Genomic DNA, 144,179 nt, shown 5'->3' on the forward strand with positions numbered 1-144,179 from the left:
CATTCTACGAAGACATCTGCTTGTTCACTGTGGTTGTTTTCTTATTAAAAGTGATATGTGCCCCCGCCATGCACAGTTTTCTCATCAATAATTTTACTGCAAATGTTACAGTGATATTATCAATGATGTCATAGAATATGTGGTGAGTGATGTAATATCTGGGATAATTAGCAGTGTAGACGAGGGTGTGAGTTATAGTTACCATGGGGCACGAGTTATAGTTACTTGAAATAACTATGAACACTAATTTCTATAGTTTTGTGCATGTACAACTTTAACCTAAATAATGTATAGTGTCTTGTAATCTTTGTTATACACACACACACACATATATACCATTTATGTCCTAAAATAAACCCAGCAGACTCTACAGATGCATACATTGTTGTCTTAGTGGGCACAGGTGTGGAAAGCTAATACAATACTTAGGTGTAGGTGGGGGACCTTCCTGAGGTCTCATATATAAATTTAGCATGAGGAGATGACTTGATCCGCTGCTAATAGCAGTTCATTTTTTCAGTTATGGCATATTTTTAGCAATGGCCAATATGTCCATTGCTTCAAAAAGCAATATCAGCGCAAATGTAAGTACATCAAGAAAGTCACACCAGTGTTATTTGTTGATTAAAAAAATATAATGACAATGGAAAATGCACAGAGTAGCCTGAAAATAGGTGCCCCCACATCATTATTTCCTCATTGTTGCTTGTGCTACATGGTAGAGCAGACATACAATTGTGGCTCCCGCCCTTCTGCTCCTTGTGGAAGGTGCCACAGCGAATTGGGGTCTCAATCATACTTTTAATTCCAAAACTTTCAAAAGTAAACTATCCCAAATTGGAGGGAAGAGAATGAAGCTGGGAGGGCATTACAGGAGATAAATATTACGTCTGACATTTTGGAAGTAGCCTAAATTATTAAATTACATTTGTTAAGGTTGTGCTTGCTGGTGCTTTGTTGAGATGACTTAGCTGAACCGACCTCCAACCAAGCTCACCACTGTAAGGTCTAGCATACGGACAGCTTTGACTTATAAAAACAGTAATACTAATACATATTTAAAATGGGGCTTCGGTACAGCAAACTCCAGCTACCTTCTTTAAGTCTTGGCAGCAGATATTGTGCTCCTGTATGTTCACGGGTACTGTCTTGGAACTAGCAATGTAGTTCATTAAACTAGTGGCCATTTTGAAACAATGAGCATGAATATAATGGTTTCCTCCAGAATGCCTGTGTTCAGTAGAAGGGACCACTTCCTGCAGGGCCAGAGAGACCATTATTGTGCCCTCCATCGACAGTGAGCCTTAAATATCCCAATCTCCAAAAGCAATGAATTCACACCCCATCACACTGGAATCTAGTGTTGTTTAGTATGAGTCCTCTTTTGTGTTTATTCTGAGAAAGACCCAAGTTAGAGAAAGAGCTGAGAGGGCAACGAAGTGATGAGGCACATGGTCACTAAACTTATATATAGTGATGTCATCAGTGATGGAAATTGAGATGTCATGAGTGATGTCACTAACTATGTCATGAGTGATGTAATATGTGATGTCATAAGCAGTGCATTTCAGGGGTGTGAGTTATAGTTCGCTCAGGTAAGTATAACTGCTGAATTTCTCTGGTTTTGTGGAAGTAAATTCAAGAACTAACTATAACGTCCCTGTAACCTTTGAATTTCTTCAGTGAATTTCTAAGGTTTTCTTAATTCTATTTCCTAACTATAATATCCATGTAACCTTTGTTTTTTTCAGTGAATTTCTATCGCTTTTTAAATTCTATTTCCTAACTATTATATCCCTGTAACCTTTGTTTTTTTCAGTGAATTTCTATTTCTTAACATATATTTTAACTACCATACATTAATCCAACACAGCCTATCTCTCTGGGTGTGGGACTAGATGTAAGAGGGTGTATCTGGGGTGAGAGTGGCTGTGAAAATCTCTGTCTGGGTGTGGAAGTGCATGTCTTAGTAGATGTATCAGTGTCTGAGTGGTTCTGCAAGTGGGTGCATGAGGATCTGAGTGGTTTGAGATTGGGTCTATGAGTGGGTGGGTCTGTGAGTGGGTGCATCAGTGTCTGAGTGGGTTTGTGAGTGGGTGCATGAGGGCCTTAATGGGTCTGTGAGTGGATGCATGAGGGCCTGAGAGGATTTGTGAGTGGGAGTGTAAGATTCTGAGTGGGTCTGTGAGTGGATGTGTCAGTGTTCGTGTGGGTCTGTGAGTGGGTGCATGAAGGACTGTGTGGGTCTGTGTGTGGGTGCATCAGTGTCTGGGTAGGTCTGTGAGTGGGGGCATTAGTGTCTGAGTAGATCTGTGAGTGGGTGCATCATTGCCTGAGTGGGTCTGTGAGTGGATGTATCATTGTCTGAGTGGGTCAGTGAGTGGGTGTGTCAGTGTCTGAGTGGATCTGTGAGTGGCAGCATGAGTGTCTGAGTGGGTCTGTGACTGGGTGTGTGAGGGTCAGAGTGGGTCTGTGAGTGGGTGTGTGAGGATCTGAGTGGGTTGGTGAGTGGGTGCGTCAGTGTCTGAGTTAGTCTGTGAGTGGGTGCATAAGGCTCTGAGTAGTCTGTGAGTGGGGTATGAGGGTCTGGAGTGGGTGCATGAGGATCTCAGTGGGTCTATGAGTGGGAGCATGAGGGTCTCAATAGTTTGTGAGTGGGTGCATGAAGGTCTGAGGGGGTTTGTGAATGGGTGCGTGATGGTCTGAATGGGTCTGTGTGGGTGCATCAGTATCTGTGAGTGGATGTGTAAGTGCCTGAGTGGATTTGTTAGTGGATGCAGGAGGGTCTCTGAGTCTGTGAGTGGGTGCATGAGGGACTGTGTGGGTGAGTGGGTGCAACAGTGTCTGAGTGGGTGCATCAGTAGCTGAGTGTGTCTGTGAGTGGTTGTGTCAGTGAGTGGGTGCATGAGGGTCTGAGTGGATCAGTGAGTGGGTGCGTCAGTGTCTGAGTGGGTCTGTGAGTAGGATCATGAGTGTCTGAGTGGATCTGTGACTGTGTGTGTGAGGGTTGGAGTGGGTTGGTGAGTGGTGGGTCAGTGTCTGAGTGGGACTGAGTGGGCGCGTGAGGTTCTGAGTGGTCTGTGAGTGGGTGGATGTTTCTCAGTGAGTATGTGAATGGGGGTAGGAGTGTCTCACTGGGTATGTGAGTGGCTGCATCAGTGTCTGAGTGGGTCTGTGAGTGGATGTGTGAGTGTTTTCGGTGGGTCAGTGAGTGGGTGTAGGAGGTGCTGAGTGGTCTGTGAGTGGGGGTATGAGTGTCTCAGTGGGCCTGTGAGTGGGTGCATCAGTGTCTCACTGTGTCTGTGAGTGGGTGCATCAGTGTCTGAGTGAGTCTGTGAGTGGGTGCATGATGGTCTGAGTAGGTGCATACGTGTCTGAGTGGGCGCATGAGTCTCTGAGTGCATGAATTAGTGTATGATTGAGTCTGTGGTTTCTCTTCCAAATTTTAATATTTGCGAATATCACGCATGGTGATGCAAAATTATTTTAAACCCATAATTTGACACAAAAAAACAGCTATATCACACCCCAGGGGTTATGGTACCTCCACCCTGACCCCTTATGCCACTTTCAATTAGGATTTTCACCGCTGGGGACCGTGTCCCGTGAAATAAAATGGCAGCCACAACTTTCTAGTCAGGTGGTGGTCAGCCAATTACAGCACTTCTTTTCCCATGTGCATTCACGAAAATGTGTGAATATTAGTGAAATATTTGCGAGTCTAGCTATACAAATTTGGATTTCCTTTAATATCTCAAATAATACTGAACAGGTTTACACCAAATAAGCAAAAGCTTAATCTGCGCACCGAAAGCTAGCTTTCTGCCAAATTTGATGAAATTTCGTCCGGTGGTTCGGGCTGTAGTCGTGTTTAAAGGTCCTATGGGAATTGACATGGGAAACGTGACTTTTTTAACCCCGCACCCATCCCTTTTCCTCAGCTCCCATTTGACGGAAACTCTCAAACTTTCCATGCGTAACAAGAATCATCAGGGCTCTTTAAAAAAAAATGGGTCAGCCCACTTCATCCATTCTCTAACTTCACTCTGAATGACAACATTCCAGTTTTTTTTAACTGGAACAAATCCACACACAAATTAGTTGTGTTCAGTGCCAGAAACTATAAAGACAAAGAGTGTTTTTTGCGACCAAGATTATGTTTCTGCTTTTAGTCAATGTCTTTTTAAGAGATTAACAAGGGCCAGGTAACTACCCTAAACAATAGAATTGTAAAATGAAAAATCACAAAATAAATCACACATTGACAAAGCGAAAAGGCCATCAGCTAGACGTAGTTGCTTTTCCAGTGCTTTTTTTATATATTGGGTTTTTGATAAAATCCCCTCTGAGCCACATAAATTGAATCTCATTATCACAGAAGCTTAATTTTTGTGCCACCGCTGTAAGTAGGTAAAACTGTTTTTTTCTGACTACAAGTGTGAAACAAAATGATGTTCTTGCCAAAGTTACTGAACCACAACTGAATTACATTTTTTAAAGATTAAAGGCCTAATTTAGGGCCTCATTATGCCACTAAAGTCGTGGTGAGGAGACTGCCGTTCTGCTAGCGGCCTCACCCCGTAGTATTATGAAGTTTCTACCTTGCTGACTGTTGGAAATGTCCTATTATGACATTTCCGCAATATCACTTAGGGAGGCAAGGCCAACGCAGTCGCACAGAGGGCACCCCAGCCCTGTAGCAGACAGTGTACAATCTGAGGGTGCTGAACATGAGGGCCCCCAGAACTGGCTTTCCACCAGCCTTTTAATCATCCCACCATTAAAAGGCTGGCAGAAATCAAAGTAGTGATCAGCGTGATGGTGCTGAACTCAGCACCACCATATTTGACAATGACTTTGACTGCTTCAATCCCATTGGGATCCATGATGCCGGCGGAGGCAGTAGTCTCCTGGCAGTCTGACCATCAGGATAAAAATCTGGAGGTTGGACTGCGAAGAGTGTGACAGTCTAACCTCCACTGCGAGTTTGTCGGTCCATGGACCACCAAACTAGTAATCAGGCCCTTACCCTTTCTGTGGGTGAGTGCAAGTCCCTCACCAAAACCCCTCCTTAACCCTTTAATAATCCCTCATTACTCTCCCTAAACACCTCCTTAACCCTTAAATAATCCCTCATTACTCTCCCTAAACACCTCCCATCTAGTAGTCAGTATTCTCTGCTTTCCAGGCACTCCACCATGTCCCTACCATGTTTACTACTAAAATGTACGCAGGATCTCCGCACATGAAAAATAGAAGAGGCGGGGGTGGAAACCTCCCCATGTAGGTTTGTGAATAGAATTTTGTAGTATGCAAGTAGTACTATTGTAGCATTAATAAATGTTCTATGAAATACAGTTTGTGAATAGGCCCCAAAGTGTAGAATTGGGATTTACTTATCAGCACAAAACTTGCTTTGAGCTGTAAAGTAGTCCTAAAGTAAGACAAAGCACCACTGTGCAATATTGTTTGTCAAAACAGCGTACCATGAAAGGTAAATGGGTGGTTCTGCTGCAGCGCCACGGAATCCTAGCTAATATCTATACTGTATAGTGGATTCTGCGCTGGAGGTCAATTTATTGAAGAGACATAGGTTTGAGGGGATGTCATCAATGAGTAATGTAAGCATAAAAAATAATCAACATAATCAATGATGTTAAACCTCAAACAAATAACCACACCAGTTTATTAAGAAGATTTATAAAATGTATTTCCCTAGATTAACCCCTTCGCTGCTAGGCCTTTCCCTCCTATTTGGAATAGTTCTCGCTTAGGCCCTCATAACGTTTTGTCCACATAAGCTACCCACTCCAAATTTGCGTCCTTTTTTTCCAACATCCTGGGGAGTCGAGAGGTACCCAGACTTTGTGGGTTCCCCTGAAGGAGGCCAAGAAATTAGCCAAAATACAGTAAAAATTTCGTTTTTTTTTAAAAAAATGGGAAAAAGGGGCTGCAGAAGAAGGCTTGTGGTTTTTTCCCTGAAAATGGCATCAAGAAAGGGTTTGAGGTGCTAAAAACACCAGTTTCCCAGCTTTCGGGAACAGGCAGACTTGAATCAGAAAACCCAATTTTTCAACACAAGTTTGGCATTTTACTGGGACATACCCCATTTTTACAATTCTTTTGCTTTCAGCCTCCTTCCAGTCAGAGACAGAAATGGGCATGAAACCAGAAACCTAAACATTTCTGAAAAGTAGACAAAATTCTGAATTCAGCAAGGGGTAATTCGTGTAGATCCTACAAGGGTTTCCTACAGAAAATAACAACTGAAAAAAAATAATGTTAAAATTGAGGTAAAAAACAGCAATTGTTCTCTACGTTTTATTCTGTAACTTTTTCCTGAAATGTCAGATATTTGACAGCAAAATACTGTTACGTCTGCTGGACTCTTCTGGTTGCGGGGATATATAGGGCTTGTAGGTTCATCAAGAACCCTAGGTACCCAGAGCCAATAAATGAGCTGCCCCCTTTAGTGGGTTTTCATTCTATACCGGGTATGCAGCAATTCATTTGTTGAAATATAAAGAGTGAAAAATTGCTATCAATAAAACCTTTGTATTTCCAAAATGGGCACAAGATAAGGTGTTGAGGAGCAGTGGGTATTTGCACATCTCTGAATTCCGGGGTGCCCATACTAGCATGTGAATTACAGAGCATTTCTCAAATAGACGTCTTTTTCACACACACTCTTAAAATTTTTTAGAGAAAGACAAGGGGCAATAACACTTGTTTTGCAATTCTATGTTCCCCCAAGTCTCCCGATAAAAATGATACCTCACTTGTGTGGGTAGGCCTAGCGCCTGCGACAGGAAATGCCCCAAAACACAACGTGGACATATCCCATTTTTTGACAGAAAACAGAGGTGTTTTTTGCAAAGTGCCTACCTGTGGATTTTGGCCTCTTGCTCAGCCGGCACCTAGGGAAACCTACCAAACCTGTGCATTTTTGAAAACTAGAGACCTAGGGGAATCCAAGATGGAGTGACTTGTGGGGCTCTGACCAGGTTCTGTTACCCAGAATCCTTTGCAGACATCAAAATGTGCCCAAACACGTTTTCCTCATATTTCTGTGATAGAAAGTTCTGGAATCTGAGAGGAGCCACAAATTTCCTTCCACCCAGCGTTCCCCCAAGTCTCCCGATAAAAATGATACCTCACTTGTGTGGGTAGGCCTAGCGCCCGCGACAGGAAATGCCCCAAAACACAACGTGGACACATCACATTTTTTGACAGAAAACAGAGGTGTTTTTTGCAAAGTGCCTACCTGTAGATTTTGGCCTCTAGCTCAGCCGGCACCTGGGGAAACCTAGCAAACCAGCAAATTTTTGAAAACTAGACACCTAGGGGAATCCAAGATGGGATGACTTGTGGGGCTCTGACCAGGTTCTGTAACCCAGAATCCTTTGCAAACCTCAAAATGTGGCCAAAAAAACACTTTTTCCTCTCATTTCGGTGACAGAAAGTTCTGGAATCAGAGAGGAGCCACAAATTTCCTTCCACCCAGCGTTCCCCCAAGACTCCCGATAAAAATGGTACCTCACTTGTGTGGGTAGGTCTAGCGCCCAAAAAAGGAAATGGCTCAAAACACAATGTGGACACATCAAAATTATCAAATACAAAACTACCTGTTTTTGCAGGGGGGCGTCTGCGTTTTTGGTCCTGGGCTCAGCAGCCTTCTAGGGAAACCTACCAAACCCAGACATTTCTGAAACCTAGACACCCGAGGGAGTCCAGTGAGGTGTGACTTGCGTGGATCCCCAATGTTTTCTTACCCAGAATCCTTAGCAAACCTCAAATTTAGCTAACAAATCAAATTTTTCCCACATTTCTGTTGGGATCACCACACTTGGATACATTTCATAGAACCCAATGTTCCCCTCAGTCTCCCGGTAAAAATGATATCTCATTTGAGTAGGTGGGCCAAGTGCTTGTGAAAGGGAAGAGCCAAAAACATGTCGATATTGAGGGGGAACAAAAGGGGTCCAAAAGGGCAGTTTGCAAAAAAAACATTTTTAGGCTGACAAGTGCAGCAGAATTCTTATCAGTATAGATGAGACAATGCTGGGTGGTAGGAATTTTGTGGATTTCTGCAGATTCCGGAAGGTTCCATCACAAAAACGTGGGGAAATGTGTGATTTTCAGCAAAGTTGGAGGTTTGCAGGGGATTGTGGGTCCAAAAATGGTGCGGGTGCATGTGAAACACACCAGTCTGGAATCACCCAGATGTTTTGTTTTCAGATGTGTCTAGGTCTTGTGAATTTTTCTACATGGCAGCGTCCCAAAGTCCATAAAGTGCAGCCTCACCATTCCAAGTGGGACGATTTTGAGAGTAAGCCAAGTTCTCATGGCCCAAATGTAAAACTAAAACCCAAAATAATCAAATGCCTTCTTGCTTGCTGTGAGATAAGATGTTTTAGAGTGCGGGGAGAGCTGAAAGACTGTTACCCCCTTCAGTTGAGGTGGGGCCGTAACCAGGCCCATACTGGTTGGTAGCCACCACCCCAATATTTTTTGTTGTTTTTAAATTCCCTGGCATCTAGTAGACTTTCTGCCCCCCCCCCCGGGTGTGGATCAGGGGTAATTGCCCCATCTGCCCACTAGTGGGCAGAACAACTAAGGCCCTATTTATTTGGGGTGGGGGTATGGCCATACCCCCCACACTCTTATTTTTGGAAAAACAACTTCCCTGGCCTCTGGTGAGCTTTCTACCCCCCCCTTGGGGCAGATGGGCCTTCCAAAAATAGGCCAACAGTAATGTGCTCCCATGGGAAGCGACCCTTACCCAAGGGGCTGCCTCCCTGAAGAAAACACACGCATACACACACACACCAATCCCTAGTGCCTAAGTGGTTTCTGCCCCCATGGTGGGAGATTGGCCTAACAAAAATTGGCCGATCTGCCCCCAAGGGGGGGGGGGGGGGGGGCAGAAAGGTCTTAATACAATTTGCCCCCCAGGGGAGTGAACCTTGCCTATTGGGTCGCTCCCCATCTCTAAAAAAACACAAAAAAACACACAAAAAATTAGCCCTGGCGCCTAGAGGTTGCTGCCCCCCCGGGGGCTGATCAGCCTAATAACAATAGGCCTATCTGCCCCCAGGGGGAGCAGAAATGGCCTAAAATAAATTTGCCCCCCCCACCCCTCCAAACCCCCCGGGAGCGACCCTTGCCTACGGGGTCGCTCCCCTTGCGTGACATTGGCACAAAAAAATAATCCCCGGTGCCTAGTTGTTTCTGCCCCCTTGGGGCCAGATTGACCTAAAATCGGCCGATCTGCCCCCAAAGGAGGCAGAAATGGCCTAAATACAATTTGCCACTCCAGGGGAGCCTTGCCTAAGGGGTCGCTCACCATCTGTAAAACAACAACAACAAAAAAATCCCCGGTGCCTAGTGGTTTCTGCCCCCCTTGGGGGCAGATCGGCCTAATTAAAATAGGCTGATCTGCCCCCCAGGGGGGCAGAAATGGCTTAAAATAAATTTGCCCCCCAGGGGAACGACCCTTGCCTAAGGGGTCGCTCCCCTTGCGTGAAATTCACGAAGAAAAAAAAACTCCCTGGTGTCAAGTGGTTTCTGTCCCCCTTGGGGGCAGATTGACCTCATAAAAATAGGCCAATCTGCCCTCAAGGGGGGCAGAAATGGCCTAAATGTAATTTGCCCCCTATGGGAGCGGCCCTTACCTAAGGGGTCGCTCCCCACCTCTAAATAAATAAATAAAACAAACAAAACAAAACAAAATCCCTGGTGCCTACAGGCCGATTTGCCCCCAGGGGGGAAGAAAAGGCCTTAAAAAAAATGCCCCCCCCCCCCGGGAGTGACCCTTGCCATAGGGGTCGCTCCCTTATGCCAATTTCCACTTTGAAAATAAATCCCTGGTGTCTAGTGGGCTTTTCAAAAGCCGGATTGCTTTACAATCTGGCTTTTGAAACGCTGAGAGAGAAATTTATTTCCTTCCCTTTGAAGCCTCTCCGGCCTCCTCCACATGATCGAAAGAGAAATGCTTTGCATTTCTCTTCCAATTGTGCTGGAAGCTCAGGAGGTGACCTCTGTGATTGTCAGCGCGCGATGCACACTGACGTCACGGGGGGGAGATGTCGGGGGTGGAAGGGGAAGGGATTCCCCTTCCATCCACGACTGGGGGGTGTGGGGCCCATGGGGGAGCGCTAGCTGGGTGATCTCGTCCAAGGCACCCGGAAACCGGTAGGTCACAAAAATAACTCTCAAACACAAATGGTAAGCATATAGAATTAATAGTGGTTGATAAGAACGTCTTATATATCTCAGTTTAATCAAAACAAACAAACAAATAATCTATAAGAGAATTACACTTATTAATAATACCAAAACTGGTAATGATGGCAAAGTCTACATTAGTACAGCACTCAAAAGATGTCAATGTAAGTTATGAGCATTTCATGTTAATTGCCTCACTAACCATGAATTACCATTAACATGTTGGGCTTCATGTAAAAAAGAATTTAGAAACACAAATTTAGAAAACCTCTTTAACTCAGGTTATTATTAAAAAATATTATTAGGATGCAGCAATCCAATTTTAAGTTACAGCTGGTACCTGGAAAGAAAAAGAGACACATATAATATCACAGTGTCAAACTTACCCTATTCGACCATAACATGCAGACTACTTCAGCAAGGGGACACCATCAGGCATGTCTTTATAAGAATCGGGCATAAAAATAGCGAAACCCATGCAGTTACAGGAACATTGGAATCTAATGACTTCAACCTCTTCTGCCTTCTCACATCAGATCTGACTCTCGAAAACCTAGCTTGTCATATTAATTTCCAAAAAGCTTAGGATTGGTCAGTTCATGGGGTGGTTACGTTTCAACCAATAGAAAACTAAATTGATAACCCAAAATACGACAATACTACATTAACTAGAACATTTTCTTAACAGTTCAACTTACACAATGCTCAGTTAAAACATGGCCTTGTAAGACATAATTCAGCAACCCACTAGGGGTAGCTGTGGACACATCTATTAAAATACTGAATGCACATTTATGTAAGCGTTGAATTATGGAAAATAAGAACAACAGTTAGTAAGAATTTTGCTCAGTTAGGAACAGAAAATGAACTGTCGAGACCATTTTCAAAAGTCACCCGTTTTATACGTTAATTCATTATACATTTAGTATACCAAAATCATGAATACACATATTAGAAAATTCACACTCTCACAGTTCCATGCATGAGATAATGACGTGTGCAAGGCGTGGTGCTAACGTACTTAAAGTGTGCAAGTGCTGGGGTTAGTAAGAAGCAGCTTCATATCTCGGTAATTATGTTGCTGTTCTGCTCTTTCTCTTTGAACCAATGCAGTTCAACAACTTTGGTTGTTGGACTGCTTTGTGTCCAATATCAGTAAATCTCAATCCTAGTCTTCAGTTCCTCGAGAAGCTGTGGTTGTAGCATTCATAGGACTCGGCTCAGGTTTTCCATAACTATGCGCCTGTTTTTCCCTACCTCTTAAAATTATAAGGGTTCTGGTATAATGTTGATGATATGATCTTTTATCAGCTGGCAATCACAGGATGCAAGTAATCACATAGAGTTGTCACTTATTCTAGCTAAGGGATGGCCTTGTGATCTGTATGTGTGTTGGTTCAGGTAAAACATTTTGAACACCACCCTCTGCCAACTGAAAATAAGTGAAAGGAATAAAGCATTGTAGCATTGTGGTCCCTTAATTTAATTTCTGGTATTGGACTTTCCACTCAACTTTACATCTGTTGGAGTTGGTTTGTTCACTTCTTGTGAAAGTCTTTCTATGACAGTGGTTTGAGGATTATCGGTGCTACAGGCAAAAATGCATTTTTACTATGCGACCCTTTCTTAGCAAAAGTGCTGTATCTCAGCAGTAATACAGTGCCAACTTCTTTCACTGGAGGGGCCGTAAAATGGTTACCTCCCCGTAGGGAGGCACCTGCCTTGTTTGTATACAAGCTCATGCAGTGCCATCAGTGACGACACCCGAGCTTGGATTAGATGCACTGCTAGAAACTCCACCAAGTGACAAGTTTCACAAGCACAGGAAGGTGAGGGTATGTTCTTTAAATCATGGAATTCAGTTGTTAAATGGATGATTGTGTGCAGCCTAACTTGGTGACAGGGCCAATGAAAGGTAGGAGATCTGGCACATCTTGCCACATCTGATCCTGAGGCATGGATTGCCTTTGCCATCCATTCTGTTTAAGAGCTAAGCACATTTCATTATATTACACTATCATACTCACATCATCACCTTTACAACATCTCATTCCTGCTTAATTTAACATTTAGTGCATTTGAGACATTATTCTTTCACATACAGAGATGCAGCTTCCTCCGACAAGAAGGCCTTTCAGTGGTCTGAAGTACTTCTTTTCTCACTCTGACCCAAAGTCATGCTTTTCTAACCCACCTGTGTATGCGTAACGACCTGTATGCTTATAGTCTGTAATTGCATATTTAATTGGATACAAAGTATCGGTTTGTATTTGCCCCAACATGTGTTGCTTGTATGTGATTGCATATGTGGGCATGTTTGACTGAACGTGTGTTTTGTGTGTTCATTGGTGCCTGAATGCACTGTAAGTGCACAGTGCATTTTTATGTGCACATGGTTCCTGTTTGTTGGTGTGTTCATTTCTGCCTGAATATATCTTGTTTTGTGTGTGTTTGGTGGCACTTACATGTGCTTTGCTATGAATCTTGTTTTGCATGGTTCCAGTAGCAAAACGAACAGGACCCACAGCTCGGTCTGTGCATACCAGTCCCACTTAAACCACCACACTGAAGTACACCTAAAAGGGTTCTGAGCTCCTTGGGTTCTGTTCAGGGTGTTTTTTAATGGCCAAAGTACATGTGGTATGCCCAGCCAATCAGCGTTATTCCTCTTCAGTCAGATCAGTCCTGTCCATGCTATCAGGGTCCAGTTCCCTCTGAACGGTAACACAGGAAATACAAGACAAGTTTTGTCCCATTTACGTCTCATCAGAGTGGTATGTGTGGAGTACTATGGCACAGTGAGAATAGGACCCAAGTGTCATACCCATATCACCTTGTACTAAAAACACACAGAGGCAGTGGGAGGATGCTTACAAAAATCTAAACCACTAGCAATAGCTTGAGGCCACATTCCAGTACATCATTTGTCACCCATTTTGCCACTTCAGACAGAGACCAGCCATTTGCAAAGCAGCACTGGTCTTACACCAATAGGAATAGCCCATCCCAAACTGCCTGGCTTGGCCCAATCTGAGCAAGAAAGCATGCAAACAGTTTCAGCCTAGTGAGTCAGATATAGTTAGAGTACCATGCACAGCGAGTAAGGGACACATATCCGTGCATACCCATCACACCTAGAGTGTTGCATTGAAGAAATCGAGACATGATGTATGAGATGTTTTCAAATGTTTCAGTCACTGAAAGAAGCTAGAACCACATTCTAATCAATCAATCAATCAATCAAGGATTTATAGAGCGCACTAATCACCCGTTAGAGTCTCAAGGCGCTGGGGGGGGGGATCTACTGGTCGTAGAGCCATGTTTTGAGGCGTTTCCTGAATGTCAAGAGGTCTTGGGTCTAGCGAAGGTGGAGCGGTAGGGAGTTCCAGGTCTTGGCGGCTAGGTGAGAGAAGGATCTTCCTCCGGCAGTGGTGCGGCGGATGTGGGGGATGGAGGTGAGGGCGAGGCTGGTGGATCGAAGATTGAGGGTGGGGGTGTGAAAGGTGAGTCTGTCGTAGAGGTAGGCTGGTCCTGCGTCGTTGACGGCCTTGTGTGCGTGGATGAGGAGTTTGAAGGTGATCCTCTTTGATACTGGTAGCCAGTGAAGGTCTCTGAGGTGGGGGGAAATGTGGTCGCAGCGTGGGATGTCCAGAATGAGGCGGGCGGATGTGTTCTGGATTCTTTGCAGCTTTGTTAGGAGTTTGGTTGTTATTCCTGCATATAGGGCATTTCCGTAGTCCAATCGGCTGCTGACCAGGGCGTGGGTGACAGTTTTCCTGGTTTCGACGGGAATCCACTTGAAGATTTTGCAGAGCATGCAGAGAGTGTTGTAGCAGGTAGGGGAGATGGCATTGACCTGCTGAGTCATGCTGAGTGTAGAGTCCAAGATGAAGCCTAGGTTGCGTGCGTGGGTGGTGGGTGAGGGCGCGGTTCCTAGGGAGGTGGGCCACCAGGAGTCATTCCAAGTTGAGGGGTTGGTGCCAAAGATGAGGATTTCTGTCTTGTCTGTGTTTAACTTGAAGTGGCTTGATTCCATCCAGCTGGCGATGGCGTGAAGTCCTTTGTGGCGGTTGTTCTTTGCAGTTGTAGGGTCTTTCGTGAGGGAGAGGATGAGCTGAGTGTCGTCTGCGTAATAAACTATGTTGATGTGGTGGGTTCGTGCGATGTTGGCGAGAGGGGCCATGTAAACTTTGAAGAGCGTGGGGCTGAGCGAAGATCCTTGGGGAACGCCACAGATGATTCGGGAGGCTTCTGACAGGAACAGTGGGAGACGGACTCTCTGGGTTCAGCCTGAGAGAAATGACGAGATCCAGTCGAGTGCCTTGTCGTGGATTCCAGCGTTGTGGAGGCGTGTGCGGAGAGTGTGATGACATACCGTGTCGAAAGCTGCGGAGAGGTCCAGGAGGATGAGTGCTGCTGTTTCTCCTCCGTCGAGCATGGTATTAATGTCGTCTGTGTCAGCAATGAGCAATCAATCATTTAGCCTGTTGTGTTCCTTTCTGGCAGACTAGAGATATGCATGCAGCATTGATCATGCTCCAATAGGAACAATCCTGCCCAAACTACCAGTCCAGATCCCTTCTAACTGGAATGCAAGCAACTACCAACCTAGGTGGCAGAGTTAGACCTCATTAGTGAAGCATAACTTGATTACTGTGGCACAGCGGGCACAGGATTCACATTTGGTCATATCCATTTCACCTAGGTCATCACATTTAGGTAAACACAAAGTGAGGAGTGTAATGCTTGCAATAGAGTGTTCCACAGGCCCTTAGTCATGGCTTTAGCAAAGTCTTGGCTACTGGCAAATGCTTGGGCCATTTTTGTCCCTTTTTGTAGCTGGTACTCTTTCCCTTTCATTTTCTTTCTTTCCAGTCATTTTCTATTTTTCTTTCATTGTCACTCCATCATGTCCCCCATTCTTTGCCCATTTATCCTGTCCCTTTTACCCATCTTTTCCCATATTTCTCTTATTTCTTCTTTCCTCTCAGCGCTATATAATGAGACTCAAAGTGCAGTTGATTTGGATCTTTGAAATGTGGCTGTACAAAGGACACCAGACTCTAGCAGAACATGAGAGGTAGGGAGGATCAAAAAGCACAAGCTCAGGGCCTAGGAAGGAGGTCTCAAGACCAAATCTGGTCGACATGTGTTGATATTCTTTAAAGGTAAATTGAGGTAAGACCCAATATGAACTCACTGACCAGGAATAGGCAAGCAACCAGCAAATGGAACCTTGAGAAACAAATGTGTTTGAACACCTGCTGACTTCAGAGCAGTTTTTTTTTGCTCTTGATTAGTATGTTTTTCCAGGGGTGAGAATTGCTGAAGCAGATGTCTTAATTAGAAATTATTAATGAGTGATAATGTATTTTGTATATTGAATTTTGTAGAAAATGAATAACACAGAGAAAATGAGCACGTTTGAAAATGTGACCTCACAGAATGGCCACCATTGTTCACGAAATGTACAAATTTATGATTAATACTTCCGAAATATTGAAAATGTATTAGATTAATGTAGAAATATGTCATATTAAGGGTTATGGATTATGTTTTAGCTTATTAATTGTAGGCCTTAATTTAGCAACTGTCTTGGCCTAGTTTGCCAGGATTCATGCAGAAGCTGTATTTCTTAATCTTTAATAGAAAATGCTGACAGAGTGAACTAACTGTGAAATGCTCATTGTTTAATAAAATGCTTAGCTTAAGCTAATTTATGGGAACTATCAGACAGGGGATGCTGTCTCTAGTAATGTATCAAAATGTGTGTAATATGTGCAAGAGGTTCTTTCCCAGGACGCAAAAAATGAAGACACTGACTGAGGATAAAGATGCAAAAAATTTAATACCTGACTTGCCAGATGATGAGAATATTGTATGGCAGACCAATCAATGTTGTGTGAAAGGCGAAATATTAGAATCCATAGATTTGGTGTATGAAAACTATTGGACAGAGTAATAACGTATGATTAATTGACCAATTAGGAATTATGGGATAGTTTGGGTGACTTTGATGTAACAACGTGACAGAAGGAAAAGATTTCAGATTTTAGGAGAGAGACTAGAGATTAGATTTATGCAGATTTGAAGGGAAGAAGAGATTTAGAAGAGATTTGAGATTCTGTCATTGGGCTCATACTCTCTGACTGAGAGCCTGATGTGTTGCTGATCGATTGATGACTGATGACCTGAGGACAAGACTGATTCTGTTTGCTGACCCATACCGAGGATAGGTAGATTTGGCAATATGACTGAATTGAAATTTTATGCCTTTTCTTCATAGGTACCAACTGCACGGTTTATTCGTTTTCCTTAGAAAAATGTTTCCTAAATTTGTGTTCTAAATTGTTTTGCATGAAGTCCCACATGCTGATGCTAATCTTGATTAGTTGAGGGTATCTACATGACAACTGACAAATTACAGAGATAAATGGTTGACAGACTACTTTGTTGAATCTTATGGATTATGTAGCCTTATTGAAGCTAACTTTGCTAATGATTTGCACTGATGCTTTAGAATGTATTGTGACTCAAGCTTTGATTAGGTTGTGTTTCTCGAATCTTTTTGGTTAATAAATATTGATCTTATATGAGTTCTGACTTGATTTCGGGATTAATCTACATGACTTTAGCATTGTTAATAAAAGGGAAATAAAATTACTAACCTTTTACTAAAGGTGTGACTATTCATGGCTGAGAAGTCATGGTGTGTGACAATTATTGACTCCATTGATTATTGATTATTGAGTTGCCAAATGATTATTCGTTATCATGTACTGATTATTGATTTCCATTCTGGAGCTATGCAAAGAACATATTAAATGAGTCAAAAGGTTAATTGACCTACACGCGTCCCCTTGTAAGTTTACTTATTAAGGATCGATGCACTAACAGAATCTTCTGTATCAAGGTTCTCGATTCCAAGGTTTCATACTGCTCCTGCATATATATAAAGGGCAGAGCCTGGGCAACCTTCCCTTCAACTGCATCTGTCTTAGGATCATGGCTTTCCTTTGGCTCCTGTCCTGCTTTGCTCTCCTCAGCACCGCTTTTGGTAAGTTTAATATTTAGCTGTACTTCACAGTTAAATGGCTGATGTTGACCTACAAAACTGTGCTAAATGTTTAGAGACCTGACCTTAAACAAGTTCTTCCATACATCAGACTGGAGAGTGCTTTAGCCCATGTAATGAAAGATTGTGACCATACATGAATAGGGTAAGAACCAAACAAAAGTGGTATATCGTTTTTCTATGGAAAAAGGTCTGTTAAAGGGTCTTATCCAATAAGTTAGTAGAACATGTTGTGGGTACTACACAATCATAACTACCAGTTTCTTAGTAAAGGTGTCAGTATTCTGCAGTTAAGTGCTAGAAGTATCCTTTTAGGCTGCTATGATGCCTCTGCACTCTGATGACCCACCCATCATCCTGCAGAATGTGGAAAGTGTTATTGATTCATAAAGCACCCCAAGCAATGTAGATTGATCCACTGTACCAACATCTTATGCATGTAGGAAAATATAAAGAATAACGATTGTTCAAATGTACATTCCTTTACTGGCCACACTACACTTTAAATCAAATGAACTATATTAATAAATTAGATATAAATTACAGAAAACATATATAATGCTATTTCTTAATAATAGACTAATTTTATTTTCTTAATTTTACTCCTTCAAATTGCACACAATATTGCACATCATATCTACCATATAACACTGACTTCAATATAGCAACATTTAAATTATTCACATATATTAACACGTGTGTGCCATTTAGATAGACTGACACTCAAACCTATTTTTATCAAATCACAGCTGAAGAAGGAGAACACCCTTCTGATATACTTCAGTAAGGGTAATGAGTAGCTACCATAGTACGCAATCTTGATGGACATTTTTGCTCTAGATTACCATAAGGCACAACTCACAAAATTTGCACAATGCACAGGGTAAAAACTCCTGATGCAGATGCATACATTTATGTGCCCTTCAATGTTATTAATTCTACAAAATAATCTGTTAAACTCACACAGGATGCTGTGTTTATTCAAGTTTGTTAATGTTTATTCCTTTCAAAATGTGTCACACAAATGTGATTAATGTCTTTTCGAATTCCAAATTTAGGACTTTTAATTAGTTCACCATCCTGAAAAGAATTCCTAATAAAATTGGGCAAGTCTAAAACATTACTGAAAGACTTCACGTAAGTCTCAGACAGACGGGGCATAATTAACACCTCTTTAGAATACATATGTGCAATAACACAAGATAATTATAAATCCAAGGTTAAAATTTCCAAAATATCAACGTAAAGTTATTAGCTGAACTGTAGCAAGATTATATGGTCCATAGTCTAACCCACATTCCCTCATCAGTGTGACACCCAATTCCAAAGCTTTTATGATTTTACCTACTTGTAGCTTCTATTTGCAAAATATTCTGCAAGATCACTTTGGAACAAACCAGAGTTCTAAAAAAACTCTCACTAAACAATTTTTGGTTTGAAGCATCTTCCACTGTCTCCATCCTTCAAACACTGGTTATATGATCACTTATTTGATAATTTTGCAGCAATTTATGCTCCACGGTCCAGTGTAATTCATTATATTATTTGTACCACCATTATGCAAAACCCTGCTACATAAAAGTGATGGCTAGTGCTCACTACCCCTTCAAAGGAGCTTGTTTATAATTTTATGCAAGGGGGAGTTCTGATTAATGCTTATCATAGTACTTGGGTTATGATAATGTAGCTCTATTAAGGAAATAGAGAGTTCCCTATACTGTCAGGATTTTAACATTAGTAATCAAAAGTCCCAATTATGTGAGTTAAAAGCATCTCCATATTTACTCTCATGATAGCCCCCTCCATGTCTACTGCTGCTCTTCCATGTATAAGCTAGTCCTGATTAAGTTTCCTCATTATTTGTTGACTTGCCTTTTACAAGCATATCTTAATCATATTAATTACATTGACTGCTTTAGATAACCTTGGTGTGAGGATTTTACAACATTATTAAGCAGATTAGACCTAATTTCATCATAAATCAAACATTGTTTTATCTTGTTCTTGACACAACACAAGTGATTGCCCAGTTCAAAAATAAATGTAGATAATGTCTTTGTCTCACCATTTACCTTCACAATTAAAACAATGTCATATTGTTGCAAAAAAGGACAGAATAATTGCATTAGAAGCACTACTTAAAAAGTACAGGCTCTTATAATCAGAAACATAGGTGGCAAGCAACCAGTCGCGTACCATTCAATTCTTCTTGATCAATGTTATATTAAATGCCACAATAGAGGAAGGAAATATCAAGCATTCCAGCTTCCATTAAAGGTCTTAACCTGTATATACCAATACTTTAACATAAAAGTTGTAGTTTCTAGGTTCACCAATAGGGGTCGGGTTCTTTAGACAAATTATGAAATGTAATGGCAAGCAACAATTTCCATTCCATTATAAGAATACCAAATTACATTTGTCTCTATATGCAAAAGAATAGTAACTGTCAATTCTAGCTGTTTTCCTTCTCTTAATAGTCTATCAAGTTGTCATTTTATAGACCTTTAAACAGCAATTACAGAAATTCATGATGATTTCTCCAATGTTTAGGTCTGTCTTCCTGGTAGAAAATGTTTACTATCTACCTCTGCTCTCAAGTGCAGAAATAAACATTATCTCATGCAATATACTGATAACATGTTACATAAATCTGGGATATTCTATTTAAGGTTGGCAAGAAAGCAACAATGGTGCCAAACACCCACATCACTTTAGTATAAGACCATCCCTATCCTCACTCAGGAATTCTTCCAACAAATATTCCAAAGTTCAACTTTCTTTTAGATTGATTTCATATTCCTTCTGTTCTTTTGCCAATGCTTTGTTTTTTCATGGAATAGAATCATATATCCAATTAGGCTTTGTGATTCTTTTTTAATATTAATAATAATATTGTAATATTAATAATCTTCCCATTGAAATTCTGGTGGCACTCACGTCTTCTCATTTACCTGCACCCCTGTTAAAACTGTTGTGTTGTCTTTACTTTTACCCTTATTCTGTTATGCAAAAGTGGATCATTAATTTGTAGCCTCATTGTTTTAAACATTGTGGGAAATGCTTTGCCAAATGTTTGCAAGTAGCTAAGTAGCACATCAGGTTTTACTGTTATTTTCTCTAGCACACTCCTCAGAGTGCTCTGTAGTGTAAGGAAAGTTTAAACCTAGATCTGCACGGCATACACATCAGTGAAGAATCAACATAGTTGAATATTAGAGCTTGTGAATTTCCACCAGTTAAATTACCAAGCAGAGTAATGTATTATTTCCAGGCATAATCCTAATTTACACCTTTTAAAATAAATATCAATTGGTCTATAAGGATAGCCATTTAACAAGTTCTGGAACACTAGTACCTTCTCTTTGATGCTCTAGACCATAACAAACTATTCTATTGATGCATCCTCTTTGTGATACTAAATCACTCGTCTTCCAGTGATAACAGCTGGTTACCCCCGCAAAACCAATTTAAAATGGAAACAAACAGAAGTAGGGTCTAAATTAGGAATTATTGTAATCAGAATAATTGGGAAAGCAATTAGCTTTTGCACTTCTTTTTGCTAAAATTCACAATGAAACAACGTATGGTTATGTTTAGGGTTCATATTTTTACCTTCCACTGGAGCATTATTATGAAATTGCCAGGTTTCTGTCATTCAGCTGAGAGGTTGCTGACCGGTCTTCATCTTTAGCTTCATAACAAACACAATCAAAATTATGACTAAAGCCACAAGCAAAAACCTCAATACTTATAAAACACCTGCCAAAAGGTAAACTTACTTTTGACTACCCATGTAAATCCAAGCCATACCACTCAAGTCATTGAACTAATTCCAGAGGAGGGATTAGATAAAGGCAGATAAAGAAGGGAAATTTAACATAGAACTGTACAACATTGACCCACCAGGATCCAAGCCATCCCAGATTGGTTAGGATAACTACCATATTTTTTAATAAGTCCTGCTTAGGTCTACTGTATTTAAACTTATCTAACATGCATATTCTGAATCCGGCATGACTGCGGACCTTTTGACCCAATACCGCACACCCTAGATCCAATGGTACGGCTGAAGCAGCCCTTCTTTTCAAGGGAAGTGGATTTCCTGGACACATGGTCACACAAAGCCTGCTCCTGACCTTGTGGATCTTTACATTCTCTGACACTTTAGTGTGATTTTAGGTTGTTTAGTTGATGTAACCCCTCCTTCAATTTCTCTCTAGGCTGCGGTGTTCCAGTCATTGATCCAATCATCAGTGGCATTGCTAGAATTGTAAATGGTGAGGAAGCAAGGCCAGGATCCTAGCCCTGGCAGGTTTCACTAAAGGTATGTGACTTAGGTGCTACAGGCGAGCTACATAAAAGAAACAACCTAGTGTTATTCTTATTATATTAATATGAAGAATGCATATTTCCGTCTGCAGCTTTGGCAGGGTGCTTAAGTAGGCCCCTGGGCGGTGTAAACTCATGTAATTCCCAAATTTCACTTTACATAAATAGCACAATATTTTCGCAGTTTAGCATGAGGTGACATTTTGCAGGATTTTTCCCCACTGAAGAATGGTTGGGGCAGAAAATGACTTGCTGATATAGAATTCTGTTGAGACCAGTCTTATGATGGTATCTCAAGTCATTGCCTAGAAAAGTGACACAAGACATTGGCCAAATTTGTTTTACTTTCTCCGTGCAGTCCTAGTGGTTTGTTGCTCAAATCAAATATTTATTATTGTTATAAACTCACTGTTTAAAATGTGCTCTAATGGTTACTTCAACATGCTCTGTTTGCCAAACTTTGAGTGAGAACAAGGTTGGACTGGCCAGACTAGGCATTGGGTGTTTCCCTGGGAGGCTAGAATGGTTGGGAGGGTAGGGGGGTGCTTTTGTTACTGGGAGGGGAGGATGGTTTTGTAGCAGTGCAGCAGTTTTATAAGCACTGCAGAGTTCCATATATTTCCAAAAGTTTTCAGGGAACAATAAAAGTGCCAAGATAACTCTAGTGATTAATGTACCTGCTGGAGAGGGATCAGGGGTTTGTCTAGTGGCAGTTTTGACTCATCTAAGGTAACACAGAAGATTAACATGCCAAAGAACATTTCATGTGCAAATCACAGAATAGTATTTTATGTTTAGCTTAGTGGGATACTGCTTTAGTCACGTAGCTTCTTTTGTAACTGCAGTTCATAAGTTACAATCGTAAAATATCACAGTGAGATATGAAGTGCCATAAAAAAGGCGCATGTAAACTGCATGGTACAGGTTAGAAAGTTATATTTTTCCCAGTCTTTGATTATTCTAATTTTGCTAAATTCTGTTTGAGTAGAAATAAATTCACCACTGTGTTACGTTCTGAATCCTGAATTTAGGCTTCCCTAGCCCAAGCACTCTTAAAAAAAATGCCTATCAATATGGATGACATGTGAATCCTACTCCTTGTAGTCCCCTTTGTCAACATTTGCTACACTAATTTACACACATCTGAGTCATTGTCTTTGAATGTGTGTGTAATGTAACGTGTTCCAACAACATTTGCTAATAAAAGAGAGACGGTATAAAATACATGTTAGAGAGGGGCTGTGGAGAGATGAGAGGCACTCTTAGAGGCTGATAGTGAGGGTATCATGGAAGGACCCCAATAAAGATTGCTGTATCCTGGTGCACTGTAAAGTAATAATTTATTATACTTTAAAAACAAATGCAATTGAATATATAATGACTAATGTGTTGTAGAGTGCATCATTCTTGCCATTTTTTTTCAAACTTTCTTGGGGGCGGAGGTGGAGAACCTCCCCAAGCCCCATTGTAGAAGTCAGGCCCGCTCGCTATGCACTCTATGGGACTGGTCTGACAAAAATTGTCTGAGATGCTTTGGGTCCCCAGTCTGGCCCTGCGAGAAAGAGTATGTGGCAGTAGTCAGATGCATAAGGGGCTGTTGTCACTGTTAAGCGGACTATGATGCTCTCAGTTTCAATTAATTACGTTGTTCTGTTGCATGAGGTAGGTGTTTTGTTGGCTGAAGGATGTTAGCATGGAAAGGAGACCATTCCATGAGGTGCAGACAAGTTATTTCCATGTTCCACCTGCATCTGAATAAATGTCTTAAAAGTAATGTGGGAGGACTATTTTGAGCCACTGGTATGTTTTCTGAGCTCTGATTGTTGACTTCCTGTGCTGAAAAAACTGTTTTTTCTGTGGTGCTGCAATCCGGAGGATTTCACTTCTGTGGAGGATCCCTCATCAATGAACAGTGGGTCGTCAATGCTGTCCACTGCTCTGTGAGGTGACTTGCAATTGTTTTCACCATCTTAAATGTATCACCATGGGGCACAGTCAGAAGGGCAGAGTCCTCTTCATTTCCCAAATAAGGGCCTGTTTTAGATCCTGGCAAATACTCTGTTACAAACATAACAGATATCCAGTTTGTCATATCACAATCCTCATAGGATAGAATGGGATTGTAATACGGTGTATGGAGTATTCCCCTGCATCAGCATCTAAATTGGGCCCTAAGGCCCTCCATATGGCCGCTCCGCGGTCGAAAGACCGCTGGGGCCATTCCGACCTTCCCGCTGGACCGGCGGGCGCTAACATTGTTAGCGCCCGCCGGCCCAGCGGGAAGGCGGCCTGCAACACTGAAGCCGGCTCCGAATGGAGCCGGCGGTGTTGCAGGTGTGCGACGGGTGCAGTCGCACCCGTCGCGCTTTTCACTGTCTGCTAAGCAGACCGTGAAAAGCATGCTGGGGCCCTGTTAGGGGGCCCCTGCACTGCCCATGCCAGTGGCATGGGCAGTGCAGGGGCCCCCAGGGGCCCCAGGACACCCGTTCCTGCCAGCCTGTTCCTGGCAGTGTAAACTGCCAGAAAAAGGCTGGCGGGAAGGGGGTCAGAATCCCCAGGGCAGCGCTGCTTGCAGCGCTGCCCTGGCGGATTCGCCCAGCCGGGGGAAATCCGGCGGGAAACCGCCGGACCCGGTTTTCTGACCGCGGCTTTACCGCCGCAGTCAGAATGGGCCAGGAAGCACCGCCAGCCTGTTGGCGGTGCTTCTGTCATTCGCGGCACTGGCGGTTTTTACCGCCAGGGTCGGAATGACCCCCTAAGTCTTGTTCCATAGCATTTCACTGTGCATTTTGGTACCAAAAGAAACTGTAAAATATTGCACAGATGGAACATCAAGGATAAGATTTTTCAATCTGCTGCGCTGCCACCTTTTGCCATTTATCCTGCATCTCTCCCAAGTCCTTCTTTCCACCTTGGTTTGTTTCATAAACGTCTGTGCCAGCACAATTAAATTCTTGTGGTTGCCAACTCTACATCACTACCATGCTACATCCTTCCTCCATCAGCATCCCTCTCCTTTCTTTATGACCCCTCTTCACATCGTCTGCTTATTTGCTAATATTTCCCTGATGTTCTCTCACAAATCAGGTGTCAATCTTCTTCAGCATTGTTTCCCATTCCATTTGCCCACTTTCAGTATGTTCTCTGCTGTGTTTTTGTCCTCTTACAAACAAGAATAAAATCATAATTTTTGTCTCTGTAACAAAATGCTACAGTACTGAACTAGCCAAGAATAGACAGCTTCAGGTTACTTGTTTTTTGTTGTGTTTCATGATTAGTAAGTCCCACAAGGTGGTTCTTGGAGAACACGACAGAGGTTCAAATGCCAAAGCTATCAAGTCCATAGCTGTTGGACAGGTGAGTCATATGCTAACTCTTGTTTTCCTAACATTTCTGCAGGTCCTTTTGCTAGTGTTGGGAAGTTGGATCACAATTCTGAAATAAGACCCAGGCACTTCCCAACAACCAATGTGATGATCTTGTGGTTATTGCATAATTAAAGCTATATTCTCTCATTAGTATCAAATTTTATTTCTAAAACTCAATCCTATCTCAATATTTCCATTATATTTCATAAATACTATTAGCAGGGGAGTGGTCTGACACTAAAGATAGGAGTCACATGTCTGTAATGTTCTGGATCTGGACTCTGTGACCTAAGTTCAGTGAGGTAGATGGGGACTCAGTAATATTCTTTACCAGAAGGAGTGATACCCAGGACCCCTGGATCAGATAACTGGAAGCCCTCAATAAATGCCTGATCCACCACCCTGGAAGACAAACATGCACACCTTGATAGATGGGTGACTACACGTGCACAGTGAGTGGCCAATGGATGTAGGTCCCCGGGACGGCTCATGAAGAGGCGGCAGGCATGGAAGGGAGGCCATATCCCATCTACCCCCAGTTGGCTAAATGGATCAGACCCATGTGAGTGGAACCAGCAGTGATAGAGGTGCATGCCATCATAGAGGATGGGGGAGACATCCTGAGTGAGTGCACTTTGCATCTGAGTATCCTACTCACTGGCAGACGTGGAGATGTGGGGCTGAGGTGGTAGCCCTTGTGATGGTGGCACTGGCTAGCAGAATCAGCAACCTGCAGGCCAAGAGACAGAGAGAACTGAAGGTGGTCAGGCCCCAATCACAGGTAAAAAGAGTGTGAGGCTTTTTCTCTACTCAAAGGATATGCTGCTGATCAAAGACAAGCGGAGTTCCCAAGCTGACATAAGGTCATGAAGAAGAGGCATACAACTCCTAATGGGGCTGTATAACAAGCGGCCTCTATACAGTGGGGAATTGAGGAAGGTGGTTGAAAGTAAGGGCTCACACTATTGGGGCCAATGCCTTAGCTCCCAGAAGCACAATTTTGTGCAAATGCCCCTGGGGATAACAATGTTTGAGGCAGTATTCTCCACACCTCAGTAGGAATATACAGGGAATCAGCAGACTTCTAAAAATCAATCTTCTCCCCTCATAATTTAAAATTGCCACGGTTTGTGGGTTCCAGTTCAGAATGTGCCATGCGGGGTCCCATAAATCTAGTACTCCAGCAGCACCACTCCACAGAAGCTTGCAGAACCACCCAAAGTTGCCTTCCTGGCAGACATTCATTATGCAGGGTCAGGGCGTGCTCAAGGAAAAATCTTCTAAAACACATTGAGCAAGGACGTAAAAAAAGATATCTTAGCAGAAGACATGTTAACTCAGTCTAAGCTCTGAGGTACAAACCAAGACAAAGCAGACATGCCAATGGGTACCCGGTTAGAGGGTAGAAACCATCAGGAAGAGGTCCTCCATGGGTTCTCCAGAAACCTCCTATTGCAAGCCTTCCAATAGATGAAAGACAAAATACAGGTGATAAAAAAAAAACTCAGGGGCGACCCTAGATTACTGATCTGAGGGTCCAGTGGATGACATTGAGAAAGGCCTCAATGAACAGACAGATTGCTAACACCTGCAGCAAAAGTTGATCACTTTCAAGGAAAAGCATATCTTACTCAAAGAGATATGTCAGGATTTAGAGAATCAATTGAGATGAAATATTATCGGTATCTGAGGCATACTAACTGGTGTTCACAACAAAGACCAAGCAAAATATGTTCAGCACTTGTTCGAAAGTCTTTTGGACCAACATGGGTTAGAACCTATAAAACTGGACAAAACCACAAAATGACCATCTCATCATGCACAATGTGGGTCCCCCCCGCAGAAGTCCTGACACAGATCCACTTTAATGAGGAGAAAGAGACAATCATGACACAAGCAGGGAAATGAGGAACAACCTCATTTAATGGGACATCTATCCAACTGTTCCAAAACCTCTAGCCCATTACACTGACCAGTCACAGAATGGCGAAGGTCAAACAATATAACATATAGATGGGTGTTGTTCAGTTGGACTAATTTTTCAATAGGAAGGGAACTCAAAAATGCTTAGCCTCCCTGGCGTGTACACTCCTGGCCATAAAAGCCTCAACTGACTTCCTTGCCTGGGGCAGTTGAAACAGAAATGAAGAACACACAGGAAAAGTGGGCAACAGTGGTTGTTGGATTTTTTCCCTTTTGCAGGATCATCTCCACTCTTTTTGCCTCCTTCCTCCTATTTTCTCTGACCTGTTGATGTTGGCTTTAGGACTCTGGCACTTTACCACCGCTAACCAGTGCTAAAGTGCATATGATCTCTGTGTAAATTGTATTACTGATTGGCTTATCCATGATTGGCATATTTGATTCACTAGTAAGTCTCTAGTACTGTGCACGTGAGGTGCCCAGGGCCTATAAATCAAATGCTACTAGTGGGCCTGCAGCACTGGTTGTGCCACCCACATTAGTAGCCCTGTAAACATGTCTCAGACCTGCCACTGCAGTGTCTGTGTGTGTTGTTTTAAACTGCCAATTCGACTTGGCAAGCGTACCCACTTGCCAGGCCTAAGCCTTCCCTTTTATTCATGTAAGGCACCCATAAAGTAGGCCCTAGGTAGCCCCATGGGCAGGGTGCAGTGTATGTTAAAGGTGGGACATGTACTTATGTGCTTTACATGTCCTGACAGTGAAATACTGCCAAATTCGGTTTTCACTGTTGCAAGGTCTATCTCTCTCATAGGTTAACATGGGGGCTGCCTTTAAATATTATTAAAGTTCAGATTTCCTAAGGGAGCAGATTGAAATATGGAGTTTAGGGTCTCTGAACTCACAATTGAAAAATACAACTTTTAGTGGAGTTGGTTTTTAGATTGAATGTTTGAAAATGCCACTTTTAGAAAGTCGGCATTTTCTTGCTTAAACCAGTCTGTTTGTGGATTCCCTGTCTGGGTCAGTTTGACAGTTGGGCTGTTTGCACCTCTCTCTAGACAGTGACACAACGGGACCTGATGAGCCATCTATTCTGGGAGGGAGGGGAGGAGTGGTCACTCACACCTGAAAGGGCTGTGCCTGCTCTCAAACCATGCAATTTCTATCCCCCTGGTGTGTGTCTGGGGCCTGGCCAGGACAAGGCAGGATCCAACAAACAAGAGAGACTTTCCTTTGAAGTAGGCCGACTCTGCCTGAAGTGCGCGGCTTCAACACTTCGTACCAATGTCACCTCACTGCCACCACTCCCCAGCAAGGACCCGACGCCTCTGCTCCTTTGACCCTCAGAACTGGAACCAACGCCACCTCGGATTCAGCGACGCCACGATCGCCGACTTTGCGCACTGGCTTGTTTTCACATTTTACTAAGGTACTGTACGTGTGGGTCTGCGTGACTCCGTACCCGGTGCCATTGGTGTCGGATTGTTGGGAACGACTCCGCCATGAAGCCGTATCACCTCATCGAAGCATTTTGTGTTTCTAAGCTCTATTTTTGAGTTTAATCTTTAAAAATTCATACTTTGACTTGTGTATGTCGGATGTTTGTTGTTTTGGTCTTGTTTTGTTTAGATAAATATTGGCTATTTGCCTAGACCTGTATTGTGTCATTTTGTAGTGTTTTCACTGAGTTACTGTGTGTGGTGGTACAAATACTTTACACCTGGTCTCTGAAGTTAAGCCTACCTGCTCGTGCCAAGCTACCAAGGGGGTGAACGGGGGTTAACTGAGTGTGATTCTCCTTCACCCTGACTAGAGTGAGGGTCCTGGCTTGGACAGGGGGTAACCTGACTGCCAACCAGAGATCCCATTTCTAACAGTGGTGAAGCAAGTTTACAGGGACCAGAAAGAATATTCTCTTAGAACTCCTGGTGTGTTAATACCTTGTCATGGTTAGGGCACCTTGCCTTGTTCAATATGATGGTCCTGCCCACAATTCTTTATTTATTTCAATCAGTGCCTCCAGCTGCAGGATCCTAATAACTCTTTTGTCCATGGGGGGGGCAGAGACCATGCATACACAAACACCGTGTGCACACTACTTCTAACTTAGGAAGGAGTGGTGATAACAGATCACTGCTGATATTATGAAGCCACACAGATATGCAACAGCAGGGAAATTGATACATTCTGATGCTTTAGAGATCAGAATCTCACAGTGTGTCTTTATGTCTCAACTATAGGTAGAGTAACATTAGAGACCTGAGATAGTTTCGTAAGAGTATACAAATTAAAGATATACCTATCTCTCATGATACCTATTATCAGAAATGCAGACATCACAATAGAGTTAGATAAAAGCCTATATAGACACCTGAAGGCCCAAGGCTGCTACCAATTTCGACACATCTTTCACACAGGAGATCCCCTCCCATTTGAAAACATTAAGGCAGCATATAGTATGCCAAAGGGAGAAAGATATTGTTACCTCAAGATAAAGCACTGGATCCTGCAGCCCGCTATAGGGAGAACGAGTTAAGATTACTTTAGAATTTTGAGAAAATCCTCCCAACTCTGGCAACCACAAGGCACTTGGGGGGTGATTCCAACCCAGGCGATTGGCGGTAGCCGCCCGCCAGGCGGGAACTGCCATTTGGCCGCCATGCGGCCAAAATACCGCTGCCCCCATTCCAACATTCCCACTGGGCCGGCGGGAATGAGGCCTGCAACACAGGAGCCGGCTCCGAATGGAGCCGGCGGTGTTGCGACCGTGCGACGGGTGCAGTTGCACCCGTTGCACTTTTCACTGTCTGCTAGGCAGACAGTGAAAAGCTGGCCGGGGCCCTGTTAGGTGACCCCTGCACTGCCCATGCCAGTGGCATGGGCCGTGCAGGGGCCCCCAGGGGCCCCAGGACACCCCTTACCGCCAGCCTCTTCCTGGCGGTGACAACCGCCAGAAACAGGCTGGCGGTACGGGGTCAGAATCCCCAGGGCAGCGCTGCTTGCAGCGCTGCCCTGGCGGATTCTCCCAGCAGGGGCAGAAACGGCGGAAAACCGCCGGCCCCGGCGGGGCGACCGTGGCTTTACCGCCGCGGTCAGAATGGCATGTGAAGCACCGCCAGCCTGTTGGCGGTGCTTCCGTCATTCGTGACCCTGGCGGTCCCCCCTTGTTCTCCTGGATCTACGCTTCCCACAACATGAAACCTCCCCAGTTGCGCTTTTCATGCTAAGAGCAGTGGGAAAAGGAACTCAAAACACATGTTTTTTTCCAAACGCAGAGAAGATTTATGTATGCATCCAAATAGCTTTGTCCACTTCCGAGGGGTGGAAAGACCTGTACAATTGTTTGTACAGATGGCACTTTACACTACCATATTAACATGTGACAGAAAAAACATGACCGACCCATTGCTGGAGGCTTTGTGGGGAGATGGGTACAACCCTACATATTCTATGGCCATGTTCGAAGCTCAAAGACTTCTGGAACGCCGTGGTGACCATGCTGAAAGAGAGATAGCGGGAAATGTCTCAGCATCTGTTACTCTAGCTATTTTGGTAAATAAATTATACCCACTACACTCTATTAAGGGGAAGTGTATACCCAACCTCTTACTTGCAGACAAACAACCATGTCTGGGCTTCTGGGGCAAACACTTGTGAAGGCAACAAAATTCGAGTTTCAATGTCTCTGGCATATTCTGGCCATGAAAAGGTGACATATGAACTAAAGAGAGGCACACACCATTTTAGTAAAATGTGGGACCCAGTCTTACTCTATCTAAAGAAGGATAACAGAGGCCTTTAATGCACAACACAACTGTGAGCATTTGGCTCATGGGGCATTGATCACTAGCCACAAGTAGTAAAGTTGATACGCTGGAAAGAAAGATCAGGTGAAGCAACTGAATGAAGTCCATAAGGATGAATTGCCACTGTGTCCCTGCTGCTGAATTTGCCACCTCTGAGGCCAGGGGTCGCGAAGGCAGTGCCAGGGTTCGGAAAAGAAAAGCCTGGGGTCACAGCTGCAACCCCCGGCGACCCCTAAATGACGTCCTTGGATCCAATGGAGCTCATTTACCTAATGACTGTCACTGAGGGTCGGGGAGAGGGAGATTTAAGTTGGGAAGGGATAAGTTGGTTATAAGTTAAGATGTGAATGCCCGTCTGCAGTTTTCATACTTATTCACTAAAAAACAATCAAAACTATTGAAACTTAAATGCCATTTGCATTACTAGATTTGGACTCCTTCCTTCTCCTTCTTTGCCCTGACCTACTATAAGATTAAGAAATATGTTTAATCATCCACCCCACCTTTCAATGTTTAATCCTGTGCATAGTTGAGCATCACTAGGGAGAGCCGACATCAGAACAAGGAACCCGTTTTGAAGCATCATTGCACCATCTAATTTGCTTTCTTTTTGATTTCATACAGGTCTTCACTCACTCGCAGTGGAACCCCTCAACCATCAACAATGATATCACTCTAATCAAGCATGCCACACCTGTTTCCTTCTCTGATACTATTCAGCCAATCTGCCTGGCTAATGGTGGAGAAAACTATGCAGGCAGGTAGGTCTGTGTGTCCAGTGGATGGGGCAAGACCCAACACAACGGTAAGAGTCCCATATACATTTCTGAGATCGTAAACAAATGTGAAGGTAATGCTCATTCTATTGAGATGGGTAAACGAAAAATTCTACTTTGGTTCAATTTAATTTGTGTTCGGCTAACATATACGACTCTTCACTGACCTCCAATAGCTCTCAGATTCACTGACAGTTTAACATAGCTTCCCAAATTTCCATTGAATCAGCCGTCCTAAAGTTTAAGCCTCTACCAGAAAAGACACAATAGTACCGTCCTATTCATCACCGTAATAGTAAACATTAAAAAACCCTCCAAAAGCCAATCTGAAGTGGCATATCAATTTTTTATTTTTTATTGTTAGATAAGATTGGTAGATGGGGGCTTAAAGGTCTGCCAAAAAAGGTGTTTTGTGCAGTTGGTATCTCCATTTGCTAGATCACCTAATTTCTAAAACCACAATGGCAACATAGCACCAAGGGTACCTCAGGTGAAGGGCAAAGGCAAAAGAAGTATGAAAGTTAAATTAAACTATCATCCAGAGATAAGTGTTCTTTCAGAGAAATGGAGAGCACAATGACGGCGCAATGGCATTAATCTTTACACTAGGACATCAATATTTTAATAATACTCTGAGGTACTTTTGCATTGTATAAGTTTGCAGTGGACGTGGAGTCACCTAAAAGTTTCAAGGGGCTTGAAGGATGTCCCAGTACTGAGTAAAGAAACGTTTTGAAAAGGGTGTTTATCATTGAACATCCAGGTAGAACTTGACAATTGTCTCTCTAAATGAACCCACTCTGCCGTTTAGCCCTCCACACGAGGAAAGGTTGTCCATTACATCTGCCAATGATTCATCACATAGTTAAGACCCAGCTTCGTAATTTATGCTTGTCTCCACCCTATAGTTCTCCACTCAAATGTCATAGTCCTTCTCAATGTTTTCCTAATAAAACACATATTTTCCATAATACCAGTCAGCACAGGTCTCCTGCAGGAGTATAGCCATGGGTCAGCTTCCATAGTTAGTCTTAGCCCTTGACCCCCTAAGCCTTATGACCTTGAATCTGATCGTTGCATTGACTGGAAGTTAATGGATGGCTGTCAAGCCAAGTTTAATGATGTTATGTTCAGTTAGGTTTTGGCACAATTACGGTACTTGTTTCTGTAGCCTTTGCTGGTTGGAAACAATTTTCTTGGTTAAACTGGTGTACACTATGTTGCAATAATTCAGGCATAGCATGCCAAGGGCTCTTGTCAGCTCTACCCAGTGATGTGTATTTAGAAGATGATGGTTTGTGGATAATGGAGAGCTGGAGTTTAATGGCTTTACAGAAATCCCTCAAAATCAGAAATAGCTGTACATATTATAGATTGATTCCTGAATATGCTGAGCCACTTAAATGCTACATGAGTGTCAATGAATGGAATGGAGGGTCAACAAACATAAAGTGGGACTTGGACTGCCTACAAACTGACCTGCAATGGGTTTTGGAAGAGCCTCTCTTGAGACATATCCAGTTCTGTGCCCACATAGAGGTTCCGAGTTCAGAAGATCAAAACTGTGTCTTACGTTGCCTTCAAAGACTCAGGGCCAGGGGTGGAGCCAAGATGGCAGCAGACTAGGAGCGCTATCACACAGCTCCATCATCGGATCCAGGCCAAGAGCAGCTGAAACTGAGTGAGCACCCCGCGGTTCTGGTGGGGGCCGAGGGAGACACTCCGGGCTCCGTTGGAGACACTTGTGGCCCTGAGGGAAGGTGGGAAGGTGCCCGGTGAACCATGACGGAGATGCAGAGCCACAGACAAGATGGCGGCCACAACAGCCATTCACAGATAGAGCGGCCAGGGCGAGAGACGGGTGGTCCCAAGCCGTGGGGCCCGAAAATTGGCCTAACAGGGTGGTGGGGGAGATACCACCCATCCATCCAATGATGGAGAGAGGAAGCAGAGGTGGGCGCCATGAGTGCTGGAGCAGGGCGGTGACCGGGCAGTAAGAGAATGCCACTTGAAATGGATTGGTGCGTACAGCGACGTGGCGCCTTCTCCCAGACTGGAGAAGAAAACCCATGGTGAGTGAGAGCCAGGGGACCGTCCTGGACCGCACCATGAAAGGAGAGGTGCACTAGAATGGAGGGGTGTAGCAATGGCACGGTGGGTCTCGCTCTGTGAGGTGGAGACAGGTGGGGGGCCCAGGGGGCCTTCCTGGGTCCCCCTGGGGGGCAGAGTTGCCCTCCAAGACTGCGATGGACTGACTGGTGGGGGAAGCATGATACCAGGCACCCAGTTGAAGGAGGCATGCAAAGCGCAAAGAGCATATGGACGTGCATGGAGAATGCAGATCTGACTGGCATGTTAGTGAATAAGCCACATTATAGTAGGCCTGGGGATGCAGATGGATGGGTGGCCCTCTCCATTAGGATGCAATAGCTGAGAGTACGGAGAGGGAATACACCTCTTAACTTGATGTGGTGCTGGGAGAGACTCTTTTGGCCTGGGGACAGGATCTAGAGGTTGGGGTGGACAGCTTTTTGTCCTGACAACACTGCCTGGGGTGGTTAAAGAAAGAGCACCTTAAATCAATCGGAGGAGAGGCATCATTCTCCAGAGGTGATGGTGTCACAAAGACAAGGCAAGAAAGACAGTAGCCTGAAAGACCTCTTTGCTAAAGCCCCAGCGAAAAAGCAGGAGCCCACTTGCTGTGTTCCCAGGGGGGCCAACAATGGCGAAACGGGGAAGGAAGATACCAACCCAGTGACAAAAGCCTTTATGGAGCAACTATTTGGGGTGCTCTGTGAAGATCTTGCTACCCTCTGGCAGGAACTTGCCACAACCGTCAAAGAGCTCAAAGGAAAAGTTGCGGAGATGGGTCAATGAGTAGACACAGTGGAACGCACCTGTGACACATAGGAGGAAAAACTAGACCACCACAGGCAAGAGATTATAATTCTTAGCAACTGGAACTTGCAGTATAGACTCAAGGACCTGGAGAATAGGTCCCGGCGATCCAACATCTGCATTAGGGGAGTGCCAGCACGGGCATTAGCTGGACCCCTGGAAGACAATGTGATCCGACTCTTCAGGTAGGTGGCGCTGGCTCTTAACAACCAAGACATAATATTGGACCACATGCACAGAACTGGGGGCCATCCCAAACCCAAGGCCAGCCACAGGATAGACCCACATGCCTTCACTACTATGAGCAGAAGGAGCAAATCTTGACAGCGGTCTGTGACATGAATGGTATTGAATTCGAAGGCCACAAAATATACTTGTTCCAGGATCTTTCTTCGCTGACACTGCAGCACTGGCGCGCTCTGTGGCCTGTCACAGTTATGCTTCAGGAAAAAGGAATTTACTACAAATGGGGCCATCCCTTCCGTCTACAATTTGTTTGGCAGAATGAGATGCGCATTAAACGCACGCTGGAAGAGGCTGATGCCCTTCCGGACATGGAATTGGGGCACAGTAACCCCCTCCCTGGGTGTTCGGAGGAGATCTCATGGGTGACACCTGGGAATCATGGTTGCGTATCTCGACAACGGAAGAAGAAACCCCCAAACCATCTGAGAAGGAAATCAAGAGGGAAAGAGAGGACTTGCTCTGCAGTTTGCGGCATCATGAGGGCCTACCTGAGAGAGGACCAAAAACCTAACACCCTCTCAGTGCTGGTGGGTGAGGAGGCACTAACGATGAAGCATATGGCCTTCCCGCCCTATAGCTGAGCTTCCAGAGTGCGAAAAATCAAAGGACGGGGTGCGACATGTGACAGCTGTAATAAGAACATGGACAAGGAGAGACAGCAGAGCTCCTACGATGGAGGAAGATGGGTGGAAAAGAAAAGACCTGGTGCATTCATATGTACCCCCAAGGGGCCTCTACGTGGTTCTCAGGTGGGGAACGAGTTGTGTTTACACTTTTATATTAAATTGGCTAGTTGTTAGGTTAGACGCACTCCTTCGTGCCTCATTTTTTAGTGCCATATTTGGCACCGTTAATAGCCGGAATATTTAGCAGTAAGATGGACCCTCGAAGGCCCAACCACTTTAATTTCCATAACATGCATGTTGGTCAATGTAATTAGCCTTAATGTCAGGGGCCTCAACTCTCCAGTGAATAGGCGAGTTTGATAGTGATGCTCAGGGAAGCCAAAGGGGATATATGTCTGATACAAGAGTTGCACTTGCTGAGAACAGACTGGAAGAAACTGAGAAAACAATGGTTTGACAGACAATACCACTCATCAGGACCTGGGAGACAGGCAATATTGCTAGTTACGCATTTCCGAGGGAAACTAGTGCAGTACAGGTTGAGATGAATGGAAGGCTTATATCCCTGCACATAGACAAACATGGGCGTAGTGTCACAGTAGCCTGTATTTATTGCCCTAATGAGCATCAAGAGGAGTTTTTAAGAGAGGCCATTGGGTGGGTGCTGGTTACGGCTGACGTGGACATCCTCATAGGGGGGAATTTTAATATAGTCCCTGACACTCATGTGGACAGATTAGTGCAGTGATATGAACAGACAGTGGCCTACTCAGAGGACTTTCGAAGGTGGTTGGAGGGGGATGGACTGACAGATGTTTGGCGAGCACATAAACCAACACTTAGAAAATATAAACTTTTCTCAGCATCGTACCAGACTTATGCGATACTTGACCTCTTTCTGGCCACTTCGGGCCTACTACATGCAACCACTCAATCAGAAATTGGAGTGGCGTCTATGTCCAACCATGCCCCGATCATATTACGACTCACAATGTTGAAGCCGAGCAGGAGAATATGGATATGGCAGATAAATACTAAGCTTTTTGGAGACGAAGAAGTGCACACAGAAATAAAGGGTACTATTACGTCATACTTAAGCATTAATGATACACCAGAGACCTCGGTGGCAACGGTCTGGGAGGTGTTGACGGCGGTGGTTAGGGGTCAATTTATTCCTACTGCAGCATGTGCTAACAGACTCAGGAGGGAGAAGCGAGCGCAGTTAGAGGTCAGGATAAAAGAGCTGGAGGGGCAACACGGGGTGAAGGGCATGCAGGAAGTGAAGTGACAACTGGTGGCGATTTGTAAACAATGGAAAGCACTAGATTTGGATAGTGCAGAATACGCCCTCCAGCGCACTAAGCAAATGTACTATTTAGGGGGGAATAAGGCAGGGGGACTCTTGGCACACTGGCTGGGTGGACAGGTGGTGCAATGGTGTGTAAATGCAATACAGACGCAAAGGGGCGAGGCCACTACAGATGGGAAGTTGATCTTGAAGGAGTTTGAGGCTTTTTATGCCTTCCTATACACAGCGGAACAACTAGATGATGGGACAATAGCGAGACACTTAGATGAGATATCCTGGCCCTGACTGCCTAAACTGCTAGCCAGCGCGTTAGACAAGGATATTACCCCCACTGAGGTTTTAATGGCTACCAAGCGACTCCGCACGGGCAAAGCACCAGGGCAGGATGGGCTTGGGGCAGAGTTCTATAAGCTTTTTGGAGAACGTTTGGCTCAGGTGTTGGCATGGCTGTTCAACAGCTTTGTCTCTACGGGACTACTAACCCACTCGATGCGGACGGGTACCATTGTGGTTATCCCGAATCCTGACAACGATCCAACCTTATGTGTGTCCTATCACCTGATTACATTGTTGAATGTAGGCGCTAACCTTTTTACTGGCATTCTGACGTATAGACGAAGCCCCCATATGTAGGAACTGATAGACTCAGATCAGACTGCATTTATTCCAGAGAGAACAAGTGCGGATAACATTAGGAGACCTTGTCACCTTTTAGATAAGGTGCAGCAGGCCAATATCCCTTCGATACTACTTTTTAACGATGAGGAGCGGCCTTTGACAGTGTTCACTGGGACTTTCTATTTTCGGTACTTCCCCGTTGTGGTTTGGGCCCGCGATTCTGTGAATGGTTGCGGAGTAATTACAGTCTTCCCCAGACCGGGGTGAGCATAAATGGTGGTCTATCTTTGACCTTTTCTATTGCGAGGGGGACTACACAGGGCTGTCCGCTGTCACTGCTACTCTATGCCCCATATATGGAACCCTTCGGGGAGCACATACGGCAAAACCAGGATATCAGGGGTATCCCAATGTGGGGCAGGTCTCATAAAATAGCACTATATGCTGATGATGTTCTGCTCTACTTGAAGCAACCAAAGATTTCACTTGTAGCAGTGATAAGTGAACTACAGGCCTTTGGCGGGTGGCAGGCTTCAAGGCTAATCTGTCCAAATCCTCTATCCTTAACTTGACGCCGCCAGAGGCAGACACAGAAGCAATCTGACCCCTCTTACCAGTTGTTTGGGCCCAACAAGAAGTACAATACTTAGGCTTACAAATCTGCACCATACCAGCCACTATTGTAGACCATAATTATGCCTCCCTGCTGAGCAAGGCCGGTGGGCCATGGCTAAGTTGAGGGGTTTGACCTCTCATGGTTGAGACGCATCGCAGCGGTGAAGATGACACTTCTATCTCAAGTGCTGTTCATCATGCAGACCCTCCCACTACAACCCCCACCTAAGGTACTAGATGATATGCAGAGGCTGATATGGGACTTCATCTGGGCAGGAAAGAAGGCAAGAATGGCATGAGAACAAACCATTTTGCCTCAGTCGGAGGGGGGGTGGGAATCCCCTTCCTGTTTGGGTACTATTAAGCTGCCCAGCTGAGATATCTGGTGCAATGATCTCATGCGAGCACTGAAAAGCACTGGTGCTTTACAGACCAGGCTATTGCAGGACTCCACATCTGGAAGGTACCCTGGCTCCTGAGAGTATGCCGTCCACCGGGCGTTTATGTATCTCTGGTTCTGCGAGCCACCATGGAGATATGGGACAAAGTGCAGATACGTAAGTCCGTGTCCTCGCCCATATCCCCACAAACAGCCATCATTGGCAATCCGGACTTCCCCTTAGCACTCAAGGGGTCCTCAAACCAGTCCTGGCAGGACTCCAATTGTAAAAGAGTTTGGGACTTGTTTGATGCACCAGGGGATCATGGATTTCCCTCAACTCCAAGAGGCTTATGGCATACCACAAGAAGCTTTTTGGCAGTATTTGGTAATCAGACACTGGGTGTTATCTCCGACAATCCGACCCCATGCAAGTGGACCCCTCCTCCCCTTTAAGCGCTGGCTGTTGATGTGTTTGACAGATAAAAGGCTTATCTCGGATCTCTATGTCTTCCTGGCGGTACCGCCAAACTTACCCCAGACGCCAGCCAGGCACAGATGGGAAGCTGAATGTGGCCGTGCCTTCACAGATAGGGAATGGCGAGATGTGCTGCACCGAGCACAAGTAACAGCGTGCAATATGAACCCGAAGGAATTATTCTTGAAAATAGCGTACTACTGGTATTACACTCCGGCACAAGTGGCTGGATGGCAGAAGGGCACCACAGACCGTTGCTGGCAGGGGTGTGTACAGAGGGGTACACTCACTCATATCCTATGGCAATGCCCACACTTAGCCCCCTTTTGGGAGAACACTTTGAATATTATAGACAAAATATATGACACATCCGTACCTCGTTTCCCTAGCTACCTCTTACTAGGACTACTGAAACCCCAGACATACTCTCTTAAGGCCCCAAAAGGTACAGCCATTATACTGGCTATCGGCACTGCTAAACAGCTGCTTTTAGCTCGATGGGGTACAGAGGCGATTCCCTCACATACTGACTGGCAACACAAGTTGTGGGACATATTGGGGATTGAAAAGCTGATGGCAATGGCCACAGGATCCCTACCCAAATTTGATAAGATATGGGGCCCCTGTATCCCTTACCTCTCGGACAAGTTCAGGGAGCTGACATGCCTGCGCTACTTGGGAGTACTGTGCTTGACTAGCTCAGATAAAGGCCTGACCAGGGTGACGGCTATGACATAAGATGGATAGGTGGCCTATGCAAAGGGGGGGATGAGCAGGCTCTATAGCAATGTACAGATATAGGTACACAGGGGCACTATGTTTGGTTTCTTGTTTCCTTTTTATTTTATATCCACCGGCCAGTGGTTGCAGGTGGAATAGTTGTATAAGACAAAAAGTTACTAAATAGATTTAATCCTTAAAGACTCATGGTCACATGCCATTTTGTAAGTCTCTTCTCTCTTGCCAGCAGTCTATATCGTTTGGACCAGCATAGATGGCCAGGAATTCTGCTCACAGTACTTTCATATATTTTTAACACAGCTGGTAGCACCATTCACTTTCTCAGTGTAGACACATTATAAAAGCATCTTGCAGTGGCAAAGCCAAATGCAGTGGCCACCATGAATTAGGAGAGAGGTGGCAGGGAGGGGATGAAGACAATGGGGAGGGGTCGCTAATTATGAAGGCATGGGGGAGCAACTATAGGGCTATTAGGGGTGGTATGTACATTAAATATAACTCTGAGTGTGACAGCAAGAGGTGGGGCTGCAATAAAGGTGTGAGGGGAGAAACTAAACACCTCCAATGAGTAGTGGTGGTGAGCAGGGAAGGGAGCAATGGGGTGTACAACAAAATCAGAGCATGAAAATGAGTGGTGAAGAAAACAACAGATGAGTTGGGGTGGACTCTTGTTGTGAGGAGGAATCAGTACAAAGGGAACAGAGTAAGAAAACACATGCACTCCCATGGACTGCTAAAATAAAAATAAACAGTAATTACCAGTGCCAAATGAAATGTATGGAAATGTACAAATTGTGATAGCCACTGTGAAAGCATCCCTACATATTATTTGGTCAGTTTGCCTTGTTTCATCTTGCAAAGTTCTTATCTGACCCATTTTGTTTGGTGAATTATCAAGATGATCATTTTTCACATACCTATTTTAGCGAAACTTCTTAGTCCATGCCCTGCAGCTGATAATGTGCCTTTTGAGTAATTGACTTGTCGGGCTGCACTGCAAAACCACTGAATTTAGGGAAGTAGGGAAGAGGATATCCTGTGAAGTACCTTCCACATTTATCTCAAGATCCTGACTGATTTGTATCAAGAGTAGATTTGGAGGTTATCTGGGCACTTCCTCATCTAATTAATCTGATGAAATGAAGCTGCCGACTAGCTTTTCAGTTGTTGCATCCCCAAGAAGCATAAATTCCTGTGGAAATTGTAAATGTAGATGTTTGTGTGGTTACAGGAATGTTATAGTTAGGAATTAGCCTTTAAAAAACCTTAAAAATTCACCAAAAGCAAAGGTTACAGGGTCATTATAGTTAGGTTCTGAAATTACATGTGCAAAACCACAGAAATTCAGCTGTTATAGTTACAGTAATTCCAAGTAACTATAACACGTGCCCTAGGGTAACTATAGCTCGTGACCTTGCCATGCAGTTTTCACATCAATAATTTTCCTGCAAATGTTACAGCTATATTATAAATGATGTCATAGAAAGTGTCATGAGTGATGTAATATCTGGGATAATTATCAGTGCATGGCGAGGGCGCGAGTTAAGGTAGCCTTGGAGAACGAATTGTAGTTACTTGAAATAATTCTAATATAACAACTGAATTTCTATTTTTTTGTGCATGTAAAATCTGAACCTAACTATAACATCCCCGTTAACCTTAAGTTTTTTAGTGAATCTTTTACGTTTTTTTGTATTCTATTTCATAACTATAACATCCCTGGGTCCCTTGCTCGCTGTGCCACTGGATTCAAGCTAGCCTGGCTGATGAAGGGTGATACCCTGAAACCGGCCCCAGGATGCTTGTTTCCGGTCCAGGGAGGACCTGGCATAGCAGTTCGGGCTGGACTGTTCCCATTTGCATATAGCTGGGTCCAAACTGGGGTGACATGGCGAGCAAAATAACAACGTATTAAACCCAGATCTGTAACTGTGGGTGAGTGTTTGAAAAGTTTCAACACTCCGTCCATCATTTTATTTTGTTTTGTGATGTTGCTCTATGCACCCTAAGTGGCAGGGGTATGCCCAGACGTGGGTCCCTTGCTCGCTGTGCCACTGTATTCAAGCTAGCCTGGCTGATGAAGGGTGATACCCTGAAACCGGTCCCAGGATGCTTGTTTCCTGGTCAGGGAGGACCTGGCCTAGCTGTTCGGGCTGGACTGTTCCCAGGGGGAACAGGGTCAAGACTGATTTGCATATGGCTGGGTCCAAACCGGGGTGACATGGCGAGCAAAATAACAATGGATTAAACCCAGATCTGTGACTGGGGGTGAGTGTTTGAAAAGTTTCAACACTCCGTCCATTATTTTGTTTTGTGATGTTGCTTTGTGCACCCTAAGTGGCAGGGGTATGCCCACACGTGGGTCCCTTGCTCGCTGTGCCACTGGATTCAAGCTAGCCTGGCTGATGAAGAGTGATACCCTGAAACCGGTCCCGGGATGCTTGTTTCCTGTCCAGGGAGGACCTGGCCTAGGAGTTCGGGCTGGACTGTTCCCAGGGGGAACAGGGTCAAGACTGATTTGCATATGGCTGGGTCCAAATTGGGGTGACGTGGCGAGCAAAATAACAATGGATTAAACCCAGATCTGTGACTGGGGGTGAGTGTTTGAAAAGTTTCAACACTCCGTCCATCATTTTATTTTGTTTTGTGATTTGCTTTGTGCGCCCTAAGTGGCAGGGGTATGCCCAGACGTGGGTCCCTTGCTCGCTGTGCCACTGGATTCAAGCTAGCCTGGCTGATGAAGGGTGATACCCTGAAACCGGTCCCAGGATGCTTGTTTCCTGTCCAGGGAGGACCTGGCCTAGCAGTTCGGGCTGGACTGTTTCAAAGGGGAACAGGGTCAAGACTGATTTGCATATGGCTGGGTCCAAACTGGGGTGCCGTGGCAAGCAAAATAACAATCGATTAAACCCAGATCTGTGACTGGGGGTGAGTGTTTGAAAAGTTCAACACTCCATCCATCATTTTATTTTGTTTTGTGATGTTGCTTTGCTCCTGCACCCCTCCTCCTTGCCATCCATTGTCCAAGTCCATGCCCCAGCTCCGCCATTACAGCACTGTGTGGCCGTTGTTCTGCCATTGCCCTTCCCGCGTGCCCTGAACAGTTAGCTTCCTACCCTATCCATCTCCTCCCTACCCTCTGTTGTCCATGCGCCAGCCTCCTCTCTCCTGCCCTGCATGGTCCGATGTGCTGCTACTTCCCTCTCCCTCATGCACTTCATGGGCTGTTGTGTTCCTACTGTCCCTCCTATCTGTCCAGTATGGTCATCTTGCTGCCCTTGCCTCTTTCTCCTCTCCTCTCTGTTGTCCATGTGCAAGGCCCTATTCCCTCCCTACTACTTTCCACGGTCCGTTTTGCTGCACTGCCATCCTGCTTGCTCTGTGTGGTGTATTGTGCTTCTGCAACCCCTGACACCAGCCCTGGAAGGTAAGTTTGGTGTCCCTGCACATCTTCCTCATGTCCTCTGTTATGTCCATGTTCCTACCCCATTCCTCCTGCCTTCCGTGATCCAGTGTACCATGCTTGCCAACATTTGAAACTTGGTAAGAGGGAGATTTAAAAAAACAAATGTGGGGAATTTATTTTCCCAATTGATTTAGATTAAAAAAGAGGAGATTTAAGGCAGAAGGCACATAAAATAAAACCCTTTTGTGCTTAAAAACATAGGGATCCTCCTGCCTGAATTGGGTCTGTTCGCATGTATGCTTGTACTGCCACTGCCTCTTCCTTCTGCCCTCAATGGTCTCTTATTTTGCCACAACCTCTCTTGCCTGTCCTGCATATTTGATTTGTTGCCACTGACCCCTTTCTTTTGCCCTCCATGGTCGGTTGTGCTGCCACTGTCCCCCCTGCCTGCCCAGTGTGGTCAACTTGTTGCCTCTGCACCCTTCTCCCTGCCCTCAATTATCTGAGCCCGTGCCCGTGACCTCTGCCTCCCCACAGTATTCTAATGAATAACTAGACTGCTCACTTTCAACATTTATTACAAAAGTGTGGTACACATTACGTCATCCTGATATAATCAAAACTGTGAGACCTAAAGCATTTCCTTTAGAACTTATAAAAATGAGAGGGTTTTATTCCCATAGAAATTATGGCCAGCACTCTAAAAAACGAAGGGGGGAACATTTTCTGGGTTCTCAAATAGCAAAAACAACACTTTTATATTATTTGCTATCTTTATAATTTTTTTGTCCCGTTGATCACTTCATTGTTTGTTACACTTAAGGGAGAGGATGTGGTGTTATGGCCAGAGCTGCAGACTTTGCAACTGAGGAACCAGGTTCGGGTTTCGGCATAAGCTCAACATCCTGTAATTCTGGGCAAATCACTTAATCGTCCCATGTCTAAAACCAAAATGAATGTGTCCTTTTGTAATGTAAAATGATGTGTATGTTAAGCACTCTAATACCTTAGAGTCAGTCTGCGCTATACAAAATTGCAAAAAAACAAAAAAATTAAGGGCCTGATTTAGTGTGGCGGTGGACCCGAAAATTCCGTCAAGTAGACGGTGCTCTACTTGACATATTTAGATATATTGCGGCTGAGCCGAAGACCACCATGAAGGAGTGCTCATCCTAGCCGTAAGGCTGGTGGGTTTCCGCCAACCATATTTAGATGTTACAATCCTGCAGTCGCTGTACTGCCGGTAGATTGCTGATGGAGGGAGTCTGTCGCTGGACCCAATGGATATCATACAACCGCAGTGGCACTGGAATAGAGGTAAGTTACTCACTCCAGGGTGTGATCTGTCAAGAGGAGCAGAGAAAGGGGAGGGGTCCCAAAACACATCTACCTCATGCAATTTCTGATAAGGTTTTTAGACACGGCTACAACTCAAACGGCTGTACTGAATTACACCACATGTGACAGAAAACTAGATCTTGGTCCAGAAAGGTTTCTTTTTGCTATTTCCTGTAAATCTGCTCAGTAGTTATTGAGTTATTAAAGAAAAGCAAGGTCCTGATATGCTGGCTGCAACCTGAGAGAAAAAGTGAACCACCATCTTGTTTATCAGCTCTGTCCAGGGGGAGGGTAAAATAAACAGTAAAACTGATATAGGGGGTCAAGATAGCGGTATCTTGACCCCATAGTACTGATGGAAGGGTTGACCAAAAACTTTTTTGGGTGGGGCACACGAGAATCCACAGATCCAGTGCAGTGCTCAGTGCATCCCCCAGTGAAAATCTGTGATGGATCCACACCGCAATGAAGGAAAAAAAAACACACCCACTTATACAGTCACTCCCCAAACCCCAGCCACACATGGTAGGGTTGGCTGCATGTGGAGAGGGTTGGCTGCATGCGGTCAACCCCCATCATACAGCTGAAGTCCGCGCACAGCGTGGGGTTGGTTACATGCTGGGGGTTGGCTGCAGGGCCTGCAGCCAACACCCCGCTGTGCACGGCCAAAGGCCATGTGCAGCAGTAGTTGGATTGACGTATGGTATATAAATATTACTAGTCGTTAAAAAAACATTAAAGTTCACTGAAAAGGTTAAAGGGACGCTATGGTTCGGAAATAGATTTTTTTTTAAACGTACAAGTTTACTGATAACAACAAAGGTTACGGGGACGTTGTGGTTAGGTTCACATTTTACACACACAAAAACAAAGAAATATAGCAGTTATTTGAAGATACTAAAACTCATGCCATAAAGTAACTTAGGGCCATGAGCTATAGTTTTGTAACATAAGTGTAACTTAACTTCTGAATTTCTATAGTTTTGTGTATGTAAAATGTGAACCTAACAATAATGCCTCTGTAATCTTTGTCTTTTTGCAGTAAATGTATATATACATGGTATGTACCTTTTTGCTGCTGTGTCCAAATCAACAATCAACAATCATACAGCCAATTATATTTTTTCATTATCCACATACCAATGGAAACACCTATTTTCCCAATGGTATTCACAGACTGTTTCTGCTTTGATTCAACTAGCACTCAACACCCCACCAAACTGCAGCAGACTGCTCTACCTCTGTTGACCAATGCTGATAGTAAGAAATACTGGGGCAGCAACATCTCTGACCTCATGATCTGTGCTGGGGGAGCCGGTGCCACATCCTGCGTGGTACGCATCTCTGACCTCTCTCTGATAATTTAGATTCACAAGTGCACCAGTAATGAATGGGGGTAATAATGCCTGGATGACTGAAAGGAGGCAATGGGAAATAACATCTCCGGGGTGGCTCCTCTGCTAAGGCGGAGGAGCATGGCCCCACTGGATTGTGCGGTAAGGAAAAATAAAAGGATAATAAATCAATTTTGTTATCATTTTATTTTTCAAGGGAGTAAAGGGTGGGACTGGGCTGAAGGTAGGGGGCCGGCGGAGGGCTTTTGGTGCACAAAGTATGCATGTCTGTTTGGCTGGCCTTGTTGGGCCGGCTAAACAGACATGCGCACTTTGCATGTTCTCTACCCAGCTGTATTGCACACCCGAGTGGAGAAGATGCCCAGGCTCCCACTCCCTGTCTGAACGACGAAGCAGGCCGCTCAGACTAATCAAGATGCTGCTGTCATTCTGGTGACAGCAATATCGCGATTGGCTGGGAGCCTGGGTGAGCCAGGAGGATGAGGATGGAGGGGAGACAAACGAGTCTCCTCCAAATATAAGCTTTTTTTAAACATTTTTTTATTCCCCCCTCCGCTCCCCATCCCGCCCGCCACCCCCGTTGAGCGGCAGACACCACTGAACATCTCAAAACAGGTACGGAGTAGGTCTTGATCGTCAAATTATATGGTGTATTTAGTTCAATATAGAAGTTTCTATTACAAAATATGTTTTAGATACCGTTCATTTAGGGAAAAGTAAGTACATGACTTAAGTTAGTTGACATATATGTGCTGCAAACTCTAAGTGTCAGCTTTATCTGCAGTGGAGCCCAAGAGTTTTGGAAAATAGATTTATTGACAGTGAGGGAGATGAAGTGAAGTGATTGTTTTTGATGAGGTTTTGTTATATGGAATACTTTACTATTACACACATTTATGTGTTGAAAAGGCCATAACACTTTCTAAAAACAGAAGGTTAGGGAGCAGGAATAATTGATGATTGGATGAACTAACTGGCAAAATTGGCAGAAACCTAAAAGGATCACTGTTGCCAGTAGAAATAGGATAGACGTATTTCCAAAAGGTGTGTGGACGATTAATGGAGTCTTCTTACTGGTTTGTCAAGATATTCATCTATAATGTTTGGACTTAGCAATATAGTGCATGATGAGATTGGCGGGCCATTCTTTCCTATTAATGTCTTTCTATCTAAAAGGTAATATAGAGCTGAAGTTAACTTTGGTAGCTGTAAATATATTAGCTGCTGAATTTCAATTAAAATTGAATAAACAAAGAACTGCAGCAGTGGAATATGAGTTGTTGTGCCCCCCGAATATTGAAACTTCAACGTTCATGGGACACAATATTAGAGACAGAATATTGAAAATAAAATATCGACAGGTAAATTAGTATAGATTTTTTATACCTAACTGCACTTATATGTACCTCAGCTGTATATATATCTTCAAGGTATGTGGCTGTGGAGTTAGAAATAGTGAATCTAGACTTCCCTATGTGTGGTTAGCTTTTGATACTTTAGCCCTCAATATTATGCGCTCGTCATTCTTGTAACACAATGTTGCGGGTGTCGATATTCAATAGTACAGCCATATAACTCATGTAGGACTGGGGCAGTGGGGCTCACGAGGTGCAGTGTGTATATCTGAGGCAGTGGTGCACAGGTGCAGCAGTTTATTGATCTCCTGTTTCAGTGGTGCACACAAGGTAGAGTTGTATAGCCCTCTAACATCAGGTGATAGTGACAGTGGCATAACAGAATTTGAGAGGGGCCCCTGCAAAGTACATGGAGGGGACCCCTCCCCCTGGTCTCAGTCAGGGGCCTGCCACCCGTGCACAGTGTTCTGTGCTGAGGGGGCCCCATGGAGCTCATGGGGCCTTTTTTACGACACTGGATAGTGAAAAGACCTAGCACGGATGGAGATGAGAAGAGGAGGATAGAGACCTATAACCCTAGGACACAAAGGGTACAATGAATATTTTTGAAGTAGTGTTGCTTGAGAAGTGCAATATACACAATAGACCTGTGATAGAAGGACTTGCAAATTACAGTGAATTGGCCCTTAACAATGCAGATGGGAAGGTGGAGCAGTGGGGCTTGTGGAAGTTTAAAAGTGAGTTTGAGGAGTGCAATGGTCATCATGCAGCAGGGTTACTTGTTAAATACAGAGAACAAGCTTGAGGGGAAGTACTTAGGGGGTTATTCTAACTTTGGAGGAGGTGTTAATCCGTCCCAAAAGTGACGGAAAAGTGACGGATTTACCACCAGCCGTATTACGAGTCCATTATATCCTATGGAACTCGTAATACGGCTGGTGGTATATCCGTCACTTTACCGTCACTTTTGGGACGGATTAACACTCCTCCAAAGTTAGAATAACCCCCTTAGTCTTATAGTGTTGCTTGACGGATGCAGTTAACAGATCAGTGATTTTTGGAAGGGTGCTTTCAGTGAAACAGACACCAGGGGGATACAAACACAGGAAGCCTTTATCGAACTGGATTACTAAGACACAAAAACCTCCACATCCATAGCTCCATATGCATTGTAAGTGGAGAGAAGTACGGGTTGACTGAATCAGGAAAAAAGAGGTGTTCATTAAAAACTAAAAAGTTTATTACAGGAGTGATTCTAGACTATATAATTGTGATGAGACGTGGCTTCCTGGAGTTCAAGTAATAATTCTAAAGCCATTATCCAAGGTTTTATTTGCCTAATAATAGCTTAATATTTGTCCTACAATGTCTCGCTCCTTTTAAGTTAAGAAAGTCTAAGAAACACCATCCCATAATTAACCAAGCCACAAAGTACATGTCTATAATTGTTTTTGTAGAGGAGAAAGAAATCCCCAAATTTGATAACAGAGAATTATAGATGGGCAACAGTGAATAACCGGGATATTTTCACCAAGTGTTCTGTGTATCATTAAATCAGCAAGAGCAAAGGAGAAGTTGTTTATCGTGTCTCTCAGGCGACTGAGGTAAAAAAACGTCCTTGTTATTCGCTGCTACCCAGCTATACGTTTATGTAATGAATAGCCCACCCAAACCACTTGCCAATGTTTTCAATTGCTATGTAGGAAAATAGGAGAGATGGGGGAGCCATATATAACACACCCACTTTTAAGGTCCCCCAATTAGAAAAACTGTCTATCTGGCTACCACTCCCACCACCCTCAGTGCCCTGCATCCCTTACGCTCCCAAAGCAATGTGAGAGTCAGCACTGAAATGATAGGATCGGAGAGAGAGTTGCCAGAGTATCATGGTGCATTGTGTTACTCACTGTTGCTACGTCATAGCAATGAATTGCTAGATTTAGAATCTGTCATTTATGCTGCAGTGACTCAGTGAGAACCATTTGTAACAAAGGTTTTAATGGATATATTAATGACATAAAGGATTCTTTACAAGGTCCTTACAAGTTGCCAGCACTGTACTTTCAACCAAAAAGCAGTCATCGATCTCTTTAAACAACAGTGTTTGTTTCCATTCATCGTGGGAAACAGCAGGTGTTGATATACTTGTTAATCATATCTAATTCTGTCCTTGAGTTCAGGGAGCTGCTGCTTGCCCACTACAAAGGTACTACTGAGCAAAGAGCTGGTATGTTAGCATTATCATACCATAACCAACCGGAAAAATACTGATTCGTTCTACAATAAGCTGCAACCTGTTGCCATGTATGGGGTATTGTGTAAGATGACTTAGGATGGAAAGATGTTTACTCCGTAGGCAACATCACTGGAAAAGCAAAGGTGTCAGTCTGAGAAAAGTCATGGCAAACCAATGCTTGTGTGGTTTAACATTAACATGTTGCCTTAAGTATTCAGTTGTCCTCTGCTTGCAGGGTGACTCCGGTGGCCCACTTGTTTGCAAGAGAAACAGTGCTTACAACCATGTGTGAATGTGGGTGTGTGTTGCGTGTAGTATGTGAGTGCATGTGTGGATGTGTGAGTGCGTGTATGTTGTGCTGTGTGAATGCATGTGTGCTTGTATGTATGTAAGTGTGTGTGGATGTGTGTATGAATGGATGTCTGCATGCGTGGTTGACTGTGTGAATGAGTGTGTGAATGCGTGTGTGAATGAAGGTGCATGCATGAAGGGGGGTCTGGAGAGGGGGAGGGGTGGGGGGAAACCAGGGGAGCGGGAGAGCTGCGGGGAAGACCCCTATCAGTGACAGGGAAGGGATTCCCTGTCACTGATAGTGCCTACCACCATGGTTTTTGTGGCGGTAAGGAAGCTGCGAAAACCATGGCGGTAGGTGGGGTCATAATCCCGCAGATGGGCTATTGACGGCTGCCGGGCTGGAGACTGAAGTCTCCAGTCTGGCAGTCGTTACTGCCGTGGCGGACGGTGTGGTACCTTGGCGGTTTGGCTTGAGCCAAACCGCCTATGTCTTTATATGGAGAAAAGTACTGCCTTTTGGCAGTTCTTTCCTCCATATTAACGCTGTCCGCCGGGTCATAATGACCCCCATAATGTATAAAGAGAAGAAAGATGTTGTCAGGTATGGAAGAAGTGCCACAAGTCCCTTTTGCTTAAACAGTAACTGATGGTCAAAAGGAAGTCTGTTATGATGGTCACCATCTTGGACAGTGTGAGCCATTATATTTGAGTGCATATATTGTTTAATATTTCCTCAATGAATGGTGTCACAGATAGTGTGATCTTCTTAGGGTCTGAATGCCACTAATATTTCATCCTCAATGGCAATCATGTCCACTCACCTGGACAATACCAAGAGGCCTGATACCTTCTAAAAACCTGATCCTATGTCTGATGCTCCTCACAACTCCAGAGGTTTGACCAAGAGAATTATAAATCAGTTAGGAGCAGTCAACATCCTGTTCTTTAGAGCCTTAACCTTCAGACAAGCCTGCAAGATATTGTATGTTCACCATGGGAGATTAAAGTATCCATGAGTAACAAGATCTCTTAACTGAGAATAGTGTTAAGCAAGGTTACTGGGAAATGGAGAGAAAGTGATAAGTTGAGAATATTTCCACATCATTTCCTATATTAAACATCATCATGTGCTCAAATGTCTGGTGCCTTGAAGTGATAATAGCTTGCTTCATAATAAATGAAACGTTAATGATTTTGTGGAGTAAACATTGAACTTTGAGGGTTAGCCAGTCCTCAACCTGTAGTAAATGAAGATCATGATGCGATATTGAGATATAATTCAGAGTTACTCTTCCATATAGTGTTTCCTGTGCATGTATTTGTACTGCATGCAATTATTTGATCCATTTTGGGACAACTCTGTATTTTGACTTTTAGAGTCTAATTTTAGGGGTATTTCCAAGTTGAGCCTGCTACAATATACCTGAGATACTGGACTATGAAGTGGCTGATATTTCTCACAATGGTAAACGATAATAAATACTTTTGGCTACTTGCTCTAATTCTATCATGTAAGCTACTCTTGAAGGTGACCCCTACATTTCTGGCCTACACTAAGAACAAATGTATCTGGGAAGAGAAGAGTAGACAGTACAGGGCTACATCGAAGTGGCAATCAGTGAACATGACCTTTACAAGGGGTGGATTATGTGTGCTAAGGTTTACGTTCTCAAAATTAGATCTGTTTCAGGTAGGTTCAGTAGTATCTTGACTGTCTACGTGGAAAAATTCAGCAAAAACATGTGAGATTCTTTCGAACAAGTAGTCACCTTAATAGTCACAGTTTCATGAGTAGTGGTAACAGCTGCAAATTGTGTGACTTGGTGACTGCATGCCTGCTGCATATTTGCAGTTTGCTGTGAAGCCAGGGCTTTGTCCCTACTAGGTACATTGTCCATATTATCTCAAATGCACCCATGTGGGTTCCTTATAACTGCATACCTCTAGTGTTCAGTTATGTGGTTTCCTGGTTGTGGTTGGGGTAAGAAATGCAGTCATCAAGGGCTCAGCACCCACCACCATGCCACTGGCTAGCCATGATGGATCTTGTCAACAGACACAGACGACATATGGAAGAGTAGGTATTAGTGACCTAAATATCCTTGTCTCAAGTGATCAGAATCGGAGGCCTGCTAGGAGAGAGGGTAAGTAGTGCAGGATGTTTACCAGCAGGAGCAGTCCCAAATTGACTTATTTACAGGGAAACTATAGGAGCCATTGTTTCATATAACACACCAAGCACTAGATAGTTCATGTGAGCTGTGCATATAGCTAGGCCATGCTAATTCATAGACAAGTTATCAGAACAGGAGCCATTTTTTAACCAGATTTAGGGCCTCAGTTTGGTGATCGGGAAGACCAGACCGCTGAACTTCCGATGGGGAGGTTGCCACCACACTGGCTACCTCCCCGCCGGACCCATTAAGACTTTCCCGCTAGGCTGACCAACGGAAACTGAGATTTCCAGCAGTCAGCCTAGCAGGAAAGTTGCGGCAGCATTGCCTCCGGCTCGTAATCGAGCCAATGACAATGCCTGCAGGGTGCTCTTGCACCCTCACAATGTTCACTGTTTGCACAGAACGTTGCAAGGGTTCTGGGCAGTGGGACCCCTGCAATGCCAAGTGCATGTGCAGTGCATGGCCCCCCCCTGTGGCTCCCTGCACCTGTTCCCTGCCATCCTTTTCATGGCGGTGATACCGCCATGAAAAGGCTGGCAGAGAACCAGATCATATTCAGCAGGCGAGGTTTGCATGCAGCCCCGCCCTGGCTGATTCCGAACTGCACCTGCTGTAAACCTGTTGGAATCACCGATCCTGGTGGAGATGACGGAACCCTGCCGTTGTCTTAATGTGTCAATCGGACCACCTCAGCAACGGAAGTCCTGACAGCCACCGTGAGACCGCCAGCCTCATAATGAGGGTCTTAGTGACATCAGAAGATTCCAATGAAAATTGATGAGGATGCTTTATCAAAATCAGTTTGGGATGTTTATGGTTTCATTTCAATGATGTGGAATGGTTGTAGACACAAAAAATGGCTTTCAGTAGCTCTTGCTATATAAAATCCTAATTAATGGGATGAGAGATAGGAGTTGTGTTCCAGGTAGTGATGAGGGTGGATAGAGCACCCACCATAAGGCAAAATGTTCTAGCCTTATATTGGTAAGTGTTAAAATCACCCCACTAAAGCACAAATATCTATTTGACCTGTTAAAGATCAAAGTCTGTGTCAGCCCTGTTAGGACTACAGTTGTGTCCTACATAATGCACACAAAATGTTGCAGATGGTGTTATTGGGCATATATAGCACTAGCTACATAATCTGTTTTTAATCACTTTGCTTTTACAGTCAGCATTACAGTCACTGGTCCATCTGTTCATGGCTAGCCGAATGAGATACTGTAAAGCTGCAGTCATGCAATTTACATTGTACATATTACATTCTGCAGTATTAAGGTGATTCACAAAATCAGCTGATCTATATTTAAACTAACTCTGTACACTGACTCCATTATGTAAGTTCTACAAATGCTCGAAATAGAACCCTGCCTCTCACCCCTCCATTTGACTACTAATGGTAAAACCAGTTCAGGTGAACCCTGAGCTAAATTCTAATTACTGGCCACCTCATTCAGCTTTCTGGGCTTGTGGGATATATATAGGTAAATGTGTGCTTAACCCTAAATTATCATTTTAGTGTGCTCTTTTTCCCATGTTGCTGTCATACTTTTTGAACCTCACCTTTTCAACAATAAAACAATCACAATAGAAGGGAACAGATTTATGCTCCAAAATCCATAAAAGACATGATGATGCGTTTTGTCCAGTCCTCATTTTTTGCAAGCATTGCAGATACATTTACAAAGCTTGTGCTGGAGCTCTATGGACAAATGTTTATCTGAACCATTGCACCTTTAGAGTGAAAACATTAATGCCACAGGAGAAGCTTTCCACATACAACACAAACCAACATAAGAGGAACTTAAATTTTCAGCCAGCAATTTCCTGTGGCCTATCTAGGTAATTACATGAAGGAATCAATAGCATATCCCAGTACATGTTTCGAATAGGGGTGGACATTTGTGTTCCATGTAGTGGGACCTATGATTTCCGTAACATATTTTGATTGAAAAGCTACATGTCACAAACCTTTACCACTGGGACTGCAGAGATTCCTTTCAGAAAGAATTTAGATTTGCATACAATTCTTATTTTACTAAGTTATGCCATGCTATATAACAAAGATTTTAGAGACCAGAGTTCTCCAGTTGCTTGGTTTCATGGCACTCGGCATACTCAGTTTGCAGACTTTCCTCTGCAGGTTTAGATTTTTTCCACTGAAGTGACTGTATGGGGAGCATACGTGTGGTGAACATATTGTGTTGGCCTGTTAAGAGTGCACTGTGTTCTAGACTCCTCCCACCTAACTCTGTTTTCTGTGTTAAAATAATGTTGGTGAATCTAGTGTGTCCTGTTGAGTGAGCTGTTGTGAGTTGAGGCAACATTGTGTTTATAATCCATTTCGACATTTCTTGCATTCATTTAATAAATAACCCCTCCCCATGATAAATTCCCAATTACATCAATTTTCATAGTATGCAACGAAAGATTCTTAGTCCCGGAATTTGGACCACCAATAGATGGTTATTGCTGATTTTCTTACATCTCTATGCCATTTATTACTGCAATGGCCATGTTCAGGTCTGGACACTTATCTGTAATCTTGTCCGGGTCTTCTACTAATCGATGTATGGTTAACTGTTTCCAGAAGGCACAATATCACCACACATTGAAATATGTGCTAGACTAGCACCCAGAGAAGCTAGCACTTTCTCAGAAGGAAAAAGCCAAAGGCGTAAAAACCTCCTTGTTGAATAAAGACTTCATTCAGCAAGGAGGATTGAATAAAACAATTAATCCTGAATCTGAAAGAGGGATTCTTCAGGAGCATGGAGATAGGATCAGCAAGTGAAGGGAGCACGGAACTAAGCGAAGGAACACAGCTATGTTTTGACACACCTTTCATTCAGTTTGAAGCCTATGAATTGTAGTAAGAAAAGGAAATGACATGAAATACCACATGGCAAGAAAACATAATGGACTGGGGGTCAGGAAGGAACCAAGTGAGGAACAGCCATTATGGAAAGGTGACAGAAGCCCTTTAAGAGAGCCACAGGGCAAGCAGGAGTTACTGGGCCCAATCATTGGGGCTGAGGTCTTTTACTCCTGATTACCCGGGGCCTAACTAATTATGGATCCTTAACAACTGGGCCAAGTACCCCTTCAGGACTTGACTTGCATTGGTAGCACAGGTCAAGCAGTTCAAGACTTTTCAGGGGAAGGTAGACACAGGGGGGTGAACAAAAGCTTACAACACAAAATATGTCCAATAGCAGCAATAAATGACTCCAGCCAACACTTTCTTTAATGACAAAGGGAGTATTTATGTATGACCACAAAGTGAAATACAGCACACACAATCCATTGAGGTCAGAAATCTAGTATTTAATAGACAGTCCCCTGAGTCCCACTTCCCTCTCACTAGTGGGCATGGTTATAACACATTATTATAATAAATAATTAAATCCAGGATTTTTAAAATGTGACAAATAACCTGTGAGGGTCTCAAGGTGCTGAATCGTAGGCACAGGAAGATTCAGTAATTTGCCCAGAATCACAAGATGTTGAGCTGACGCAGAGACTCAAACCTGGTTCTCCCATCTCTGAAGTCAGCAGCTCACACCATTACACCACACCCTCTCTCTCCATCACACCATCCGAGTTCAGGTGAAGCCCTTCTCTCAGTCACCAACTAATCTCTTAACCAGTTGATAGGACACCTACATTGTTTTATAGTGCTTCCTGCTTGGACTGGTGAAATTAATTGCAATTGGTAGGAGAGGGAACAAAAATTAATGAGCCATCATTGAAATAAAGGGTAGATGGAAGTTTGCCTGCTCAGTGTCACATATTAAAAACCGTTCAACCAAATACTGCTCCAAATTCACCCCCCCCTTACTCAGTTCTCCAAATGCATAGAAGTGTGAGGTCACACATCAGGTCCATGAATCTATCCCTGATAACAGACGTCAAATTTGATGCTTAAAGGAAAGGGGTGGGTACAGAAGTTTAAATAAGAGTGTCATCTGTATGCACCACCCTCAGCTCAATACCCACGGTGCTCAAGCCTAACACTACAGACACTGAACTAAAATGGTATTTTGTATTACCCACAATGGTAGGGACTATGCACTTATGTAGTCTAGGTGTGTGAAGGATGTGATGCAGTAGGCAGTCTCAAAGATGTAGATGATCAGCATTAGGGTCAAATAAGTCATGACCATGGTACAACTGCCCTGTAACATTGCAATGACACCATAGATGCCCAACAAGAAGAATGAGAAGCCACAGGATATAGCAATCTATCCTTTGGCAAATATTTTACCCTTCCCAGTCACAACTAACTTTGGGTACTTATTGTACACTGTACGGGTCAGTCGTGGCCTACATTGTTTCTGCAAACAGCTCTAATCCATGCATCAGGATGACATTGCCATCACTATAGGCGACATTCAGGTTAGGCTGAATCATAGCACTTTTTTACTGACTTGGGGACAAAAAAAGAAGGACGCGGGATGGGTGGGACTGGATGAGAGCAAGCAAGGATGAAGGGGGATGGGGCAAGTAATAATGTCTCAGAAGAGTGTGGGAGAAATGGGTGCAAGCAACTATCAAGCAGTAGGATAGGGATTGGAGAAACGGGGCAAGCAACTGGGAAGGTGTGAGAGGAAAGAGGCAAACAAAAAGGGCAGAAGGGGTGGGACGGACGGGGAGGGATAGAGAGGATCTGAAAACACATGCCATCTTATGGAGTGCTAGTCTAACAAAAAAGTACCCATGTAAGTGTGCAGTAATTGGAAAGACACTGGGCCAGACTGTCTACGTTCCCTGAAAGACCAGAAGAACCAAAGAGAAAATGGAAGCAGGAGGAACTGCCCAATGAGAAGCAAGGAAATGAGTTACGCTGAAGCCAACAAATGGCAAGTAATGATAAGTAATGGATGGGCTGTAAGTCAATTTAAAGCTTTTTTTTGTTTACAAAAATCTTTAGAGGCTAAACCTTAAAAGAGTCTGTTCACTTCTACTGATCAATACACAGTATGCTGCCACCACTCACTCATGCTGGTTAACTGCTGGCAAAGGCAGAAGCCTTTCACCACTATGAGGGCAGCTCTTGGCAGCCCCTACAGGTCCAGTAAGGATGCAATCCATGAAACAGGCCTATGTCATGGCACACACATACATGATCTATGTTCACCCATGACAACAAAAATCAGCACCAAGGATCTAGACATTGTGGCAGTTGGGGCACTAAGGGCAGGCGTACACGTCCATCATCATGTGAGGGACTTTTCCTTCCCAAATAAAGGTAAAAGAATAGAGAACGAAAACCTGAAGGGAACTAGCAGTGGAGTCATGTTAAAGGGCAGCTTTAAAACCCTCAGGCATGTGAATGCCATTTTGGAGTTGAAGGGAGACGGAGCAACAACGAGCAGCCCATGCAGCATAAGAGGAAACAGGACAGGTGAGAGACTTTCCCAACCTGACACGGCATGCTTTCAAAGACCCGGTAACTGTGGGCCCCAGAAAGTACCATGGTTATCAGATGGCTGAGAATCAGAAGATGCAACAAGCAATATTTGATTTAGGGAGAGTTAATAATACAGTAGTTTGAGGTAAGAAATATCTAAAGATTATCATTAAGAAATATCTAAGGAATTGATACAGGGTGGCCGATAGGGTAATATTGTATTCCAATGATATATTAGTGTTTCTGGGAGATCCAGAATGGTCGGGATCTAAGGGTGTTACAGATTCTGGAAATCCTCTGCAATTTTTCAGGGCTCTATATTAATGGAGCCAAATCCTCAGTATTCCAGCTCAGTGAATCCCCTCAAGATCTAGGGTGGGCACAAGATTGGCAGTTTTCCAAATGCTGGCCCTGCTGCGTATGCTCTATCAACTACAATATTACTGCTATATACTACCACACTCCTGCTTTATAAAGATTAAGGGCCTGATTTAGAGTTTGACAGACAGGTTACTCTGTCAAAAACATGACAGATATCCTGTCTGTCATTTTACGATTTCCATAGGATATTAGGAAATTGTGATACTGCGGACGGGATATCCTTCAAGTATTGTGACGGAGTAGCCCCTTCGAGCAAACTCTAAATCAGGCCCTAAGTCTTTACTCTGTGTCTTTCTTTGGAATCAGAATATGCCCCAAATCACTTTGCAGAAGTATTTTAAATCCACGTTTGACAGGAGCATTGTAACAGCTGACATTGCCTTGGTACAGAGCCGCTCACCTAGAGATAATTAATGAGTGGTGCTACAACACATGTACCTGCTAATGCATTGGAGGGACGGGCCATGGAAGAGGTGCAATTGCAACATCTTTTATACAGTAGGATGATTCCTCTTTCTCTTCGACTACCTATTAAGTGAGTACTCCAGGGATGGTATAACACAATTAAAGTCTTGAGTTGAAAATATGAACTTACCAGAGAAACACCTCTATGGGTGGAGAGTTGGCTATACCAATGGATGGAGCTGCAGGAGTTCCACCAACGGGACACCAGTGGGATTTCCGGAATGAAAGATTTTATGTGTAAGACATCAATGTTTCCTTGATGGCATTACATAAAGAATATCTGCAACTCTAGCATGCTATGGGGCCCTACATTTGAGGACTTGAGGACACTCCCTTACTTCAGCCCACTGGAAGCAAAAATTCTAATAGAAAAACTTCATAAAATTCACCAGGTTTATAGGTGTTGCAGCGGGGATGGGATTTGCACGATGCAGGTTGTTGGTGCTAACTCAAGTACAAGCTGCACTCAGATGGACCGTAAGTCCTACGTGGAGGTTTAACACCTCAGATGAGCAATACATCAATAACAGTGAAGCACCTTAGGCACCACAAGGATGACAGAGAGAAGTAGATGTGCAAATTGTGAAGGTTTAGTAACAGTTCACAGTTACAAACTCAAGTCATTCAATTAGTCCAGATCTATATGATAATCATTTAAATGTGTTGAACAACATAATTCAAAGCTTTTCAAAATAGCAAATATAAAGACAAACTATTTAAATATGTCATAAGCAAATCGAGCAATTTACAGTTACCCAGAAGGAAACTTCTCTACAATGCTGAGCTTAGAAGTCAAACGACTCTGAAGTCGAGCAGAAGGTGTCAGCAAGTAAATCCTCCAAAGGCAGAATCAAATAAAGCTTCAGTCAGGTAAAGAAAGAATGGATTGATACAAGAGTCTAAATCTTTGAGCAGGAGCATATTCAGACATCTGATCTCATAGAGTGGAAAGGGAAATATGAATCTAACTAGCTCAGCAACACACAATTTAATCATACAATTCTCAGCAAGATACAACACTCTCCATGGTTGACAGGGAGAGGAGACCAATGAGGTTCACACATTTACAATAAGATGGCTCCACCCTTCTTCCCAGCCATCGCACAATTGAAGTTTTCTCTTGCACAGCCTTCAAGAGACATCTTACAGGATGATACATTGCAGTCAGCATGTCCCTGGCACAAGTGTGGAAACTCACTATTCACTCTCTATGAATTGTATACAAATAACCAGTTCTCAAAGAAACCAAAACATTTGCAACATTTTAATTAACTCAAACTAATGCAGTTTAGCTCCTGAAAAGCAAGACAGTGGACACTAAAAACAAGTCCATTTGGGAGAGGATTTGGTGTTACGGCCAAAGCCACCAACTTTGGGACTGGAGAACCAAGCTTGAGTCTCCGTATCAGCTCAACATCCAATGATTCTGGGCAATGCACTTAATTTTCATGTGCCATAAAAAAGAGACCTTTAGAAATGTAATTGGTAGTCATTGAAAGCACTTCAATACCTTGTAGGTCGAGTTTGATCTGTATGACATTACAAAAATAAATAAAGAAATACATTTTCAAGTTAGTGTGAGCCTTTCAACTAAGGCCTACATTAACTATGATTCACAATGTGGAAATCACACTTGATATAGGTGCAAATGATGTGCAGATTAATAATTATGTTAAGCAAACACAAAATGGTGACATAGCATCCCCATAGGTTCTTAATAAACAATACCTCTGATTCCTACCCCCTCAACATCCCACAGGAGCTGTTGTAGAGGGATCTGGGTGCCATGACGAAGTATGACTGGAAAGAGACTCGGGCTGCCCCCAGGAATTTGTTATTGCATCACAATTCAGAATCATTCAGCTAAAATACGTGCATTTTACATGCTAAAAGCAAGCCTACCTGTGCCCGTCCATGCCAGAACGCTGCCAGCTGCCAGGGATTATCCATCTTTCTTCCCAGAGGTGAGGGACACCTCGAGGCTTGTCTACACTATGGATTCCATACTGGAGATAGGTGCCAAGTCATGGCCCCTAATGCACGTTGCACCGCCAAGCCACAGCCTGCTTTGCCCAACATGCGATGGCCCCGCTTCATGCCAACCATGTAATTTTGCTGTTACTCCTCATCTCCCAGCACTTGTTTTAAATCACCCCATTGATAGCTCAACCTATGAGAAGGCGGAGAGCCCTTTATGCACAATCACTGATTGTTACATCCCGATAAATCTAGAGATGAGGAAAGGCTACCAGAGCATTTCAGGCACTGATAATTTTTCTGATTCTGTAAAAGGTCTTTACTGTAATGTACTCTCTTTTTCTAAGCATGCAACAGAAATCTGGGATCTATTTACTACCTACCAGCCTGATATGGGACTATTTACGGAAGCATGGCTTAACTCATCATCAGGTCCCTCTATCCCTATAGCTATACCTTCTAATTGCTCTTTGTTATGGTGCAACGGATTGAATAAACAGGGCAGTGAAATTTCTATCGCATTCAAAAAATCTGTAACAGTTATTAGAATATATTCTCTCCAAGCTGATTGGGTGGAGATCTGCATTTTTAAACTCGAAACCTCCCCATTAATGTATGGAAGGGATCTTTAATTTACCTTCCCCCAGGGTCTAAAAAGTATTTTAGTCAGTAACTAATAGAATACCTGGCTCCCCATGTACTTGCTGCAGATAAGTTTCTTCTAATTGGGGATTTTAATTATCATGCAGAATCTAGCTCAGACGCCGATAATCTTTTTATATCATCTGACTGCGGCGTTGTTCAACTTCTCCCTAAATGAAGGGGCTGTTCCCGACACTTAGAAAGCAGCATCTGTTCTGCCCATTCTGAACAAAAACTCATTTAGACCACTCAAATCCTGACAATTATCGGCCAATATCGGTTCTCCCCTTTTTGAGTAAAATTCTGGAACATCTTGTCAACCAACAGATTTCTTGCTATCTTGAAAACAACAATTTATTAGGCCCGTCTCAGTCCGCCTTTAGAGCTTCGCATAGTACTGAGACTGCTTTGCTAGCAGTATTAGACAGCATTTGTCTCACTTTAGAAGATGTACATCCGACCATGATAGTGCTTTTAGATTTGTCGGCTGCCTTCGACACCATATCTCATCTCATCATGAGTCAAAGATTTACAGAGATTGGTGATGAGGGTAAAGCCCGGGACTAGCTCCAAATTTTCCTTGGCCCTTTTAAATCTCGCAGTATGTCTGTGGACAAGGGAGTACCGCAGGCCTCATCATTGAGCCTTACTTTTTTTAATATCTATGTTGCGCCCCTGGCCAAGCTTGTCAGATCCTGTTGCTTTGATTTGATATCATACGCAGATGACAGCTGATCATCTCGATGGATCCCAATCCAACTCACACCAAGAACAAATTCAAGCAATACATACAGAAAATTGCACTCTGGATGGCCCAGAATTGCCTTCAGTTTAACGATTACAAGGAAGAGATACTGCTATTCTAAAAAGCTCATGACTGGTGGTCTGATGATTGGTAGCCACTAGAACTAGGAGCCCCACCCAACCAAAACTGTTGGTCAAGAACCTAGGTATTCAGACCAACAACCACTTATCCATGAAAAACAGATTGTCTCTACCTGCAGCTCCTGTTTTGGTCTTCTGAGCATGCTGCATAAGGTGTTCCAGTGGCTTCCGCTTCACACAAGAAAGGCCCTTGTCCAGGCACTGGTAGCCAGCATTTTGGATTACGGCAATGCCCTCCTGGTAGCAGCAAATTAATCCCTCGTAGCTAAATTGCAGGTGGTGCAGAATACAGCAGGTTGTATGGTCTGCAACCTCCTTCCTCAGACTTCCTCGGAACCCTTTCTAAGATCTCTCCACTGACTTCCCATCATCAAATGAGACATTTTTAAACTCTTATGTATTGTATTTAAGCACAATTTGGGATTAGGACCCATCTACTTTTGACAAAAGTTAATTCACTACTGTCCAGCTAGAAATTGTTTCCTCTATAAATCAGATTCTGCTCTGCCCTTGGATGGTACGGCTGACAAAATGTGGAAGCCGAACCCTCTCTTGTCTCGACTCAGACCTTTGGAACAAACTTCCCCTGTACTTTTGAGTCTGCCCTGAACTGGTGCATTTCAAGAAGTACCTTAAAACCTGCCTTTTTTAGGGATCCCTCACAGGCTTTTTCCTTCTTCTGGACTGTGCTTCAGCACCATGATACCCTTTCAGGGGTGAGATGTGCATTATATCAAATGTCCTTAACATAACATACCACAACACTTATTGTGGAAAATGGGGTTGGAGGTATTGTCACTGTGTCTTAGATAACTGTACTATAATTGAGATCGTCTCCTCACTATTTTGAGCTGCAAAGTGGTTGCTGTATTCTGGGAGAGGAAACTATCTGAGCTCAGGGAGGTGAAGGGTTGGTGGCTCCCTTGGCACACTAAAATGAACCTTTTGCTTATCACTATTTGCCTGGACAGTAACCATTATAATCTGTCATTTTTGTGGATTTTCTTCTGGTTGCCAAAACGAATTGCTCAGTGTTGGAGGGGTCCAAGCCCACCCTCATTGGAGGGTTGGAAAAAATGTCTTGATCACTGTATGAGCTTGGAGGGACCAGTCTTGATGACCAGAGGTTGTCCACCTAAGCATCAAAAATTCTGGAGAGACTGGGGTGGGGAGGAGTGTGTGGGTTATGAGGTCATTTTGCCACAGACTATGTGAAAAGTCAATGAATAGTGATACATATTAGTTTGTGTTCTTAAATAAGTAATAAAAATGTGCTGTAAAAAATATCTAAAGATTTGTCATTAGCTTCTCAGAATCCTAGTTCAGTATTGTGTCCTTACTGCTAGAGAAGGCTAAAAGTTGCTCAGTACGAGTGTGATTAGAACCCTCACATCAACTATATAGATTATGAAGCTCATAACAACATGTTTCAGCTGCATCCATAAAAGCTTCTTTAGAGCATGTGGCAGTTCGTGAGACCCAAGTTTGTGGATCATACATGTCTTGGTGTTGAGCATTCAGGGCTGACTACATACAGAATGTTGAGCATGTCTACCTGCATAGTGTTACACATTACAACTTCTCATACCCCCACATGCATTATTTGACTACCAGCTGCTTTACTTTCTACACAACCCCTTCATGAAAATTTCACAACTCACTTCTCAGAGCTTGTCTATGCTTTCTTGTGGCAATGTAATTGTAGTTTTCTATAAGATATACAAATCACAGAACCACTCTATTTTATAGCCAAATCTGTTTATTTTCTCTACATTGTGTCTTGTCTTGTTTCTTAAGTATGAAGCCTCAAACAAGACTGACATTCATTCTCTCCTCTCTAGAAAGGAGGAATGTAGTAGGTGGATTTTCCAACCCACAAGACAAGGGGCCATATGTACAAACACTTTTTCCCACAGAATGGGTAAAAACCTTTGCTACATCTGGCCCAAGGTTCCTTAGACACAGTACAGTAAGGCAATGGTAGATATTAGTCCAAGGGTGCCATTGACAATATCAACAGAAGATCTGGGTGTGGGTGAGATGAAAGTGGATGGATCTCTGTGTGATTCAGGTCTGAGATGGACTTTCAGGTAGCAAAATTACATTTTAGGAATCACTATTTCAAACTGTTTGTTTTTTAAATATCTTTTTTTTTTAATGGTTTGACTTTCTTTATACAGAGTTCACTGTCACTGCACTGCTGAGAAGGAGCTATCTCACTAAGGGCCTCATTTAGAGTTTGTCAGACAGGGCAATCCCTTTCCTTCAATCCTCCATCCCCCACTTCATTTAGAGATGGGCAGATTAGAGCCCCCTTTGGCAAAGTTAATGGGAAGCCTCATCTGACAGCACAGGGGCTGTCAGAGGAAAGGCATTACACCACTCACTCTATTTAAAGTAGACTGTGTAATCTCCTTTTTTTCTGGCCATTCCCGCAGGAAAAACCTGAGAGTGTGGGACAGAAAAAACAATATTGACCCCCACACCTGGGGAAAAATCTCCAAACGTGTGGGTCTCATTACTTTTTTCATGAACAAACTCCTAATTTGGGAGTTTCTTTTTGAATAACAAAAAAGATGGTAAACGTTTGTTAGATATTCAGCTTCTGGTTGGCAGAGATATGCATTCTGTCCAAGCAGGAATGACAGTCCTGGTTACAGGAAGCCACAAACAAACTCTAAATTAACCTGTGTTAAACCCCTAGTAGCTTGGCAAAGACCAGGCAGTCGTAAGTATAGAGGCAATGTGTAAAGTATTTGTGCAGCACTTCAAACAGTGAAAACACCATACAAAAAGATACTACACCTGGTTAGAACAGAGCTTCATTTAATGAACAAAACAAGACCAAAATGACAAAAATCCAATTAGTAGTACTTGAGATATGATTTTTGAAAGAATGAACTAAATTGTACTGCCTAAAAACAAAGGGTCAACCCAGTTGCGCTGGACCGGGTCAAATCTGAAAGGTCAGGCCAACCACAATGGGGTACAAGTCAGATACAGGCAGCAGTCTTGGCCCACTGAAATAGTACCTTGGTTCACAGATGGATCGAGAACAAGATGAGAGGAGCAAAGGAGGTGATACTTCGGTGTTGATTCCAAGGATGTAGGCGATGTATTGGCTCTGAGTAGTGAAATGCCAGGGATGCATCTAAATGGAGGCAATGTGCTGTCTTTGATCCTTTCACCAGCAGTGATGCATCAGCATCGACAGAGAGGAGGTTTCCTTCATCCTTGCAGCAGCAATAATGCGTCAGCATTGATGGGGATGTGTCCGTTTCGAGTGGTGCAACAATGTTGATGCATGGATTTTAGCTGTTGCAGCACTGTATGTCCACTTCCAAGGGCACAGGACCGGATTGACACCACTTGGCAGGGCAAGAGTCCAGGTGCTGGAGGTGATGAGTTGGAAGTCTTTTGTGTCTCTGAGACTTCAGAAAACAGGAGGCAAGCCAGCAAGCCCTTGGAGTCACTCTGTTTTTGGGTTCAAGTGTTGTGGGTCCAGTCCTTCTCACCCAAGCAAGGAGGGCAGCAAGAAGCTGTCGTAGACTCTTGTTGTAGTAATGAGACTGATGGATTTTGGACGGCAGCTCCACTGAGCATGGGGTACTGAGTATGATCCCACACCATATGACAGCTGTCAGCCTAACCTTTCTGTCTAGCTAGCAACATCTCAACAATACCAAAGGTAAGAGTGATTTGTGGCAGCCTATCGCATGAACCTCAGACTTCTCAGGGAAGCCGTGGTGTAACAGATCATATTCCTTTCTCTGGTATACAAATCTCATACATGCAAAGAAGAAGGATAGGTTTTTATTAAAGCAACTCTGTTCTATGTAAAAAGGCATGAATTGTGATTATGAGGATAATGAGCCTCAGTGTTATACAGCATTGACCAGGAAAGTGAAACACAAGAAGAGTTCCACCACATTGTCACAATAGCATGGCTTACATCTCTACCTACATTACTAGGTTTCTACATGAGAGCAAGTAACAGTGGTAGGCCTAATCCCCCCCCTCTGGCCCGGGAAGGAAGCCCAACTCCCATACCTGCATTCAGAGGTGAAGAAGAGGTCTGTTAGTCTGCTGGGAGTCCTCCCACATAGATAAAGAGGAACCAAAGGGTTTCAGAAGAAACTGCAACGACGTGCAGCATGAGACAGAAAGCTGGCTGGATTGTCCCGTCTAAGGTGGTGTGGCCAGTGTGATGTTTTATAATAATATGTCCGTTGTTCTAAGAACTGTCCTGTCTTGACAACACGTAGGTTTCTTTGTAGGGTACACAATGTATTCTTTGGACCAGCAATACCCAGTAAATATAGTGTCAGGCCTTGGGTTGAGCACAGGATGAAAAAGTTGTACAAAGAAATGAATAACAAATTCTGCATGGAAGGGCAACTGATATATGAATGAAACACATCAACACTAAAAGGAAGCTGTGCTAAAATAATAAAAGGAACACAAGTGAAATGTAACTAGGTGAGAGGGCACAGGCCTCATGACCACAGCTAAATAATGTGCCTGTGTAAGTGCTAAAATAACCTCGTGACACATCAGGTTAGCACAGCATGAAAGCAGTTCTTCCAGAGCAGTAGTCCAGCAGAGTAGCAGTCATTGTAGAAACACAACAGTCCTTCTTCCTGGCCGAGTATCCACAGGTCCAGAAGAGTACTGAGTTGGTAGGGTCAGAAGTCCAGTTCTTATACCCATTGGTGCATTTGAATCAGGGAAGACTTCAAGAAGGACTTTGAAGTGCAGAGAGGTCCTCCCTTCCTGCCCTAGCTCCAGACTGCTCCAGTCTCACTACAGGTGGTTAAGCAGTCATTTGTGTGGGGTCAGGACACAGCCTATTCAGGTGTAAGTGTGAGGCTGTGGTAAACTCATCCCTCCTATCCTTCCCAGGATGGCCCATTAGGATGTAAAAACCTAAGTTCCCTTTCAGTGAGGCTATCTAGAGGGAATGCACAAGGCCAGCTGTCACCCTACCTCAGACGAGCATTGGAGTCAGGCTGCAGACACATGAGGGGTAAGAGCAGGAAAATGGCAACTTTCTAAAAGTGGCAGTTTCAAAACTGTAATAATATATAAGACTTTACCAATAAAGAGGATTTATCATTAAAATTTCATAGGTACTAAACATGAAACATCTACCCTTTCCCAATCAGAAATGACAGCTTGTTAAATGTATTAAGAAATTCCTAGTGTTATCATAAGAGAGGGGTAGGCCTCACAGTAATAAAAAAGGAATTTGAGAGTTTTTCACTACTGGGACATGTAAAACATAAAAGTATATGTCCTACCTTTTAATTACATAGCAACCCACCCTAAGACTACCTAGGACATACCTTAGGGGTGACGTATATGTGATAAAAGGGGAGTCTAAGGCTTGCCAAGGCTGCAATAGTAGTGCTGGGACATGTTACTTAAGTGGGTGGCACAAGCAGTGCTGTAGTCCCACTAATCGCATTTAATTTACAGTCCCTGGACACATGTAGTGCACTTTACTAAGAAATTATAAGTAAAATAAATATGCCAATTGAGTACATACCATTCAGACCATGTTTTAGGGAGAGAGCACATACACTTTAGCACTAGACAGCAGTGGTAAAGTGCTCAGAGTCCTAAGGCCAACAAAAAGAAATCACCAACATATGAGGCAAGCATGCAAAATGTTTGGGGGAAGACCACCCTAAGGTTGTCAGGTCTAACAATGTTTAGGTTAGAAACTAGGGGCCAGATGTGTGGAAGCTTTTTGCATTTGCAAATGGTGCGAATGCCCGTTTGCGAATGCAAAAAGCCATTTCAGAATGTATTAAAGGCATTCTGAAAGCAATTTTAAGGAATCGCTAAAATAGCAATTCCTTAAAATTGCAACCCTGTTTAGAGAGTCGCAAATTGCCCAATTCTTTGGGGTCAAGAACTCACTGAAGATGGGTCAAGGAACTCTGCGTGAGTCTGTTATGTCCCTAAGGCTCAGATCAGGAGGCCAATGGACCAGCCCTTTGAGTCACTCTGGGGTCCCGGGTTCAAGGTAGAGCTGCAGGTCCAGATCTTCTTCCCCAGTCAAGAGGATACTAGGTAACAGGTCAGAACAGCAGGGCAGCAGTTAGTTAGTTAGTAGAGCAGCAGAGCAGCAGTCCAGCAGAGTGGCATTTGTAACAGCACAGCAGTCCTTCTTTCTGGCAGAGTATCCACAGGTCCAGAAGTGTACTCAAGTGGTGGTACCCGATGTCCTTCTTTTTTAACCTTATGCTCTGGTTTGGGAAGGTGGGAGAAGCTCGGAGACAGTGTATTTCAAGTGCATGGAATTACCTACCTCCCCTTCCCTGGCTCCAAACTAGCCGAGGTGACAATGCAGAGTTGTTAAGCCCTTTGTATTAAGGCAGATCACAGACTATTCATTTGCAAGTGGGGCTGTGCTAAACTCCATCCCACCCATATTGCCAGAAAATGCCCCACTTGTGTACACCTAATCACACTTCTGTATGAGTGTCTGGGAGGAATTCACAAAGTCTCCCAGTTACACCCAGTCATGTGACCAGTGATAGGCTGTAGGCACCAAATGGCTAAGGGAAGAAAAATGCCAAATTTCTAAAAGTTATCTACCTGAACAAATGATGCCAGTGCTGACCATACTTTAAGAAAATTCAAAGTTGTGAACATGAACCCCTCAATTAATGGATGTGATCACTATTTATTTGCTACATAGTGTATTATGCTATTCATTCAGATATGTTCTCCTACACATTGTTGCAAAGGGGAAAACAGAACAAATAAAGCTGGACATTATACTGACATTGTGTTTTCTTTAGGAGCCCTATACACATACCTAAATATACCTTACATAAAAATACAGTGATAAAGATCATATATGGACAGAACAAATACACATCCAATGTGTGCTCATTCTGAACAATCAAGAAAAGCAACAACAAGGGGCTTATGTAAATTACACAAGGTTTTTTTTGGTGCCTCTACAAATGAAATTAAACCAGAGGGTGCCAATGTCCAGTTTAGTACTTCACAGGGATGCACTTATTCCAATGATCCGGATCCCCTGTGTGTCCAAAATGTCCTTTGCAGCAGTCCCTATTTCACTGTTGACTCATTTTGAACACCAATATACCTTACGAATTATCCTCAGGACACAAAACTAAAGGGCATTGTAAAAATTATATTGGTGGAGCAAATACCTTGTCCTAAGTTGTATGTATCAGCTATGTTTGAAGTGAAAGGGCCCACGTATGAAATCCTTATCTCCTCATGCAATTAGACTTATTGCAGTATGCCAGCGATTCCAACTTCCCTGGGCCCCACGTGGTTCCCCAGAATCGATCAAGAATAAGGAGTCATAACTCAACGTACGTTATGCTACAGAACTCATAAAGAGATAAGGGTTTTATACATAGTCAACGATAGTAATACTAGTGATTAGCAGAAAAACTACCATCACAAATAGACATATGTAGGAGACAGTTACATAGAGATGTAGAGTGGGCCAATTAAAGAGGCTCACATGCTGACTTGAAAGAAAACCCGCTATTTAACCAAATGTCAGGAATATCAGATTTGCCATTTTCTGGTTGACTTTTCTCAGTTGCAGTCAGATCTTGTTTCACCTTTAGAGCAAGTCAAGCTGAAAAGTAGGCTTTTCATTTCTCTTTTACAGTTTGATGTCAGAGTACTGTCCAGTGTCTGAAATAGAAGTCCAAATTCAGTGAGCATTTCCCGAGATGGATTATTTTTGTGTTTTAGATCTCTTTACCATCGGAGTTTCTAGAAGAGAAATGTCATACTCCTTTTGTCTTTGACCTCCTGAAAATGCAAACTCAAAGTGATGCAGAGAGAGAGAGAGAGAGAGACAGAGAGAGAGAGAGAGATGATGAAATGACTGTAAGAGGGAGAACCGGAGATAGAGAGTCAAAGAGAGAAATGAAGGGAGGGAGAGGAGGGGAAAGCTGCTTATAAAGGAATTTTACATTGCAGGTGCGGGTTGGGTGCACGGGGTGGGACTAGTGTGATGCTGCAGACCACACCCTGTGATAAACCCTTGCAGCACAATGCAGTGGGCAACCAGCCGTGTGCAATATGATTGTCCACTGTAGCAGACTGAGTGAAGTGCCTAACCACTAGCAAGGCCCAGCAGTCAAACCCTACTGCTCAAGGCTAGCAGCCTCAGGTGGGTGGCCACAGGGCATGGCCAGCGATCAACACCTGCTGCACGTGGCTAAAGGCAGTGGAGTGTTGGCACTATTATTATGATAATGAAACCCATATTTCACAAGAAACCATGAAATAGTTCACAAATAAAATTATGTATGAAAAAGAAAAAACTAACTACAAGAGTGAGTGTGCAATTCAGAAACTATGAACTTGGACCAAAACTGGTAATTCCAAATGTACACGACAAAATAGGATGCACTAAGATAATTCATTGCTTTATATGAATTCATAAGTGATTGGCACTATGGTTAAACTTCACTACCTTTTGCATTATCTGGTGCTTATTTCAGGTTGCTGACTGAGTTAAATGTTTCTTTGAATTCCTTCATAGTCTTTGTGTCCCAATCACTAAGCCAATTGTCACCAGCTTTGCCAGGATTGTGAATGGTGAGGAGCCAAGGCTAGGATCCTGGCCTTGGCAAGTGTCACTCTAGGTAGGTTGACAGCTGCTACAATTGAAGTAAGTAAACATTCAGATCCTGGTCATAGAATTATCATTTCAGGCATGTGAAATATGCTTAATATCTTCTATGGCACAAGATGGTTTATTCTTTTGTTTTTAAAGTTTATTTGTGGAGGCGTGGCCAAGATGGTAGATGAGTAGGATGCAAAATCAGTCCTCTCCCCATCTGCCAGCAGGCTCGGCCAACATTCTCCCATCATTGCACATTCGCCGCACATAACACCCCCGCACCTCTTCTAGGTGGCACTGGAGGCACCTTTGAGGTGAGGGACCCTGGGCGGAGGCCAGCGGAACAGGGAAAGTCCTCTTGCACCGGAGGCCCTCAAGACAGCAGTGTGGGCTGGATAGTTAGAGGTGGCCCTAGGCCCCGGTCTGAGAACCGAGTGGATCGGCAGTCAGCAATCCCTGGGGGCAAAAAGCTGAGGGTAATGTCCCCGGGCATCGAGGGGCCATCGAGGTGCAGAATGACGGATGAGTCAGGGAGGGGAGCTGTGTGGCTGGAAGGACCGGCACCACAACACACCCATCTGGAGGCGAAACAATGCACTCACCCGGGCAGTGTGGAGGTGGGGTGCACTCTGGGGAGTAGGGGTCCAGCCTGGAGGCTGTGCAGGCACTCTGTCGGAGACAACAGGGGCCTCCCGGCGAGGAGGTGAGGTCCGCCCCAGGCGCAGAGTACCCCGCTCTGCAGCTGCAGAAGAGCAGTGCATTCAACCAGGTGGGCATGGGTTGTGCCTGCAGGGGGGATTTGCTGAGGCCCCTCCCCCAGTGCCACTCACCCTGTTTGCTGGAGTCACCGGCCCGAAGGGGGGTTGGAGCCACCCCTGGGGGCCCACTAGTTCAACACACGCCAGGTCCTATGCCGGGGAGGTTCTTTTGCCAGTCCTCCCCCACTCTGATACCACTTGATGCTGGTGCTGATCATGCTGGTCATGCCAGGCATAGCCAGAGGACCCCCGGCACCCAAGAGGACAGAGACACCAGAGGATCCTACACAGGGACAGCACTGCCCGAGCTGCTGGCCCGAACATCCGTGAGGGTCCTTCTGTGGGCCACATCGGAGTGAGCATGCCATGAGAGTTGGGTTGGGGTGCAGGGCTGGGCCCTCGTTGACCACCACCCCGGGGAGCCCAAACACAACCTACAATCCTTGACTGGTCCCCCGCCGTGGGCAGTCGCACCAGCGAAGGAGGCTCCATAGTGACACCACACTGCAAGAGAGACAGGACCCTAAAAGATATGCTAACACGGCCATCCGGGGACCTCTGCATCGTTGTTGCTCCAACTATGGGCCAAGTAGAACAGCAAGAGAGCCAGGGTGTGGAGGGCCCAGTTAACCTCTGTTTCCTCAAGGCACTGTTCACATCCTTCAGAGAAGGCTTGCAGGCAGTGAAGAGGGACCTCTTTCACAAATCAGTTCACACAGAGGTTGCAGTCTTAGGAGAGAGGGTCTCTAATTGAAGGACCAGGAGATAACCAAGGAGGAAGAGCTGGAGCATTTGCAGCAGGAAATCCTCAGCCTACATGATCAGCAGATAAACCTACAGGCACATGCGGAGGATCTCAAGAACCACTCCAGAAGATACAATATTTGCATTCATGGAGTTCCTACAGGAGTAGAGGACAAAAACATAGAGGCATACATTCAAGTCTTATTGGCTTACATTCTGGATGCGCCAGGAGAATCCACCATCCATTTCGATCACACCCTTAGAGTTGCCCCCCCCAGAGCAAGTTCAGCACTCCCCACGGATGTCCTGATCTGTGTAAATGGATTCAAATTGAAGGAGCAGATCCTCCAGAGGGCTCGGGAAGTGTCCCTGCTGCGATTCAGGGTGCATACCCTAGGGTTATAACAAGGCCTTTCTGCCTTGACCTTACAGAAGCACAGGGACTTCAGACTTGTGACCTCCTTCCTCTGGGAGCACAATATCTCATTTTTGTGGGGACACCCCTTCCGCTTCATCTTTAGGTGGTACGGTAAGCTACACTAAATGTGTTCTCTCTCAGCCGTGAGGGAGCTCCTGGGGCTGTCGACAGACCAAGATGGGCCCTCCGGAGGCAGTAGGAAGGAGCCAGACACAATGAAACACCACCGACGAAGACAAAGGCCCTCTACCGCAGGGGGCTACCGGCTGAGTATGGAGACGATTGCCAGGAAAGAAAGGTGGTTCTTGATTTAGTCGCCCAGGATTCCAGCACCTAATGCCTTCAACGTGGCAAATCAATTCCTACTCAGCCAATAAGAAAGGAGAGGACCTCCTTCCTTGGGGACTGCTGTCCTTTGGCCAGAGGATACCAGAACACCAACCTGTTGGACCTAGTCATTACTGACTCTCTTGGGATATCCTCCAAAGCCCTGGAGAAACCAGAGACAATATATTTGTTCAAATGATGTTGTTGTTTTCAGTTTGTGGGGTACTCTGCTATATGGTTGGAATGTGAAGGCTATTCTACATGCATGGTGGACACACCTCACCCTGCCGGACCTCACACCATTGGGGGTTAGGCAATGGGGGCCATACAAGCCCATCTCCATATCTCTACCATATCTGATATGACTGCCAGTTTATGTATTTTCACCATCATAAAGGATCTCAACAACTCAGTTAAATAGAGGACCATCCTGTCATACCTAGAGCAGCTTGGGGTGCATATCTGACTCATCCAGGAAACACAACTCCTCTCTGCTGACTGGCACTGCCTTAGATCCTGTTTATTTCTTTACCAAATTCTTTTCTCCAGCTCTTCCAAAAAAGCAGGAGTGGGAATTCTGTTCTTGTATAAGTTCATGGGTGTTAAAGGAGACAAGTAGTGGAGGTTCGGGTAGACTCCTGGCCTACCAAAAACAGGTGGAGGGACATACCGTTGTGTTGAGATCTGTGTACGGCCCCAATGATGGTCAGGAGTCTTTCTTGTGCAGAGCAATAGAGGAAGCCATGACTGACAAGAGTAGGGGGATACTGTTGGGAGGTGACCTTAACATTGTATTCAACATGGATCTAGATAGGTCTGCTCACCGATATGGGAACACCGGGACGCTATTGGAGAGCATGAAACAGTGGCTCACGGAGGTTGATATGGGGACACTGGAGACTACACAATCCCGCAACACATGCATACACCTTTTATTCACTTGCGCACAAAATGTACTCTAGGCTGAACCACATCTTGGGGACTCACAAAGTTCAGGACATGGCGAGTACGAAAGATACAGAACCCCACACTATCTCTGACCACGCAGCGTTCATACTAGACATGAACATTTCATCCCTGCCTTCTGTGTGCCGAACATGGCGGCTACGCATCACACTCCTGCACAAACCTGACGTGCTCCATCAGATCCAGAGGGCCATTACAATGTATCTTGCTCTTAATGACATAGATGACACACACATTTCATACTTGTGGACCCCCTCAAAAGCGATGATAAGAGGGAAATTTCTGACCATAGCAGCTATGGACAACACGATACGTAGGGAAAAGAGGGAGTTACCAGACAGGTGAAAGAACCAGAATGCATTCATCAGTGCACAGGAGCTCCGAGGATCTGGCGACAGCTAGAGGAAGCCCGGAAGCAGTTGGCAGGACTCAATATGGATGGAGCCGAATACACACTAGTACACCTCACACATACATACTACATTGGCAGCAATAAATGCGGCAGGTTGCCAGCTAATCGCCTCAGAGACAAGCAAGTGCAAGTGAGAATAGAGGCCTTGGAAGGTGAGGCCCACAAAATCTGATGTGGATATAGCAACACGGTTTCAGTGGTACTATGAAGAGGTACACGCGTCCCACCTCACCCAGGATTCTGCAAATCATCTAGACATCCTGATCCAAATCGAGGAGGTATTATCAACTATAGCTAGACTCAAACCCCATAAATCGCCAGGCCCAGATGGATTTCCAGTCAAATTTTATAAGGCCTTCTGCATAGAGATAGCACCAATACTAACCAGACTGTTCAACACCTCTGAGAACGGGTGAGTAGCGCGTTTTATAAATTGTTTGATTGATTGATTGATTGAGAACCCAGGATCAATATTGCCATAAATGATGGCAGTGATGATTGTCGTCCTACCGAAGCCCGGTCAAGAAAAAACTCAATGTGACTCCTACAGATGCATCTTCCTCCTCAGCGTCAACTTTCAACTGTTTACAGGTATTTTTGCACCCCGTCTGAACCCGCTCATGCCGGGCTTAATAGAGGCAGACCAAGTTGGGTTAGTTCTATACAGACAGTACTCCGACAACACTAAACAACTCCTGCACATAACTTATAAGGCGAGACGATTTGGTACACACTATGCTTTTCTCTATAGATGCCAAAAAGGCATTTGATCGGGTTCACTGGCCTCATTTAATGGAGGTCTTGGGACACTTTGGCTTTGGTGCCTGATTCCGTGCTTTGCTTTCCAACTGCTATGACAACCCCAGGGCCTTCATCCAGGTTAACGGCTTCTCCTAAGGCCTTTCCTAGCAGAAGGGACAGAAGGCAGGGCTGTCCCCTGTCACCCTTATTGTTTGCATTACTTATGGAAAAGTTTGTCCAGTGAATCTGGGACAACCCAGATATCAAGGGGATCTGCTTTGGCAGAGACCTCCACACTATCAGCTTATACGTGGATGATGTCCTGCAGACCCTGGAGGACCCCATTGCCTCATTGCCAGCTTTCTTTGGGGAGGTGAGCAGTTTTAGTGAGGCAGCAGGGTTTTGCGTTAACATACATAAATCGCAGGCCCTTAACCTCACGGTCCCTTGTATACAAGAGGACCATCTTTCCCACTGCTTCCCGTTCCAGTGGCTGTTCAGGCAATCACCTATCTAGGCATCCAACTTGCCCCAACAGTGGTGGCCACCTCGGCACTCAACTATGGGCGTCTCCGGCAACAGGTGACCAAAGACTTAGCATTATGGCATTCCTACCGCTTGTAGTGGCTGGGGCAGATTGCCACTGTTAAAATGGCAACTCTCCCAAGCATCCTGTACCTATTCCAAACTCTGCCACTGGCCCCACCGCACTAAACTATTCCAACTCTTCAACGGGCATTTTGCTTATTTATATGGGCTGACAGTAGACCCAGTATATTTAGAGATCTGAGTGGCAGACGTCCAATCGAGGGTGGGCTGGGCGTTCCCAACCTTCAGCTATACTACCAGGCATCCCAGCTCCGCTACCTTGTGTAATGGTCCAGACCAGCATCTGAAAAACACTGGTTGTTTATGGACAGGGTGGTAGTTGGGGTTCACCTCTGGAGGGTTCCCTTCCAATAGAGAGCCCACAGACCTAAAAGCCTTTATGTCTCCCCAATAACAAGTGCCCTCCTGGGGGTCTGGGATGCCATGGCCACATGATGGGGACTCACTACATTCTCATCGCCCCTTACACCCATTAGCGGGAATCCGGATTTCCCTCCAGGCATTGACAGGGCAGCCTTAGATCAGTGGCAGGAGACCGGTTATCGATCTATGAGCCATTTCTTCAATGTGGAAGGCCTCATCTCTTTTGAGGAACTAAGAGATCTCTATGATCTTCCTGACGCTGAGCGCTCCCACTATATGCAGATCAGACATTGGCTCATTTAACACTAAAAACAGCAAGACGGGGAGACGCCCTTTGGCGGCTTTTGAGCAGTGGTTAGTAAAGGAGACAACAAACGTCTGATAACTGAATTATATAACATTCTTTTGCAATCTATCCCAACCCCTAAACCACCCAGCAAAATCCAATGGGAAAATGAGCTTGAACGACAGCTCTCGGTGAAAGAGTGGGGTGAAATTTACTACTGGGTGCATCACAGGACCACTAATATGGTGAGCATAAAAACCCTTACTAAAATCGCAACCTACTGGCACCTTACTCCGGCTAAAGGCAACCGCGCACGCCCTCCCCACTGCTGGGCAGCCACCAGTGCACATTGTTACATATTCTATAGGAATGCCCCCAACTGACTACCTTCTGGGACACGGTCAAAATGGACATAGATGACTGCTTTAATACAACCCTGCTCTGATTTCCGGCACACATAACGCTGGGTTTACCAAACCCCCTCACATTTCCCCTTAAGAGACGCAGGGGCCAGAAAATCAGCATAGCACTGGGAGCGGCTCACCAGTAGATCCTTGACAACTGGTGGGTCAAAGTCCCTACCCAGGCAATGTTGCTCCAGTTCCTGTGGCACATTTTGGGAATGGAAAAACTGACCCTAGTATGGGATGCACAGGGGGACCTCTACTGAGACCTGTGGCAGCCATACATAAAACTCCTATTGAAAGACTTTCAAGAATTGACTTGCCTGAAATATCTCCATCTCCTACAACTGGTGGAGGACTAAGTTGGCCAATCGTGGAGATGACCCTTATTGTTATCCACATGCTGCACGTCACAACCAATGCTAATAATCTGCCTAGCAAGAGTATGGGGGGATGGGGAAGTGTGGTTGAGTTTCTCTTTTCTTTTAGTTTGTGTTGATGTTCTTTATTCATGTTTACCAATGTTACGCCACACCCAATTGACTAAGCTTATTTCACCACTGGCGGGTGGATGTAGGTGGGAGTATGTGTAATCTTTTGCATATTTCATGTTTATTTCAATAAAAAAAAGAGTTAAACCATAAAGTTTATTTGTATTTATTATGAAAAATAACAACAATTGAACATTGCACTGATATAGTCAAAGCCTATCTACTCTACAGTATATGTCAATTCCAACTTATCCACAGCCCTCCCAATCTCGTTCCACCCCACCCATCTATGCTACTGCACCAGTTGCAATGCCTACCACCAGCCGGCTGATTCTATTCTTCTGAGTCCCGTGTGCCCCAGAGCTTCTCAAACTTCTCACAACTCCTACCCTTATAGACCTCTTGATCCATAATTTTGCAACGATCCATCCCCTCCTTCCACTGCCCGAAAGACAGGATCACCTCACATCCCCATTTCTTGTGATTTCTCATCTGCCCACTAGAAAGTCTAGGTTTACAAGTAGTTTTTGATATTTGGTGAAATCTGAGAGTGACTTATGCCCAGGAGGGACAGCCCTGGTGTAAACTTGATGGCACTTCCCACACCTTCTCGCAGAGGTCCTGCCACTCCTTCCTAAAAATAGCTTATGTGTGGGCAGTGCCACTATGTGTGGATGAATGTGCCTTCCACTCCACAGTTTCGAAGGCACAGGGCATCACCCACTTTCCTGATCTGGCACAGTAATGTTCTGGCATAATACTTTATTAATTGCTCCCTAAGCTGGAAAGCTCAGGGCGCCCCACCAATCCTCATCATCTATTTCTCAAATGTCTTGCTTCCATCTATCCTTGAGATGTGTGAAGGCCTCCGGAGTGTTCTGTATCAGTATGCCAAATGTCAGCGAGATCAATTTACTTTTGATCCGTCCATGAAATGTGTTCTTCCCAACGTGAGCCCCTGACCAACAGCAATTTCTAGCGTCAAATCTCACTAGCGCTATCAGAGGTTCCACTGCCAGGGCAAATAACATTGGTGAGAGAGGACAGCCCTGTCGCATACCCCTGCCAATGGGGAACTCCTCTGAAAGGCAACCGTTAACTTTTATCCCAGCAGAGGGTCCCCTGCACAGCAGAAGAAGGTGGATTCTTGCACACATCTTGTACATATGCTTGTGTGCTCAATGAAGTGATCCTGTGCTCACTGCTCAGATCCTAGATGGTCATAATACATTATAGTTCATACTGTGTTAAGAACTACAGCTGCAGTGTACAGTCATACTATACCTTTAGATTCAAATGAGTGTGTAGTTCTGGTAGAATGATAATGAGATATATCTGGGTAAAGGATGAGTGCAGAGGCAGCATTAGGCTTTGTCCTTCGCTGGTGGTTTGGTTAATCTTATCACACTTTCCCTAACGAGTGAAGGAATGTCTGAAAAGAAAGGTCCCAAGACCTTGACTGCACACTGGGTGTCTTTCTTGTAACTGGACATCATGCTGGGCTATTTTTTTTTCTTCTGTAGGATGCCAATAGATTTCACTTCTGTGGGGGTTTCATCATTAACAAACAGTGGGTTGTCACTGCTGCCCACTGTAAAGTGGCGTGAGAAGAAATTACTGCCAAAAGGTTTCTGTTTCGTCAATATGGTTCTTGTCCAATTTACTGACAATAAGCCTGTTGATACCACCAATAATGTGCACTCCAATGTCACACCAATCAGGAAGGGGCATTGAGGGCATAGCTGTTAACGCTATTTCTGCTCAATAGCGACCTTATTTCATCTACCTTGCCTCTTTCATAAGTTCTCATACCACATTGGATTGTTTCTCAGTGTTCTCTTCCAGGACAATACAAATGTCTATATAGTAGCCTAAAATGTGCTATTTGGTATCCCTCCACAGTTATGCTGTTTCTGTCAGTACTCCTCCCCTCCTCTTTTCTGGTTATCTGGATGGCTGCATTTCCCTGATGTCCACTCTTCTCTGTAGCCCATTCTGAAATTTTCCTGTACATCATTCCGCACCTCACCCATCCACATTCATTTAGTTTCTTTGATGGTGCTCTGCTCCCTTAAACACTACCGGACCTCAAAATTATCTCTAAAATAATATGTTGTGCCAGTGTATGATCTCGGGATGGACACTTTCACCTTACTAGTATCTTGGTTAGTTGGTACCACTAAATCATCCTTGGGGAACAATGCAGAGGCTCAGATACTGAAGTTATCCAGTCCATGGACATTGACCAGGTGACAGGCATGTCTCTCTTACCTTTTAAGTGGCAGGACCAAGGCCTTTTCCGCTTTGTCAATGTAATCATGATGGGTATAAAGACTATTTAAACACATTCATTCATTCAGAATCAGAGGTTTAATTACTGGGTTAAAAATGTTGCAATATCTGCCTCTTATTTCACAAATAGTACTTGTAAATGGCTAGGCAGGTTTAGATTTTAGCCGATTTAATCTTATTTTGTCCAAGAACAAGATTAAGAAACTTTTTGGGCAAGTGACATTTCTAAATTTTTACTCAAAGTGTACACTGTTTAGTCCTGGATGACTCAATCTAGAATGGAAACATATCAAATTGAACAGTGTGTCACCAGTTTGAAGAATCAGATTAACATTTGTGTAACTTGACTTTAAAAGAGTATTATTTAGATTTATATACTAGAGATGATTTACTCCTAATCATACCTCTGTAGGCTTGTATTTGCATTTTTTCAGAATTTGCTGAAGTTTCGTATACAGATCTTTACCCACCCACAAAAACCCACCCACCTTCAACAATTATATTACTCTGATCAAACTTGCCATAACTGTAGCATTCTCTGCACCAATTCAGTCAGTCTGCCTTGCTAGTACTAGTGACAATTGCTCAGGTGGTGAAGTCTGTGTCACAAACAGATGGGGCAGGACCCAACACAACAGTAAGAGTTTTGAAATCTAGCAATATTTTAGATCACAGAAAAGTTCACTCTGGCATACATTCTCAATCTATTGTGATCACATATTAAACCGGTATAATAAGAATGCTTATTTAATGTGTGCTTTCCTTATGTGCCAGGCTCTTTTTTGGCATCCAGTGTCTTTTTGGAAATTGTTTCACAATTCCTGTGAGCTAAAGTCTGATCGCCTCTATAATTCAACCCTCTTATTCCGTTTGTCTCCAATCTTTAGAACAAAACTCCAAAAATGCGAGCTCAAGTAACCCTATGATTCTAATTACCCCCCTGAAAGCTACACAGCTGCTTGTATTCTTTATAAAATCGGCTTGTAGTGTTCTTTCAATCCACAGTTATTAGAAGACCACTTCGCTAACCACCAAATTAGTTTATAATCCTAGGCATCTCGGATGAAGGGCAAAGATTGTTAGTTAAATAATAATTTTGTCATCCAAAAGCACCAAACATCTCACCAGCATTCTAAGATCAAGTCTTAAATGAAACTACTAAAAATCTTAAATTCTTCAACTTAATTTGTGTTTGCCTAACATATGTTTGTCTTCTTTCCCGGCCACCGCTATCTTTCAGGTGCACTGGCTCTTTGAGACATCTTCTCTAATTCCTTTGAGGCAGTGCAAAGTATTCTGACCTCCCTCAAATCTGAAATTAAATTAGCATCCCTTTCATCATAATTGTAAAACTTTCGAAGCAGAGCCAAATTCAAATTGGATTTTAATTTAAATTATGTGGACCCCCAAGCATGTAACATTTCCCTTAATACTTTGTTTTATATCTTAATTGCAATATGTCAGCTACCTACCTTTCTTGATTGCAATACTCCACCTATCTAACTACCCTAAATGTTTTTGCATGTAAATTCACATACATACAACTAGCTGAATTAGATTCAAAACGTTGCAAGCATGGAAAAAACAGAAAGCAAACTTTTAGTTCATGCTCTCAGGATCTAGAACAGCATCTCTATTAACATCAAGTCATCACAGACTCTACTACAATTCAGAAAAAAGCTGAAAACCCACCTCTTCAGCAAGTACTACCCATGACCTGACAGTCTACTCCTGACCTTCTTCCAGTTCTTGTATCTTCCTAGGGGCCATGTCCACTGTTCAGCACTCTACAGCTCTCTAGCTAGGAGCACAGTAGACATACCAAAACATGCATACCTACACATGAAGGACCCAAACTGCGAAAGTGGTGATTTTTTGATAGCCACATTGTTGTTTAGAACCAGGGCTGGCTTTAGGGCGGTGCAAGCGCTGCGGCCACACCAGGTGCTGGCCTCGATTGGGGGCACTGACCTCACGGGGGTGCTGTGTTCAGCCATAACTTAGAAAACTTGCAATTTAGAAGCACCTGCTGAAAAATTCCTTGTGCGTCCAGCCTTCAAGAAGTAATTCAAATGTCAAGATACCTCTTGTGATTAATGTTCCTTCTAGAGAGAGAGAAGGGAGTTTGGTCTAGCGGCAGTTTTGACTCACAATAAAGTAGCACAGGGGGTTAAAGGGCCTGCTGCAAAGAACAAAACTATATATTATGTGGTAGCTGAGTGGATCAGTAAAGCCAGCCTTTACACGCATTGAATAAATGTTTTTATGGAGAGATGAGGGCCACATTTGCCTGGTGGTAGTGAGGGAATTTGAGGAGGTGGTCACGGGGTGAGGGGGTGCCAAAAAAAGACTGTCGCACACGGCACCACCAGTGCTAAAGCCGTCCCCGTTTAGCACAATACCAAAATGTGGTTGTTGTATTATTTGTTGTACCAATTATCAGAGTGTGCAAGATTTTGCTCCCAGTTATCATGAATGGACCATGCGCCTGTATCCCTCATGCTGTCTCTGTCACCACTGTGCCCAGCACCTACAGGGGAGTGCAGACGTCACCATTTTCCTTTCATGGTCCAGAATGCTGTGCCCCTAAGGATATTCCGGAGAAGGAATGATCATGGGTAAGTAGGCTAACTCCACCTTCCATAATCAGTAGGACTGCAAATCTCTGGGTATTTCAAGCAGACAAAAATGTTCTGAATTTTACTCCAGGACAAGGTCATAATTCTACAGGTGTACCCCCTCTGTCTTGTCCTCTAACTCAATTGTGATATATCAATCTTAGTTTGTGAGACAGAGTGAAAAGGCTACATGGGAATTAAAAAGTCAGATCAGAAGAAAGTACATTGGGAGGTAGTGGTAGGAAGCTTTAAGCCAGGTGTCATTATTCTGATATTAAAAGTTCAGTCACCTTTGTTGAGTTGAGTACCATGAGCATAGAGTCAGCAACAAGTATGTTAAACCTCCATATGGAGGTTGTGTGATGCCTTTTGAAAATAGCATTTGTCATTGTATTTTCACATTTATTGTGACAAGTGGATCAGCAAAAGATAGAACTAACTCACCTACATCCCCAAATCAGGACAAAGCATCTATGAAAGCAGAAACTAATCCGTCACAGAATCAGGGCAGAATTTGATTCTAGATTCAGCTCATTTATCCAGAAATGTGTTCTTTAATTTGTTTATTTGATTTGGAAATATATTCACCTAGTATAATTCTTTTCACAAAGTACCTTCTCGATTTTTGTTGTAATACAGTAGCTTCTCAGGTTGCTGGTCATCTATTCCATACATACTTTTGCCTATGCCTATTGTCAATATTTCTAACAGTGAGTACCACCCACTCCCTTGATACATCATACCCACCAGGAAACCAGGAGCCATATTTACTAAAATATAGTGCAAAGGAGCACAGCAGCCAAAGTTACAGTGCTACATTGCTCAAGGGTGAGACACCAGCCAAGAGCCATTTTTTACTACATATGGTCTTTCGCTGCTCTGTTCCTCCATACTGACGTACACACTTTTGCACCCTTTGATCATAGGTATGTGCATGATATCTAGCAAAGGTACACCCTTCCACTACAAAATCCAATGCCTAGACAATTTTAAAATAGTTCACACATTGCTTAGGGCAGCAAAAGCAATGTGTGAACGGTTTGAGAAATAAACGTATTTCTCCACATGGCTGAAGGAGGTGTTATTTTTAGATGCTATCCCCAGTTTATCATTTTTTAGTAAACAGCTCTTTGTATCAAAAACATGAGTGCTTGTGCTGTCACATCCAACGTACCACTCATGTAACAGGCTCTTGATGGAAAGCAGTGTAAAACAGTTCAAAGCACTGTTTGAGCTGAGAAAGGGCACTTTTCCAGTGCAAACTACACTTTGCACTGGAAGTAAATACCTTCTTAAGACTTTGCGTCACTTTGAAGTGTTGCAAAGTCTTGATAAGTCTGCCTGAAAGTATCAACAATGCATGAACTCCCTGATTGACAGAAGAGGCAGTGCATATATTGCAAGTTTACTTCTGAATTGACGTGAGGTAACACAGCACCAGTGTTAGGCTTTTGTTTTTGGGACTTTCTTAGGACATAATCCTTGTATTGAACAAACATCTCAAGAACATAATTTAGAAGGCCATCCGTCTTACAATAAGTATTTTATTAGTTTTCTTTCTGGTGAGCAGGCACCTTTGTGCAGTGGCCAGTTTTACACCAACTGGCATCGAAGTGTTGTCAGGCACAATGTTGCATAGAAACTGCCAATACGTTTGTAAATTGGGGGCAAGGACAGGTGATATCACATCTGTTGCTGCTATGATTTTGGTGAAATGATGTCAGAGATCGAGAGGTAGGGCCATCATTGCTTGATAAAGTCTATTCCCTCTGTTCCTGGAACCCCCTATTTATATCCTTTGTAAGATTCCATTTGGGGTGAACCACAGCAGAAAACCTTCCTAATTGTTTCTTTGGAATCCTTTGGAGAAACGAGGAAAAGCTGGCAAAACTTCAAGAAAATAAGGTTTTCCACCTCTCCCCATCTTCCATCTTTCTGTGCTCAGCAGCGTTAGGGGATGTACAAGTACTTCTCAAGTGCTCGTGAAATATCGTGATTGTCCCTTCTTCCGTTATAGACAGTATTCATCTTGTAATCCTTTGAGAAGGGACCGTGGATTAAAATGATTCTGACGCCCACCAGACATCTGGAAAGATAGAGGCGTGTTGGTAAAAAATTGCGATTTTTCAACATGCAGTCAGTTAAAAAAAACTAAAGGTCTGATTATGCAATTTCACATAGAGTGTTAAATCTGAGCAAATACTACAGGCTCATGCAGCAATTCTAGACCTCAAATAAGTAGATTACATAAGATCAGACACCAACAAGCCTCAGATAGCAGTAGGGCCATAGAACACATCATCAATGCAGATGAGGAAGTGCTGGCACATAAGTCATGAAATAAGAGCCAAAGAGGTTAAGTGTCCATTGGTACTAAGAATCTAAAACAGCAATTACCCTTTGGAACTCAGAGCGATTTATCATTTTAACGCAATTTATTTCTGATATATTTTGATCTGGAATGTTAACTTGTTAGTTTTTGAAAATGCAGGTTAATTCCTCAAACAGGAATTGTTAATTCAAAAATATACATTTTTGCCCCACATTGACAGTTTTTCCTTTTTAGTAGATAAATGTTTCAGTTCCAAAACATCATTTTGTCACTTCCAACAAGCACTCACAGGCTCAATAGCCACACCTGGGTTGAGCCTGCTTTTCATTTCCATTTATCATCAACATCAGTTACCAGAGGTGTTTATCACAGGACAGAGATTGTCACCACCATTATGTCAAGGAAAGGAACTATTGTTCCAAGGCCTACATTATGAATGAATGACCATAATTATTAGCTAGTCACCCGCAATATGTCAAAAATGGGTGATATTATACCTTTGGTAGCCAAAATGTTGCCTAGAATATCGCCAATATGTCCAGGAAGAACCACTAATATGCTAGAATGACATTATAATTAGGCCTGGGTGTAGTTTGTGGAGTTCTGCTACGCGGAACACCGTGAAGTGCCGAAAAACCTCCTTCGTGCTATGCAGAGTTCCGCGAGTGGCGGAGTCTGGGTGAGTCATGCTGTTTGCGTTGATTTTCAGAGTGGGAGCTTCTCCTGTGCTGTAAAATCAGTCTGAGCGGCATAATGCAGAGCGCCGGAGGGAGCTAACTTTTTTCTGCCATTGAAGTAGATTTTCTGCTCGAGCTGCAGCTTCCTCAACGTGAGCAGCAGCTTTCTCATCAGGAGCGGTTGCGGCCTAATGTGACTGCTCGTTTTCAGAAAACTCACTTGCGCTCACCAAATTAGTGATTTCTCTCGCTCGTCCTCGCCAACTTAATGTTTGTGAGTGAGAGAAAAAACTCTGCCTGCATCACTTAGCGGAGTTTTTCGGAACTCTGCAGTGTGTGGAGTGAGGGAAACTCAGTGAACTCCGGCAGCGGAGCAGAATTCTTCGCCCACCCCTAATTATAATTCCATGGGAAGCAATACTATATTAGAAATTTCTGACAAGATGTCAAGGATAGTCCATTTCATGCCAGAATATTGCTGTATTTGCTCGAACGGTGTTAATGATGAGCCGATAGGAAATCTATCTCATTTAATACGTTTTTCCCTTTAACATTAGAGAGAGCTGGTGTTAACATTTGGAGTAGACAGTCATAAGTATTTTTTGTCAAAGATTCAATAAGCTGCCACTTTGACCACTGTCCAGAAGGAATGATATGCAAAGATGGTATCTTCTGTGCACCCTCACCCGTTACCAATGCCCCACATCAGCAATGGGCGATATTTTACAGAAAGCTTTACCTTGCCATTGTGCATGCAATATGCTGCAGAACTAGGCATTGGACGGAAATATGCAAACATGGGCGCTGCAACACTGAAAAAGGGTCAGGCTTTAAGATATCACCACTAGGGCAAATGGGGTTTGTGTATTGTCTTACTGACAGCATCCTTTATGCTTTAGGTAAACATCTTTTTTTATTTGCAGTTTGACTCCAGTGGACCGCTGGTGTGCCTGAGGAATGGTGTTTGGAACTTAGTAGGTACTGTCTTGTGGGGTACCAACAAGTGCCCCTACACATCCCCGGCAGTTTATGCCCATGTGCCCATGCTACGTGCCTGGGTTGACCTGATCATTGCTGCCAACCAAGCGACCATGGTTGTGAAATTGTACTCAACTGTAATTGGTAATACGTTTTTCAGCACATTCAAAGCCTGTTTTTGTCCTTGTTTACTGAGCGGTTAGAAGCGTTGGTCTTTAGTGCGACCATTGTTTCATATAAGTACCATGTGCCATGAAAATATTATCTGGACAGGATGAAAAAATAACAGATGGAGAGGTATCTGCCACATAATGCCCTTGTAAAGTTGACACAAGGAAAGTTAGACACCAGGACACACAACATCAGAAAATGCATAGCTCATTCACGAAATAGCATACACTTGCACACATATCACTAGAGACAACCCACATGGCCCTTCAATTCTTCCTGTTTTGATGTCCATTAGAGGAACTATTCATTCGACATCCCTGTGAACATGTATCATCACAAGAAGCTTTGTAAACATGGTTCACTGGGTATGTTCCCTGCAACCACGCCCATCTACCCTAGTCATCATCAAAGCTCAAAATCTTAAAGCCAAAATCTGCTCTATTTCGTGATCGGATTGATCATCTTTAAATTAGTTAGCAAAAACAATTTTCGCTTGATGTTCTTGATATAATATTTGTAAAGATTTAGCAATTACAACTTGACTATGAACTGTAGGAAAACCGCTTGAGCTACACAAAATGTTCTAAGCTTCTTGAATAAAAGAAATGAGAGGAATTAAAATTCAAGAGGTTGAGCAGGTGGATAGAAACTTGGTAGCAAGGAGTGGGAGCGAGGTGGGGGGTGAGATCAGAAGACAAAATCATGTTAAGTGAGGGAAAATCACATTGGACATAAGAATGCAGAGCCAAGGTGTTAGACCTTACGACCTTAGATTGGTCTTCCCCCAACCTTTTTGCCTGTCCACCTCCATTTTTCTGATCTCGTTTTTGCTGGTTTTTGGACTCTGCGCACTTTACCACTGCTGACCAGTGCAAACATGCTTGGGCTCCCTACCCTAAACATGGTGACATTGGCTCCTACTCAATTGGCATATTTAATGTATCTATATGTCCCTAGTAAAGTGCACTATATGTGCCCAGGGCCTGTAAATTGAATGCTACTAGTGGGCCTGAAGCAACGATTGTGCCACCGACATAGCCACTCAACTATGTCTCAGGCCTGCAATTGCAAGGCCTGTGTATGCTGTTTTACTGCCACATTGACTTGTCATTTAAATCCCTTTGCCAAGCCTTAGACTCCCCTTTTATTACATATAAGTCACTCTTAAGGTAGGCCCTATGTGACCCACAGAGCAGGGTGCAGGGTACTTAAAAGGCAGAACTTGTACTTTTAAGTTTTACATGTACTGGTAGTGAAAAACTCCCAAAGTAATTTTTCACCATTGTGAAGTCTGTTCCTTTCATAGGCCAACATTGGGAATTCCTTAATATACATTTAAGCTGTAATTTCAGATCAGAAAGGAGTAGCTACATCATGTTTCATATCTTTGGGTGGTAATGAAAAATCCCTTTTACGGGTGAAGTCACAGTTAACATTATTATTTTAGAAATGCCACTTGTAGAAAGTAGGCATTTCTCTGCTCTTATTCCTCTATGTGGGATGTATGCTGGAACAATGCATACACCAACCAAGCATGCCTGAACAACGTGGTCGGAAGAACGACTGCATTGTTTCCACGAATGCCTTTACCACGCATGCTTTTACAATGATTTTTCAATTTAAGGGCATGCCTTGTAAAGGCATGTGTGGAACGGCATGCATGTTTTTCTCAGGCCACCCCCCTACCCGCCTCAGAAACACAACTGCCCAGACCCCCCACCCGCTCTAAAAATAAAACTACCCGACCCTCCACCCACCCCAGAAATAAAACTATCCAACCTCCCACCCACTCTAAAAACTGACCCCACCCCAAAAATAAAGCTACTCCAACCCTAAAAACAAAAATTACCCGACCCCCCCAGCCCTGCCCTAAAAATAAAGCTACCCCAACCCCCACCCACAAAATAAAACTACCCCGGTCCCCCACCACCCCTAAAAAATACCCCGATATCCTCCACCCACCCTGACCCCTAAAACCTACCCCAACCCCCACCTGCCCTAAAAACAACTGACTCCCATCCACACTTAAAACAACCACCACCACCCCCAAAAATAAAACTACCCCACCCCTACAAAACAAAACAAAATTACCCCAACCCTCGCCGCTAAAAACCCGACCTCCCCACCCACCCTAAATACAAAATTACCCCAAAGCCCCACCGCCCCTAAAAACCCACCCTAAATACAAAAATTACCCCATCCCCAATTTTTTTTACCCCAAGCCCCCACCCCTGCCCTAAAAACCATAATAATAAAAAAAATAATAACCCAACCACCCAGACCCCTAAAAACTACCCCACCCCTAAAACCTACCCCCAACCCTCCCCCAGTCCCACTTACCTGACCACGCCCTGCCCCGACCCCCCACCCCACCCCTATAAACCCGACCCCCCACCCGCCCTAAATACAAAATTACCCCAACCCCCCACCCCGCCCCTTAAAGCCCGACCCCCCACCCACAATACAAAGTTACCCCAACACCCCACCATACCCCTAAAAACACACCCCACCCTCCCTAAATACAAAATTATCCTGACCCTCCACCCCACCCCTAAAACAAAATTACGCCGACTTCCCACCCCCACCCCTAAAAACACTTCCCCCACCTAAATACAAAATTATCGCAACCCCCTTCCTGCCCTAAAAATAAAACTTCCTTAAAAACTAACCCCCAGCCCACTTACCTAACCGAATCCTCTCCCGATGCTGACTCCCTTTTTCTCTGCCTTAACCACGCATGTGCGTTGTTCCACTTGCATTCAAAACATTGTTGTTCTGGTGTCGTTGTTCGGGACGTTTCCCCTCTATGTGCCATACAGCCTGTCTCCAATCCACATCTGGTCTGTGCTGGGTGACAGATCCCCTTGTGCATTCCTTCCATAAACACAGGACACTCAACTGCATCTACATACTAATGGGTCTCCCTGGGCAGGAAGAGAGGAGGGGCTCTCACACTTCAAAGGTAGTGGCCTGACCCCTCACAAAGGACTGATAACCCACCACACATCTCCTGGCAGACAGGACTGTGTTGAAAGGGAAACTGGTGCACTTCAAAACCACTCTTTGAAGTCTCCCCCATTTCAAAGGCCCCTTTGAGTATAGGTGCTGGGTCTCTGACACCAACCAATCAGACACCTCTGAACCTGGAACTGAAACTCTGTCAGGAGAACTGCTGCTCAAAGAACTCAACTGGACTGCTTTTTGGAAGAAGTGCTTTTATGTTTGTTGCCCTGCTGCTGGCTGCTCTCTGTCCTTGCTGGATGGACTCTGCCTTCCTACCAGAGTGATCCCAAAAGGTTTGCTGGTTTTCCCTCTGTTCTTCTGCAGTCTCAGGGACATCAAAGACTGCCCACAACTCTTCTGATGCTGCTGGACTCTACCTTCTGTGAGTTGCATCCTTTCCTGAGGTACCCCTCCAAGTTCTGAGCCTCAGAAGTGGATTCTGTAGCGGAGTTCTACAAAAATCGAAGCATTGCCCCAAGTGCGGCAGAAAAATCGGTGCATTGAATCTCTGATGACAATGCAGCAGCTGACAGGCAGCAGCGAAGTTACAGCCTATGTGACTTGCTGATGACAAGGCTTCGCACATACCTCCACGGAGCCCACCGATGATGCAGTGACACGACTGCTTGGACAATATTGGTCATCGTGCCTCCAGCGTCGCCGCATTGCTCCACCAAAGGTACTGTTTCAGATGGCCCTCCATGGGATTTGTAGCCTCTATTGTGGCCAGACTTGATTTTGGATTTACATCAGTCCCTTAGGACCTCAAGTACCCTTGTGACCACTAGTGACTTCTAAGCATTGTTTTCACACTTAGGCCCTCATTTGGACTTTAGCAGTCAAATTCACTGACAGCCAAAGCCCAACCTGCCAGAGGACCGCCAGTGCTGGCGGTTAGCAGGCTGCCATATTCAGAGTGCTGGCTGCTTTCCGCCATTATTGAGGCAGAAAGCAGCCAGCAGTTGTGTTGGTGGTTGGTACTGCAGAGGTAGGACCCTCGCCGGCACTGCCACGTCAGCAAGACTAAGCCCACCGTATTACAAGCCGTAGTACGGCTTGGCAGAGTCCTTCTGGTGTGGTGGTGGTGGTGGCAAGGGAAGACCGCCAGGACCCATTCTCTTCCAGACGTCCCCTCCACTGAGGAGGTAAGTGGGTGTCTGAAGGGGGGAAAGGGGTCTGTGTGTTTGGGTGCGTGTGTGCATGTCTGCGGAGGGGGGTGCTGAATGCGTGCATGTATGTGAGTGAATGTGAATGTGAATGTGAGTGTTGTGTATGTGCGCGTAAATGGGGGTGTCTGCATGTCTGTGAGTGAGTGGAGGTGTCTGTGTGGATGAATGTGAGTGAGTGGGGGTGTCTGAGTGCATGTGTGTGTATACAGGATGGGTGTGTATGTGTATGCATGCGTGCGTGAAGGGGTGTGGGTATGTGTGTGTGAGTGTGTGGACAAGTGAGGGTATGTGTGTAGACATGTGTGTGTGTGTGCCAGCTACAGTAATGAAGATTCCTGTCAATGGGTGCATGACTGCCAGAGTTTTTGTGGTGTGGTGACTGCCACGGAAAGCCTGGCGGTTTGCAGCTTCGTAATCTGGACAGCAGGATGAGGCCTGCCGCTGGGTTGGAGGTGCTCCCCGCCAGCCACGGCGGTGCGACCACCCCAGTGGGCCAGGCAGAGTTGTGGATACTTGGCGTCTGCCAAGCCTCACACACAACTCTTAATATGGCACTCCTTACCGCCAGCTCTGCGGCCATAGGACCACCATGGCGAGGTTGCTGCTTTTAATGAGGGCCTTAGTCTTCAAAATTTATGTCTTGACTTCCACTGGATAGATTTTTGTCATTTTGGATTAGTTCAATCAGATAAATATTCTCAATTTTCCTAACCTGGTGTGGAGTCTTTTTGTGGTGTTGTTACTGTGATATTGTATGAGGTATTGCACAAATACTTCATACATTGCATTCTAAGTTAGGCCTGGATGCTCTTTGCAGTGCTACCCGAGGGTACGCACAGGATAATTTAGGCTGTGTTGTGACTTACTCTGACTCGGTTATTGGTTCTTACTTGGACGGGGTACATGCTTAGCCCCACTAGAGACCCAATTTCTGTCAAAAGACAACAGCAAATGTTTCCAAACCCGGAACAAGTGGCAACTACTGTCACAAAACATAGCATAAGTTTGGCGTGAAAGGCAATGTCTTAATTCTGTGCCAAAAAAAACTGCTAGAAAGCAGACATTTGAGATGGTCAGATTCAGGGTGTTGCTGATGTTGTTGGGTGCTTCACATTAAGGCTTCTCTGATCTCCGATGACTGTGTAAGTTATCCTTGTGTGTTTTTTACTGAAATTCCTTGCATTCCGTTTTTGCCTTTTATGCTCCATAGTACACTGTCTATGCTTTTTCATATGTGTTTATAAATGCCATATTTTACTCTTTAGTTGTACTCTTTAGTTTGCTGTGTTTTTGTCCATTTTTGCCTTCTCCTCTCAGCGCTCTGCTCTCCGTGCTTTCTGCCCCCCTGCCCCCCTGGTGCTCACCTCTCACCTCGCTCTCTCTCTCACCCGTTTTTCTGCCCTCCGGCTCCGGCCGATCTCCTTCTCACCTGCCGCTGCCTCCCCTGCGGCCCCGTCACCGCGCACACCCATTGGCCCCCTCCCTCCTCCCAGCTGCTCCACCCTCCCATCCCACCCTCTTAATGGCGCCCGCTGCGCAGAGCCCTGTGTGACTCCGTGACCTGGTTCTGATCCATCTGACTGCCGCCTGGACAGCAGTTCGAGGCCCTCCTCCACCCTGGTGCCTAGTGGTAGGCTTCTCCGATCTCCGACTACCATGTAAGTCATCCTTGTATGTTTTTTACTGAAATTCCTTGCATTCCGTTTTTGCCTTTTATGCTCCATAGTACCCTGTCTATGCTTTTCATATGTGTTTATAAATGCCATATTTTACTCTTTAGTTGTACTCTTTAGTTTGCTGTGTTTTTGCCCGTTTTTGCCTTCTCCTCTCAGCGCTCCGCTCTCTGCACTTTCTGCCCCCTGCCCCCCGTGCTCACCTCTTGCCCCTCTCTCTCTCTCTCTCACCCGTTTTTCTGCCATCCTGCTCCGGCCGATCTCCTTCTCACCTGCCGCTGCCTCCGCTGCGGCCCGTCACCGCGCACACCCATTGGCCCCCTCCCTCCTCTCAGCTGCTCCACCCTCCCACCCCACCCTCTTAATGGCAGACACTGGCGCGCCCGAGGCACACCCGATGCAAGCCCGTCTGCGCCCGTCTGCACCTGGCAGAACGCCTGAACTCCCAACTGACGCATAACCCCCCCACACACCGATGACCCCAACACAATGGCCCACAACCTCTCTAAATGGATCACAACTTGCGCAGACACACTAGCCCCTGCAGAAAAAACATCACCGCCCGCAACATCAAGAATGCCCCATGGTTCACCACTGAACTCCAAGACTCCAAGCCCAAATGTCGCCAAGCGGAGAAAGCCTGGTGACAAGAACCCTCTACAACCAACTACTCCACCATCAAAAACTCCATCCGCACCCACCACCAACTCATACGCACCACCAAGAGAGCACACTACAAGGAACGCATTGACAACAACTCCCAAAACAGCAAAGAACTCTTCACCATCATTAAAGAGCTATCCAAACCCAAAGCCAGCAACATAGACCCCCCCCACACACAAGCCCTCTGCGACTCCCTCTTCAACCATTTCCACCACAAAATCCTGGACATACACAACAGCTTCATACCACACACACCCACCACACACGCCTCTCACCCACCCAAGTCAGACCCCCCTCGTGCCCCCCCAAACCTACTTACCACCTGGGCCCCAACCACCAATGAAGAAACTGATATAAACATGAATTCCATCCACTCCGGATCCCCCTCCGACCCATGCCCCCATCGCATTTTCAACAGAGGCAGCCCAACCATCGCCCCCAAACTCTGCGACATAATCGACACCGACACCTTCCCAGACCTCTGGAAGCACACAGAAATCACCGCACTCCTAAAAAAGCCCAAAGCCGACCCGGAAGACCTCTCCAACTACCGCCCCATCTCTCTCCTCCCTTTCCCCACCAAGGTCGCAGAGAAACTAGTTAACGCCCGCCTATCCCACTTCCTGGAGGAAAACAACACACTCAACCCCTCTCAATCCGGGTTCCGCAAGAACCACAGCATGGAAACAACCCTCATCGCATGTACTGATGACATCAGAACCAGAGTCGACAAGGGCGAGACCTTCGCACTCATCCTCCTAGACCTCTCACCGGCCTTTGACACTGTCTGCCACCACACACTCCGCACACGCCTCCACAACACAGGAATTCGACAGCAAAGCCCTAGACTGGCTCACCTCATTCCTCACCGATAGAACCCAAAAAGTCCGCCTCCCACCCTTCCACTCCACTGCTACCAAAATCATCTGCGGAGTCCCCCAAGGGTCCTCCCTCAGCCCCACTCTCTTCAACATTTACATGACCTCTCTCGCCAACATTCTCCATCCGCACGGAATCACCATCCTCTCCTACGCAGATGACACCCAACTCATTATCTCCCTCACTCGCAATCCCACCACCACCAAAACCAACGTCCACGCTGCACTCCTTGACACCGCCACCTGAGTGACAAGAACTCATCTCAAGCTCAACTCCAACAAAACAGAAATCATCATTTTCAGCCCCAAAAAAAACATATGGGATGACTCCTGGTGGCCCACCACCCTAGGTCCCGCACCCACCCCCGCAAACCATGCACGCAACCTCGGCATCATCTTAGACACCTCCCTCTCCATGACCCAGCAAATCAACGCAGTCACCTCCCCCTGTTTCCACACACTTTGCACGCTGAAAAAAACCTTCCAATGGATTCCCCCAGAGACCAGGAAGACCGTCACCCACACACTCATCAGCAGCAGGCTAGACTACGGTAGCGCCCTCTACGCCGGCACCACACTCAAACTCAAACGCAAACTCCAGAGGATCCAGAACACAGCCGCATGCCTCATCCTGAACCTCCCCCGCCACGAACACATCACACCACACCTCAAATCCCTTCACTGGCTCCCCATAGACAAGAGGATCACCTTCAAGATCCTCATCCATGCACACAAATCCCTCCACAACACTGGCCCAACCTACCTCAACGAAAGAGTGAACTTCCACACTCCCACACGCCACCTCCGATCCGCCGACCTCGCACTAGCCACAATCCCCCACATCCAACGCACCACCACTGGAGGCAGGTCCTTCTCCTACCTCGCCCCCAAGACCTGGAACTCCCTCCCCACCAACCTTCGCAAAACCCAAGACCTCTTGCTTTTCAGAAAAAACCTCAAGACATGGCTTTTCGAACAGTCACCCTCCTTCCCCCCCCTTAACCCACATCCCCCTCTAGCGCCTTGAGACCCTCACGGGTGAGTAGCGCGCTCTATAAATTTATTTGATTGATTGATTGATTGACCCAAAGTTCCTTGATTCTTGATTTGCATAATTATGCAGCACTCTACGACTGAAAAGTGTTTAGTCTCTGATGAGCTTTAACTAGAGTGAAACACAGGTGAATATGTCAGTGACAATGTTTAGAACTCAAAATAACACAGGAAGTTACCAGCTATACTTAGCAGAGCAAACTATAACTTGTACCCCTGCCAAGGACTGCTTTTGACCTATGACATATTACATCACTCATGACATGTTCTATGACATAATTTATGACATCACTGATGACATCACTGATGAAATTACTGATGATATCATCCAAAATTATTTTGTACACATTGCTCTATAAACAGGTATGACATTAGGGCTATTAAAGTAAGTGCAAAGTAGCTCAGATTGATATGAAGCATCATTATTGCTATCATACATACCAACCCATAGGTGAAGCAAACTTGTGTTATGTGAAACATTGACCCTATACAATACACTTCATGGATAGTTGAGTTCCTGTTGACTATGAACCATAGAAAAAGGGTAACCTGTACAGCACACAGTGTTCAATCTGTATACAACCCTTCAGGGAAAACCAAGTTGTTCCAGATCCCAAAGCCTTGTGACATAGCTAATGCCCTACTATGGAAATTCTTTACCAGTATCAAAACCCTGACACTCACTGAACCTGAACTGAAGTTGAAGTGCATGTTATGTGCAAGTTATAGTGCAAGTTAAAGTCAGCTCAGTTAACTATAACTGGTGAATTTCTGTGTTTTTTCAAAAGCGTTAATGTTGTCATTGACATATTCACCAAACTATGAGATTACTTTAACCTTTATTTCTTTGTGTGTAAAGTAATATATTATTACTGTATGTACAGCCATACCCTCTGCCTGCAGCCAAGCTCTATGGCCAATCCACACAGAGGCAGATAATCCCCCCGCAGGCAGCCAACCTCATTCTCTGCATGGCCTTTTGTTGTGTGCAGCCTGAAGTTGGCCGCAGACCCAGGCTTGTAGTCAGGCACTGCATCCAACTCCCTGCAGGCAGGCACCTGGAGGCAGCCAACCCCATGCTTTGTGTGTGGCATGGGGTTAGCTTCAAGCCCTGCATTGCAGCCAGGCCCTGCTGCCAACTCACCGCAGGCAGCCAACACCACACTGCACACAACCATTGGCGTACGCACTGTATGGTTGGCTTTCATGCCCCAGGGACCCCATCCCATGGTAGTAAAACATTTATATTAAGGGGAGCATGCAGCCTCTTCATAGACCCTTAATTGGCTCCAGGGACCACATCTCCCAGGACCAAATACAATTGAACAGGGGAAGAATGCATGTGGCCTCCGTCCCTGAGCTATGTTAGGCCCCGGGACCCCATTTCCCAGGGTCAGAACAATAAAAAGGGAAAGGAGGCCTTGTGATTCCCCCTACCGAAACTTCATAGGCTCCCCAGGGACCCCATACCCCAGGGCTGTTTTTGTTTAAAAAGGGAGATGGCTGAATGGGTCTGATATAACATCCCCTGGATCCAAAGCCAATTAAAAACAGGAGAGGGACCCTGGGGGATGGGCCCCAGGGAACCCATCAGCCCACAGCCAAATTTAATTAAGAAGGGAAAGGAGCATGCAGTCCCTTCCACAAGCTTTATTTGGGGACCCCATCTGCCTCGGCCACAAAATTAATAAAGAGAGGGGGCTCACAACCCCCTCCTTGAACATCATTATGCCCTAGGGACCCCAGCCCACAGGGCCCTTTTTTTATTAAGGGAGAAGGGGTTGCATGGCTACCCTTCCTGAGCTTATTAGGCCATAGGGACGACATTCCCCAGGGCTTTTTTTATTATTAAGGGGAGGAGGGCCATGTGGCCCCCGCTTCACCACGCCTTAATAGACCCTGGGGACCCCCTTCTCACAAATATCCCCCCACGTTTTTGCATGAAGACCCACATGCTGATGCTAATCTGGGATAGGTAGGAGGACAAGGGTGACTTTAACGGTGACAACTGACTGACTAAATTGCATTGCTGAATTATTCCATAAATGTTAAAGAATTTGCTGACCTATGTTGTTGCTTTGATTTCTCGAGCTTTTCTTGATGAACAATTGCTTTGTGATGATTAATAAAGCTTGATTAACAATAAAGTTGAATAAAGATTTTTGATTAGAATTGTAGCTAATAGGGAATAAAAATGATTAACCAAGTTGAGAGTTATGGTATTTCTTATTAGATAGGATTTTCTTTATGTTTGATATTGATTATAGTGCTTATTAATGGTCCATTGGTCTACCAATTAGCTGGGATACTCTATGCGATCCAAAAGGTTCATCGAGCTATATGCGTCCCCTTGTGAGTTTATTTACTAAGGACCAGGTGCTCTAACAGTTTTTGGTAGCAGCTTGATGGTTAGTTTCCTTGGGGAACTAGTTAAGTAGTGACTAGTGGTTATGGTAGTAGTCTAAGTTAGGTTCAGTTGTTTGTATTTTATGAAGTTTTGATCCATTAACCAAGCAAGTCAACGCCGTGTCCTCCGCCTGCTTCCTCACCCTCCGCATGCTCCGCAAGATCTTCCGCTGGATCCCCGCCGACACTAGAAAAACCGTGACCCACGCCCTCGTCACGAGCCGCCTGGACTACGGCAACACCCTCTACGCCGGGACCACAGCCAAACTCCAAAATCGCCTGCAACGCATTCAAAACGCATCGGCATGCCTCACCCTCGACGTACCCCGCAACAGCCTCATCTTCGCACACCTGAGACACCTGCATTGGCTCCCAGTCAGCAAAAGGATCACCTTTCGACTTCTCACCCACGCACACAAAGACCTCCACAACAAGGGACCGGAATACCTCAACCGACGCCACAGCTTCTACCTCCCCACCCGCCTCCTCCATTCCTCTGGTCTCGCACTCGCTGCCGTCCCTCGCATCCGCCGCTCCACGGGGGGTGGGAGATCTTTTTCCTTCCTGGCGGCCAAGACCTGGAACTCCCTCCCCACCAGCCTCAGGACCAACCTCGACCACTCCGCTTTCCAGAGACTCCTAAAAACCTGGCTATTCGAGCAGCAGTAACCCCCCCTTTCCCCTAGCGCCTTGAGACCCGCACGGGTGAGTAGCGCGCTTTATAAATGTTAATGATTTGATTTGATTTGATTTGAAGTTTGAATTTTGTTTTTCTGAAATGGCAATGGTAGCAAAGATGATGTTCCCTTGAACCCAGAAATGACTTTCCCAGATCCTGGATCCCGTTGGAAAGGTTGAGTATGTTCTCGGCGTATTTTTGAGATAGTATAGGAGTAGTAGGTTGTATTTGCCCAGGCTTAAGCAAATCGCAGGTGAATTGTGATGTATGTGAGGTAAAAGTAGGGAGTCTGCGTGCTCCAGTTAAGGGTTAGTAGGAGTGTGCATACTCTACAGTGTGAGAGTAGGGACGTCATCGAACTTCATATGTGTGTGGCGCTTTGTGCTAAAAAATGGTCCACATGGTTATTGGTGATGTACGGACCCTCCGTGGTCTAAGACTCTGGAGTATAGTGACAAGTGTAGAAGACACTTGGTTATATATTGTAAACTGTCTGGTTTAGTAGGTTGATCGGGTGTGGTCAACAAGTCAGTGTGTGTGGTAATTGAGTAAAAGAAGCTTCAACTGAGATTTGGCAAGTCCTATGTGCACAAGGACAGACCCATTGATCAGTTGAAAGTGATATTCGCGGGTCAAATTTTGCGTGCAAATGTGGGGAACTGAGAAAGAGGAATAGCTAAAGAGCCAAAAAGAGCCATTAGTGAAAATCCGTAAGGTCCCTGCAGCGATTGTGTCCCTTCCTGTAGTAAACCAGCAGGTTTGTTTTAGTTACTATTTGGTAAAGACGCTCACAATAAAAATTGCAATAGTTGAGTGAAATCAAGTTGAGGAAGGCAAGCCGCAAGACTTTGTCAGCCGCTGTGTGTCAGTGTGACGTCAGAGTGTGCCGCGTTGGGATAGGTCGGTTGGTAAAAAGAGCCGCGGCCGGATTGGCAGCCATCCGTAAGAGGCATTTGTTCGAGTAAACGGATGAAGGGAATCTCAGGAGTAAAAGTCATTTAATTTATTGAATTAATAGTACACAAAAAAACCATGCAAAATGATGTTTTTCAAGGCATTTAAGAGTGCAATGAGGGGTCATTCTTACATTAAGGCATCAGTGGGGGAGTCGACCCCCCTGGGGGATTCTCTGGCATATCTTGTTATGACAGAGAAAGGTATAGCTTCATGTCTTTGGTTGAAGCAATGGAGTAAATTGACTAAGAATCAAGGGACATTAGCTTTTCTGGAACACGGAAAGTTTGATTTGCAAATTTTGGATCAGTTGCGATTATCATTGTATGATATGAAGCTATTGCCGAGACCAGCACAGTTCGAGGCTTTAGCAGTTTGGGAGCTAGTGGCCAGACAGCAGCAAGAGCTGAAGTTCAATAGAAGGATGAAGAAAGTAGAAAAGTCACTAGCAGAAGCTAGATGGGATTGGGAGCAAAAGAGATGGAGAATGGTGACCATGAAAGAGATTAAAATGTTTCCAGTAATTACAGAGGATGATGAGTCAGAGAAAGGGGATAGTGCCAAGGAAGAGGAGAGCGAGGAAAAGAAGAAAAGGGAAAAGTCTTATGTAGATGATGATGACACTGATGTTGAGGATCTCAGTACGCAGTTGTTAAGAGACAGGCCTCCACCTATGACAACTTATGCAGGGGGTCTAGGAACTAATGCTACAGCCCCTCCTGCCACTCCTGTAACATCCCCAGGAGTTGCAGGAGCAACCCTGGACCCTGCTTCCAGCAGGCAGGTCGCTCCTGGCGCCGCCGCCCGCGCCGCCGCCCCGCGCCACCGCCCCGCGCCACCTCCTTCTCCATCTGTTTCACCTTTTTAGCAATTCCCCTGCCGCTGCGTCCCCGCAGCCTCTTCTGCCTCCCCCCTCCTTTCTCACTGTCCGTTTCACCTTTTTAGCTATTCCCCTGCCGCTGCGTCCCCTCCCACCCCCCTCCTTTCTCACTGTCCGTTTCACCTTTTTAGCAATTCCCCAGCCGCTGCGTCCCCGTGGCCCCTCCCGCCTCCCCCCTCCTCCTCACCTCCGTTTTCCTTTTTGTTTTCCCGCCGCTGCCATCCCCTGCGGCCCCACACCCCCAGCCTTCCCATTCGCCCAGCCCTCCCTCCTCCCAGCTGCCGCTCCCTCCCTCCTCCCCATTCATGGCAGCCATGGTGGGGGCGCGCTGCTGGCGCGCCAAAGGCAAGCCGCCTGTGCCGGTCCGCGCCAAGAATGCGCCCAGCGCCAGTCCCCCTGGCCCCCTCAGACAAATCTACTCCCCCCTCACCCTCCACTCACTCAACCCAGGCCCTCGCCCCACCTGCACCCTTTCCAGCCCCACACACACTCATGGCCCCTTCACCTGCCACACCTGTCATTTCTCCTGCTCCTCATCCCTCACACCACACACCAACCATAACGACCCCCCGACAACAAACACAACACCCCCAACACAATACACACCTGCTCTGCCCCCACCAACCAGCCCCGCAGCACACCACCCCACTAACAGAACACACCCCACAGCAACATCCTCATGCACAACACCAACACCACCCACCACAACCACCTCAACTGCCTGCTTCTCAACACCCGCTCCTTTCACACACATGCCATAGAACTCTGGGACCTCATCACATCACACTCACCAGACATCGCCTTCCTCACGGAAACCTGGACCAACCCCTCCTCGGAACCCGACATAGCCATCGCCACCCCCAAGGGATACCAACTCCAACGCAAAGACCGCCTCAACAGGCCAGGTGGTGGCATCGCCATCCTACACAGGGACACCATCAAAGTCACCACCCGCTCCCAAGACACTATCGACAACACAGAACACATGCACTTCCTAATCTACATTAACAACAACTCCGCCCTCAGAGGTACACTAATCTACAGACCATCATGACCACGCCCCGCCTTCTGCTACACCATCGCCGACACCATCAGCTCGCACGCCCTCACCTCCACAGAGTACATCCTCCTCTGTGATTTCTACTTTCACTTGGAGAACCTTCAAGACCACAACTCTACCTCCCTCATAGACAACCTCACCAACCTCGGACCCAAACAATTGGTCACGGCACCCACTCAGCAGGACACACGCTCAATACAATTTTCACCTCAAGCCAACACATAGCCTACACCCACACCACCGAACTCCTCTGCACTGACCACCACTGCTTCCATTTCTCCTTCACCAAACCCCCCACACACCACCATCAACACACCACACCCTACTGCATGTGGGACAAGATCCCCACAGAACGCCTGAACTCCCACCTGGCTCACAACCTCCCCCCCCACACCAACGACCCTAACACAGGAGCACACAACCTCTCTAAATGGATCACTACCTGCGCAGACACACTAGCCCCCCTCAGAAAACACATCGCCACCCGCAACATCAAGAACACCCCCAAGTTCACCCCCCGAACTCCAAGCACAAATGCCGCCAAGCGGAGAAAATATGGCGACAAGAACCCTCTACAACCAGCCTCTCCACCCTCAAAGCCACCATTCGCACACATCACCATCTCATACGCACCGCCAAAAGAGATCACTACAAGAAACGCCTTGACAACAACTCTCTAAACAGCAAAGAACTCTTCACCATCATTAAAGAGCTAGCCAAACCCAAAGCCAGCAACATAGACCCCACACACACACAGCCCCTATGTGACGCCCTCTCCTACCACTTCCACCACAAAATCCTGGACATCCACAACAGCTTCATACCACACACACCCACCACACACACCCCTCACTCACCCAACTCAACTCTCACTCATGACCCTCTACCACACTCACCACCTGGGCCCCCACCACACACGAAGAAACTGAAAAAAAACATGAACTCCATCCACTCCAGATCCCCCTCCGACCCCTGTCCACATCGCATCTACAACAAAGCCAGCACAACCATCGCCCCCATACTCTGTGACATAATCAACTCCTCTTTCGACTCCGCCACCTACCCTGACCCCTGGAAGCACGCAGAAATCACTGCGCTCCTAATAAAACCCAAAGCCGACCCGGAGATCCTCTCTAACTATCGCCCCATCTTTCTCCTCCCTTTCCCAGCCAAGGTTGCTGAGAAACTAGTCAACACCCGCCTATCCCACTTCCTCAAAGAAAATAACACTCTTGACCCCTCACAATCCGGGTTCCGCAAGAGCCACAGCACGGAAACCGCCCTCTTCGCATGCACTGATGACATCACAACAAGGGCGAGACTGTCACACTCATCCTCCTAGACCTCTCCGCAGCCTTTGACACTGTCTGCCACTACACACTCCGCACACGCCTCCACAACATAGGAATTTGCCTCAAAGCCTTAGACTGGCTCACCTCCTTCCTCACCGACCGGACCCAGAGAGTCCGCCTTCCACCTTTCCACTCCACTGCTACCAAGATCATCTGCGGAGTCCCCCAAGGGTCCACACTGTTCATTATTTACATGATCCCTGTAGCCAACATCCTCCAACCACACGGAATCACTATCCTCTCCTACGCAGATGACACCCAACTTATCCTCTCCCTCACCCGCAACCCCAGCACCGCCAAAACCAACCTACACGCTGCTCTCCTCGACACCGCTAACTGGATGACAACTAACCACCTCAAGCTTAACTCCAACAAAACCGAGATCATCATCTTCGGCCCCAACAAAACCATATGGAATGACTCCTGGTGGCCCACCGCCCTAGGCCTCGCACCCACCCCTGCAAACCACGCAACCACGCACGCAACCTCGGCATCATCCTGGACCCTTCCCTCTCCATGACACAGCAAATCAATGCACTAACCTCCTCCTGCTTCCACACACTCCGCACTCTAAAAAACCCTTCAAATGGATTCCCCCAGAGACCAGGAAGACAGTCAGCCATGCACTCATCAGCAGCAGACTAGACTACGGTAATGCCCTCTACGCCGGCACCACACTCAAACTCAAACGCAAACTCCAGAGAATCCAGAACACAGCCGCACGCCTCGTCCTTGGCCTCCCCCGCCACGAACGAATCTCACCACACCTCAAATCCCTTCACTGGCTCCCCATAGACAAGAGAATCACTTTCAAGATCCTCATCCATGCACACAAATCCCTTCACAACACTGGCCCGACCTACCTCAATGAAAGATTGAACTTCCACACTCCCACCTCAACCTCCGATCAGCCGACCTCGCACTAGATACAGTCCCCCGCATCCATCGAACCACCACAGGAGGCAGGGCCTTCTCCTACCTCGCCCCCAAAACCTGGAACTCCCCCCCCACCAACCTCCGCAGAACCAAAGACCTCCTACTCTTCAGAAAAAACCTCAAGACATGGCTGTTCGAACAGTAACCCTCCTCCATCCCCCTCCCCCCCACAAGCGCCTTGAGACCCTCACGGGTGAGTAGCGCACTCTATACATTTTTTTGATTGATTGATACAAGCAGAAGGAGGACAGTTACTAGGGGTAGTAGAGAGTACACGGGTTGCAGGAACTAGTACTGTAGCTCAGGCGCAGATGCACCCACCTTCAGTACAGAGGATTTATCTAGATGTACCAGTTCTTGAGACTGTTTCAAATATCATGGTGCCAAAAGAGCAGGTGCTTCCGAAGCCAATGTTGACTCAAACAGACCCGACACCAATGTTGTTACCCTCAGCACAGGTGCACGGTATGTCGAAGTTTACCCCTTTGATAGGAACTTCGGCTGATTTTACACCAGTTATGAATCAGGCAATTGGAGTACCACTCGCACAAGGTGTAGGTGCTAGGGCAGCTCCAGACGCAATATTGCTACCAATTACTGTTGGTCCAGCGGTACCTTTATATGCACAGAAGAAAACGGAAACAGGAGAACAAACTGACATGTCACAGAGTCTTGTGAGAATGGGAGCGGGAGATTCAACACAATTGACATCATCTGCAGGACAGGGTTTTAGTGAACCTAGACCTTCTGTGGGTTTTAGTCCTCTTGTGGCATTGCCAGATGAGGTAAACGTCTCAAATGCAAGTCAGAGCTTGAGACTCCTGACACCGCAAGCTTCGGGCACAGTGGCACAGCAGCTGCCAGTCCCAAATGAAAATAATATTTAATTGCAAGGGTTAACAGCTCAGCAGTTGAATAATTGGTTGGATAGCCTAAATACTCCTCAGAATGCATCGAAAGGGGAAGATCAGCTGAACTGAGTGGGATTGAATATTGAGGCAAATGAGTTAGTCGAGGGAACAATGGGACTGAATAGGTTAGAATCCTATACTGAAGAAGAGCTGAGGTATTTATGCCCAAGGATCACAAAGGAGGTGAGGAAAATACACCAGAGGTTAGCGGAATTGGCAGAAAAGCATGACATTGATCTTAAAACAACAAAGCATTTAAGATGAAGCTACAGATTAGATTTTGAGACAAAGGATTTTCAACACATGAGATCAGCTGGAACGAAGGCACACTTAAAGGACTTACTGCAGAGTTCACAGATTTGGCGAGCGTTTGAGAAGTGGGAAGGCAGATGGACAAAGAAAAAGGAGAAACGAAAACGAGATTCCCAAGAAGGAGCAGAGGGAGTTGAGAAAGGGGAATCAGTCAAAATGCGTGGTAATACGTGAGTTTGCATCGCCAGTCTGTTGGCGGTGCAAACTCCAAAAGAGCCCTGGCGGTCTTTGACTGCCAGGGTTGTAATGAGGGCCATATTGGGGGTCATTACAAGCCGCCCATCAAGTTTGGACCGCCGGGCGGCCGCCAATGAGGCCAGACTCCTGCTGTGGCCATAATGAGATCGCCGGCCCTACGGGGATTTTGGCAGCAACTCAGGAGCCGGCTCCAAATGGAGCCGGCAGTGTTGCGGCTGTGCGACGGGTGCAGTTGCACCCGTCACGCTTTTCACTGTCTGCACAGCAGACAGTGAAAAGCTGCACGGTGCCATGGCAGAGGGCCCCTGCACTGCCCATGCCAATGCCTCCTAATCCCCTGGGCAGCGCTGCAAGCAACGCTGCCATAGAGGATTACTCCCGCCGGGACAAAAGTTGCGGGGAACCACCGGTACCCCCTGGAAGAACCGCCAGCCTGTTGGCAGTGCTTCCTCCAAAACAGCCCTGGCGGTCGAAGACCGCCAGGGTTGTAATGACCCCCATTGTCTTTTACAAATGATTATCCCAAATTGAGAGAGAAGCCAGTTGAATGGTATCAGCAGACTGAGAGGTTTGTGAAGCTCTCTAAATATTTGTGGGAAGACCTGAATACTCTATTGGAGATAGTTGTTCCAGCCGATTTATGGGTCGAATGTTAAAGGGCAGTAGATTGGCCAACGAGTGAACCCGAGAGAGACAAGATTACAGGCGCACTGTCACCTGAGGTAATGAAGAATTATTATAAGGTGATTGAGTTCCTGAAGACTAGAATTTCTCCTAAGAACATTGATTGGTAGCGGATTGATATGACAGTCCAGGAGTCCAAAGAGTCAATACATACTATGAAAGGTTACTAAAGGTTTTTAAAGAGTACAGTGGCAAGGAAGTGGTTGAACCAAAAGACATGTTGCATTTCGTGTTCAGACTTGTTGAAGGGTTGAGACCAGAAGTAGGACAGATGATTAAGAATCATTTGATTTGCTGCCAGGCAAAGCCGATTGATGAGGTGCTGCAGTATGCTAAATATTGTAGTGATGAGAGCGAATTGAAACAAAAGAAATTGAAGGAGAAGGCAATGGTGATGCAGATTAAGGCAGCCCAATCAGGAGGAGTACAAGGAGCTTTAGTGCCGCCGCAACAGAGAGCTGCCATGTTTCAACCTCAAGTGAGGGGTAGAGGACGCGGAATGGATATGAAGTGCGGTCCGGATTTAGGCACTGTGGTTGTTCAGAATGACGTGCAGGGCATGAAAAAGATGTTGCCATGTAATTTGTGCAGAAACGTGGGACACTGGAAGCGGGAGTTCCCATTGATGGTGCAGGAAGGAATGGTTTAGCAAGGCGATGTTAGTGCAGTTCAAACTGTAAGGATCCCGAAAATGAGGGGCATAGCTCTGAATGCTCAAAATTGAGATCAGAATTTCTTGCCTGTACAACAGCTGCAGGTGCCTCAAGCACAATTTTCTCCTTTATCACCAATACAGCAGCAGGGTTCTATGCTGCCTGGACAACAAATGCACACACCCCAAGTACCGATGGAACAGCAACAAGTTATGTTTACTCAACAGGTCACAGGTCAAAGACAGAACAATAGTAACAATATAGTACACCAGTTCCCATTTCAGTGAGGATGAAATTAACGATGGATGGATGAATGATAGTTCGGATGAGGGAGCCTGTATTATTGCTGCGTCCTTAGAGGTAGATCAGAGAGGGCCTTTTGTGAAAGGAAAGCTAATGGGACACACTGTCTCATTTTTAGTTGATACTGGAGCTACGCGCTCCACAGTGAGAAGTGTGGAAGTCCCGAATTGACCTCTTTTTAGGCCGGACAGTTCAAGTTGTGGGAGTGGAGAATAGACCGTTGACAAATCTTATCACAGAACCAGTGCAAGTCGAAATCAGAAATTATTTGGGACTGCATAGATTCGTAGTGTGTGATTCAAGTCCCATGTCCTTGCTGGGTAGAGATTTGTTGTGCAAGACCAAATGCTCTATAAATTGTACAGATGCAGGGATAGAAGTCCAAACCAATAGTAATGATGAGGAGGAACAGGTGTCAGCCATGGTATTCATTGATGGTCATGAAGAATACCCATTGATTGAATTTTTCCAGATTCTCACTATAAAGGAGCTGCATGCAGACTTACAGGGAACCGTAAAAGAGAAATTTTGGGACTTGACAGGATAGGAAGTGGGATTCATTAAAGGAGTGGAACCTATTAAAATCACTTTGAAGCCAAATGTTGAATTCCCGAAACTTCCACAGTATAACATGGCTCAAGATGTGATGATGAAAGTAGTACAGATAATCGGAGATTTTATAAAACAAGGAGTTCTAAAGGAAGTGTTGAGTAGCCCATGTAATTCACCGATACTGGGACTGAAAAAGCCATGTGGAAAAGTATGAGTTGTGCAGGACTTACAAAAAGTGAATGACATGGTGGTTAAGTGCTCTCCGATTGTACCCAATCCAGCAGTGATACTGTTTCAGATTCCATGCGAGGCAGAGTGGTTCACAGTGGTTGATTTGTCACAAGTTTTTTTTTTCAGTACCACTTCACGAGGATAGTCAGTTTCTTTACAGTTTCAAATTCCTAGATAAAGTCCATAGCTGGTGTAGGCTTCCACAAGGTTACACGGAGTCATCATTCCTGTTTAATCAGATTCTGAAGAAGAATCTGGAGTCGTTGGAATTACCCTGCCAATCGACTCTTGTACAGTACATTGATGATCTATTGATTGCATCCAAAACCAGGGACGAGTGTAAACATGAGTCGATTGCCCTGTTGAATCATTTGGGAGAGTTTGGACACAAGGTTTCACCTGTGAAATGGCAGTATTGTCAGAAATCCATTACATATTTTGGATATCAAATTGAGAAAGGATTGAGAAGAATTTCCTGAGAGAGGATAACAATGATTTTGCAGAGAAGTCCCCCGATTACCCAGAAGGATGTACGTATGTTTCTGGGAATGGTAGGGTATTGTAGACAGTTGATCCTGAATTTTGCTGAGAGAGCCAAACCCCTGCAGCAGTTAACTCACAAGGGAGTTACAGATCCCATTATCCTAGATGGGGACCAGATGAGGGCATTTACTGAATTGAGAGAAAGTTTGTGCAGAGCTCCAGCGTTGGGAATGCCTGATTACACAAAGCCTTTCACATTGTTTTGTCATGAACGTGATGCTTGTTCTTTGTCTGTTTTGACACAGGTCCATGGAGGTGCTTATCGCCCAGTAGCTTATTTTTCAGCTACCTTGGACCTGGTTGCAGCAGCTTTACCAGGTTGCCTGCGAGCAGTAGCCGCAGTTGGTCAAAGACTTTCCCAAAGTGAAGGGGTGGTCATGGAATACCCAGTGACGGTAATGGTACCACATTCTGTTGAGATATTATTGACAAAGACGAAAACACAACATTTGATGGGGGCAAGACTGACAAGGTATGAGACGAGCATTTTGGGGGCTCCAAATGTAACTTTGAAAAGATGTACAGAGTTGAATCCAGCAACATTATTGCCAAGTGATAGTGTTGAAACTGAAAAAGAAGAAGATATAAAGCATGATTGTCTTGAGGTGACCGAACTATGTGCAAAGCCGAGGCCTGATATTAGAAATACTCGGTTAGAAATTATCAAATTTTCTTTGTTGATGGTTCATGTCTTAGAGATGGGACAGGCACCTTGGGAGCAGGATATGCTGTATGTACAATTACAGGAACTTTAGAAGCACTGTGGCTTCCCGGCGTGTATTCTGCACAGTAACAGAACGGGTGGCTCTTACTATTGCTTGTTATGTGTCTACTAGGCTGCGAGTGACAATATACACTGATAGTCAATACGGATTTGGAATTGTTTATGATTTTGGTCAATTGTGGTCACAGCGAGGTTTTATGACCTCCAGTGGAACACTAGTACGAAATGGTGACAGGATAAAAGAATTACTGTATGCAATTCAGATACCTGAAGAAATTGCTGTAGTAAAATGAAGTGCACATCAAAAGACGCAAGATTACATTTCCTTTGGAAATGGGTATGCAGAACAGGCCACAAGATTTTGCGCCCTGAACTGTATATCGTTCAAGAATAAGTGGGAATTGATGCCAGAAGAAGAGACTAATTGCGCAAGTTTTGCATTGAAAATAATTGACACCCTAGAAGAATTGAAAACATTACAGGAAAATACAGACAAGGAAGAGAAAGAGTTGTGGGTGAAGCTGAAGTGTGTACAGAGACCAGATGAGATTTGGGTATCTGAGGAGGGCCAGATGGTATTGCCGAACTGTCTGTTGTCTCAGATTGCTCGGTATTACCATGGTCAGGCACATATTGGAAGAGATTCCATGATTAGGTTGTTCAAGGTTGATTGGTTCAATCCAAAGTTCAGGCAAGCAGCTGACGCAATGTGTGTCACAGATGTGTTATCTGTCAACATTTAAATGTGGGAAAAGGGACAGTGGTGAATCTGAGCCACATTGAAAGAGCAGGTGGACCATTCAGCAGAATGCAATTGGATTTCATTGAGATGCCTGCATGTGGTGGATTGAAGTATGTGTTAGTGATTGTGTGTGTGTTTAGTCATTGGATTGAAGCATACCCCACACGTAGGAATGATAGCCTCACAGTTGCAAAGCTGTTACTTAGAGAGTTGATATCACGGTACGGATTCCCGATGAACGCACTTCAATAATGAGGTGATTAAGCTCTTATGTGCAGCATTGAACATTGGACAGAAACTTCACTGCAGCTATCGTCCAGAAGCATCAGGACTTGTAGAGCAGATGAATGGTACCTTGAAGTCAAGAACTGCCAAAATGTGTGCTGCCACGAATCTGAAATGGCCAGATGCATTGCCTCTAGTGTTAATGTCACTGAGAAATATACCTGACAGGAACACAGGACTGTCCCGACATGAGAGTCTCATGGGTAGAGCTATGAGGGTGCCAGCAATACCAGCCAATGCTCTTGCCAATATTACAGATGATATGGTGTTGGACTACTGCAAGGGTCTAGCTGATGTGGTTCGATCTTTCTCTCAGCAGGTACAACCCGTTACCTTGCCACCTGTCCATGACCCAGGTCATAACTTAAGAGCAGGAGATTGGGTCGTTATCAAAAAGCATGTGCGAAAGACTTGCCTAGAGCCACGTTGGAAAGGTCCAAATCAAGTGGTGTTGACAACTACAACAGCTGTGAAATGTGCAGGTGTGCCTAACTGGATACATGTGAGCCATACCAAGAGAGTGGTGAGTCCTCAGGACCAAGAAGAAGTGTTATTGAGAAAACCAACAGCAGCAAAGCAAATAGTTCTTCCTGAACCAGAACCAGAGCAGGTTGAGTCTGAAGTAGATCCAGAACTGGTGGAAGATGGATCGATCACCCCAGTGAGAGACGAGGGTACAGAAGTTCAGGAGACAGAGCAGGAAATTAACTAGGCGGAAGTGACTGGAGAACCAAGCACAGGGGAGGTTCCCTCAGAAGCAAATGGTGACGAACCACAAGGAGACCAAGTGCCAGAGCCTGCGGGGGAAAGAGTTGAGACAGGTCAAAGCCAAAGTGATCTGACTCCTCCTGAACCCGTTGCAGGTCCATCAAGAGAAGGCACTACAGACAAGGCGAAGGAGAAAAGTCCGATCTTAAAGAGATTGTTGACAGAAGGAACAAGAAAAGGAGACCATTGGCCTGAATCTCAAATAGGCAAGAAAAAGGACTTGGTTATAAATGAGACAATTGAGGCAGAAATAGACACTACAAGGAAAGACGAACTAAGTGATGGAGAGCTAGCAGGAGAACAAAAGTTGAAAAGGAAGAGAGTAGCAAGTCAAAGATACGCAGGACCCGAGTTGGCATATGCCACGACAAGTGATAGGCAAAACGAGTTTATGTCCTTTTGCTTTGACAGAGAAGTTCTGAATCAGTATTTTGATGCAACCTGAAAAGAATCAATAGACTAAGTTGTCGAGCTAAGCAAAAGAGCAATTGAGAAAACTGTCAAATTTAATCGGAAGAGACACTGATAACCGGATACGACATCTAAAAAAATGAATGTGACCAGATGCTAACTGATTTTGACAAAGGAAGAAAAAGGGGTCTTTTTGTATGAATCTGAAGCGTGAGAAAGAAGTATATTTTTGATTTTTCTTGTTGCACCTTACTTAAGAGTTAATTCTACTTTCTGATTCTTTACAGATCATGGCTGGATTAGATAATAGCACAAGAACATTAGGTACTGTAGGTATTTGAGTGTAGGAATGGCGATTGTGTGTGGTATATTGTTTGTAATAATGATTGTGGGAATGTCTATTCATGAGATGAGAGAAGCCGATGTTACATCTGTATCTGAAACTACTACACTAACAGCTTTAGAGAGGTTTAAATTAGATGAGCAATATTTGCATGATTATACTAACGCTAAGGGAGAGCTGTCTTCTAAAGTCTTTTATCTGTTGTTGAGTGAATATGTGGAGACGATGGATGCAAAGGATTGTCTTGTGTGCATGCAAATCCCTTCCTCTGGGGAAGAGGGGGTCATTTATCATAGTCTACCTCTGACTTATGGTATAACTTGTAGTTTCCTACTAACCCGATTCAATAATCAGGAGTATATACTGTATTTTTACTCAAACTATGATGTTGTATTTTCCTTTGTTCCTATAATTAGATATTTGAGTAAGATAGCTAAGGATCATGATATAGTATTAGGTAGAGGATTCTTTGAGGCTACACCGACTTTTGGCACAGCTTATGCACATCGTAACAATTTAACAAGCTTACTAACACCTATGGAGAAGAGCTTTATTGGGCATACTGACGACAGGAGAAAAGCACTAAAAGAGAAACTAGAAAAAGGGTTAGAGAAAAGAACCTACAAGAATGATTATGCTTACACTGCTATTAAAACACAAGGGAGATTAGCTTCAGATGCATTGCACGTAGGGAAGCTTTGTGTATATAGGCCAAAATCATACACTGACACTTTATTGGTGGGAATGAGTGAATGTAGGCATGTGTTTTTGTTTCAGAGTAAATGGACATTTATGCTGAATGGTGCAGAACCTGTGATTCCTGGAATGTATTATATTTGTGGACTTAATGCTTATTAAAGTCTTCCTAGAGCATGGTATGGATCATGTTACTTGGGAATAGTTTTTCCTAAGATTTATCAAATAGATGATCTGAAAAAGATACCGAAAATGACTAAATTACACCAGATGAGAGAAAAGAGAGAAACGGCCTCTGCAATTGTAGGGGATATTTTTGGAGCAATAATTCCTTCTGTGGGAGTTATATTGAATGCAAATAAGATACAAAAACTGTCTACTATTGTGGATAATATGCTAACTAATTTTACAGGAGCTATACTTATACTAAACACTGAACTAGCTGTGGATAGAGCTATGACACTTCAAAATAGGCTTGCTTTAGACATAATATTAGCGAAGGACGGAGGAGTCTGTAAAATGATTAATGCAAGGCACTGTTGTTCTTACATTCCTGAGAAAGAGATAAAACATCTACTTACTAATTTAACTAATGCAAGTAAAGATTTGAAAGAATTGAAGGAACCAGGAGTTTGGGAAAAGGTTGGGAGTGGATTTGTTACAGTGGGAAATTGATTTAGTCAAATTTGGGGTGGAATATTATGGAAAATTGTCCAAGGAATATTCATTGTGATCATTGTCATATTAGGCTTATGGGGAGCATGTAAATTATGGCAGACATTAAAACTAAAAAGGGCCAAATATGATCAGAGGAGGGAAGAACAGCCCATAAGAAGATTCTATAGGGAAAATATAAGGAGGAGAAATCAAAATGTAGCTGAAAGCAATTTGTAAAATGATTGACAAGGGAAAGGTGTGATGACATATTCCGTCATCAGAGGAGGGACTGTTGGAGCAGATATGCTAATATGAGAAATTTCTAATTATTTGCGTATGAATACTAATGAGAAATATTGATAAAGAAACTAATATTTGAAAATAACGTGTATGGGTAAAATGTGCCTACGGGGAGTGGTCACCATATGTATTAACAAGATGCTAAATAATGAAAACTATATATTAAAAATGTACTATAATGTCATATTTGAATGTATAACCTATGTTTATGATAATTTGTGTTCTTAACTTAGCCAAACTGGAGGCCTGGACTTTGCTGGGCCTTGCTTGCTTTAACGTGGAGATGTGACAAAGCTGACGAGGACTGGAGCTGGAGAAAAGGACCTTGAACTGTACAGAGTTCAGAGAGAGCTCTGCTAGAAAATTCTGCAAATGTACCAGTGGACAGGAGATGATGAGGATAAATTGATACAATTATGTGTAGTGTAGGCTAAACGCACTTTCCCAGGACTTGAACAATGGAAGCACTGACTAAAAGACTATGAGCAACAATTTTGTTACCTGAAGAGCCGGATGGTGTTCTTATCAACAGAAGAACCAATCAAACTAATGGAACTTGAATCCTGAATAGACGTGTACATGTGGTAAACAAAAACTGTAGGTTAGAGTCATAACTTCTGATAAGGTTGACCAATTAGCAATTAGTGGGATGGACAGAGAGACCCTAATAAAAAGTCATGACAAGGGAAGGAAATTTAGAGCGGAGCGGCAGAAGTTGATGACGTCAGGAGACGCTGTCCTAAGTGCTGATAATTGGGCTTACTCTCTGTGAGCCTGATACTTTGCTGGTGACTGATGACCTGGAGACGAAGACTGACTCATTGCTGATCTATCTTGGTTAGGTAGCTATAACAATGTGACTGACTAATGCATGCTTTTTCTTCTAGGTACCAACTGCGCTGTTTAAAATATTTTTCTCTTTTTGTTAGATTTTTCCAAATTGATGGTATTGTCTAAATTTGTTTTTGCATGAAGACCCACATGCTGATGCTAATCTGGGATAGGTAGGATGACAAGGGTGACTTTAACGGTGACAACTGACTGACTAAATTGCATTGCTGAATTATTCCATAAATGTTAAAGAAGTTGCTGACTTATGTTGTTGCTTTGATTTCTCGAGATTTTCTTGATGAACAAATACCTTTGTGATGATTAATAAAGCTTGATTAACAATAAAGTAAATTAAAGATTTTTGATTAGAATTGTAGCTAATAGGGAATAAAAATGATTAACCAAGTTGAGAGTTATGGTATTTCTTATGAGATAGGGTTTTCTTAATGTTTTATATTGATTATAGTGCTTATTAATGGTCCATTGGTCTACCACTCAGCTGGGATACTCCATGCGATCCAAAAGGTTCATCGACCTATACGCGTCCCCTTGTAAGTTTACTTACTAAGGGCCAGATGTAGGAAACTCCCAAATTGCGACTTGCAATTTGCGAGTCCCTGCAAGTCGCAATTTGGGATGCAAAAAGGTGTCTCAGACACCTTCTGCGAGTCGCTATGGGGTTGCAAAGACCCACCTCATTAATATTAATGAGGTGGGTCACAATTTGCGACCCCGGAGCGACTCAGGGCACTCACAGGGATGGAGGCCTGCTGGGAACAGCAGACCTCCATGTCCGTGACTGCTTTTAAATAAAGCATTTTTTTTCAAAGTGCAACCCGAAAAAAAGGAAAACGAGCTGCACTTTGAAAAATAAACCGAAACCTTTTGTTTCGGTATTTTTCAGGGCAGGTAGTGGTCCATTGGACCACTGCCTGCTCTGAAAAATTATTATTAGGTCCAGTCACAAAGGGGAAGGGGTCCCATGGGGACCCCTTCCCGTTTGCGAGTGGGTTACCATCCACTTCAAGTGGATGGTAACTGCGAGTCCATTTGCGACCGCTTTTGCGGTCGCAAATGGAATTGCATACCACTGCGACTCGCAAATAAGAAGGGAACACCCCTTCCTATTTGCGACTCAGAAATGCATTTTGCGAGTCGGTTCCTACTCGCAAAATGCATTTCTACATACCAGATGGGGTTTAGCGACTCGCAAACGGCGTTTTTCGCCGTTTGCGAGTCGCTAAACCTTTCCTACATCTGGCCCTCAGTACCAGGCGCGCTAACATAGCCTTTCTTACTTTTAAGACACAGTTGCATCACAACCCTTCTAATTGATAGTTACAGTCTTCAGGTACTCTCTAACAGCACTGGCATTTACAAAGAGGACACAAACTGGTCACATTAGCATTTGTTAAGTGTTTCTTTATTATGAATATTTTGCTGTTTGAACTATTTAATTCTTGTTAAGATTTTCTGCTCCACTTTTTACCACATGCAGCATCTTGCTACACAATGTTTTATGTAGTTGGTAAGCCAGTAATCTATTGTTTTTCACTTACTCCCCAGTATCTCTGGAAGACTTTAAATTGAGCATTCTCAGCATTCCATTCCTTGTATAAATACAATTATGTTACTACTACTGTGCTGAGTAAAAAGTTATTCATGAGATTTTTATTCACTGTGTTTCATAGTGTTGCAAATATGTTTTTAATTCAATCTGTTGTCCTATTTTGAATTTCCTTTTATAGATGCTATGTGAAATTATAAATCCCCTAATTGTGGCCTCCATGCCCTGCCACATCATGTACACATCTTTGTGTGTGGAGGATGAAAACGGTTGAAGAGCCAACAGCTTATCTTTCACAGTCAACCTTTTTAAGGCTATTGACATGTGAAATGTGTTATGGACTGATTTTAATATATTATCAATGTTTGCACAGATTGTACTACTCACCATATTAGAAAATAATCTATCTCTGAAATTAATAATAGCAATTTAGTAAAATATGTCCATCTCTTGATGTTAGGTATTTATACACTGTATGTCGCCTAATAGTAAATCCTTTACAAAGGATTCCTCTGCCTTTTTATCTATTTGAACTCTTATCAAGGCACTAAATACTTTTATTCAATTGACTATCGTAGACCAAACTGAAATCCTCGGCCATGTATAGATCAACTCTGATTAAATTCACTAGGTCTTCAGGGACCTCATTATTTATCTTTCATGGTAAAATATTCAGGAGCAAAACATTTAAAAATTGTGTGTGCTTTGTTTACCTAACTGTGATGATTCTAAAACCATCCTTATATTGGACTGAACCTTTCTTCTTTTTATAAATCTATTATTTTCTTTACTGACTACCAAACGAATCAGCCTGCTCAACATGGCCATCCATACAATAGTTGGTATATTATAAGCGGAAGTTGTCAATGTGATAAGACTGTAAAACCCAATCCATGTAATATATGCTTCCAGTAAAACCACCACTTCCAAGGCGATCTCATCTATTAACTGTAAAGTTGAATTATTTTTCAATAATACCTTTGTAATAGCTCTTGTTGATTTATCAGAAGTTTAACTATAAGCCTTTTGCCTTTGTTATATTTATTTTATAACATTTTCATGGACATCTTTTTTGTAATATAATACTTACTCTCTCATTACCTCCTGCATAACATATCTCCTCATCATCAAATGCTTTCTTTAACATTTTGACAATAAATGTACAGCTAGTTACACTGCCATGACATTCCTCATTTTATATACATAATATATCATTTCTTTTGACTGAATCTTAAATTCTAGTTACATTTCAGAGAAGCAATTTGTTATCTGACATTTCTGAGTCTGAAAATACATAACTGCTCAATCAAGGAAAATAGTTTAAAGATGAAAAGATTGAAACCAACTTTACCCTATACATAACAAAATGCAGTTATTTGTAGAATGTTGAATACTTTACAGATTACAATTACTAAATTCAAATTTCCTTCCCAATTATGCTCAATAATGGTATATATTATAATAACCAATTTATCACAATACTACCAATATGAAGTCATTTTTTTAAATATAAAATGGTTACTAAAGAAACAATGGAACACAAACTAATATATTTTCCTCCAATTGACAAAACACGATGTGCTCATTTGAGGGAAAGAATACAATAATAATTGCCCTCTCTTGGTGCAATCGCTCTCTTATCTTGTATATAGTATTAGGGGTGTCAAATTCATATAATTTACTTTTGCACAATTTCTCAAAATTATGGGGGTCATTACGACCTCGGCGGTCTTTTCGCAAGACCGCCGAGGTACCGCCGTGCTGAAGACCGCCAGTGGTGGCGGTCTTCCACGCCAAGTATTATGACCGCTAGCAGGCCGCCGTCCTTTTTCGTACAGAAAGCCGCCAGCAGCCATACTGGCGGATGGCGGGAAAGTGGAGGTTGCCCAACCTCCACCGCCACATCAACAGAACACCGCCCACTGAATCACGTCCCATGATTCGGTGTGGTGGTGTTCTGGTGATGGAGCTGCCCCCATGGATCCTGTCCCCTCCCGGAGGATCAACGGACAAGGTAAGTTGATTGCCCGTTAGGGAAGGGGGTGTTGTGTGTGCATGGGGGTGTGCGTGTGAGAGTATAGAGGGGGTGAGTGAGTGAGTGTATGTGTGTGGGGAGGTGCTCTGTGTATGGGAAATGTGTGCGTTTCGGACGGTGTGCATGTCTGTTTGTATGTGTGCGGGTATGTGTTGTCGGGGTGTATGTGTGCGTGTAGGGGTGTGTATTTTGCATGTTGGGGGCATGTGCGTGTAGAGGTGTGGATATGTGCATGTTCGGGGTCGGGGTGGGGGGGTGTGCCACTTTTGGGGGGTGGGAGCGAGGTGGGGGGTGTTGGGGGAGTATTCGTGGGGGGTAGCGGGGGTGGGGGAGACCCCTATCAGTGCCAGGGAAGGAATTCCCTGGCACTGATAGTGCCTACCGCCATGGATCTCATGGCGGTTCCCAACCACCCGAGATCCATGGCGGTATGCAGGGTCCTGATACCGTCGGCGGTCTAGTGAAGACCGCCGGGCTGGAGACCGCAATCTCCAGCCCAGTGGTTCTCACCAACATGGCGGTCGGAATGGTGAACAGGTGGATGACCCCTTCCATTTTTTTTCCGCCGGCCTGTTTGCGGTCTTACTGCCACTTTACCACCGACCGCCAAGGTCGTAATGAGGGCCTATGTGTAGTTACATGAAATGCAAAACTGCCATTTGGAGCCATATTTGTAGCATGAAAAGCACTAAAAACATAATACACAAGCACCGCAAGCAACAGTCAATTATATTCTGGTTGTTCACGTTGTTCTTATTCGTCATCCTAAATTTTTGCTGCAGGTTGTGCATAATCATTTGATTCTAGTTGGTGCACTCATGACTGACTCTTCCACAGAGGTCTTTGGAAGTGATTTTGCTTGATGACGGCATAGCGATGAACTATACCCAGTTCTCTGTGGATGGTGATCTGTCAAGCAGTTCACTGTTTATGATACATCTTAACCTCTTGTGCAACATCAGTTTGGCAAGAGTGGCTTTATGAACGAGAGTTATTCTCATCTGACTTATACCTATTATTAGTATAGGATTCATTAAGGGGTCCTTAATAAACGTTATGTCTGACAGTTTGCCCTGAAGATGGTCTCAAGTACTCACTAGATGCCGGAAGACCAAAACTTAGATGTACTGACCACTAAACCATTCTACAGGGAAGGACTCTGAGAGGGTTGAGGGAATATTTATAGTTTTGTTGAGTGGTCTCCACACTGTTAAAGGTCACAACCTGGACTTGATGATATCCCTGTGATCTTTTTGAGACCGTGGGCATTTGCTCTTTTGACCCTAAATTGATCTGGACTGTTGCCAAATAAGTATATATATGTTTGATCCTATGCAAGACGTATGCCTAGTATAATTTGTCACTAGATGGACTACTAATGTTATTAACTGATTACAGTTATTTGATGGTGGCACTGGATAGTATACTTACCATTCAAATAAATGAGTGTGTACTTGTAAAATTACTCCCTCAAGTGTATAGCAGTGTAACTTTGGGAATTTCCCATACTAAGAATGGTGTGAAGATACCAAAATTACTTGAGATTACACCAGCAGGACAGACATTTCACATAATACATAATATAACATGATGATTTATTAGTAGATATTCAGTAAGCTTCCATAACCAATGACTTTTCAATTTTCTATATTCTTACATCTTCGCAGTTCTTGGAGAAGGCTTGCTCCAAACAGGATCGCAGAAATAAGTAGAAAAGCATTCTAACTTAGGTGTGCTTCTTCTATTAATTTGGAGATGCAATCCATCACCTGTAACCACCTTGTCTTCTACATCTCAAAATAAACCTTCAGAATACATATAAAAGGAATGTGTTTTAAATAGCATAACACACAAAACTAAAATCTTTACTGTACTAAAGGGAGGCTTTTGTGACTCTTTGATTCTGAAATGCATGTGTTAGAAGTTCGAAGTGCACTCTGGCTGTAGTTGCAAAGCACAGGATAACCTCTCCAACAGCCTTGTTTTTGAGTAAATCACTGAATACTTGCAGATTGGCAAGATCTAACAAAGGCTCATATGCAGTGTTTAAGCTGTTACCCTGTTAGCATTGTCAGCCTTAGGGTAGCCCTCCCTCAACCTTTTTGCTTCCATCCCTCCTATTTTTGATGATCTTGTTTTTGCTGGCTTTAGGACTCCGTGCACTTAACCACTGCTAGAGTTTCCTAAACTGATAGAATTGGATTGTACCCAATTGGCACACTTAATGTACTTGTAAGTCCATTGTAAAGTGATAACCCTGTACCCAGGGCCTGTAAATTAAATTCTACTAGGGGGCTGCAGCACCTATTGCCACCCACTCAAGTAACCTTGTGATAAATGTCATATGACTGTCCTTGCAGCCTGTGTACGCAGTTTAAACTGCTATTTTGACCTGGCAAAATATAATTTAGTACATATGCGTCACCAACTGGTTAGGCCATAAATAGCCCACTGGGCAGGGTGCAGTGCATCTAAAAAGTTGGACATATACTTTTAAAAGTTTAAAAGTTACATGTCCTGGTAGTGAAAAACTCTTACATTTGTTTTTCACTACTGCAAAGCCTACCTCTTCCATAGGATAACATTGCGTTTCCTTTTTACATTTAATAAGTGATAACTTTCAATTGGTTGCAGGTAGCAGATTGAGTTTGATATTTAAAACATTGTAATTAAAAGCCATCTCTAAAGGTAAAGATGGAGTTAAGTCACAACTCTGAAAATGACTCTTAGAAAGTTGGACCTTTCTTGTCCTAACCATTTGGTGCCTGCAGCCTTACCCTAGGTCACATGACTTTGTGTAGCTGCTAGTTTATTGTTGTGTATTGCTCCCAGATAGTGAGAGCAATGACCATAAGTGTTGCCAGAATGGGCCATTTCGGATTTGATGAGGGTGGGGGGCTGTCACCAACCACAACTGCACATCACAAATACATTTCCTGAGCACATTCACACAGGGTTTGACACTAGTCTGTTGTGACCCCTGGACAATCTAGGGCCAGGCAGGGAGGGAGTAAGTTCAAACACTTCTGTGGGTGGAAACGTCCAGAACCTTCTCCTACTTCAAAGTGGGCACCAAGTATAAATATTGGACCCCTACATCCAACTCTTCAGTACACATCTGGACTTGTGGAAGACTCCGAAGAAGGCTGGCCTGGTTTGCTTGGACAAGGTGCATATCTCTGCCAACCAGAAACCCAGTTTCTAACACAAGTGGAATAGGGTTTTAAAAATCAGTTTGGGAAACTATGTTCTCACAGAAATGAAAGTGGGTGAAATACAGTGAAGACCTGGCCTGGCAGTTTGAGCTGGACTGTTCCCAGGAAGAGCAGGGTCAAGACTGATTTGCAAATAGCTGGGTCCAAACCGAGGTGGCATGGTGGGCAAAAAAAGAAATCCACGGATTGGGATACTGCCTGAGCGATTGCCAGTGTCTGAGATTTATTCAAGCATTCCATCAATCACCTTGTTTTTTTCACGTTTGTTAACTTAAGTGCGCTGGGTGTGCCAGATGTGGGTACCGGACTTGCTGTGCCACTGGAACCAAGTTACACTTGTTTGCAGAGCCCTAGCTAGGGCGAAACCAGTCATAGGTTGTATATGTTCTGGTTCAGGAAGGACCTGGCCTGGCAGTTCAGGCTGGACTGTTCCCATGAGGAGCAGGATCAAGACGGATTTGTATATTGCTGGGCCCAAACTGAGGTGGCATGGTGGGCAAAAAAACTATGGATTGGGATGCTGCCCGAACAATTGCCAGTGGCTGAGATTAATTCAAGCACACCATCCACCACCATGTTCTTATTTTCATTTTCTGCCCTAAGTGTGCCAGGTATGCTCAAACGTGGGGCATTGGCTCTCTGTGCCAATGACACCAAAATATACCTGGCTGAAGAGCCCTAACTAGTGCAAATATGGTCCTATGTTGCTTGTGTTCCAGTTCAGGGAGAACCTGGCCTGGCAGTTCCAGCTGGACTGTTCCTATGAGGAGCAGGATCAAGTCTGATTTGCATATGGCTGAGTCCAAACTGAAGTGGCATGGGGGGCAAAAAAAACAATGGATTGGGATTCAGCCCAGAGTGATTGCCAGTGGCTGAGATTAATTCAAGCATTCCATCCATCACCTTGTCCTTTTTGCGACTGCTCATCCTGCATCAGACAGTAGTTATCATAGATATGCTGCTAAAGCCTTCCCACTGAGGATGTGCAGTCTGAGAAGCTGTCATATCTGCAGCCCTAGCTCAATGCCCCAGGTCTTGATCACCATTCTCTTCTACATTTGCCATTTACTGAGAACTGTGACCCTTCAACAGTGTCACAGACAGTGGTCATCTGTTAGACCTGTCAGCTATTGGTGTGGTTTCCCCTGTCTTTTTGGCATCTTTCCTCCTGTTTCGATCTTGTGCTGAATTTCCTTTTTGCTGGCTTTAGGACTCTGGTAACTTTACCATTGCTGACGAGTGCTAAAGTGCAATTGCGCTCTGTCTAAATTGTATTGGTGATCGGGTTGTCCATGATTGGCATGTCTGATTCCCTAGTAACTCCCTAGTATAATGCACCATGTGTGCCCAGGGCCTGTAAATTGAATGCTACTAGTGGGCCTGCAGCACTGTTTGTGCCACCCACAGAAGTAGCCCTGTAAACATGTCTCATAAATGCCACTGCAGTGTCTATGTGTGCAGTTTTAACTTTCAGTTCAACCTGGCAAGTGCACCCACTTACCAGGCCCAAACCTTCTTTTTTATCACATGTAGGTCACCCCTAAGGTAGGGGCAAGGCAGCCCCATGGGCAGGGCACGGTGTATTTAAAAGGTAAGGCATGTGCTGGTGTGTTTTACATGTCCTCTTAGTGAAATACTGCTAAATTCATTTTTCACTATCTCTCCCATAGGGTAATATAAGGATTGCCTTGAAATATCTTTTAAGCGTAATTTCCCATTAGGAGCAGATAGAGCTATAGAGCTTGGGGTCTCTAAACTCATAATTTAAAAATACATATTTTGGTGAAGCTAGTTTTCAAATTGTAAGTTTGAAAATGTAACTTTTAGAAAGTGGGTAATTTCTTGCTTAACCATTCTGTGCCTCTGCCTGGGTCAGGATTACAGTTGGGCTGTTTGTGAATTCACTCTAGACAGTCACACAAAGGGAGCTGAGGTGTGCCCCGCATATCCTGATGGGTCTTTCTGGGTTAGAGTGGTGGGAGGAGCTGACATTTACACCTGAATAAGGTTGTGCCTGTCATCACACAAAGCCACCTCTAAACCTCGGGTGTGTGTCTGGGACCAGGGAAGGAAAGGCAGGGTCTTGTGCAGGGTCTTAAGCACTACAAAGACTTTCCTTTGATGTCTGCCTGCTTCAAAGGCAGAAATGAGTATAAGTGTTGGATCTCTGAGACCACAATGTTTGTATCCTTCTGGACTGAGGACATTCTGCCAGGAAGAAGAGAAGGATGATGTAGGAGGGACTGCCACTCTGCCTGTTGCTTTGCTGTGCTGACCTGCTGCTTGATGCTTCTGTCCTGGGAGTGAAATGACTGGACTTTGTTTTCTACATCCTGCTTCCAAAGGTTCTCCAAGGGCTTGGACTGACTTTGCCTCCTGTTAGAAGTCTCGGGGACATCAAACACTTCATCTGCCAGTACCTGGTCTTTCCTGTTGAGAGTCCTGACTCACCAAGTGGGGACAAATCCAGTTACTGCACCCATGGGAGTGAGTTCTGGTGTAACCAAGAAGAAACAAGTACATTGACTCCAGAGCGACTTTGGAACCGGTGCTACTGACCGACTTCACACCGCTGCCAGCTCTGGAACCGCAATCCCTGCTGAGTGCAACAACCACGACTGATGCCGCTGCAATGCCTCTGGAGTCCCACCACAGCTTGAGTGATGAGTGCCGTGTCCCCGATGTGGCACCGTAGTGTGGTTGTGACACCGCAAATCCTCACGTCTTGACTTGCTGGATTCATTAACCCCACTGGATCATAAGGAACCAATGCCTCGCCACCAAATCCACATCACCTTCTCTGCAACCTTAAGGAACTGATGCATCACCTCCCCGGTAGCACAAAGGAACTGATGATGCACTGGCTCCAGCAATGCCTCACCTCCCCGACTCCATGCAATGTCGCTATTTCATCATTTTCAAAGGTACTGTACTGGGGTTCTTTCAAATCCATGACCGGCCCACACTCCCTCACGAGTGGGAACAACTCCGTCAATGACGTGCGATAGCTCCAGTTGGAGTAATTGTGTTTCTAAGTGCTTTATTTAGATTTAGGCCCTCATTAAAACCCTGGCGGTCGATGACTGCCAGGGCTATAGTGGCACCATATTATGACCGCAGGGACTGGCGGTATACAGCCATGGCAGTCCCAGCGGTCGTAATCCGCCAGGGCAGTGCTGCAAGCAGCGCTGCCCTGGGGATTTCGAATCCCCTTACCACCAGCCTGTCCATAGCGGTAGACACCGCCATGGACAGGCTGGCGGAAAGGGCACTTGGCATGGGCAGTGCAGGGGCCCCCATGCATAGCCCCATTGCGCATTTCACTGCCCAAATTGCGGGCAGTGAATTGCGCAATGGGTGCTACTGCACCCGCTGCACATCAGCATTGCCACCAGCTCTATTACAAGCCGGCAGCAATGTTGATGTGACTTTTCCGCTGGCCCAGCGGATAAGTCATAATAGGGAGCCAGACATCCCGTCTGCACTGGCGGTATTCTGGCTCCTGCAGCCTCGGCGGTCTTTTGCAAAGACCGCCAAGGTTGTAATGAGTGCCTTAGTCTTTAAAAATGTGCATCTTTGATTGTGTATGTTGGATTTTTGCTGGTTTTATTCAGATAAATATTGGCTATTTTTTTAAACTTGTGTGGAGTACTTTTGTGGTGTTTCACTATGTTATTGTTTGTGTGTGTGTATATATACAAATACTTTACACATTGCCTCTGAGATAAGCCTGACTGCTTGAGTCAAGCTACCAAGGGGGTGAAAAGGGGTTATCTTAGCTGTGTGGCTCCCTTACCATGACTAGCGAGAGGGTTCCTACTTGGACACAGTGCAAACCACTGTAACTAGAGACCCCATTTCTAACATTTGCGGATGGTTTGTTTTATACTGGAATCTTTTGTTTCATAACTGGACTAATACTGAAAGTGCATGGACTGTGATGCTTCTGTTTGTACAGTCCCAGTTCAGGCCACCAGTCTGGACCATCACCAACTTGAGTCCAAGTCACCCCAAATCCGCCATAAAGCCTCCACCTAACACAGCTAAAATATGCTATGCATATGTTAAATATGGATGCATGACAGAGCGGCAGATACCTCATCACAGGTCCATTTTTATCAATATTTTAAAACAAACATAACTGTTAAACTCAATATAGGATGCCCGCCATCAGTGCCAACCCAGCATTTACAGTAACAAAACATTCACTATCAGATGAATTTTACCAGCTCCAATCAAAGCTAACAATGGAGGATAACATCAGCAAATCCAGAAAAACTAAACCACAAAATAATGAATGGACGAGTCAATTAGTTAATGTGACCCAATGGGTGCCAGCATAAACAACACTAGCACATATTTGCCATTCTATGACTAAAGGAGATTTCAGATACATCATGACTTTATCATGTCGACCTAATGTTTTACTACAAATCAAAGTATATTAATTATCTAAGTTGCAGTGTTATGTTTTCTTTATTTAAGATCTCTGATGAGTTGCTGAATTATATTAACAATTTGAAGCATCTTGACAAATGACATTTTACACAGTGTATAAACATGTATGATGTTTTAATTTGGAATCCCTGTGAAGCTTTCTTGACCTCTTAAAATATCTTCTATTCACCCCTTCCTTAGTTAAGTTCCCAAATATTTTATTGAACTACCTTTGTTATTTGTTTTCTTTGAATTCCTTGAGGTAGAACTATGTGCTTAGTGAGAATCTTAAAGCAGCACAAGAACATTTTTGGGAAATGTTTGTTCACAAGTTTACCTGTCATCTATCAGCTTTCTACTTAAATATTTGTATCTGTACATAGCATTTGTTAATAGGTTTTCCATAAACCTGTACATATCTACTTATCTCTGATCCTTGGGCTATTTCTTTATGTTTATGCCTTTGATTTGTGTTATGTTTAATGAAAAAGTCATCTTTACAGGTTTCTCTATCAATTTCTATATGTCAGCGAGAGTGAAGGGGTAAAAGGCTCTAGCAAAGAAGTACAAAATCATGTGCCTACACAAATGAATCAGAAGAGCAAGACACACAACAATGCGATATTTATCCTCTAAAGTTCCAAAGGACCACAATACAGAGAATGAACCTTGGGTGAAAACTCAAAATAGTCCCAAATTTCATGGAACTCAAAATCGACCTCCCTACTTGATACAAAGGAGTGGGGGATCAATTAAAGCCAGAATGTTGATTATACACTGCTTGTTGTACTTAAGAATGATGTAAACGAGTGGTTATAAAAGTGGAATAATAGTGTCCAGAAAGACAACTAGGATCTAACAAGCATTTAAGAAATTGGGATATTAGTTGAGGGGAGTATGTGCCCACCTCAACTAATAATCACAATCCTGGTCACGGTAAACCACTAAAGTCTTTAAATAAATCTGAGATCAATCTTCACTTAGCAAGGCACTAAGAAGAAAGGCTTAACTTAGAGGTCATGTGTAAATTATTTTATGCAGTATTGAAACAGTAATAATGTCGAAATGCAAAACAATAAAATTCCCAAACTGAATTAGAAACCTAGAGTGAAATGTGTTTTACAAAATGGCACCAAAAATAGCACAAATCTATTAAGGCGAAACGGACCAGCGATATAAATTTATAAAGTTTTAAGTATAAATAATACCAAGAAGCAAAAAGTGCCAATGATAGTCAATGGTTGCCATTGAACAGGGCCGAGGTGCAATTTGATGCTGACCAGGTACGTAATGGTCAAAGATGTTACCTTCAGACTTTAGTCCTATATGTCGCAAACCACCACAGGTTAATAACAGTGCTTAATTTAATGATAAAACCAGTAAATAAATAGAAGTTGAGATAGGAATTTTTAAAGATTAAGGCCGTCATTACAACCCTGGCGGTCGAAGTAAAAGTGGCGGTAATACCGCCAACAGGCCGGCGGGAAGAGAATTTGAATTACGGCCATGGCGGTAACCGCCATGGCAAACCGCCACTTCTACACTCCGACTGCCAGGGTGGTAACGACCGCTGGGCTGGAGACTTCAGTCTCCAGCCCAGCGGCCGTTACTATACCGCCGGAGGGATCAGGACCCCGCATACAGCCATGGATTTCGTGGGTATTTGTACCGCCACGAAAACCGTGGCGGTAGGCACTCTTAGTGCCAGAGAATATGTTCCCCTCCTCCCTCCCCCTCCCCCTCCCCAGATCCCTCCCCCAACACCCTCGACCCCCCAACCACCCCACAAAGGTGGTAGGACCCCCTCTCCCCACTCCCCATCCACAACCCCCTACAGGCACGCTCACACCACTCATACACATGCACACACACATACATGCACACAGACATGCACAGACATTCGTCACATTTCCCATACACACAAGACACACACCGCATGCATACACACACTCACACAACCCCTCTACACATTTACACGCACACCCCCATGCACGCACCCAACACACAACACCCCCCTCTCCTAACGGACGATCACCTTACCTGGTCTGGTGATCTTCGGGAGGGAAGGGGATCCATGGGGGCTGCTCCGTCGCCAGCACCCCATCACCAGAACACCACCACGCCGAGTCAGGGGTTGTGATTCGGTGGGCGGTGTTCTAATGATGCGGCGGTGGAGGTGGAGCAGCCGCCACTTCACCGCCGACCGCCAGTATGTCTGCTGGAGGCTCTCCGTCCGAAAAAGGGCAGAGGGCTGCCAGCAGTCATAATACGCTGGGTGGGAGACCGCGCTCACTGGCGGTCTTCAGCCCGGCAGAACCTCAGCGGTCTTGGAAAAAGACCGCTGAGGTCCAAATGAGGGCCTAAATGTGCAAGTAGTACTTAGAAGTAAGTAGCACCTGTTGGGATATCTGATCACGCTGGACTGGGGAAAGTCAAAGTTGAGGCCGCCCGTGATGGAGTGCATGTCGGCTAAAGGTCTTACAGAGGGCTCTCTGAGCAACAGTACCTTAATCCTTGTTGAAGCCTGAGATGCATTGATGATCCCCACACAGTTGGGGTGTTGCATCCAAATTCTCCATGCAACAGCTGTGATGCGACAGTTCTGAGTTCGATGCGTTTGTTCCTGGGAGCAGGAAGTCAGAATGCGATGTGCCAGGTTAATCCATGCTGGAGGGGAGACATGCCTATTTTCTCCACGCAGTGGCAGCGATGCATTGGCTCCGAAGCGGTGATCCTGGGACAAAGCTACAACTCTAAGTGTGATGCGCCTGTCTGGTCCCTGCAACTACTGTGATTCATCGATCCTGACTTGGCAGCAGGTGATGCATTGGTTCAGATTGGTGCAACAGCAGCAATGCACAGATACTGGTAGTTGCAGAATTTTACATTCACTTCCAAGGGCCCTGGACTGGTTTGGCACCACTTGGCAGAGCAAGAATTCCAGCAGGTAAAGTGCAGGTGCTGTTTGTAGATGGAAGGGAGGTTTTTGATGTCACTGAGACTACAGAACACAAGGCAAGCCACCAAGCTCTTGCATTCACTATGGTCTGGGATGGAGATATGCAAGTCCAGTCCTTCCCTCTCCCAGTCAAGATAACAGCAGAAGCAGGTCAGCTCAGCAAAGCAGTTAGTCCAGCAGAGTAGCAACTCAGCAGAGTGGCAGTCCTTGAATCAGCACAGCAGTCTTTCTTCCTGGCAGAGTATTCACAGGTCAAGAAGTGTAGTGAGTTGGTGGTGTCAGACATCCAGTACTTATACCCCAGGGTGCCTTTGAAGTGGGGGAGACTGAAAAGAACGGTCTTGGGTGTGCACCAAGGCCCTTCCTTCCTGCCCTGGCTCCAAATTCACTACAGGGGGGTATGCAGCTCTTTATGTGTAGCAGGACACTGCCCTTTCTGGTTTGTCAGCCCCTCCCCCCTATCCTGCCCAGGAAGGCCCACCAGGATGGTGATGGCTTATCAGTCACACCTACACGCCCTTTGTGTGTGGTTGTTTAGAGGGAATGCACAAGTCCAGCTGTCACCCCATACCAGATGTGCATTGGAGACAAACAGTAGGCACCCAATGGCTAAAATAAGAAAATGCCAACTTTCAAAAAGTGGCATTTTCAGAACTGCACATTAAATTCCGACTTTACCATAAGTTGTGATTTCAAATTGTGAGTTCAGGGACACCAAACTTGATGAACATAGCTCTTCCTGATTGGAAATTACTCTTATAGATGCAATAATGTCAGCACACTGTTATCCTATGGGAGTGATAGGCCTTGGAATAGTGAAAAAAATTATTTGGGAGTTTTTCACTACCAGGGTATGTAAAACTTAAAAGCACATGTCCTGCCTTTTAAATATATTGTGCCCTGCCTGTCGTCACATAGGTCCTAACATATGGATGACGTGTGTATTAAAAGGGATGGTTTAGGCCTAGCAACAGGTTTAACTTGCCAGGTTGACAGGACAGATTAAAACTGCACACAAATGCTCTGCAATAACAGGCCTGAGATATGGTTAAGGGGATATTTAGGTGGGTGGGACAATCAGTGCTACAGGCCCACTAGTAGCAGTTAATTTGCAGACCCTCGGAACATGTAGTGCACTTTAGTAGGAACTTATAAGTAAATTAAATATGCCAATTGGGTAGGAGCCACTGTTACCATAATTTAGGGGATGGAGCACAAGAACTTTAGCACTGGTTAGCAGAGGTAAAGTTCACACAGTCCTAACACCAGCAAAAAGGAGGTCAGAAAATTGAAGGAGGGAGGCAAAAAATTGGGGAGAAGACCACCCTAAGGCTGTCAGGTCTAACATATATTAAGAAGATTCTTTGAAATATTTATTTTGAGGTTTCCTATGGTGAGATAACATTTAAATAATCTTCATATTGTATCCCAGTGCTTTCCTTTGGAACAGCTCGCCCTGCTACAGTTAAAAACAGTCTTTCGGGCCATTTCACTGTAAGGACGTATTTAATATTAAACTTCTTCATGTCCTACTTGTAAATACCAGGTACCCTGCTTTAACCAGCAGTAACGCCTACCTAAGGGTGATTTATTAAAACTTAAAGGGAGGGTTTAGGCCTGTCAAAACAATTATTTTGACAGTTCGAATTTGCAGCTTAAATCTACACAGTCAGGCTCCAGGTGGAAAGCCAGCAGTCACTTTTACAATATCACTGCAGTGGTGGGCACGAGTGCTGCAGCTCATTGTTAACATTTAACTTACAGGCCTTGGTTGCCCTGAGGGTACCATATAGTAGAGATATATAAGTAAGTTAAATATGCCAATCAGGGGTATCATATTGAAAGAAGGTGCACAAGCATTTTACACCTGGTTAGAAGTGGTAAAGTGCACAGAGTTCTGTAGCCAGCAAAAATAGGGTTCAGAAAAAAAGGCCAAATTTCTGGGAGACCCTGCAAAAATGTCAAATGAATGCTGTAAAAGTAAATAAATGTTCCTCTTAGAGCTATGTGGTGTTGTTGTATATGCATCCTTCTAAGGGGATCAACCCTGACCAATCTTTCTGGTGTTTAGTGACAGTGCATTGCGAATATTGTTCCACAGCCTGATTGGCTTGTGTAGTTCATTGGACAGTTTGCCCCATGGAAGACAATTTATGGCTCTCAACCTCAGTGTTTTCTGTACAGAAGATACAAATTTGAGAAGAACTGTGTGCCTGAAATCATGCTTCAAGTTAGGGAGCAGCTTAGATCGGTGGTTTGAGATGGTGATCTTTGCCCATCAGTCTATTGTCATTTAAGAGGTCAAAAGAGTCACATTTCCACTTCACAGTGGGGCTTCAATGTTGCCATCATCTGTGCCATCTACAATCAAATGGATATGAGAGCTGGACATCAGTGGCGGCCGGTGACCCTCAGCAATGGAGGGTCATTGAGCTGAGTCCAGTAGCAGGCACGGTAAAAAAATCACAATGCCTTTAGACTCACGTTCCAAATCATGGTTTGTTATTATAATGGGCCGTGACTGAGAGCTATGGAATTCAGCCTAAAGGCAATGCAAGTTTCTCACAGTGCCTGTCAGTGGGCCAAAATCATACAAATATAAAGAAAAATTTACTTAGCCATGTTCTTTGTCTTCGTGCAGTCAGAGCGACAACACCTCATGGAGCCTCAGCCTTCTCCTCTCTCCAAATCCCTACGCTGCTTTCATGCTGCAGATGAGTAGCATGACAGCAGTGCCAGGATTGGCTGGAGTGGGCTGCCTCGACACTCCAGCAGGCACAGGGGGCCTGTGCCTGCTCTCCACCCAGATGTCTAAGACAGCTAAGTGGAGAGGTTTACACTGCGTGTGTCGGGCTGACCGCCACAAGACAGCTGGCCAAACTTACATGCACAGTGTGAACTGGTGGAGTGAGCACCACTCCCCTGCTGCCAGTGGCCAGCAATGCCCCACCCCTAAACACTGCTCGGGCTGGGAGCAGTGAAAAATAAAATGGTAATTCATTTATCACCATTTTATTTTTCACGTTTGCTTCACTGGCAGTAAGGGCGTGACGCTCCTCTGCCCAGATTGGGGGCCTGCCGCTGCTGGACATAGTGGGAACTTTTGTATGAAGGAAATCAGCTTGGTAGAGGACCTACCTAAAATGGTCTTAATGATGGAAAGAAGGTAGAAATGAACAGGACTGATTAGTGACATGCAGTGAGAGGCATGTACACAGTGCAAAGCCATGACCAGTAGGTGAGTAGGGAAAAGCTGAAAGTGCAGAATGGATTATTTTTGTTCAGGAAGCTAGACTTTGGAAGGGACAGAGGGCTCAGGGCTTTCACTTTTACAAAAAAACAAAGTGTACTGTGAACCTCCTGAAATCATCCTTTGGATTAATATAGTAATGACAACATGGTTTATGAAGAGCGGTTATATGCTGTTTGGTTAATTTGTGTGAGCATTTGAGACAGATCGAACCATCCCAAGAGGACTGGAGTTTTGCCGTCTAGTCAGCCACACAAATACTGTCAATTTGGCAGTACAAAAGCAGCACAGCAGACTATAGACCTGCAATAAGAATGCAAGTGTTGAGACTTACAAACATGTGAGAATGTTGCATGTCCCATGTGTGCCTATTAGGCAGTGATGAGGACAGGAAACCCTGGTTAAATGTACTGTGTTTCCCTGGCTTTTAGTTCTTTGAGATTTATTAGGTAACAAATGGGTGTTCTCCCACGGTATGGGCTCTGAATAAAATGTTCTTCCAGATTAATTTGTATAAAAATAAAAAGGCATTGCAAAATACTAGCTCATAAGTTATTCATTGTTTTTTAAAAGGTTTAGCGCTGGGTGTTACTGCCATGCGAGTTATGATAGTGCTTCTGCATGAACTGGACAAGGCCAATTGGAAAGTGTGTATTTTCGACCACTGCTCATGATCAATGTAGACCATATGATGTTGGGTTAGAGTGTCACTTGCAGGTTGGCAAGTGCACTTAAAAAACAGTCTAGGAGGGTTAATCAGGCTTTATTCCATGCAGAAGCACCACAGAAAATGTGTACAGAGTATTTCTTATTGACAGAATGCATCTGTGAAAAATAGCTCCCATTGCAGTGACTGCTTTGGATGAAAACGACATTGATGGTCTGGAAAGGTATCACATGGCAGAATCTCTTACCAAGTTTGGAGCACATTACTGATGACTGATCTGGTGTACAAAGCCTCCATTGATCAAGTTAAAATGAATAAAATGATTAGCTCCCAGGAGTGGGCTTGTCGGTAGAGGTAATAGACAGAGTTGCCTGAGTAGCTCTTTATGTTTGCTTTTGCCAGCAGCCTGTCTAGATTGTATGTATAAATGTATTATTTGGGAAGACTGTATCAGAACAGTCACACAATATGGCCCTATATTTGGACAATATCCTTTTGTATTAAGTGGACCTAGAGATAATGTTTCTGCAAATGCTAGAGGACGTGTAGAGTTTTGGCCTTGCTATCCATTGATCAAATCAGTCGCTCATCATGTCAGGCCTGTCTACTTCATGCCTAGTCATCCCTTTAGGGTGTCATGGAGAACATGTCATTACATTGGGATGCAGGTCAGTAAAAATAATTGAGAAATATTTGAGAAAAAATATATTTCATCTATTAGTCTCCTTTGAGGCTTCTGTGGGCACTTGAAGAGACTTCAGATGCCTCAAATAGGAAGAGTAGTCCTGGCCAAAATGATGTTAATCCAAAGAGGTACATATCCGGCATAGTTTGTCCAGGGAAATTTTGAGTAATGGAGTTAATATACTAAATTAATTTGTGTTCCATTTTCATGGTCGGGGTTTGGACTGTGCAGTATACTGTTTGACTGCAAATAGACCTATTAATTAAAACTATTGCTTTGGGTCCATTCCTAGCAACCTTTGTCTTTCTTCAAGCAGCCTCTTTCAGAATTGGCTTCAGATGTTTGTCAATCATGATCTGGCTCGGTCCAGTGGAGTATTCACCTCTCACAAGCTGTTGGCTGTTTTAGTGTATCCTTCAACCACCACTTAAGTGATTTCTTTGAACTAGATGAGGGACTACTTTATAATTATAGCCCTCTCTGTCCGACCCTGCTGGCTCCTTCTCCTAATATGCTAGGCTGCACACATTAGCGTGTCTGCAGGACTAAACCCAGACTTATTTTTTTATTCTAACACTCTTTCAGTTTAATTTTTAATGGTACCCGAATTCTAGACAGTATCCGGTCACCAATCTAATTAGAGAAATAATCACATAATAGCATTCCTCAGTGCATCTTCCATAGCAATGACTGGTACAGACACTTCCCAGAAAGGGCCCTCATGAAGAGCAATATGGGAAGAACTAGTAATCGTCCCCATTCTAACGATGTAGATGCTAAGCATCCTCCACTGGGACTAGTCCATGTCCCTGCACCAAAGCGTTTTCATATTACTGTTGTGCCTGAAACTAGGCATCTACTGACATAAGGACAATCTTAAAACTTTCCGGTTTATGTGCTTTAACAGGTTATGTGAGATGAAGGATGGGGGCTGTTCTTTGATTAAATGGGGGTATGCATCCATGGTCAAGCAGCTATGGAGTGATTTTCCTTATGGCTCCTGTTGTAATACAGATCTGGACAACTTTCAGAGGCCACGCGAGAATAATGCACACACTTAATAACCTGGACCGGGTGTGAGTCCCTTCCAGACCCGTTATGGTGTTACACATATCATAAAAAAACATACTTATGTCCCATTGGAATCAGGGAGTGTTAGAATAATATTTATATAGTTTTAATATGTATACTGTTGGTTTTTCAATTGAATGACAAGTACCATTCTTAATATATACGCTTTATGGCAAAATAGCCTTTTCGGGGATTAATACACTTTCGCGATTGGAGTTAGGTATCCTTGAAAGTGATTCTTTGTTGCTTCTCTTTAAATCAAACCTATTCCAGTGTGTGTTTTTTACTCTACATTTATGTTTAAAGAATTCTGGTGACTTCCCGTGATTCCGGCTACAAATTATCACACAGCATAACCTTGTAACTGTATTCATCACCCACCAAAAAGGCTGTGATACTAATTCAAACTGACTCGCGAGTTCTGTGTTATTGACTTGCTTTGATAAGGGGCTTTAATACCAAGAAACAGCCAGCCTGCCAACTACATCAATTAACACCCTGTGTTTGTATACCCAACTCGCTACCTACAACAACTCTCAGCTTGGCTGCAGACGTTCAATGGCAGAGATTTGCATCTCCTAATGCTATTTTTAGGAAGTCCCTCATTCAAAGACTTTACTTCAGAATGTCCATTTAGCTTGGCAGAAGGTGTTACAAAGAGGTTAATTGCTCTGCCAACAGTTTATTTGAAGGAGTTATTCACGCCACCTAATTTAAATAGTTTATATTCCATTTATATCATGCGTACGAATTCCAAACATGTCCTATACGCTAGCACCGTCTCTCACCAATCGAGACCCATTCGTGTATTACACGTGTTTGGAAGTAAAACTCTTTTTGTGGTCACCGACATTACAGATTTTCCAGACTACCAGAGAGATCATGAAGAGTTGTGTCTAGACTGCAAACTCTTAGAAATTTTCGTTTATTTGTTCACATGCACATTTCGAGAAAAATGTTGTACTTAGCAGAACTCAGAATAAAAGTGAAAAATCTAACAGATGTAACAGTGAACAGGTTCATTGCTACATTTCAATGACCGCAGGTGTCCCGATTTGAGTGCAAACTAGAGATCAATAACTGGATGGATGTATTGGTGGGCTAAATTGGGAGTTTTAATTGAAGTCGCTGGGACTGAGGAAAGTGGGTGGCTTTTCTGTGCTTTAATGGTGTGTCCCGACATTTGAAATGTTAAGGGACTTTTGCAGGAGGAAAAACACATTGAGGGCCAGATGTACAAAGCCCGTTTGCAATTCTTAACGGTCTGAATCGGTATTTCAGGCCTTTAAGGAATGCAAAACGTCCTTTTCTTATGAACCAGGCTCTTAAGGAATTGCAAATTGTCATTTCTACCTTGTAGAAATCTCAATTTGCAATTCCCAGAACAGGAGATCGTAACTAGAATTTCGCATTTGCGATCCCTATTCTGATGTAGAAAGCATTTCCTAAATGCGACTTGAGCATTTAAGAGCTGCATTTACCACCAACTTGAAGTATGTGGTAACCAGATACAATATAAAATAAGCACCCCAAGATGCTTTTTTTAAATTGCAATAGAGCACACACATATGAATGCTTCACAGATGCACCCCTATTTTTGGGGTACCCCAAAGGGGGGCCTTTTGCCCTTTGCCATTCCTGGTTTTGAATTTCCTACATAGCAATTTCTTAATAAGATTTATTTAGGAAATGCAAAAATCGGTCCATTGACTAAAATGCAATGGGATTTCTTAATACAGTTTTCCTAATAGTGATTCGTACTTTGTAGGAATCTCCATTAGGAAATCAGTATCTCTATACATAGCGTTTTCGATTCCTTAAAAAGCGATTTCTATGAAGTACATCTGGCCCATATTCCAGTCAAGTAATCATGTTGAATTCAATCAGCGAGATAGACCGTGCCTTTGTATAGTGATGCCCCTCACAGCAAGGTAATCTCCACCCTGGAGCACCCACAACAGAGGCACAAATAGGTGTGAACTATCAGCACCTGCATATGAACACCCACAAAGGCAGTGATCAGTTAAGAGACAAAAGGGTGGTATTACCTGAAAGACCATTCTCACGTGAACACCAGACTGCAGCCTTCTTTACCCCAACCATCCACCAAGTGGCAGTGCTATAGGAAGGATCTAATCAGATTTCAATAGGAGCCCTGTCTCCTTTGTACTCACTTCACTGTCCAGGTCTCCTCCCTTCTGCATCATGACATACTTCTACTGTCTGAGAAAACAACATCACCCCAACCTATGCACAGAAACAAGCCTGGGATGTCCAAAATGCTCTGCAAAAACACTCTCCTTCACTTATACATACAATGCAATTACTACAATAGTCACATATACAAACACACACAACATACACTTGGGTGGAATTAGGTGACAAAGGAGAATATACACCCTCAGCCAGTGCCAAGTAACTATTCTATAACAAATAAGTAAGAGAAAAACCTTGAATTTACAGAATAGCAAGTGAAGGACCTTTCCTTTTCCTGTGCCAAATCCTCTCCAGCAGCATACAGACTCTGTCCCAATGTTGGGACAATCCAGATTATGTTTAAAACTGCCCTAGGTTTGGGACACAATAGGCTTTAACATTCAATGTTTAAATTATATTTCACATGGAATCACATGTTTAAACTGCCTGCCCCAGGTGTGGGACACTATGAGGGTGATTCTGATTCTGGCGGGCGGCGGAGGCCGCCCGCCAGAATTCCGCCCCCAAAATACCGCGCCGCGGTCAAAAGACCGCGGCGGGTATTTCAAGTGTTCCCCTGGGCTGGCGGGCGGCCGCCAAAAGGCCGCCCGCCAGCCCAGGGGGAAAACGACCTTCCCACCATGAAGCCGGCTCGTAATCGAGCCGGCGGAGTGGGAAGGTGCGACGGGTGCTACTGCACCCGTCGCGTATTTCACTGTCTGCAATGCAGACAGTGAAATACAAGCGGGACCCTCTTACGGGGGCCCCTGCAGTGCCCATGCCATTGGCATGGGCACTGCAGGGGCCCCCAGGGGCCCCGCGACACCCCCTACCGCCATCCTGTTCCTGGCGGGCGAACCGCCAGGAACAGGATGGCGGTAGGGGGTGTCAGAATCCCCAAGGCGGCGCAGCGAGCTGCGCCGACTTGGAGGATTCTTAGGGGCAGCGGAAAACCGGCGGGAGACCGCCGGTTTTCCTGCACTGACCGCGGCCAAAGCGCCGCGGTCAGAATGCCCTGCGGGGCACCGCCGGCCTGTCGGCGGTGCTCCCGCCGACCCTGTCAGAATCACCCCCTATGTATAGTGTTGTTTCTTTCTGCAGCTTACATTCTCCAATAGTTCAGTAACTCAGAGAGCCTTCTCCCACCATATTCCTAAAACCCTGCAAAATATATTGTTCTTGACCTACTCCCACTTGATTCCTATTCTTTCTTTCTTCAGAGTAACCCTTTTCTTACCTTCCATTCTGATTATAGCCTCCTCTCAGTATCTTGCCAAATCCTTCTTGTTGCAATTCTGTAATTGGCTGATGCCTCATTTCAAAGATCATAACCCCTCCTCTTTACAACCCTATCCTTGTAATCTGACATTACCTAATCTCTGTCATCCTATGTATCTCACTAGCCATTCACTTGAACATCATAGCTCCCACTAGTGATCACACCTACGTGGTATTAATAAATCACAAAGTAACTGGAGTGAATCCATGCAATTGTCCCCTGAGAGCACATGATCAATCACAATACCCAACTACAACCACTTGATTAACCACTAACTTTGGGTTCCGGCGTAGCATGCTACTCACTGTAAAGCACCTCAAGGCCCCGTCAGATGTAGTAAGTGCTTTATAAATCCAATTACAATTACATTACAATTACAACAAAAATAGTTCTCAATTTTTCCAGGATCCTAACTTTATATACTTTGTGAATTCTAGAAAAAGGGTAATATGAGGTTACAGTTTTGAGTGTTGAGGAGGAACATTGCTGGTGTGCAGATGCACAACAAGAATTGACTTTTATTTATAGTTGTATTGTTTAATTTTATTTATTTAGCACATTTAGTCAGTGTTGTATTCATCACTTTGAATACTTACAGCATTACCCCCTATGTGGTATTTTACAGGTATTTCTTTATTGCTGTAAATATCCAAATATATTCGATAACTGATGGCATTTGTCTGCACTTTGTATGCTTATTACTGACAGACAATCAAGTGACTCAATACATTTTCCAGTTGCTGCTATGTACTGTGGCCAAAGACTGGAAGCTGACCTCAGATTGGCTTACGTCATCCAGCCAATGTGAGCTATCTCCATAGACCATGGTCTGCGTTCATTGCCCCTGTAAGTGTACACGTGTCCCTGTGTCGTTTCTGACACAGGGACTCAGACTTCAAGACTAGGGTCAAAAGCAGATCAGCAGATAGGCAATTCCTGCATCGTTGCTACTGTTCCTGCATCTGACAGTGAACTTTCTCCCACATAACATACCTTCTTGAATGGCTGGATTCAACCACCAATAAACCTCTTGCACTTGAGATATATATCTTAAGCTGGCCCAGCACACAAAGTCCCAAAACCAGAAGGGGTGTGCAGGTTGGAGTTCACTGTGCTCTGGATGATGGTGCACTCTTCCATTGTAGTAGTATAGTTTGTGGCACTATGCTGTTGGTGTAGCCATTCCAGTTGGTAATTGTGCACTGTGCTGCAAGTGATGGAGCACAGTTCTGCGGGTCATGGTACAGTGTGCCTCAGGTTGTAGATGAATGCACTAGGTGATAGTAAACTGCTCTGTGAGTAGTAGTGCACTGTACTATGTGTGATGTGGCAGTCCTTAAGGGTCAGGTAACACCAGCACTCATTTGTGAGGACCGGCACTCATGTTTCCTCATCAGACTATAAAACAGCTCGAGAGAGAGAAAACCACCATAGGGGGAAATATGGAGAAAAATAAATATGAAACAAATTATGCCATTATGAAAAAACAGCAGTGATAAAGAACCTACTAGATTGAGATAAAATGGAAAACAGTGTCTGGTGTTGGGTTAAAGAGGCATGAGGTGGAATCAAGATTGCAAAACCTTGGTGTTCAGTATAGCAACATTCAATAGTGCGAGTCATTGTCTTCTGAGCAAACTAAGCACTCGGTGGTGGATTGCTCAACTAGTAGGGGAACACTACACAGTAGGTAATGATGTACTGCTTAGCACAAAGTGATGCACTATTTGACACGTTTGACAGATCCCTGGTTTAATGAATGATGAATACATTTGTTAAGGATTTTTCTAGTTATTTTTGCCTCTTTTATGCCTCTCATTCATGTTTACACTGTTTGATCTGTGTGACATGGAGGAGGATTTGCTGTAGTCCTCTCCTTATGACCCAGAACCAAAATACATACTTCTCCCTTTTTCACAGGCCAAAATGAGTTCCTATCACTTAATTTTTTTTTTCTGGAGTCAGAGGGTGTGGGACAAGACCCATGGCCCTGGAGAATGAATTATCCTTTGAGAGGAGAAATGCCAGAAAAGGCTGTACAGATGAGAGAGGAATGTTGGGGGGAGGTGGGCATGGCCCCTGAGAGAACCACAGAGTATACTGAACCATCTCCAGGAGGAGAAGAAGGAGCCATCTAGCCAGTGCAAGCTGAAGGAGCTGACAAGTGTGCGAGCTGAAGAAGCCCTTCAGCCTGTGCGAGGAGGAGGAGAAGCCGTCCACACCGAGAAAGGAACAAACAGCCGGTGTGCTAGTCATATCAGTAACGCTCCCAGAGGAGCATGGCTGGCGTAGGTGCCTGACAGGATTCAGGCTCGAGGTGGAGGGAGAAAGCCTCACAAGGGGCCAATCTAAGGGTCAAAGAGTGAATCACAAAAAAGCCACTTTCACGATTTAGCAATGTGCATTTGTTGGCAGGGAGCAGTGTTTATCTCTGAATGTGGATCTCCCTCAAGTTGTTTACGGTTTTGGTTTTCACTTATATATGCTATATAAGGAGTTGGAGGGAACTATTCTTCTTAGAGCACTATTCCTCAACCCGACTCACTCCTGGGATTACAATATTATAGGGAACAAGAGGGAAAAGAGAGTCCCACTTCAAGAACAAGAAACAGAAGAAAGCAAGGAACAGAATAGTTGACTTACCTGCCTTACTTTCTTTTGTGTCGAGAATATCGGTGGGCAGGACTACTGGCCCAGGACCTATAAGGGAGGAAAGAGAAAAGAAGATTATTTCCTGGATACTTGTCATATACTATGAACACTAATACTCTGCAAAACATTATAAAATAAAAATACCAGTTCAATCCAGCTTCGTCTCTCTGGATATATATGTTACCTATCCCATCAGAGCGATACATGATAAGTGTTGGGGAATGCAGGTATAGTGCCATCTGTTAAAAGACATAAAACATTATACACCAACTCAGGGAGGTTCAAAGAAAGTTAGAATGAGTCCTCGTATAACATATGATGCAAACTGAGATTGATTGTATGGTGTTCACCAACGCTATACAGCCACAAGGCGAGAACATGACCAAAATGTCTGAGGGACAGATAAAACTAGCTATCAGACTAAGTAAAGGCCTTACCACCCCAGGTGAATACTATGCCATACTAGACCTCATTGCTATGAGTGTAGGGAATGGCGCCACATTGCAAGGTTCTGTAGAAAGAAGAAGGAAAAAGAGGAAGAGGAGCCCATGGACATCAGCTATGCCCCATGTTCCATTTATTACATTCAAGAGATGGGGCCTGTCTACTACGTGAGTTTACCTATTAACAGTAAGTGGGTGACAGCTCTTCTAGACTCAGGATGCAGACAGTCTGTGGTTAAAGATTAATTAGTCTTTCTCTCACAGATTATACCCAATAAATATGTGAGGATACACTGTGTGCATGGCACACCAAAACCTACCCAGTCGCTTGATTGTCAATTAAAGGGGGACAGGAAAGGGTTGATGAGGTTGGGGTGCTCCCTACTCTTCCAGAGAAGAATAAAGCCTCAAGACAGACATTCCTTATTTTCTTGACTTGTTACAAAACAACCTTAAAAAGCATGATAACAAAGACACTCTAAGTGACCAAGGAGAAGAAGACCCTGAAAATGGAAAATAAAGAGAGAGTTGAAATTCAGCGTCAAGATGCTCTTCTTACTCCAGAGCCACGGACTATAGAAAGGGGTTTCAGGATGGCCTAATTAAATAAATGACATATTGCTATAGAAGCCTGGCAAAGTGCTAAAGACAATAACGATAATCCCATTCTCCTGTATCATCAACTCAGCATAAGGGAGAGACTCCTCTAAAGCATTGGTAAGGCAAATGATGAAGCCCAACTTTTAGTACCCCTTGACTATAGAAATCAGGGCCTGTTTTATGCACATTCCTACTTGTTGGTAGGCCACTGTGGTCTAGAGAAGTCTTGCTAAGTAATATTAAAGTATTTCTATTATACAGGCATATATGCACAAATTAGAAAATACTGTCGAGAGTGTGAGATATGACAAAAGAAAAAACGTACCCCAGCCTCCCGATTACCCTTACAAGCAATGCCTAATATAGGGAAACCGTTTGATAGAATAGGCGTGGATCTCATTTTGTCTTTACCCCCTTCTGCAAGAGGATTAAAATATGTATTAGTTCTAGTTCACTATGCAATTCATTATCCTGAAGCCATACCCTTAAGGGCCACTACCACTAAAATCATTGCACAACATCCAATAGAGGTATTCTCATGTATAACTTTTCCTAAAGAAATTCTCACTGATCAGGCTACGCCGTTTGTTTCTAATCTGATGAGACAAGTCTGTAAACTACTCAACATTAAACATTTGAAAACTTCTGTGTATCATTCTCAGACTGATGGTCTCAGACACATAAAACCGAAGTCTGAAATTGACATTTAAGAAGATGTTTTCAGGGGATGGCAAAAACTCGGATCAATTATTGCTCTTGGCACTCTTCATCCTTCGAGGTAAAGTACAAAGTAGCTATGGGGTTCCCCCTTCAAACTTTTTTTTGGTAGACACCCCCATAGCCTCCTTGAAATCACAAAAGAAGCCTAGGAAAAAGATGCTGCAAACAAAGCAAGCACCCTGTTAGATTAACCTATCAACTCAAGTCCCGAATAGGCAAGTTGAAAGTACTGGCTCATGAAAACCTATACAGAAGCCAAATAAGGCAGAAACACTTCTATGATAAAGAAAAGTAAATGGAGGGAGTATGCCATGGGGGATTGAGACTTGGTTCCGCTGCCTACTTCTGTTACCAAAATGAAAGCTGAGTGGCAAAGCCCTTATAAAATAATTAAGAAAATAAGACAAGTTTCTTACCAATTACAGCCATCCAAGAATAAGACACAGATCTATCACGTAAATCTCCTGAAAAAGTGACTAGGCCTACCGCACAGTGCAGGTTAGATAGTGGAGCCAACTGGACAACTAAGACATACCATAGGGAAAATTGGGATCAACAATGTTCTTTCAGAGGTGGAAATAAATAGCCTGTTATGTGTTCTAAAACCATTCTCAGATATCTTTTCTGACTTACTAGGCAAAACACTCTTGCTGTGAATTCAATTCCTCTCCAGGAAGGATTTGTTATAAAACAGTGCTGCTATAGAGTTCCCTCAGCCATGATACAAGCTCTACAGGTTGAAGTAGAACAGATGTTGAAAATTGGCATATTAGTACCTACTATTAGTAACTGACATAGTAGTACCTTCTACTAGTAATTGGTGCTCCCCAATAGGCTGGTTCCAAAGTCTGGTGGAAGGATAAACTTCTGTATAGACTATTGTGCTGTCAATAAGGTTTCCAAGTTAGACAGCTATACATTACCTCGGGTTGCTAAACTGGTTGAGAAATTAGGAAAGGCTCATTACATCACGATCATAGATCTAACAAAAGAGTATTGGTAGGTCCCCTTAAACCCCCAACAACCAAGAAAAACAGTATTTGCCACTTCTGATGGTCTGTTAGACTCCATGGAGCTCCAACTACTTTTTAGAGGCTCATGAACTCCCTGTTACAACATCACCAGGGTTATTCATCAGCCTACTACAATGACATAGTTGTCTATAGTAAGACATGCAGGAACACCCAAAACACCTTCAGTTAATCTCATCAGAGTTACAGCGAGCTCACTTGTACATCAAGTTAATCCAAGTTTGTACACAGTAAAGTGAAATATCTAGGCTATCTTCTGGGGGAAGGAGTCATAGAGCCGCAGGTTGAGAAAGTCAAGGCATCACAGCTACCCCTTTCCCTACATCAAAAAGAGACATGAAGGCTTTCCTGAGTCTACTTGGATATTATAGTAGATTCATTTTGCAGTACTCAGAACTGACTGCACCTCGACTGATCTCCTAAAGAAAAACATTACCAACAAAGGCTTCAGGCAGTCACCATCCTCTGCTCTTGATGCTTTTCAGAGGTTGAAAACAGCTCTCACCATCAGCCCAATTTTGGTATCTCCTGATTTCAATAAGGCCTTTATTTTGCAAACACAGACATCTGATATTCGGGCAGTACTCTCCCAAACAGACAAGGAGGGTAATCATGGTAATAGTATATATTAGTAGAAAGTTGTGTTATCCTGCAATAGAAAAAGAATGCCTCGTCCAAAAGTGGGCTATCGAACAACTGCGTTATTACTTGGAAGGAAGGTCCTTTATTCTCTACATGGACCATGCTCCCCTTACGTGGCTTTATTGGAATAAGGGGAGCAACAACAGAATCCCAGGATGGTTTTTGTCATTGCAACCTTTCCATTTTGAGGTGTGACGTAGGAAGATTAAAGATCAGGGCAATGCTGACCATCTTTCTCGCTTTCTGCTTTTCCTCAATCGAGAAATCTTAGAGACAGGATTTGTGACATGCATGAGGATTGCCATGGTCCTCTTCTTATGACCCAGAACCAAAAGAAGGACTTCTCCCTTTTCATAGGCCAACATGAGTTCCTGTCCCTTTAAATTGCTTTTCCTGGAGTCAGAAGGGGCAAGCCTAAATCCATGGCCCTGGAGAACAAACTATCTTGTGAGAGAAAGAATAAAGCCAGAAGAGGCCTACGGGTGAGAGAGGAATGTTAGAAAAGATCCCTAGAAGTAGGGTCCAGCAATGGAAATGGTGGCAGCATGCCTGCTGTGTTTTCAAGTAAGTCTCAAAAGATGTGATGCCCAGTTTCAGTGTTGGGGATGACATGGATAAGTGGCTAGCAGCCTTTGTAGTGGCTTTAAGAATGTACAGGGTCCCAGAAGTTATAGGGAAGTAGTCCTTGGCAGTACATGCCCACAGTGTGGAGGGACATCCTTCTTACTTCAGAGGTGGGGGACCAGACCAGCTACCCTCCTCTGAAAACCATCTTAGTCAAGGATTTTGGTCTGACACCTGAAAAGCACAGGCAAAAGTTCAGGGCCAGTCACAAACTCAACACTCAAATATGGGTAGATTGTCCAGACTATGCTGGTAAGGCACTGAAGGGCAGAGTGAAGTGAAGCAGAGCAAGAAATTTCAAAGCACTGGACATTCGGACTATGAGAGAGCACATGTCCACTTGTTTCCCAGGGCTACTCCAACACCTGTTGGAGTGTAAGTTCTCTGACCCCAGGGAACTTGCACTGGGGACAGACCTCTGGGGGAGGGCCAGGAGGTCACTGGGGAGTGACCCTAAAGTGAGTGCCTCGGGTTCCCCCTAACCGAGAGTGGGTGAGGTTCAGACTAACCCTGACAGGTCCCCTTGTAGTGGAGTGGGTGCAGGATCCCATGTCCCTTCTCAGAGGAGGAGGAGAGGTGGGGGCAGAAGACATGCCATGGTGCCCTATGCCCAGCCCCAGAACCTGGAGAGTATCCTAAGGGGGCCTCAGATAGGGGATCTAGTTTGTACCAGGGGACCACCCACTGAGGGGGGACCTCATAGTGTCAGGAGAACTTGAGGGGGCGGCTGGTATGAGCGCCCAACAAGTTTGAGTCTCTGTCCACAGAGGAGGGTGATGAAGCACAGATAGAGGGGTAGGGGGATGAAAGACTCACCCCTAACACCTGTCCAGCCTAAGGGTGCAAATCCTGGGTTGGAGGGCCAGGTCCTGGTTTCCCCCCAGACCAGGAGGAGGGGGCAACTGTCTCAAGCACCCCTACCATTTTGTCTTCTGGGGGTACCACTCCTGGTGGGAGAGTGTGGAATTCTAGAAGGGGTGGCAGGGGGAGGAAGGGCTCTTCTCTGACCCTGGCTCAACCCAGTAATGCAGACCCTGGGTTTGGAGACCAGTTGCAGGAGAAATCCCCTGGACTGGTGGGAAGTGGAGTGGAGGAAAGATGGGATGCACATGGGGTTACTGACTTACAATCTGCCAAACCACAAGTGACTAAGGCCACTCTCAGTGGCCTCTCCTAGTTGCTGTCTTTGTGGACCGATTTTTTCTTTGGTTGGGGACAGGAGTCAGACCTAAGGGGTTGTAGGGGTCACTTCAAATTTGTGGTCATGGTGGCACTGTGTGCCTACTGGGATGCATCTGTGAGCATATTAAAGTTAGTTTTTTTACAGATGGCATTCACAGATGAGGAGAAATGTTCCCCCTGGGATAGCATAGTGGGTTCTGAGAGCCTACACAACGGAGTCCAACTGGGTAAAGAGTGGCATATAACTGGAAAGAGTTCCCCCTGCAATTGCAGACCACTGCCCACATTCTAAGGCTTCATCCAGGGTAGCCCATCAAGGTATTGATTTGTCTCCCCGGCTTTAGGTTTGACGGGGGTTGTGTTGGAAATGGCCCTTTCTGTTGGGTTATCCCCAAACCTTTTGCCTTTCTCCTTCTATTTTTCTGAAAATATTTTTGTTAGCCTTAGACCTCTGAGCATTTTACCACTGCTAACCAGTACTTAAATGCATGTGCTTCTCCCCTAAAAC

The 144,179-nt window shown here is 44.4% G+C and overlaps 1 pseudogene; it reads left to right on the forward strand.

Moving 5' to 3' along the window:
• The first annotated feature begins 17,232 nt into the window (after positions 1-17,232).
• Positions 17,233-109,623, forward strand: LOC138267104 (chymotrypsinogen 2-like; annotated as a pseudogene).
• Positions 109,624-144,179: the final 34,556 nt, after the last annotated feature.

Source organism: Pleurodeles waltl, chromosome 12, assembly GCF_031143425.1.
Source record: "Pleurodeles waltl isolate 20211129_DDA chromosome 12, aPleWal1.hap1.20221129, whole genome shotgun sequence".
In the NCBI taxonomy this organism is placed as follows: domain Eukaryota; kingdom Metazoa; phylum Chordata; class Amphibia; order Caudata; family Salamandridae; genus Pleurodeles; species Pleurodeles waltl.